This window comes from Pleurodeles waltl, chromosome 4_2 (genome assembly GCF_031143425.1).
Source record: "Pleurodeles waltl isolate 20211129_DDA chromosome 4_2, aPleWal1.hap1.20221129, whole genome shotgun sequence".
NCBI lineage: Eukaryota > Metazoa > Chordata > Amphibia > Caudata > Salamandridae > Pleurodeles > Pleurodeles waltl.
The window spans coordinates 36,667,802-36,811,980 of record NC_090443.1 but is presented as its reverse complement, the minus strand read 5'-3'; the positions used below and the strand labels follow the sequence as shown (position 1 = coordinate 36,811,980).

The 144,179-nt window shown below is 45.6% G+C and overlaps 1 protein-coding gene across 2 annotated transcripts; it reads left to right on the top strand.

Moving 5' to 3' along the window:
* Window positions 1-48,383: 48,383 nt before the first annotated feature.
* On the top strand, window positions 48,384-137,333 carry NR4A1 (nuclear receptor subfamily 4 group A member 1). Of its 2 annotated transcripts, none has more exons than XM_069230528.1 (7): window positions 48,384-48,678; window positions 119,495-120,303; window positions 123,420-123,549; window positions 124,640-124,791; window positions 125,335-125,537; window positions 126,763-126,941; window positions 136,415-137,333. In XM_069230528.1, the coding sequence occupies exons 2-7, from the start codon at window positions 119,497-119,499 to the stop codon at window positions 136,669-136,671; spliced, it is 1,728 nt and encodes a 575-aa protein (XP_069086629.1). In that variant the 5' UTR covers window positions 48,384-48,678; window positions 119,495-119,496; the 3' UTR covers window positions 136,672-137,333. The 2 variants fall into 2 exon arrangements, with proteins under 2 accessions (XP_069086629.1, XP_069086628.1); XM_069230527.1 differs by lacking the exon at window positions 48,384-48,678 and adding an exon at window positions 112,727-112,875.
* The last annotated feature ends 6,846 nt before the right edge of the window (window positions 137,334-144,179 follow it).

Genomic DNA, 144,179 nt, shown 5'->3' with positions numbered 1-144,179 from the left:
GTAATTTAGGCCCTCATTACCCTGGTGGTCGGTGATAAAGTGGCGGTAATACCGCCAACAGGCCAGCGGTACAAAAATGGAATTATGACCACAGCGGAAACCGCTCAGACCGACAGCCACTTTAACACACCGACTGCCACAGCGGAATCAACAAGCACCATGGCGGTAACCACCAACAGCTAGGCGGAAGACAATGTACCACCCACACTATTATGACAGGCCTATCCGCCACCTTTTTCGGGGCGGTGGTACCAACTACATCAAAAGCCTGGCGGAAACAGCTCTTAGAAGTCAAAGGCCTCACCTGTGGAAACTCAGGAAACAACCACGATGCCATGGAGCCCGAGCTGCACATATTCCCCATGCTCGTCTACCTTATGCTGCATTATGAACATCAACGCCGGCGAGGACGACCACGTTGAGTACTGCCGCCTAGCACACAAGGGAGGGGGGAGGAAAAAGAGAGTGACACACACACGCAATACGCAACACCCCCACCCCCACCGCAACACCATACACACAACCAGATGCAGTAACATCACATTTTCCCTCTGTACCCCTCAGGAATAATGCAAGGAAAAAATTATTTGAAGAAAGTGAGTGTAATATGACAAAATACTATAAATAAGTGCATCAAAATCCAAACGTATATACATATTTAGAAATGTAGGGACACTGCCCTATCCTCAATGTCCGTGGGCCACAGGGCCACATCACATAGGCCAAGGCCCCACCTCACTCCTGCAACAACACAGAGAGAACACTGCAGGGGCATCAGGTCGAATATAGACAGGCACCTCAGGGGGACAGGGAATGGGGGGGCACCTCAGCCGGAAGATGGTACATCCCACTGGTCATGGATGGGGCTACATGCCCACTGCTTGGTCCTGGGGAGTGCAAGGCCACAGTCTCTCAAGTGGGTGGTTTGCCCACTGCTTGGTCCTGGGGAGTGTAGGTCCACAGTGTCTCAAGTGGGTGGTTTGCCCACTGCTGGGTACTGGGTAGTGCAAGGCCACAGTCTCTCAAGTCTGGGGTTTGCCCACTGCTTGGACCTGGGGAGTGCAAGGCCACAGTCTCTCTAGTGGGTGGCTACTTCCACTGGTTCTGGAGCGGGCATTGTGCCCAGTGTGCTTCATCCTGGGAAGGATGGGGTGAGTGGATGGCTTCTTCTACTGGTTCTGGAGGGGGCATTGTGCCCAGTGTGCTTCATCCTGGGAAAGATAAGGTGAGTGGATGGCTTCTATACTGGTTTTGGAGGGGCATTGTGCCCAGTGTGCTTCATCCTGGGAAGCAACTCCTTGCACGGCAGTTCTTGACCGCCTCCCGCAACGGCGCACAACGTCTGCGGAATTACCTCCTTTGCACATGTCCCTCCTAACAGGACAGGCGGATGCTATTTCGGCGGCGGGGCGCAGGCCATGGCACCTAACTGCATCACAGTACACATAAGCACCATTTGGGCCTATCCAACAATATACTGTTACAGTCACAACATGCAATGAAGTGTAGTGTTTGGAAATATATGATACTGACCAGCTGCTCACCGTTTTGTCCCTAGATTGCAACTGCTCTGGATGAATAGGAGATGGAGACATCCCCCCGTGTACAGGCCCCTGGTCGACTTGGCAACAGTGAAGGACAGGCACCTTATCCTCACCTATAGACTGGACAGGGCCACAATCACAGAGCTGTGTGCCCAATTGGAGTCTGACCTGGTATCTGCTATCCGTCACCCCACAAGGATCCCCCCCCTCTTGTGCAAGTTCTATCTGTGCTCCATTTCCTGGCAACTGGCTTCTTCCAATTGACAGTGGGCTCGGCAGCAGGAATGTCACAGCCAATATTTTCAATAGTGCTGACCAGAGTGTTGTCTGCCCTGATTAAACACATGCACAGCTACATCGTTTTCCCCCAGGTGGAGGATTTGGCCACAGTGAAAGCTGATTTCTATGCAATGGGACATATCCCCAACATTATTGGGGCTATTGATGGCACACATGTTGTATTTGTCCCCCCTGGAGAAAGGAACAGGTGTTCAGAAACCAGAAGAGTTTTCACTCAGTGAATGTGCAGATAGTGTGCTTGGCGGACCAGTACCTCTCCCATGTCAATTCAAAGTATCCTGAGTCTGTGCATGATGCCTTTATCCTGAGGAAAAGCAGCATCCCATATGTGATGGCTCAACTCCAGAGGCACCGGGTGTGCCTAATAGGTGAGCTCTGGTTCCACCCAGTGGATGTTGTTGTATGGGTATGGTGTGGGCCCTAAGGGTTAGTGTGTGTCTAACAGTTGTCCCTCGATATTTGCAGGTGACTCTGGTTATCCCAGCCTCTCATGGCTACTGACCCTTGTGCGGAATCCCAGGACAAGGGCAGAGGAAAGTAAAATGAGGCACATGGGCGAACAAGAAGAATCATAGAGAGGACATTCGGCCTCCTGAAGGCTAGGTTTCGTTGCCTCCATCTGACAGGTGGTCCCTGTGCTACTCACCCAAGAAGGTCTGCTAGATCATCGTGGCATGCTGTATGTTGCACAACCTTGCCTTACATCACCAGGTGCCTTTTCTGCAGGAGGATGAGGCAGGAGATGGGCGTGTGGCAGCAGTGGACCCTGTGGACAGTGAAGATGAGGAGGCAGAGGATGAGGATGAGGACAACAGAAGTGCAATAATTCGTCAATACTTCCAATGACACACAGGTAAGACAGTGTAACTTCACTTTTAATTGACAGTTTTGAGTTTGACATTGTCACTGGCAGGCTGATTTTCCCACTTCTATGGCCACTTACTGTACCCTTTGGCATCTTTATTTGCAGATATTAGTGCCCCACTATTGCTCCTGGTGTGTTGACTGCAGCCAACTACAGGTCATTCATATGTATACATTACTGTACAGTTGTATTGCAGTGTTTAAAGCTTGTTAAACGAATATATAGTTCAATCATTTGACAGACTCCATACTTTTATTTTTTCAAATGGTGTTTATTTAAGTGTTAATAAGGAGAGCGGGATGTGCAGTGGGCTGGGGTGATGGTGGCGGAAAGTCCAGAATAGAGTCCAGTCTATGTGGATCACAGGTGCATTGTCCAAGGGGGCATAGGAAGTGGAGCAATGGCTGGTCAAGGTGGACAGTGTGACAGGGTGGGACACAAGGGTGACAATCAGGAGAGTCTTATTTACTGGCGGGGGTCTTGGCAGTAATCTCTCGCTTCTGCCTGGATCGCAGGGAACGTTTGCAGGGTGGTTCTCCTTCTGCAGGGGGAGGGGTGCTGGTGGCCTGTTGGTCCTGTGGCGGAGCCTCCTGTCCACTAGCGGCAGTGGAGGTGGAGGGCTGTTCATCAGTTTGGCTAGTGGTAGGGGCCCGATGGCGTGCCACTGCCTCCCTCATACTGTTGGCCATGTCTGCCAGCACCCCTTCAATGGAGACCAGGGTGGTGTTAATGGACTTCAAGTCCTCCCTGATCCCCAGGTACTGTCCCTCCTGCAGCCGCTGGTTCTCCTGCATCTTCTCCAGTATCTGGCCCATCATCTCCTGGGAATGGTGGTATGCTCCCAGGATCTTGGTGAGTGCCTCCTGGAGAGTCGGTTCTCTGGGCCTGTCCTCCCCCTGTCACACAGCAGTCCTCCCAGCCTCCCTGTTGTCCTGTGCCTCTGTCCCCTGAACTGTGTGCCCACTGCCACTGATCCCAGGTCCCTGATTGTCCTGTGTTTGTGGGGTGGTCTGGGGTTCCTGTAGTGGTGGACACACTGCTGATTGACGTGTCCTGGGGATAGAGGTATGGGCCCGCTGGGTGGGTACTGTGCTGGTGTTTCCTGAGTGGGGAGGCTCTGTTGTGGTATGGGACTGTGCCTGGGTAACCGACTGTCCGGAGATCCCTGATGGGCCAGGTTAGTCATCCAGATCCAGGCATCCAGAGCTGCTGTCATCACTGTGGGCCTCTTCTGGGGTGTAGGACTGGATGTTGCTGGCACCTCCTCTCCGGTGATGTTGGCTGAGGGTCCTGTGGGGATGTAAGTGCAGTGTTATTGTTTCTGCGTGTGATGTCTTGTGCATGGGTGTGTTGCCCTCTATGGTTGTTATTGCCCTGGCGGCTTTGCCTTGTGTGAGTAGTTATTTGGTGGGCTTGTTGTTTCCCTCTAGTGTGCATGCTTTAGTGATGGGTGTCCATGCAGGTCTGTGATGGGGGTCTATGCATTGGTAGAGCATGCAGGGCTTGGTATTGGGAGGGTTGGGTTGTGATGGTGGGGTGTGTGGGAGGTGGTGGAGTGATGGGAGTGAGGGTAAGGGTGGGGGTATCAGATGGCATGCAGGTAGGGGGGTGATACTAATAGAGATTTGACTTACCAGAGTCCAGTCCTCCTCCTGCCAGGCCCTCAGGTTGCATGATTGCCAAGACTTGCTCCTCTCATGTTGTTAGTTGTGGGGGAGGAGGTAGGGGTCCGCCGCCAGCCCTCTGTACAGCTATTTGATGTCTTGCTGCCATGGAACGCACCTTCCTCTGTAGGTCGTTCTACCTCTTCCTGATGTCATCCCTTGTCCTGGGGTTCTGTCCCACGGCGTTGACCCTGTCCAAGATTCTCCGCCATAGCTCCATCTTCCTAGTAATGGATGTCTGCTGCACCTGTGATCCAAATAGCTGTGACTCTACCCGGATGATTTCCTCCACCATGACCCTTAGCTCCTCCTCTGAGAACCTGGGGTGTCGTTGTGGTGCCATGGGTGTAGTATGAGTGGTGTGGGTGAGGGTGTGTGGGGTGACGTGTTGGGGTGTGTGATGTAAAGTGCGTAGATGGTATATAGGTGATGGTGGTGTGTGGCTGTGGTCTTGTCTGAGGTCTTGCTATCTCTCTTGTGACACTTGTTTGTAGTCATAAAGGGTTGTTGGTAATGTGGGTGTGTGTTTTATAGCGGTGTGGGTGTGGTGTGTGTGTATGGGTGTCAAGTGTGTGTTATTTGAATTGTCCAATGTAGTGTTGTTTTGTATGTGTGTGTGTATTTTGAGCGCAGTGGTATGTAGCGCCAATGGTTTACCGCCATTGAATGTCCGCCACTGTGATTCGTGGGTCATAATGTTGTGGGCGTAGTTCTGTTGGCATAACGGTGTGGGTTTTGCTACTGCCAGTTTATCACTGACCTTTGGGCTAGCGGACTTGTGTGTGTGGCTGTATAGTGACGGATTGCTATGTGTGTGTCATAATATGGGTAGCGGTAATCCACTGCGGCGGCGGTATGTTGGTGGCAGTCAGCATGGCGGTAAGCGGTAGTTACCGCCAATGTCATAATGAGGGCTTTGTGTGTGAGTAACCCACAAGATTCATAGGAGTGACCAGATTTCACACTTGGATGTCAGCCACAGTGATATGTGCATCAAAAGGTTAATCCTGGGCTCCTTTCCCTACTCTTTGATTCCCTTATCAGCCTCATCTCTCTCTTCCTGAGATGTCTCCAGGCCCCTCCTTGTGATCTGGCAGTGGATCAAACAGTCCTTTGAAATGCATAGAGAATGCGCCTGGCTCTCCCACCCTCTAATGCATGTCCCTACTGGCTTATAGGAATGCACCATATGCCTGTGGGGGGCTACCTCTACTCCTCAAGTGTTCAGCAAGCAGGTCTAGGTGTCCCAAAATAGAACCCAAGGTCCTTTGTGTAATATACCAGTGCAGGCACACTTGCACTTAGTGTGCATCTACAGTAAATGTACTGCACAGGCCTGTTATCCTCGTATATTATACCTCCACAAGCATAATTACGTTGTTCAGCATTTCCTCCATCATCTGTTCTTTTTGCATTTGTCACCCTAAGTGTGCCGGGTATGTCCAGACATGGGTCGGGGGCTCACTGTGCCACTGGATTCAAGTAGCCTGGCTGATGAAGGGTGAGACCCCTAAACCGATCCCAGGATGCTTGTTGGGAGGGCCTGGCCTGACAGTTCGGGCTGGACTGTTCCTATGGGGATCAGGGTCAAGAATCATTTGCATATGGCTGGGTCCAAACTGGGTTGTCATGGTGGGCAAAACAACAAAGGATTTAGGCCCAGATCTCTGACTGGGCGTGAATATTTGACATTGTTCAGCATTCCATCCATCATCTGTTCTTTTTGCCAGTAATATCATAGCACTCTTAAGCTGTGGTTATATTGGTGCTCAGACGAATAGGTAGGGACATATTTGATTGCGAACCACAACAACTCTTTAGGGCATTTATTGGTTACTCGTTCTAGGGGAGACATGCCTGAGTTAGAAGTTTATGGCAGTCTCTCAGGTTAAGATTTTTTTCCCTTTCTTTCTTTGTAATTTTAAGCTTTTGTGCACTGCATTTCTAGCTTTAAAGTAGATATGTAGAGGTAAACAGGTTCATTAGAACACCAACACATAATATTTATTTTCTCACTTTTAATAAGACAATGCACCCCTTGGCCATGGTGAAGTTGCGAAACGTTAGAGAAATGGGCTTGGACTTGCCTGCCTGGCAATAAGGCATTACCAGAAGGTACAAGACAATCTTGGTAACTCTTTTAAATATACCTTAAGATTCTAACCAGTTCTGTACGGTGTTACTGGCCCAAATGGGTTATAAAGTGCACCCCTTGTCACAATGTTTCATGAAAGTGCACTGCCATGAGGTAGTAAAATACTGTTCCTCAAGCATCTTGAATTGCAACTAGTGAACATGCAACCGTTTTTGGTGCCCGGATTCCTGTTTTTGTGACCCAGTGGATCCCTGGCAAGATAACCATGACAAAACTACAATTGTGGCATGCTGGTTGATAATGTTCACCTGGTATTACTGTAATGCGTTTAGCCTTTGAGAAAAATAATCGGCTGTCTAATTACCAAAAACAATGACTCCTGGCAAGGAGACAAGATTCTCAAGTGAAGGCTTCTCAACTGAGATCTGACTAAGTTAGTAGGCAGAATCACGGGGTTTTTAGATCCAATTTATTAACTTATTGTATTTCTCTGTTTCGTGTAGCGTAGAAACAGCTCAATGACAACAGTGTTTTACAAGGAAAAAGCGGGGGAGGTGGGGAGCCAGATAGACCCTTGCACGTATCACCATTATACAAATTATGGCCCTCATTACAACATTGGCAGTAAGTGCTGCTTACCGCCATGCTGACTGCCGCCAACACACCGCGACCGCAGCAGTATACCGCTACCCGTATTATGACCTACACAAAGAAATCCACCACTATACAGACACACAAGTCCGCCAGCCCAAAGGTCAGTGATAAACTGGTGGTACCAAAACCCACACCGTTACGCCAACAGAAATACACCAACAGCATCATGACCCATGAATCACCGCAGCGGACATTCAACTGCGGTAAACCATTGGCGGTACACACCGCCACGCTAAAAATACACACACACTAACAAAACTACACCACATTGGACAATATAAAATACACACACCTGACACTCATACACACACCACACCCACACCACTATAAAACACACACACACACACTACCTACAACCCTTTACGACCCAAAGATTTTGGCAAGTGAGAGAGACAAGCCAGGATCACCCACTGAATCTGAGCCACAAAACACCATCACTCACAGACCATCCATGCACCTCACAGCACACACCCCAACACATCACCCCACACATCCCCCTCACACTACACCTATAGCACCACAAAGACACCCCAGGTTCTCAAAGGAGGAGCTAAGGGTCATGGTGGAGGAAATCATCTGGGTAGAGCCACAGCTATTCGGATCACAGGTGCAGCAGACATCTATCGCAAGGAAGATAGAGCTATGGCGGAGAATCGTGGACAGGGTCAACGCCGTGGGACAGCACCCAAGAACAAGGGATGACATCAGGAAGAGGTAGAACGACCTACGGGGGAAGGTGCATTCCGTGGTTGCAAGACACCAGATAGCTGTACAGAGGACTGGCAGTGGACCCCCACCTCCTCCCCCACAACTAACAACATGGGAGGAGCAAGTCTTGGCAATCATGCATGCTAAGGGCCTGACAGGAGTAGCAGGAGGACTGGACTCTGGTAAGTCAACTCTCTATTACTATCACCCACCCACCTGCATGCCATCACAAACTCCTACCCCTACCCTCACCCCCATCACTCCACCACCTCACGTATACCCCACCATCACATCTCACTCATCCCAATACCAAGCCCTGCATGCAACACAAATGCATGGACCCCCATCACAGACCTGCATGGACACCCATCGCCACAGCATGCACACTAGTGACAATCACTTATCCAAACCAATCACAACTCACACAACCCAAAGGTTAATAACAACCATAGAGGGAAACATATCCATGCACAAGATGGCACATGCAGAAACAATAACACTGCATTTACATCCCCACAGGACCCCCAATCAACGTCACCGGAGAGGAGGTGCCAGCCACATCCAGCCCTCCCCCCAGAAGAGGCCCACAGTGATGACAGCAGCTCTGGATGCCTGGATCATGATGACCAACCTGACCCATCAAGGACCTCTGGACAGTCGGTGACCCAGCCACAGTCCCATACCACCACAGAGCCTCCCCCCTCAGGAAACACCAGCACAGCATCCACCCAGCGGGCCCATCCCTCTGTCCCCAGGACACATCAATCAGCAGTGTGTCCACCACTACAGATATCCCAGGCAACCCCACAAACACAGGACAATCAGGGACCTGGGGTCAGTGGCAGTGGGCACACGGTTCAGGGGACAGAGGCACAGGACAACAGGGAAGCTGGGAGGCCTGTTGTGTGACAGGGGGAGGACAGGCCAAGAGAACGACTCTCCAGGAGGCACTCACCAAGATCCTGGGAGCATACCACCATTCCCAGGAGACCATGGGCCAGATACTGGCCAAGTTGCAGGAGACCCAGCGGCTGCAAGAGGGACAGTACCTGGGGATCAGGAAGGACCTGAAGGACATCCACACCACCCTGGTCACCATTGCAGGGGTGCTAGCAGACATGGCCAACACCATGAGGGAGGTAGTGGCACACCAACGGGCCCCTGACACTAGCCAAACCGAAGAACAGCCCTCCGCCGACGCTAGTGGACAGGAGGCGCCGCCACAGGAACAAGAGGCCACCAGCACCCCACCCCCTGCAGAAGGAGAACCACCATACAAACAGTCCCTGAGAACCAGGCAGAAGCCAGAGAACATTGCCAAGACCCTGCCAGGAAATAAGACTCTCCTGATTGTCACCCTTGTGTCCCACTCTGTCACCCTGTCCACCTTGAACTGCCATTGCTCCCCATCCTATGCCACCTTTGGACAATGTACCTGTGATAAAAATAGACTGGACTCTACCCTGGACTTTCCTCCATCATCAACCCAGCCCATTGCAATGCCCCCTCCACTTATCAGCACCTAAATACACACCCTTGGAACAAAATCAAATATGGAGTCTGTCAATTGTTTCACAAATGTATTAGTTACACAAATTGTAAACATTGTAATTCAAATGTACTGTAATATTTACATAGGTATGACCTTGAGTGGGCAGCAGTAAACACGCCAGAGTGGGGCACAGAGATCTGAAAACAGAGATGCCAAAGGGTACAGTAAGTGGCCATAAAAATAGGAAATTCAGGCTGCCATGTTCAATGTCCAACACAAAACTGCAATGGAAGGTGAAGTTACAGTGTCTTACCTGTGTGTCATTGGAAGTACTGTTGAATTAGTGTGGTTCTGTTGTCCACATCTTCTTCCTCTGCCTCCTTTTCGTCACTGTCCACAGGCTCCACCTCTGCCACACGACCATCCCCAGGCTCATCCTCCTGCAGAAAAGGCACCTGGCGTCTCAAGGCCAGGCTGTGCAACATGCAACGATGATCTGGCACACCTTCTTGGGTGAGTAGTACAGGGATCCACCAGTCAGATGGAGGCACCTGAATCTGGCCTTCAGGAGGCCAAAGGTGCGCTCAATGATCCTCCTTGTTCCCCCATGTGCCTCATTGTAACGTTCCTCTGCCCTGGTCCTGGCATTCCTCACTGGGGTCAGTAGCCATGAGAGGCTGGGGTAACCAGAGTCACCTGCAAAATCGAGGGATACCTGTTAGCCACACACTCACCCTTAGGGCCAACCCCACACCCATACACCTACATCAACTGGGTGGGGACCATGTGCTCACCTATTAGCCACACCCAGTGCATCCGGAGTTGAGACATCACATATGAGATGCTGCTATTCCTCAAGATAAAGGCATCATGCACAGAGCCAGGATACTTGGCATTGACATGGGAGACATGCTGGTCCGCCAAACACACCTTCTGCACATTCAGAGTGAAAGCTTTTTCTATTTCTGAACACTTGTTCATTTCTCCGGGGGTGGGGGGAGAACAAATGCAATATGTGTACCATCAATGGGACCAATGATGTTGGGGATATGTCCCAGTGCATAGAAGTCAGCCTTCACTGTGGCCAAATGCTCCACCTGTGGGAATATGATGTAGCTGCCCATGTGTTTCAGCAGGGCAGACAACACTCTGGCCAGCACGTTTGAGAACACAGGCTGTGACATCCCTGATGCCATGGCCACTGTCGCTTGGAAGGAACCACTTGCCAGGAAATGGAGCACTGACAGGACCTGCAGTATAGTGGGGATACCTGTGGGGTGACGGATGGCTGAGATCAGGTCTGGCTCCAACTGGGCACACAGTTCTTCGATTGTGGCCCTATCAAGTCTGTAGGTCAGGATAATGTGCCTGTCTTCCATTGTCGCAAGGTCCACCAGGGGTCTGTACACGGGGGGATGTCTCCATCTCCTATTCATCCTCAGTGGTTGAACTCTAGGGTGAAAGACAGTGAGCAGATGGTCATATTCAAACATATTTCAACCGTAATATGCATTTTTTCCTTCACAGAAACAGTATGTGAACTCAAAAGTCAGTTGATGTGCCAATGTCCGCTGTGACGCAGTTAGATGCCATGGCCTGTGCCCCCCTGAAAAGGCGTCTGCCTGACCTGTGAGGAGGGACAAGTGGAAATGAGGTAATTCCGCTGGCGTTGTGCGCCATTGCGGTTGGCGGTCGATGACCGCCGCGCAACACCGCATTGGTTATCATTGGGCCTATGGGTTCCAGGAGCCAATGGCGGTGTACGCCAGCGGTGACAGTACGCACCGCCGTGGACGTGACCGCCATTTTCTGTCTGTGCACTCACTTGCTACCTGACCTTCATAAGGAGAGGACCTACACTGCAAGTGCTGCTGTGACCTGTGTCTGGAAGCGACAATGGCTCGAGTATCTGGGGAAAGGACCCTGCCTTCACTTCAGAGGAGTTGGAGAATCTGGTGGATGGGGTCCTACCCCAGTAAACTTTACTCTATGGTCCTCCAGACAAACAGGTGAGTACACTGTGAGCATGATGCGTGGGCCATGAATGTATGGATTGCTGTGTGTGTAAGCCTTGTGTGGGAGGGAGGGGTCTGAGGGGTCCTGGGCAGAGTGCTACATGTATGGTGGTCAATGTATGTGCGTAAGGGGATGGGGGATATGTTGGCCAATGAGTATAACAGTCCGGACGGTATGACCTTTTCTGCTGTATTTTTTATGCAAGTCAGCGCCCATCAGAAAAAGGGTATTTGGCGTGCCATCGCCAAGGAGGTGCGGACCCTAGGGCTTTTTGACTGGCAAAGCACCCACTGCCGCAAGCGGTGGGAGGACCTGTGCCGCTGGGCAAGGAAGGCGGCGGAGGCCCAGCTGGGGCTGGCCTCCCAACGCGGAAGGGGTGCCCATCGTACCCTGACCCCCTGATGTTTCGCATCCTGGCAGTGGCCTATCTGGAGTTGGATGGGCGCTTGAAGGCATCACAGCAGCCACGAGGAGGTGATGGCAGCTCCCTGGCGGTGGCAGACACCTCTGTGCCCACCCCAACTAAAGGTACAGCCGCCACCCTGCGTACCAGCACCGTTCTCAGCGAGTTTCCCATGCCCGCTCACCCAGGAGGGTGGGCATCTCCTTAGTCCCAGGCACCTCCGGCCCTGCCCCAGTCAGCCCTGCTGCCCTCCGTGAGGAGGCTATTGACCTCCTGAGATCCCTCTCTGTTGGGCAGTCAACCATACTGAATGCCAACCAGGGTATAGCAGGGCATTTGCAACAAACAAATGCATACCTGGAGGGCATTCACTCTGGCATGGCGACCCACCAGAGAGCATTCCAGGCTCTAGCCAGCGCACTGATGGCAGCTGTTGTCCCTGTCTCCAGCCTCCCCCCCTCCAACTTCCTCTACCCAGCCCCAATCCCCTCAACCCCAGCCAATCACAAGCACACCTTCAGACAAGCAATTACCCAAATAAACACACAGAAGTGGCTCAGGCAAACACAAGCACCACACTTCATCTCACAAAAACTCACACAAGCACCATCCACATGCAGACACACCAACATCCACTGCCTCCACTGTGTCCCCCTCCTCCTCGTCGTCCACCTCCCTCCCAGTAGCGTCTCCACTCACACCTGCATGCACTACATCCTCACCCACTACCTCCATCACCAGCACGCCTATCACTACACGCTCCTCACTGGCAGTCACCACCCCCACATCCATGCACACATCCCGTGTCCTCTCCCACTGTATCTGTGACCCCTCCTCCCAAAGTACACAAACACAAGCACACAGACACCCAACAGCCATCCACCTCACAACAGCATCCAGCCCATGCACCTGCACCCAAACACAGCAGACTGACACCTCCTGCAAACACTCCCTCTTCCTCCACTCCCAAACCTTCACCCTCTTCCCACCCCATTGTCCCTAAGAAGCTTTTCCTCGCCAACATTGACCTATTCCCTACCCCTCACCCTCCCGTCCTTCACTTCTGGCCAGGGTGGCCAGAACCCAGCCCAGCACCTCAGCCACCCAGTCCACGGCCACTGTGGTTTCTGCAGCTACTGCAGGTGTGAGAGGCTCCAAGGAGGCACCCGTCAGCCCAGCCAGTGTGCCAGCACCACCTGCCAAGGCCAAGAAGGGTGAGCCACCTAGCAAGGGCAAGAAGGGGACACCAGCCAGCAAGGGGAAGGAGGAACCACCAGCCAGCAAGAAAAAGACACCTGCTGGCAGAAGCAAGGAGGCAGATGATGGTGCCAAGGGCAGCAATGGGCACACAACACCAGCCATGGCACTTCAGCCATCCGAGGCTGCAGGTGAAGGCCTGGAGGCTACCACCACCACTGCCAGCACCACCACCTGCACCATGGCCAGCACCGCCACATGCACTGCCGCCAGCAGCACCACTGCCAGCAGCAGCAGCCCCAGTGGGCAGCCACCCGAGGCTGCAGGTGAAGGCCTGGAAGCTACCACCACTACCAGCACCGCCACATGCACCGCCACCAGCAGCACCACTGCCAGCAGCAGCAGCCCCAGTGGGTAGCCGTCCGAGGCTGCAGGTGAAGGACTGGAGGCTACCACCACCACTGGCAGCACCGCCACCTGCACCGCTGCCAGCACCGGCACATGCACCGCCGCTAGCAGCACCACTGTAAGCAGCAGCAGCCACAGTGGGTAGCAGTCTGAGGCTGCAGGTGAAGGCCTGGAGGCTACCACCACCACTGGCCGCACCACCACCTGCACCGCCACATGCATCTGGCATCCACTGAGCAGCTGTCACCGCCGGCGAGCAGTGTGCAGTGGTGACTACATGGGCTGCAGTGCGTCCTGGCCCCTGCAACACCTGTCAGTGTGACACATAGGTGAGAGACTGCAACCTTGCCCCATCCAGGATGAAGCACACTGGGCACAAGGCCCCCTTCAGAACCAGTGGAAGAAGCCATTCACTCAGCCCCTCCTTGCCAGGATGAAGCACACTGGGCATAAGGCCCCCTCCAGAACCAGTGTAAGAAGCCATCCACTAGAGAGTCTGTGGCTTTGTACTCCCCAGGGCCAAGCAGTGGGCAAACCAACCACTAGAGAGACTGTGGCCTTGCACTCCCCAGAACCAAACAGTGGGCAAACCAACCACTTGAGAGCCTGTGGCCTTGCACTCCCGGACCAAGCAGTGGGCAAACCACCCACTAGAGAGACTGTGGCCTTGCACTCCCCAGGACCAAGCAGTGGGCAAACCACCCACTTGAGAGACTTTGCCTTGCACTCCCCAGGCCAAGCGTTGGGCATGGAGCCTCCTCCAGGCCAGTGGAGTTGTACCATCTTCCGGCTGAGGTGCCCCCCCAATCCCCATTCCCTGTCCCCCTGAGGTGCCAGTGTGTTTTCAACCTGAATCCCCTGCAGTGTTCTCTCCGTATTGAGGCAGGAGTCAAGTGTGGACTTGGCCTATGTGTTGTGGCCCATTGGGCCACGGATATTTTGGAGTGGGCATTGTCCCTCCTTTTGTATATATTGTATATATTGTACATACTGTTTATTGATTTAAGTACGTATTTTTCTAAGAATGTACTATTACACTAATTTTACTCAATTCCTTTTGTCCTTGCGTTATTCATGAGGGTTACGGGGTGTATATGTAATGTTGTTGTATCTGCTTGTGTGTATGGTGTTGGGGGTGAGGGTGGGGGTGTAGCGTGTTGTGTGTGTGTCACTCTTTTTCCTCTGCCCCTTCCTTGCGTGTTAGGTGCAGTACTCACCGTGGTCATCTTCGCCGCCGTTCATGTTCCTGGTGTATGAGAAGGTACACCAGCATTGGGAAGAAGTGCAGCTCGGGCTCCATGGCGTCGTGGTTCTTCCTTGAGTGTCGAGAGGTGAGTCATTTCCCTTCAGAGTAGTGTTTCCGCTGTGCTTTTGATGGCGTTGGTACCGCCCCGGAAAAGGTGGCGGATAGGCGTGTTGTAATGCAGTGGGCGGTACATTGTCTTCCGTCTGGCTGTTGGCGATTACCGCTGCGGTGTTTGTTGCTACCGCCATGGGGGTCGGTGTGTTAAAGTGGCTGTTTGTGTTGGCGGTTTCCGCCGTTGTCATGATTCTGATTTTTTTTACTGCCGCCTGTTGGCGGTGTTACCGCCGCTTTATCTCCGACCGCCAGGGTTGAAATGAGGGCCTATGTCTTGTTTAATACCATGAACAGGGACTAGGGGTGTGGTTCACTATAACTAGTAATTGTCAGAGATTTTTTAGGGTTTCAGTCATAACCATAAAGCCCTTTCGAAAGAAGCTTTAAAAGGGTCATTTTTTTCATTGGTTAGTTACTGACCTTAGCAGGCAACCATAATTTCTGTAGACAGACTTTTTTTCCAGAAAGCCTTTGATTTTGTTATGATACGAGTAGAACAAGTGCTTGGAAACTGCTTGCATCTCTGCCTTCAGCCTTCGTTTTTATTTAAGGACATTGAGAAAAGTTTACTCGAGGGCAACCCAAAAATGCCCTAAAATAGTTACACAAGCCTTTTCCCCTTTAAATGAGGAACTGCTTCAGCAAGAAATGAATTAGTAATTTGCGAGGACTCTAACTCAGATCCCCATATGGAACCAGTAGGGAAATGCAGAACTGCTACACTTTCAGTCTTACTATGAAAGGTATTCACACAACCGTATCAGCTAAGTGGAAAGGGCAAAGATAGAGTGATAAATAGGTAGGCAGATGGACAGACAGATATGCACAGAAAGATGGAGAGAGAAACCATCAGCACCAAACTTTTAAAAAACACAAATATAGTGACAATGGGGCTCATAAAAAAAAAAAAATAATAAGTTTTAACTTGGTAAATCCCCATAGGTAACACATCTGAGCGCCTACAAAATGATGCAACCGTTTTTTGTCCCTGATCCATGTGAGATCATTAGCTAAAAGAAAAAAAACAAGCAATTCATTCTTTTTTACAAGCGGGTGAGGGGAGCAACACAGGTAGGTAAGGGAATCAACATGGGGGCCTGTGTGTGAGTGCATGGACATGTGGCAGAAGCAACTGAGTGGTGCAGCTGGTGGATGGATTTTTAAAGTAGGTGGGGAAAGCAACACGGAGGGCGGAAACAAAATGGAGCGACGGGTGGGCAACACAGGGCGAGGACTGGCAGTGGCACAGGGGTGCAGGATGGGGGAATCAGACAGGCGAAAGAGAGCAACATGGACTTGGCTTGGAGAAACCACACAGGTTTAAGGCAAAGCAGGGTAGAGAGGGATCAGAACACAGCTGAGAGATAGGAACACGCAGGAAAACATGCACTGCCATGGAGTGCCTAAACAAAAAGAAAAAAGTAGTGCCTGAAAAAGTGAGCAGTGGAAGAGCATAGTAAAACTTCCATGTTCCAACGGTGGGACAAACGCAAGAAGAGGAAGGAAAGTCCACACAGCTAATAAAAAAGAAGCAAGCAGATGAGTGACAATGAAACCAACCAATGATAAGCAATGGGCTGGATCTAAGCCCACTTTGAGGTAACAATAAGCCTTGCCACAGGCAGCAAATGTGTTGTTTTAGGGTAGACCAGAAAAAGCGGAATGGAATTACTTCAAATTAACCAGGCAACTAGAGCTCAGTTACATTTGATGCCTTTTGACATGCTAGGTAAATATATATCCATCAGATGTTTGCGAACATCAGCTAAAATAGAAAAATGAAAAGAAGCTTTTAGTTTGGCTGAATTTTTCCAATGTACATGAACTATATAGAATGGGATTAACTTTAATTCATCTGAAATATTTTCAGAGGGCAACATTTTGGTTCTTTTGTATTTCAAGGTCAAGCTGTTCCAGAATCAAGGCAGGAAAAACAACACAAATATGTTGCTTAACCCTAAAAGCACAAGTACACCAGCACAAAAATGGTGCATTTGATCAGAAAAACTGAAAACAACAAAACAACAGGACAGCCAGAGCTTTATTATGCATAGGTGGACGGGCCTTTGGTCCACCTATTTATAGACTTCTATCCCCAAATGGTCACAGAGGTCAGGGATCAAAAGTACACAAAATATACCTGGCATTGACCACAGGCTGGGATGTTGAAAAGGCATGTTTGCCTTGACCACACCTTCCATAGTATTTGCCCATTGCTTTGCCACCCTAAGGTATTCCACCACTACCTTGCATACGGAGGGGGAGGATGGTTTCTTGCAAGTCTTGCCCTTGCTAAAGGGTCACTGCAAGTTGACATGCCTCCTACAGACATACTCATTAAGTATGACTATGAACATGTCTAGCTTAGTGTGACTTCCACTGGCTCGACTCCCCCACACACATAGAATTAGCCCTGGTACTGTCCAAGGGCCTGGGGGTGGGGGTGGGTGGTCTTCTAATGCCGCCTGCCATCTCCATTTGAATTCTCTTCAGAGTTGCCCAAGGGCCGAGGAGAGTTTCTGCATCCACTCTGCCGTCCCAATATACCATCCACGACATGCCTTGCACAAGGGGAATTATGAAGTGTCCTCCAGCCCCTTGCCATGCTTAGGGCAAAAGGCTGCAAAGATGAGCCTTGCCAAAAATTAGAAAGGCTCTAAGTTGCTTACATTTGATATCTGTGGTGACTTGGCATGGTAGCTCAGGCTGGAGTGTTCCTATTGGAGCAAGACCAAAGCTGATTTGCATATGTCTGGATACTGTCTGAGGTTGCATGGTAGGCAAAAAACAATGGATTGGATTGTGGCTGAGATTAATTCAGGCAATTCACCCATCTCTTTTTCCCATAGCAAAATTACAAATAGGGCCCCAGGGCAGCGTTGTCACCCTCCAAAAACTGTGAGTGAAGACAGATGGGGACAAGTGATATTCTGTTTGCAATTAATGTTAATTACTGGTGGCGTGATAAATGCATGACACACTGTAGCTTCTTACTGACCTAGATCGTTTATGCTTATTAAAGGCTAAGACATTAATATTCACCGCAACAGGCCATTAATGGTGATTACTGCATGGTTATTATTGCTCATTACAGAAAGAGGACATTAAGGGTACTTACAGGCAAGTAGCATTTAAGCTTATCAATGCTGGGGCGATTTGTCTTCTGTAATGACCTAACACATTGATAGCCACTTCCAGGACCCTTCAGTGGTCACTACTGCCAGGGCCATTAACGCTCATTCCCACATGGAAATATAAAGCTTCTCACTGCCTCTGGCCATTTATATTTAGTAAAATCTCCGCCCATTGAGTTTCCTTATTATGTGTGAGTTGTTATTTGGGCCTATGCCATTAATGCTTCTTAAAGCTTGAGTACAATAAAACTCCCTACTAGCTGGTGCAAATTTATGCCCATGGCAATTATTGAGGACTATTACTGCCTAGTTCCATTCACGCTTATTTATTACCGCACAAGGCCATTGTTGGAAATGGCCCTTTTTGCAGGGTCACCCCTCCACTTTTTGCTGAATCTTTTTGTTGGCCTTAGGACTCTGAGCACATTACCACTGCTGACCAGTACTAAAGTGCATGTGTTTCTCCCCAAAACATAGTATCACTGGTGTATATACAGCTGGCATATTTCATTTACTTGTAAGTCTCTTGTAAAGTGATATACCATTTACCCAGGTTCTGTAAATTAAATGCTACTAGTGGGCCTGCAGAACTGAATGTGCCTCCCGCACAAGTAGTATTTCAAACCTGTCTCAGGCCTGCCATTGCATGGTCTGTGTGTGTAGTTTATTTCCACTTCAACTTGCTATTTAAAACCCCTTGCCTGGCCTTAAACTCCTTTTAGAACATATAAGCCACCCCTAAGGTAGGCCCTAGGTAGCCCATAGGGTAGGGTCCTGTGTAAGTTAAAGGCAGGACACGTCCATTTAAGATTTACATGTCCTGGTAGTGAAAAACTCCCAAAGTCATTTTTCACGACAGTGAGGCCTACTCCTCTCATAGGCCAGCACTGAGAATTCCTTAATGTACTTTAAGTTATAATTCCTGATCAAAAAGGAGTAGCTCATGTTTCATATAATTGGAATGGTAACGGTAAATCCTTTTCACTGGTAAAGCCAGATTTAACATTACTATTTTAGAAATGCCACTTAAAAAAGTAGACAATTCTCTGCTCTCACTCCTCTGTGTGCCTTGTAGCCTGTCTCCAATACACGTCTGGGGTGGATGACAGCTACACTTTGTGCATTTCCTCTAGACAGCCACAAACACAGTAAGGTTAGGTGTGTCTGACCACTCATCTGCATTCTGATGACTCTTCCTGGGCAACAAGGATGGAGGGGAGCTGACACTTACACGTGAATATGGACTGCTTGTCTCCACACAAAGAGCTGATTACCCCCTACTGGTAGTCTGGATCAGGGCTAGGAAGAAAGGACCTCTGTGCACTTCAAAGACCCTTCTTTGAAGTCATCCCCACTTCAAAGGCACATTTGGGTATAAGAACTGGATCTCTGACCCCACCATATCAGTACACTGCTGGACCTACGAAGATCTCCACCTGGAGTAAGGACTGCTTTGCTACAAGGAGTGCCATACTGCTGGACTGCTTTCCAAGAAGGATGGCTCTCTGCTTTGATTAGTTACTCTACTGGCTGCTAATCTTTGCCCAGCTCAGGAAGGACTGGACCCTCTCATCTGACCCACAGGCACTCCAAGGGCTTGCTGGATTGACCCCTGTTCTGCTGCGGTCTCAGGGACATCAAGGACTGCCTGCAACTCTGCTTTTACTGCTTGACTCTTCCATCTGTGAGTCCTACCCTTGCTTGGGGTGCCAATCCAGCCCTGGGCCTTGAATGTGGGTTTACAGCTGCCTTTTCTGCAAGAAATGACACCTCTGAGCCTTTGCACTGTTGAGAACTGGTGCAGTGCCCTCTGACACCGATGCATTGCCGATTCAACACGGGGACCGACTGCGAGGTTCGGCGGTGAAGCGTTGCATTTATCTCAACGGAGTTTGATGCAAACACAGGACCTGATTGCGAGGCTCTACACTGACACATTGGCCCCTCACTGCACGGATCAGAACCAAAGCATCACCTCCACATCGCTCCTTGACGTTGATGCTTGCTCCATCCAAGGTACTCTTTCAGTGGATTGCACGTATATCCTGTAGCTGGCCTGCTTTCCACTGTGGTCGACTTGAACTTTGGATTTACCCCAGACTAACACGATCTCATGTAACCTTTTAGTGCTATTGACTTCTAAGCACTATTTTTGGTTTACTCTTTAAAAATTCATATCTTGACTTCTAATGATTGGAATATTGTCGTTTTGGTCTCATTTTACTCAGATACATATTCTCTATTTGTCTAAACCAGTGTGAGTCTTTTTGTGGTGTTTATATTGTGTTACTGTGTGTCTGTGTTGCACAAATACTTTACACATTGTCTCTTTAGATAGGTCTGCCTGCTCTGTGTCAAGCTACCAGAGGGTGAGCACAGGTTATCTCTAAGTGTTATCTAGCTTACCATGACTGGAAGTGGTGGTTCCTGCTTGTACAGGGTGCATACTCTGACAACCACAAACCCTAATTCTAACAGCTATTGAGTCTCTTTCATGTAGCCGGCACTGGACCTCATTCCAAACTGTGCCAGGAATGACTTCTCAAAAGAAAAGAAAACTCACCAGAAAAAGTCTTTAGTTAAAGTTTATTGGGAGTTGGCTGGCAGGGTGTAGACACAGAATCCTGCTGTGAGTGCAGAATATAGTTATTCAGCTTGCTGGGTGGATGCTAAAATGCTTGTATGTGTCTACTCCTTCGTGGTCAATACTGAATGTCCATGCAGATTACTTGTCTCACAAAATAGCTAACGTTAAAATAATTACTGCCTTTGAGCTCACACTAAAATTTAATGCACTGAGTAGTTACTATTCAAAAGAATTATCCTAAGAAGCTCAAACACCATATTTTCCTCTCAAAAATGCCACCCATTATTTTGCGCACTGGTTGTTTTCTAAGGACCTGTTTTGATGGAATGCAAATTAAATCAAGCTAATCTGTGTCATAGCATTAGGAATGTGTACACCAAGGCTGGATTTAAACTCAAAGGAATATGTGTTGGACTTTTCTATCCGTGGGAACCCTGGATATTTTACTTTGGAATTATCACGACTAGAGTAGGAAGCCTGATTTTCCAAGGTATGTTTCTGAATCGTTCTTCAGCCAGGAAAGATGGGGTGAAGTGCAATGATTTTCCTTTCCCCATAGATACTCTTAGGATTATCATTAACCAAGTATAGACATTCTAAGTGTGGCCCGGTAGTCTCAAGACTATTTAGGTTAGGAAAGACAGTTTTAAGATTACCTTAAGCCAGGAAAAAGCATCATAAATCAATCCTATTTTTCCAGTTCGAAGTCAGGAAAACTCCGTAACAAATTTGACCTTAGTGTAGTTCAAGAACTACGTTATTTTTTCAGTTTTTAATATTTTATGTTATTTTCCTGCTACAATCTATGCCCATTTGCTCTGCATTTGTAAACTGTTGTGATCTGCAAAAGGACAGATAACACACTGGTTAAAGTTACCTATATGTAAATCAACAGGACCGGCCTTTTAGAGTCTAAAGTCCTGATTCAGAATTTGGTGGTAAATGATAAACCTCAAAAGTGGGGATGGAACTCTGAATATAGAGGCAAATCCATCACCTAACCACCTCAACAATAGGAGTTTCTTTCAGAAATTGGAGGATTTTCAGTTACCACCAAACTCTAAATCTGTCTTAAAGAGGCCGTCAAGTGTATGCCATCACAATAGATTTCAAAACCCCAACTGACATCATCAAGCAAACAGACATTCTAGGATACGTATTGTTGGTGATCATTATCGATGCAGGACTGGGCAAGCAGAGCTTCTTTTGTCTCTATACTAGATGGTCCCTTAAGTGAAATCTAAATATATAACCACCCTTACCAGTTCTGAGTTGTATTATGACTAGACATCTGGTCAAGCAGATTTATTCTAGAGGTTATGCATGTCTTGTCATAACTAAATTCCTGTGCCTCCAGTAGTGGTCTGTTCATTTTATGACTTCATGCCTTGATTTCTTGCACTAATGTCTCTTTCCAATTTTAGTATTCTCATTGTTACTATTGGTTCCTTCACGATGCTCCTACAATCCTGTGTGTTTCTCTCTCCTTCCTTTCCCCCTAATATTTCCCAATTTAAATTCTCTCTTCTACAGGGCGACAGGGAGGTATTCAGTCTTGATTTATTGTGTCACTGAGGAATCCTGACAGCAACAGTTCTATAACCACCAGTGTGACTAAATGGTAATGGTTGTTGAGTTGGGAATTACGGGAGGTGGCTCGCAGGAGTGGCTCGCAGCAAGGTGAAGGGGCAGGGCAGTGTGGGGGGGGATTCAAATAAAATATATATTTTTAAACTCTTACCTCCTCTGCCTTGCACTGCTCCTCTGTCCCTCGCCAACTCCTGGCACAGGCTCCCAACTGTGTTGCTGGCTGGAGAGAGCCTATAGCGCATGTGTGTTTGGCCGGCCGGAGATGGCCGGCCAAACAGACATGCACTTGCACTCGTCACCACCGTGGCCCCACCCCTTTTACCAAACAACGATAATAAACACAGTTTATTATCGTTGTTTGGTAAACGTTTTGCAGCTGTCACTGCCGGGGGGGGGGACACTTCTCCGTCCTCATGGAGGTGCCCCCCCTGGTGGCTAGACTAATTCTACCGTGTTCCTTCATGCCAAGGTGGCCATGCTTTCTGGGGCAACTAGAAAAATGAAAACTGAGAGTTTTAAGTTCCAACAAGACACTCTTTACCATTCTGACTTTCCAACAGGAATGGATGCTAGTTGGAGCTAGGATGGGTGAATGGGTAACTATGTTATTAAAGCAAAGTAAAGCTTATTATATTTGTTGGATGTTTTGCATTGTTAGGTATTGGTGTTCATTGGAGACGGCATGTTCACTCTAAGATTTACAGTAAGATGGGCCATTCAGTTTAATGGGGCCACAAACAAAGTAATTAACGGAAAAGGTGAACCTTTACGCTACTGAATTGAAGTATGGACTTTGCACTGAGCACAAGAGAAACATCTTTAAGACGGAGCCTAAACCGGAAAGAGCTTCTGTCGGTCAAATGCTGACTGAAACAAGGAATCCAAAGTTGCCAATATTGAGCTGATCACAAATCTTGACTGGTTTATAGACGGTTTTCCTGGAGCAAAAGAGACGGCAGATCCATTGACAACACTGGGCAATAGTGGTGTCCAATGTTGATCCACGACGTCTAGTTCCATGCCATGCATATAGTACAGCCACTGGCTATTCAAATTATTCCCTTTTTGATTCAATACATTCAAAATGCCTGTGGATGTCTTCATCTGGAGTGAATTTAGCCCTCCTATAAAAGGCCAGTTTTTAACAGCCATTCAGTAAAAAGCCAGCAGATGATGAGATACATCGGTACATTTTCTAATGGTGCATTTGCAATTAGCAAACACACACATGGTATCCCTGACCTAAAGCTTCAATGTCCCTGTTTTCATAACAGGCTTTGTAACTGTGGGACTTCCTGTCAACAGGACAGAAAACCTTCATTCACCTTGGAGGTGGTGTGTTTCATCATCAGTTCCCTCCTGGCACCGGTCTTGTGGATCCAGGTGTAAGCTGCTTCCTAGGACAGGGAGCTACATATATGTATTTTGTCTGAAATGCCAGGGTTGTGTTGGGTGCCCTAATGAGAAGAACCAAGTGTTGTTGAGGTTGACCCTGCCAAAGTCCAATACTCCTCCTACTGCCTGGGGTGGGAATAGTGAATTTGAGACCTCCAGAGTCTAATTATGTTTATGTCAATTTTTTTGTTTTATTTTTTTAACATATATTTGGGTGACAATTTTAAAAGTTAATTTAGTTTTAATTTTACATTTTGCTAGAGTTTTTGAGTAGTCTGTTTTAGTTAAAATATTTTTTTAATGTGTATATTTACTTTGTCATAACATTTAATATATAGTTGATTAATTATTCTTAATTCGTAGGCGTTTTGCCTATTTTATCATTCACATATATTTAATAATCGTATGTAGTGTCATTATGTGTATTATTTTCTACATTTGTTTTAAAGTGATTTATTTTTTGCTATCAGATGTATATATTTGTAATATCATACTTCTATATTGTTATGCCATTTACAAATTAATGTATTTTTACTGTTATTGTTAAATATTTAAAATTTGATATTCTTACCTATATATTGCTCCCCTAAATTTTTGTACTTCATTTAGAAAGTAAGTAAAGTCAATATTTGTGTCGTTGTTATATTTCTGCGATATTTTGTAACACAATATTTTTGTTGGTGATATTATGTAATAGAAGTGAAAAGGGACATGACATCTGCACCAGACTTATTTATATCTAAGTATTGAGGATCAAAAACTGAATCGACGTGGCGTCTTAGCGCTTTCAGCATGACAATAATTCAATTAAACACACCTGTATTTTCATTGCTGACATTATTGTCTAAATAAGGAAGACCCTGCACACACCCTGGGATGGCGGGCTGAACACTGTTGGCTGTGCAGCAGTCAGGCTGGCAGGTGCAGGCCTGGCCCATGTGAGCGGCCGCCCTGCGGCTCTGGGAAGAGACTCGGGTAGGATTACAAAGCCGGAAAGACGTTAAACCTCAGTAATACAATCCCCGCCTTCACCGTTACCTGAGCAGGTGCAGCAGCACTGAAGGGCTTTTCCTGCGCAGGACCTTTTCAAAGGTGACAATAGAAATCACTGCATTAAATCCCGGACCTGCGAAACCTGGCGCCTCTTCCCGTAATAATGAGTTAATCGAGCACGGTCTGGCCTCAAGTAACCCTCAGAGATGACGAGTGTGTGGTACGTAAATAAACAAATGACATTGTCCAATCAAGATTGTATGCTTATGCTATATTACCAAGTTAGTTGCCAGTTGGGTATCATTAACAGCTGCAACAGCAAAATTATCCATTCGAATTCATGAACGATATTCTGTGATTGCTCAAAATTTGTATTAGGCGTTTATAGCAGTCATAGGACCTTGTACAAAGATATAGAATGATGTTTATGTGCAACATAGAATAGCATTGGTCCTTGTAAAGCGCGACCATATATGTCATTATAAGAAAGTGGAGAGGTTCAAGACAATGTACATAAGCCGGGGGACACGGAAGTCATGATGCTGGGCCCTTCCTTGAACAGACTTGTCTCCGGCTACTTCCTGAACTCCGGAAGTGATAGGCCATCGCGGTGCATACAAGGCCACTTTGGAGACCAATGGTGTGCTTTCAGTTTTGCCCTTCCCGAACTCAGGCCTGAAGATATTGTGGTAAGTTTTGTCTCAGTTGCCGCTAGCCGCTAGCCTTTTACGCAGGAAGGCTGCTGCGTTGGTTGTTATGGGATAATAACTGTTAGAGGGATGCCGGCTTGGGCTTGCAGCCAGTATTACGGTGCGATCTTTGCAGTCAGACGTGTTAGTCTCTGTTATGGTTTGTTTTGCTGATATTTACTTTTGACAATAAGTTGAACTTTCTAATGGTATCTTTTCATAAAATGTTATGTTTAAATATAGAAATGTACTGACCATGTTCAGGTTTTCAATTCATTTTTATATTTACATTTGGGACTGTGCTGCACATCTTGTTCTACACACAATGGGGGTCATTATGACCTTGGCGGTCTTCTGACTGCCAGGGTGAAGGTGGCGGTGTCACCGCCAACAGGCTGGCAGTGATGACCACCACATTATGGGCATGGCGGGGTTGGCCGCTGCCATCCCGCCACATCTCCACTCATACCGCCACGGCATTTGGACCCACCGGGCCGGAGATGATCATCTCTGACCTGGCGGTCCACAGAAGACCGCCGGCGGTATTAGGAGCTGCCTTTCCACCAGAGTTTCCGTGGCCGTAGCACCACCACAAAATCCCTGGCAGAAAGGCTACCGGTGACAGAGAATTTCTTCCCTGTCACCGGTAGATGACTCCCTCCCCCCCAGCAAGCACTGAACCCCTCCACCCCACTCTAGACACAACGCCCTCCACCCCGCATACATGCACACGCAGTCACCCACACGCACCACGCATACATTCATTCACCTACACTTACATACATGCACTCACGCATCCATACTCGTATTCACCTCAGCACTCATACACGCATTCAACCACGCATACTCACACCCATCCAAACACGAATACTCACACACAGACAAACACGCATTCACCACAACACTCATACTCGCATTCACCACAACACTCAACACTTGCATACACACACGCATATACACATGCATACACTCACTCATTACTACATTTAGACATGAGGGCCTATATGTCTTGGCCTATGTTCGGTCAGGATGTAAGGTTTATAGATGTAAATCTGCTACATTCTGCAAGTCACGGTTTATGTTGAGTAGAGTGTTGTGCTTATAGTTGCATGTCTTGGTTTGGGTCTAGTCCAGTATAATGTTAGTATTTTGCAATGTGTTTCACTTTGTATGTCGTCGTTTGTGTTCAGCTGGATGTTTTGTTTATATCTGGGAATGTGTGCACTATGAATGTCCTGGTTTGAGTTCAATGAGGTAGTTTGTTTAAATTTAGGAATCTGCTGCACTCTGTCGCAATTGATATTCAATGAGGATATGATGTTCAGAAATAAACACTTTCTGCAAGTCAGGGGTTGTGTTCATTGGGGAGGAATGTTTACATTTGAGTCTGCACTCTGTATGCCATGGTTTTCATGGGGTGCATTTGGAAATGTATAGCACTTTATGCACTAGTTGTGCTTAGTCTGAATGTGCATTTTATATGTTGGAATGTGCTGCACTCTTTATGTCATGGCTTCTAATCACTGTGTTATGTTTACATTTGGAGTGTACTGCACTCTGTATAGTTTGTTTTCACATTGGGTGTACTATTTATATTTGGCTTTCTGCTGCACTCTGTGTCATGGACTGAGCTTGGAGGGGTATTAAGTTAACATTGTGTAAAGTGTTGCACTGCTATGGTGCGCTATCTGCATGTCACAGTTTGTTTCATTTTTATATTTGGGGATGTAAAAGTAGTGTGTTTACATATACATATTATCTTATTTACATTAAATAATATATTTCTATTGGTCATGATACTAAATCAGAGGGTGTTATATTTACCTTTGCAGATATGCTGTACTATGTCATGGTAGCTTTCAGTAGGTGTTAATGTCTGCATGTAGTCAAGTGCTGTACTCTGGTTTGTTTTCAGTTGATTGTTAAATGTGCACTTGAGCATGTGTTCTACTTTATATGTGTCATGGTCTGTGTTCAGTGGTGTAAGAAACTGGATATTATTTGGGGTAGGTGACTACCCACCTCAAGTAATATTCACATCTCTTGTTGAGGTATACCCTCAAAATCATGAAATTAACTCTAGTTCATATCCCCTTGTAGCTCTGGCAAAGAGCAGGCGGTCTTACTGTAGGGCAGTATTTCTGTAGTACCAAAACAGTAATAAAGCTGAAATGCAAAACAATAAAAATGGCAAACTAAATTTAAAAAATAGAGTGAAATGCAAAACACACAATGATACCAAAATTACAAAAATATGCCAATAAAAAAGTAAACCTCAATGATGGTCAATGGTTGCGGTAGACCAGGACCTAGGAACAGTTTGAGGCTGATGGCAATGGAGTGTGGAACCAGGTTTGTCCTGGTCAAAGATTTTACCTTTTGACCTAGACTTTTAAGTCCCATTCACACACAGGAGTAAATTTCTAAGGCCTATTGGACCTCAGGAGAGACACCTAGAGAATCTCAGTGTGTCAGGCAGAGGCCAACAGCAGGGGCTCATCCAGGTCTACATGCCACTGGTTAGCTGCGTACTTCCCTGGAAAGGAGTCTTGCAGCTTGTTGTCTCCCTGTAGGCCACTTCTTTGTCCTGGGTACAAGAGGGAGCAGGTCCAGCCCTTCAGAGCTCCCCTCATGTTAAATACAGCAGGCCAAGCCCTCTTCTGTTCTTCCGCAGGTCCAGCAAGTGTTCTGAAGTAGGTTCTTCAAGGTGCCACATTTATGCTTGCCACTAGCTAGTGGGTGGGAGTGACTCCTGGGCATGCTCTAGCCAATGAGGTAAAAGTTCCCAGGGTCAACACTACCAACTTTTTCAATAGTTCCTGTTCGCTTTACTACAAACAGGTCCAAAATGCCATGTGTCAGGGTATTTTCAAGATGGCAAAAGTCTTTGGTCACACTAAACTTGAGCTCCGAGGGCCTGGTGTGTGAGAGTACTACAGTAATCTTAGTGTCCTCTCATATCGAACACTAAAATCCAATTTGAGACAGACACTGTATCCACAACAAACCTAGAGACAGAAATCTGGTAGGACAAAAGCAGGGTACTTCAGCAACGGATGTATGACAGAACTACACACACCCTAGTAGGTAGTTATAGTTAGGACCAAGTTTCCATAGAAAAAGTGTTTTATGGCTTGCCTACATCGTCGGCACCATTTTATGAATCCTCACAAAACTTTCCCAAAAATGTGTGCCCAAGAATCTTGTTGTGCATGGAAAGTTTTGGGATGATCCGTGAAGCAGGGGCAGAGAAAAAAGGGGGTAAAAAAAGTGCATTTCCCATTTTAATTCCCATAGGGATTTTGAACACGACTACAGGCCAAACTGCTATACGTAATTACACCAAATTTGGCAGGAAGGTAGCTCTTGGTCCAGAAAGAGTGCTTTTTATTATTTGGTGTAAATTTGTTCAGTAGTCTTTTAAATATTAAAAGAAAACCACATTTGTATATCTAGAGCTGCGAAGGCTTCGCAAATGCTCACGATCTCGTGCAGAGATCCGACTGGCTGTCAACACTTCAACCAGGAAGTGTTGTTGAGTCTTAAAATGGCTGCCTTCAGCAGAGTCTCAAAAACAAATGTAAAAAAGAAAAAAAAGAAAAGGGGGCAGGGTATGTTTATCCTAAGCCCCTAGCCTTGGTACAAAGGCGCCCCTGGGGCCCCATCAGGGGAAAATAGCTTTTTTTTAAATTCACAGTGAAATTTGTGAATGTTTGTGAATTTCACCATGAATTTTAAAAGAAATTAAACGGTCTACCACGCTTGCTTTCGATTTGTGGACTTATAACATAAATGCAGGGGGGCCCTGTGGAATCCCTGGAGAGCTCCACCTCCCGTGGCAAGTATAAACAGAAATGCAGGGGGCTGCGTGGCCCCCACCACCACACAGGAACTGGAAAATAAAATGATTTAGGGTTCCTGGGGACTCCCCCGCCCTCCTCCAACGGTCTCAGGGACTACCACCTCCCTGGAGCTTTATCACATAAATATGCGGTGTCGGAGCCCCCTCCCTGTGCCCCAGGGACCACCACTTCCAATGCGTGCTAAACAAACATAAGAGGGGTCCTTCAGACCCCCCTTGTTCCCCAGAGACCGCCACCTTCCCAGGGCAAGAATAAACAGAAATGTGGGGGTGCACACCTTCCCCCCCAGGGACCACCACCTCCCTGAACCAACCTGCTAAACAAATATAAGGGGGGTCCTGCAGACAATATGAAACACAAATCAATCCTGTATCAGCCAGAGGCCTCTCAAATATCAAAGTAAATGTGGATCCTATATGAAACAGCTATGCAGTGGCCAAATAGTCCAAGTCTTAATACTGAGACCTTTGTATAGGGCTCCATAGAGGATCACATACCCCGAGGACATAAATACTGAATCACACTCAAGAAAGCAAACTACCAGTAAGTGAACTACCAGTAAGTAAAGTCAGAGTCACCACACTCATCCTATGAAACCCTCATAACCCCACAGCCAAAAGGTATCCAGCCCAGGAAGAAGAAGAATTGCAGCACATCCCTACAATCATATACCATCAAGTTACCAGTCAAACACTATAAAGTTTCCAACACCTGCCATTCCACCTGTTGATTTATTCCTTCCTTCAGAGTATTGGCCATCCAAATCCATCTATTACTGTGCATTGTAGAAGGCGATTCACATCATGTCTGCGCTTAGAGCATTTCACAACTTCTAACCCAAACCATTTCATTGCATCTGGTGCACAAGACATTTTCAAATAGTGTTCAACAAGAGGAGCATTCTGTACCTTGCATTGAATGCGCAACTGATGTTGTGTAATACGTTTCCTTACCTCCTGGGTAGTTTTTCCAGTGTAAAATAATTTACATGGGAATTCAATACAATACACCACACTTTTAGAACCGTAATTAAAATGGTGTTTGATATTCCAGTTAACCTCATTAATCTTGTATATTTTCAGTATTTCAGCTGTGCCACATGCATTGCAATTACCACCTGGGTAATGCCCAATACCAGGTTCCAAACCCCATAAATGGTGCAGTGAAACTGGTTCAGGATCATTGTAGGCTCAGACCAGTCGATCCCTTAAATGCTAACCTCTTTTAAAAGCAAATAAGGGTCTGATAAGGGTCTGATAAATCTTACCTGTACTCAACAAGTGCCAATTTTTGAGGATAATTTGTTTGATCATATTAGACTCTGTACCAAAGGTCGTTACACATGTATGCTTAGACTGAACTTGTTTCTCCTTCACTTGTAATAGTGCCTCACGGTCATTATACCATGCTCTTTTCAATGATCTTTTAACCAATCAGTAGGGATACCCACTACTGACCAATTTAGAACATAATACTTTTGCTTCATTGAAATAATCATCTTTTTTGGTACAGTTACGTCTAATATGTAAAAACTGCTCAAATGGGATACTATCTCTCAAATTAGGAGGGGATGGCTAGTGTATTTGAGAAGAGTATGCCTTGAAGTTGGTTTTGTATATAAACTCACAAACAAATGACAATCTTCATGAAGATTTTCAAGTCAAGAAAATTAATAGACCAATGATTGTATTCTATTGTAAAATTAATATAAGTGTTCTGTACATTAGGACACTTATGGAATTCCAGAGGATGGGTCATAGAGCCATGCCATTTTAATAAAACATCATCTATGTATCTTAGCCTATGTTTCATGTTGTTCAAATAAGGATTGGCTCCACTGTATATAACGTTTTCTGCAAATTCGGCTACATACAAGTTTGCAATATCTGGGGCAAAAATAGCCAAATAATTCCCCATTAAACATAAAAAAATTACGCTCTAAAGCGATCCTGGCACAATTTTTTATAAAGTCAGAAGGCACATTATGGGGATTTGGTCTCATATCTAATGTTGTAGCAATGACTGCTAAGGCCTCAGTTTGTGGAATGTTGGTGTACTTTCAGTGTCCATAGTAATCAAAATATCATTTAAAGGGTCAATCTCCAGTTCCTCTATTTTTGTAATCACTGCCAAACTATCTTGTGTATAAGATCTTGTAGATGTGACGAATGGTTTAATGAAAAAATCCACATGTTGAGCTAGAGTTTGTAGAGCAGACTGGCAACCCACCACAATAGGTCTTACAGGGGGCTTTTTCTCATCTTTATGAATCTTAGGGAGTGTATAAAAAGCTGGTATAGTATAATCATCTCTATGCAAGTAGTCAAATTCTTTCTGACCCAACCACTGTCCATGTAACCCTGTCAAGGTCAGTGTCAATATTTCTTTTCTGATAGATGGAGTGGGATTCTCATGTAATCTCTGATAATGACTAGAGTTCAGGAATTGTCTCATTATTTCTGAATCCTAATCCTTTTTATCTTGCATAGTAATGCCCCTTTGTCTGCTGGCTTCATTACGATATATTTTCAGCAAGCCAGCGAGTCCACGGCAGCTTGCTGTATTTTGTAGAAATTGTATTTCACATATCTATTTTGTTTCAAAACCTGTTCCACTTCAGCCAAGACTACATTTTCAAAAGTTAACAGTTCTTTAGGCATGAGGTTTGTTGGTGGATTAAAAAGTCGAAGGACAATGCAAACCTGTAATATCTTGATGTTCTTTAATCGGTATAAATTAAAAAAAATATTTCAATCTCAAAGCTCTGAAGAATGTATACAATTCAACTTGTGTCGTAAAAAGATCATTCCGTCTGGTAGGAACAAAGTATAAGCCCAAGCTCAAAAATTCAGTTTCAGTACAACTAAGAACATGTGATTATAAATTGAAAATGGGGACTGTTTCAGAATCCGTAATAGAAAACTCTACCATTTCATAATCCTTAGTAGATGACTGGGCATCTACCATTCGTAATACTGGTTCCGTGTTTGGCGGAAGCCTGGAGTCTACTGATTCCTGTACCATCCTCAAAATGCACGTTTTACACTGAGGATTATGTGGGCTGTTTTTTGAGGTGCTGCCTTTTAGTGTTCTTTAGGGTTTTATCAATATGGGTTATTTATAGTGTTGTAGAGCAACAATTATTGTGATTTAATCCACTTTGACATGTTGTCCTGTGGATGGTCTCATGGGCGGTTTGAGCCTTGGGAGACCGAAACGTCGACCTTATACTCTACATGACGCAATTCTTCGCATGAGCTGCTGGAGTCCCTTAGGAGTGATTTCTGATTATTTGAAAAACTGCACATAGGACCCAAACCTTTTGTGGTTGGAGAGTCAGGAGGGTTGGTGCTCCCTTTCTGTCCCTTGGATATAAAGGGATTGTGGCCTAGAGGGGTCACCAGTGCATTTGTAAAAAAAACACACAAAAATCTATGTGTTGTTTTGCTATATTGATGGATATATTATTAGTGAATATATAAAAATTATTTATTTTCCCAGAAACTAATTACACGCGGTTTGAAGATTTATTCATTTATGGATCTATGGTTAATTACAATATTAATAGTATTTAATATCGTTGAAATATTTATATGCAAATGATTCCTCCATGAACATTGTGTGTTTTACAGTTTAGATTACCCAGTTCCGTGGGGAATATTGGGCTACCCTGTTTATTTGTAGCGGTTCTCAAGTTGAAGCGCCACTTCTGTAAAGTACTAATCATCCATATTTCTAGTGCATGGTCAAGGCTAAGCAAGTGTTTTTTCTCTGCATTTTCACCTTGAAAAGTTAGCTGTAAACTTTGATGAAGGTGTTTGCATCCTTGCCTTTTTTGAGTGCAATATTTCATGTAGTGACTGTGATGAGTGGGTTCTTTCTTATCAGCTACTGGCGAGAGCCAACGCCCGTCATGCACGGCTGAAGGCTTGTGCGCGCAAGGTTGGGTGGTAATTGGAGGTTGTTCGCAGGGCTTGGCCACAGGCCATGCGGTAAACCCATTGTGCACAGCCAAAGGCTGGGTGTGGCGTGGGGTTGGGTGGTTATAGGGGGTTGGCTTCAAGGCTTGGCCTCAGGCCAGGCACTGCGACCAACCCTTGCTGTGCACGGCCAAAGGCTGTGCGTGGCCCGGGGCTTGGTGGTTATAGGGGGTTGGCTGCAGAGCCTGGCCTATAAGCCCTGCAGCCAGTCTCCACCGTGCACGGCCTAAAGGCGTGCGCGATGGTGGTTGGATAAACGTATATAGTAATTAAAACTACTTTACGTTTAAAAAAACGTAAAAATTCACTGAACAAAACAAAGGTTACAGGGACATAATGGTTAGGAAATATAATTTTTTTAAAACCCCATTGAAATTCACTTTAAAAACCAAAGGTTACAGGGACGTTATAGTTAGGCTCAGATTTTAAACTGACAAAACCATAGAAATTCAGCAGTTATAGTTAGTTATTTCAAGTAAATATAACTTGTGCCCCAAGGTAACTATAACTCATGCCCTCGCCATGCACTGCTAATTATCCCACATATTGCAACACTCATGACATCTTTGATAACATCATTGATAATATGAATGTAATATTTGCAGTAGAACTATTGAGGAGAAAACTGTGCATGGCGGGCCCCTTATTGACCCCAACCCCTACACTCACCCACCCACCCTTAAATCATAAAAGCAATCTTACAATCTACTATAACTATAGCTCACACCCTTGCCTTTCATGCACAGTTTGCTTATCAATAATTTTGTTGCAAATGTTGCAGTGATAATATCAAAGATGCGATACATCTCATCAATTATATAATTTGTGGAGTAATTAGCTATGAATGACGAAGGCGCAAGTTATAGCTATCTTAGGGCGCAAGGTATAGTTACTTGAAAGAACTCTAATTATAACTTTCATATTTGTAAATATGTGCGAACATTTGTGAATTTTCACGAATACTGCGCATGGTGATGAAAAATTATTTTAAACCTATAATTTTCCCCTAAAACATACCTATATCACATCCGTGGGGTCAGGGTACCGTTACCCTGACCCCTTATGCTACTTTCAAATTGGATTTTCAGCTCCAGGGACCGTGTACCATGAAATAAAATGGCGGCCGCAACTTTCTAGTCAGGTTGTGGGCAGCCGATTGCAAGCTTTTTTTCACACACGTATTCATGAAAATTAGAGAATTGCTACGAATTATTCGCAAAGTCATCATGGCCAGAGACAGACAAATTTATTTTAACTTTAATATCTTAAACTTTCTAAAAATGGGTTGACACCAAATAATTGAAAGCGTGATTTGCGTGCTGAAAGCTAGCTTTTTGCCAAATTTGGTGTAATTCCGTCCAGCGGTTTGGGCTGTAGACATATCTAAATGTCTTAGGAGAATTAGCATACGAAACACATTTTTTCACCCCCCCCCCTTTTCTTCTCGGCCCCCGCTTGACGGATCACCCCAAAATGTTCTGTGCACAACAAGAATCACCACGACATTTTTGGGGGAACATTTTGTGAAGATTCATCGAATGATGCAAAGATACAAGCAAGTCATGAAAAATGCTCTTTCTATGGAAACATGGTCCCAACTATAATACCTAGTGGCAACCGCTATATATTACATTTTTTTCCATAGATGGAGCGTTTTATGTTTTGCCAATAACCTTGGCGCCCTTGTAACGAATCTTCGCAAAATGTTCAAAACTAATACGACACTAACTTTAGCTGGTGTCTTGAAAGTTTGTGTGATCCGTCAGAAGAAAAAGAGGGGGGGGGCCAAAACACTTTTTCCTCATTCTGTCTGTGGGCAACCTGACAGAAAAGTTGCAGCTGCCATTTTGTTTCTAGCATGGGCTGGGGTTGGTGTGAAAACATGTAAGGGATCAGCATACAGGTATCCTCACCCCATAGGACTGATGAAGTGGTCCCTTAGGGACCCCCATGGGCAAATAATTGCCCAATTTATTGTGTCAGACAATCTGTAGATCTACCGCAGGGCTCAGCGCTGCCCCCAGTATAAACTTGCGAAGGATCCGCAGATCCAAAAAAATGGCAAAAAAAATTACACCCACTGTATCCAACCTAACACTGCGCACGGCCAGAGGGTTGGATGCATGCTGGGTGGTTGGTTGCAGGGCCTGGCTGCAAGGGGAGGATATAAAAACACATTTTTTCCCATGCAATGTCTTTGCAGATTTTCTAATGTTGAGACACGCTACAGCCCAAACTGATTAATGGAATTACACCAAATGTGGCAGAAAGGTGGATCTTGGTCTAGAAAGAGCCCTGTTGGTTTTTTGGTGTCAATATTTTCAGTAGTTTCGGAGTTATTAAAGGAAAAAAATATAGATATCTAGGTATGCGTATCATTAGCAGATCCGTGGGCATCCGCGGATCTGAAGCCCAATGAGGAAAAAAAAAAAAAAAACACACACACCATACCCCTGACGCACAGCCAACCCCAGCCGAACATGGCTGAAAAAAACAAAGGTTACAGGGACTTTATAGTTCGGTTCACGTTTTTACCCACACAAAAAACATAGAAAATCAGCAGTTATAGTTATACCTATAGTTATACTTATCAGAAGAAACTATAACTTGTGGCAGAAATTAACTCTAGGCTACGAGTTATAGTTTCGTAACATAATTATAACTATTAGTATAAATATAACTGCTGAATTTCTATGGTTTTGTGTGGGTACAATGTGAACATTACTATAACGTCTCTCTAACCTTTATTTTTTCATTATTATTATATATACATATATATATATATATATATATATATATATATATATATATATATATATATATATATACATACATACACTTACCTGATGTAAAGGCATGCTTGGTAAAGGCATATGCATGGTAAAGGCATTGCATGGTAATAACCACGTTGTAAGTGTTGTTCCCTTACAGCAACCAGATAGGGTATCCACAAAAATTGTCTTGCTATCCTGTTCTCGCCCTTTAAATGTACCCCAAGTTTTACATGTGGATCAACAGACCTGTCAAGCATGATTGGACACTGTGCTGTCAAAAGGAGGCCCACAGTCCTCACTCAGAATATTCTGTGGATTTCAGGAGTCAATTCTGCCCATTCAGGGCAGGCTACGTTTGGCACCTGGGAGACATTTCACACTTTTTCACACCTATTCAAAGCTGAGAGCTGGGAGATGCTTAAGCTACTTAACCTTCTGACATTTCAAACAGGAAAAGTTGCTTTTTCTTAACATTTATCTAAAAGCTGACTTGAACATTGAATTGTATTTTTAATAACTATTAAAAATGGTGGTGTAATTATTTTTCTAACTAGTCTTTTTCTCGGTTTAACAGTATAAGTTTTTCAATCAGCACTCCAGCTTTCTAGAAGGGACATCTAGGCCTGTATAAGAAATTGTATTATTTGTGGTCTGTCACTACGACCTCAAAGAATAACACAAACCTTGTCAGGGTGAACCCTCAAAGTCACCAAATGTACTTGACTGGCGGCCTTTTCACAGAGCAGATAAGCTTAATTTAGGGCAACGTGTAAAACAAATGTATGCAGTACCAAAACAATAAAGTAAAAATGCAAAACAATAAAAATCCCAAACTGAATTAAACAAATACAGTAAAATATCCAAAAAGGGGAACCGAAAAGATGATTTAAAAAAGTTTTAAATAGGAATAGCATCAAGACGCATAAAGTGCCAATGATAGTCACTGTTTGCTATAGACTTGAGGCTGGTGCAATGGAGCGTGGGTCGGATACATCAACCAGTATCACCCTGATCAAAGATTTTACCTTCTGACTAGTCCTTTAAGTCCTCATCCACCACAGGAATACACTTCTAAAGCCTCCCCCCACCCCTGTTTCTCAGTGGAGGCACTGAGAGACTTACAGGTTGTGAGGCAGAGGCCAACAGCAGGATCCAGTCCATGTCCAGTTACCACTGTTCAGTTGCAGGAAATGCCTACTAGCTTGTTTTATTCCTGTAGCTTGAATAAGGGGTCAGCCGTATGACTCCTGGAGTCCACGTCTTTGTTGTGGGTACAAAAGCTGGTGGATGCAGTCCTTCGGTGCCCCTCTCAGGACACAGACAGCAGCCCTCTTCTGTTATTCCTCAAGGCCAAGAGTGTTTTGAAGCGCATGCCGAGAGGTGCCACATTTATGCCTGGTGCAAGATAGTGGATGGAAATGACACCTGGGCAGGCCCTAAGCAATGGGGTAAAGTTTCCTAGGGCCGACTCTAGCCACTTTCATGTTCAAGATGGCGAAAGTCTTCAGCCACACTATACTTGGGCTCGGAGGGCTGGGGGGTTTGGGAATGTGCTGTAGTAATGCCCTCCCACATCTAACACCTAAGTCCTGCTTGAAGCAGCCACTGCCACACCAACAAACCCAGAGACAGAAGTCTTTTAGAACAAAAAAAGGATTCATCAGCAACCAGACAGTGGATACACAAGAACTGTCTTGCCATCCTGTTCCTGCCTGCCCCCAGTGTTATTATAAGTAAACCTGACAGACCTGTCAAGCTGGATTTGGCGCTCCAGCAGGATATGACAAAGCAATATCAAAAAGGATGCTCACTGTCCCCATCCTGCAGACCCTTCAGAACTCTTCTGAACCTCTGTGAGATTCAGAAGAGTTCTCTGCCCATTCAAGTCAGCCTGTTGTTTATTCCTGTGAAGCATTATTTCACAACTGTTCAAATGCTAATCACTGACTGGGAGAGGTTTGAGGGCAAATGCAAACTAGCCTCCTGGAACTTCAGGCAGGGAAAGGGTAACTTTCTAGAAGTTACTTTTCCTCAATATTTATTACAAATCTGACTCTGCCATTGAGTTGGTATTTTAATAACTATTAAAAAGAGTTGTTTAATTATTTTTCTAGATAGTCTCATTCCTGAGACACAGCAGCAGGGTTTCAATATGTACTCTGGTTTTCTAGATAAGACAGTTAGTTCTGCCACAGTAACAAATTGCTCTTTGGTGCTACTCACTATAAGGACATGTTAACATTCAATTTCTATGTCTTACTTTTAAATACCATGCACCCTGCCTTGTGGGTAACAAGGCTTACAACAGGGTTGACTTAGTAGAATTTAAAAGGGAGGTTCTGATGGATACAACTACCTGTGGATTCCTCACCTAATGAATACTCCCATGGCGCCAGCATTAGACGGAAATCTTCTTCCTAGTCTCTGCACATCGACGAGGACGTCACTCTAGCCCACGAGACGCCGTCTGACGTCATACAGGCAATAAGAGATCCTCGACGACGTGCCAACGTCAGTTCCCTTTTTTCCGTGCATTCGAAACGGTTATCTTCGAGGGAGCTACTGTTACTTTAGTGGTTACAGTGTGTTTTCTGCTGCGTAGTTCTTCTCTGCGGTAACAATGTCTCAGAGAAAGTCGGGTTTCAAGCCCTGTCGAGAGTGTGGGGGCAAGATGTCCGTTACAGATCCTCACTCCGACTGTCTCTGGTGTTTGAGCTCCGACCACGACGTTGTGACTTGCGATTCATGTCAGCACATGAATCCGAAGGCCCTCAAGGAACGTGAGGCTAAATTATTCCTGGCGAAGTCGAAGAGAAAGGAAAAACTTCACAAAAAGTCTTCCTCGCCAAGGTCTCATCGGCGTCATCGAGACTCCCGGCGCCGTAGAGATTCACGGCGTCATTCAAGCAAGGAGACTCGTTCGAGGTCGCCTTCGGCTCGGCGTCGGAGGACTTGGGAGGTCAGTCCAACGGTCACGCTGCATCCATCGACGCCGTTGCCCTCTCTGGCGTCATCGACTTCGCCTGGACAAGCGTCTGTGGTTGAGGTGATGCAGCCTCTTGTGATGTCTCCGGCGTCGCGGACGTCGAGGCCGGCGTTGGGGTCGCCTTCGATCCAGGCACCTCAGTATCCGGCTTTTCCAGCCCCTGGAGCCGATAGTACCGCATTTCTGAATGCGATGTATACCATCTTTCAGCAGATGGCTCCAGGAGGTGCTCCGGCTGGTCCTTCGGGCCTTTGGCCTTTTCATTGGGTGATCCTGCGCCTCTTCGGCCGGCACCCTTTATGCCCTTTCTCCCTTTTGGGAATGTGGGCTCGGCGCCGGTGTCGGCGCCGGTGGCCGCTCCGGTGGCTTCAGAGGGATTGGCTCCGGAGGTTTCCATCCTGTTGACATCGGGATTTCGTCCTGTGACTCCGGTGGGTCCATCGGCTCCAAGATCTCTTTGTCCTGCTCCTTCATCGGCGCCGGATGCGGCGTCGGATGCTTCTGGAGATCGGCGCCGTTCTTTGACTTCGGCAGAGGCCATGTTGACTCCGCGTATTGAGCAGAGACTACATTCAAGGAGGCGTGCTCTCCGTCTGTTGGAAGAGCAGGAGTACCAGCGAGTCCTGGAGGAAGGAGAGGTTGAGGACTCTGGTGATGGGCTGCATGGTCTGGATACGGCCAGTGGGCTGGATACTTCCCCTGAGTGGGACCTTTCATCTCCAGGGGAGTATACGGAGGAGGCTGCTACCTTTCACGTGGTGGTGAGGAAGGCGGCTAACTTTCTGGACCTGCCTTTGCCGGTGGCAGAGGCGAAGCAGAATTTATTGACGGAGGTGCTGCATCCGGCCTCTGCTGCAGCGGAGCCTCTCTTGCCGTTTAATGAGGCTTTGCTTGATCCGGTGTTGGAGGTGTGGAAGAAGCCTGTATCTTCCTCAGCAGTTCATAGGGCTGTGGCCAGGAGATATCGGGCTGCACAATCTGACCCTGGCTTTCTTTCAAGACACCCTACGCCGGAGAGCTTGGTGGTGCAGGCCTCCTGTTCATCAAAATCAGCGCCTGGATCTTTCCCGACGGTACCAGGAGATAGGGACTCCAAAAAACTGGATGCGCAATCCAAGAAAATATGTTCTTCTTGCAGTTTGGCGTTGAAGGCCACCAACGCAACTTGCATTCTGGGGAGATATATCCATGCTCTTATGGATGATATTTCATCTTCTTTTACGGAGCTTCCCCAGGGACTCTTGGATGTTGTCTCAGACACCCAGTCTGCCGCAACCCAGATTATCCAGTCTGGGCTGGACACAACCGACTCGGTGGCTAGGGCGATGGGCACGGCTGTGGTGGCAAGGAGACAGGCCTGGCTCCGTAATTCAGGGTTTTCTGCGGATGTACAGTCGACCCTATTAGACCTCCCGTTTGATGGGGACAAACTGTTTGGAGCAAAGGCAGATTCGGCCTTGGAGCGATTTAAAGAGAGCAGGGCCACAGCCAAATCGTTAGGGCTGCAAGCTCCTTCTTCCTCTGCCTCTTCCAGGTTTTTCAGGAGGTTTCGTGGATTTGGGCGTGGCTCTTCCTCCTCTTCCTTTCGGGGGAGGTTCCAGCAACCCGCCTCTTCTCACCCCTATAGATCATTTAGAGGGAGAGGTAGGGCCCGCACCAGAGGAGCCTCTCAACAGCACTCTGCCTCTTCCTCGTCCTCTGGAGGGGTGCAGCAGGGAAAGCAGCCTTAGGCTTCCACCATTTCCCACTCACTCCTCTCCTGTAGGGGGAAGATTACGGCATTTTCTCCACAAGTGGGAGACTATTACAACGGACACTTGGGTTATCAGTATTGTGGAGAAAGGCTACACCCTTCCCTTTCTGGAGTTCCCGCCTCCCCTCCCGCCCCACCCATCTTATTGTTCAGAAGAACACCTCCTGTTGCTAGAACAGGAGGTTCAAGTCCTCCTTTCAAAGGGCGCGGTGGACTTGGTTCCAGAGCAGGAAAGGGGTCAAGGTTGTTACTCAAGGTACCTCCTGATTCCCAAGAAAGATGGTCGGTTGAGACCGATCCTGGATCTGAGGATCTTGAATTGGTTCCTCAATCAGGAAAAGTTCAAGATGCTGACCCTAGCACAGGTGCTTTTGGCGTTGAACAAAGAAGATTGGATGGTGTCTGTCGACTTGCAGGATGCTTATTTTCATATCTCGATACTCAAGTCGCACAGGAAGTATCTCCGGTTTGTGGTAGGGTCGCAGCACTATCAGTTTGTGGTCCTCCCGTTTGGTCTTACTTCAGCACCTTGAGTCTTCACGAAGGTGATGTTGGTGGTTGCGGCAGAGCTCAGAAGGAAGGGGATAGCAGTATTCCCTTACTTGGACGACTGGTTGATCAAAGCCAAGTCCCCGGAGCTTGTGTCGTATCATCTGCAGTCAACGACCCAGTTGTTGTTCGACCTGGGCTTTTCGGTGAACATGCCCAAATCTCACCTGGAGCCCTCTCAGCGCCTCCTGTTCATAGGGGCAGTACTGGATACAACGTTGAATCGAGCCTTTCCTCCGCCTCAGCGGGTTCAAGATATTCAGGAATTGGTTCCAATGTTTCGAAATGGAGCGGTAGTTCCAGTCCTCAAGGTCCTTCGTCTGCTCGGTCTGTTTGCCTCCTGCATACTGTTGGTCACGCATGCTCGCTGGCACATGAGGGCTCTTCAGTGGTGCCTCCGAAGGCAGTGGTCTCAACACAAGGGAGATCTAGAAGGTGCGGTCAAGATCTCCAGAGATGCTGCTGTGGACTTGAAGTGGTGGATTGCGAGCAACAATCTTTCACAAGGAAAGCCGTTCGCGCAGTCGCCACCAGTGGCCACGGTTATAAAGGATGCTTCCACTCCTGGGTGGGGAGCTCATCTGGGGGATCTGGAGATCAAAGGACTTTGGTTTCCAGAGGAACAGATGTTTCATATCAATCTGTTAGAGTTACGGGCTGTACGTCTGGCTCTCAAGGCCTTCCTCCCATCCCTTCGTGGTCAGTCGGTACAGGTCCTGACGGACAATACTACCACGATGTGGTACATAAACAAACAGGGAGGAGTAGGGTCGTACCTTCTCTGCAGAGAAGCTCTTCGACTATGGTCCTGGGCAAAGGACCATCAGATTTGCTTGGTAGCAAATCATTTGGCCGAGGTCTTGAATGTACGTGCGGACAGTCTCAGTCGCCAATTCTCGGCCGACCATGAGTGGCGTCTCCATCCAGATCAAGTTCGTTTAATCTTCCAGAGGTGGGGGTTTCCTCAGATAGATCTATTTGCCACTCGGGAGAACACGCATTGTCCGCTATTCTGCAGCCTCCAGTATCCGGTGCAGGGAGCATTGGGGGACGCGTTTCTGATAACCTGGTGCGACCAGTTGCTTTACGCGTTTCCCCCCATACCCTTGATTCCTCGAGTATTGAGGAAGATTCGCCAAGACCGGGCCCAAGTCATCTTAATAGCTCCGGATTGGCCAAGGAGGGTGTGGTACTCCGACCTTCTCCAACTCTCGCTGTGCCCTCCGCTCCGTCTCCCTCTCAGGGCAGACCTCCTCTTGCAGTCGCAGGGGCAGGTTTTACACCCCAACCTCCAGAGTCTACACCTACATGCCTGGAGATTGAACGGGGCAACCTGAGTTCCTTCTCTCTCCCGCCTGATGTAGTGGATGTTATCTTAGCGGCCAGGCGACACTCCACTAAATCTATCTACGCTAATAGGTGGTCTAAATTTGTTACGTGGTGTGGTGAGAGACAGATTGATACCTTACATGCTCATCTGTCGGACGTCTTGTCTTTTGCTCTGTCTCTAGCGCAGAAGGGTTGTGCAGTGGCTACCATTAAGGGTTATTTGTCGGCTTTGTCAGCCTTCATTTGTCTTCCAGACCAGCCATCGTTATTTAAATCCCCTATTGTTCTCAGATTCTTGAAAGGTCTTCTAAATAAATATCCTCCAAAACCATTCGTTATGCCTCAATGGGATTTGTCCTTGGTCCTCACTTTCCTTATGGGGTCCCCTTTTGAGCCTATGCATTCTTGCCCCTTAAGGTATTTGGTTATTAAAACAGTCTTCCTGGTGGCTATAACATCTGCAAGGAGAGTGAGTGAGTTGCAGGCCTTATCGGTAAAACCCCCTTATACAACTTTTTATGGGGATAAGGCGGTGTTGAGGACCAAGGCTGCTTTCCTCCCGAAGGTTGTTTCACCCTTCCATTTGGCCCAGACAATTACTTTCTCCACGTTCTATCCTCCGCCTCATCCTTCAAAGGAGGAAGAGAGACTACATCGCTTGGACCCAAAGAGGGCGTTAAGCTTCTTCATTGATAGAACGAAGGAATTCAGGCTGGAGGATCAGCTGTTCATCGGATACGTGGGCAAGAGGAGAGGAAAGGCAGTCCACAAGAGAACACTCTCCAGGTGGGTTGTTCTTTGCATTAAAATCTGTTACTCTTTGGCAAAGAAGGATTCTCCTGATGGCATTAGAGCTCATTCCACCAGAGCTAAGTCGGCCACTTCGGCCTTGGCCAGAGGTGTTCCTGTGGTCGACATCTACAAGGCCGCAACTTGGTCGTCCCTTCACACTTTTGCAAAACATTACTGTTTGGACTCTGAGGTCAGAAGGGACGGCCATTTTGCACGGTCAGTGCTGCAGGATTTCTTGGTTTGACCATTTCGGCACCCACCACCGGGAGTGGTACTGCTTTGGGACTCTATTCATTAGGTGAGGAATCCACAGGTAGTTGTATCCATCAGAAGAACGAGTTACTTACCTTCGGTAACGACTTTTCTGGTGGATACATTAGCTACCTGTGGATTCCTCACGGTCCCACCCGCCTCCCCGTTGCCTTTCTGGTCTTACCAAGTAATCCTTGAGTGCGCTCCTCTTGATCTTCAGGATTGCAATAGATGATGTATATATGGATACTTGTATATATTTATATGTATATATATATATATGTATATATTTTTGTGTATATACATGATTTACATATATTTGTTGGTTTAAAAAAAAAAAAAATAGAGTTATATTAAATCTACAACCATTTTATTGCAATGTTGTGTATTTTACAATGTTATGGGATGTTGCCTTGCTCTTTCATTGCATTGGGTTGTTGTTCTCATGCACGTAAAAATTGTTGGTACTGACGTCGGCACGTCGGCACGTCGTCGAGGACCTCTTATTGCCTGTATGACGTCAGACGGCGTCGCGTGGGCTAGAGTGACGTCCTCGTCGACGTGCAGAGACTAGGAAGATTTCCGTCGAATGCTGGCGCCATGGGAGTATTCATTAGGTGAGGAATCCACAGGTAGCTAATGTATCCACCAGAAAAGTCGTTACCGAAGGTAAGTAACTCGTTCTTTTGACCCATCAAAGAGATGTTGATAGGTTGAAATGCAGTTTTTAAACAAACACAGTCAAGCTACAATGGTAGCCCTGAAGTCCTGTTTTACACTGTCACTGAGTGCAATTAGGCACTATATTCCGAAACATGGGTCAAGATCAAGCTCGGGGAGGGTGTCCAAGGAAGTCAAAACGTCCATTGGTATAAAACAAGGCTGTGTATTAGCACCACTTCCCTTTAATTTATACACTGCAGACCTTTCCTCAGATCTAGATGGTCAGACCGCACATGCACCCAGCCTTGGTGGTCAGCAAATTTCCAACATGCTGTATGCAGATGACTTGCTGCTGCTCAGTAATACCAGAGTAGGCCTACAAAGATTACTCAACTGTTGAGGGTCATATGCAAAGAACAATGAGCTGGAAATAAATCGCAATAAAACAAAAGTGATCGTCATAAATCGCCAAATTTCCATTTAGCACAAATGGCACCTTAATGGAATGCTAATCAATGAAACCACTGCGTATACATAACTAGGGGTTAAGATAGATGCAAGAGGCACGTACGCGCCCCAAAGGAGGCAATAAACGGAAAAGCTCAGGTCCTCAATCATGCCTCCATAACACTAGCAGGGACTATTCAGGGGCATAATCTCAAACCGCCTGCATCAGTTATGAAGGCTAAGCTATTACCCATCCTTTCGTATGGCACACAAAATTATGATTGGTGCAGAGACTGACCTTCTGGTCAAACTGATGGTAAGATCATACAAGCAAGCTTTTCGCCTACCTAGGCCGGCATTGCCTGCGCAAATCAGACTGCAATTCTCGCTTGTAAGGCAGCCACTTGCTAGGTCTGCGGCATTTATAAAATGCTGTCATAAGCTATGGCAATGCACCGAAGGAACACTGGCAAACCTAGTATGGATGGAAATCAGTCTTGAAAGAAGCAATGTGATTATAAAAAATATCTGGAAAAAAGTATAGAGATGCTTGAGTTGGGTGATCAGTGGGACCTTAACATATCTGGTCCAGCATTCAGGAAAGCAGTAAACACATCCATCAAACTACAAAGTCGGACAGGAGATAAGGAGAAAGTGTCTAAGCGATCTCTAGGGTGGCTGGTTCTAAAATCTTATAAAACCTATAAAGAGTCACTGATCCTGGACGCATCCTACTCCCTGAAGATAAAGCAGAGATTACTGAAGCTAAGATCTGGTGATAGCCCATCTATTGACTTTCAACCAAAGTGGAAGGAAGATATCCTAAGAGGAGACCTGAAATGCCGCTAATGCCATCTGGTTGACGAGACGCTGCTGCATGTTATTTGTATATGTCAAGCCTTGGACTCACAGAGAAGAAGCATACTGAAAAAAGAATTCAGGGCATTTGGGATCAAATCCTGTAGACCAGCCCTAATTGAGTTATTTGACCCAAGGAATATAAATCTGAACATCAGGCTTGTCCCAGTTTCTTGAAATCTTTAAATCACTTATCAGGTGATACAGATGAACAACGAAGAAGGCCCCTGACAAAACCTTTTGCGTAAGTCTGGATATAGCAAGCTAGCTAGCACCCAGCCTGGACCGCTTTTTTAAATCTATGATACTATGACCTGTCGTATTATGATATATATGGTTTTAAGGCTACATATCAGCTCCTTTGCCAAATTTGCATAAGTCTGAACAATGTAAACCAGTTTGGACAGCGCCTTGATATCTTCATTTGTGATAGCTTGGCTAGTCATCTAGTACCCTGATATTCATCTTCAGAATTAAGAGTAGTTCATTTGCACCTTTTGCTTAATTTTGCACATTGTGCATGTTAGTGAATGCACCTATATTGATAATCAGCACTGAATTGTACATGAACTATAGCGGATCATGTGGGGCCCTGATCACCTGCCTCCACGCCAGGCCTTTTAATATCGTCAAGCCTCGCTAGCCTGGATAGCTGTTTAACATTTTGGTGTTCATCTTAAAATTTAAGATCGGCTTGTTTGAATACTTTGCGTAATGTTGCACATTTTATCCTGTAGTGAATGTTTTTAATACTGATAATCTGCACTGTATTGTAAATAGCTAGTTTGGTTTCTTTTTCCTCCTGGAGTTTGTGTTTTTTATTAACTGATAAACAAATCTTACTACTACTACACTGTCACTATACTGGATGGCACAATAGGTGCTGCAGTCCACTAGTAACATTTAACATACAGGCCCTGGGGACATTTTGTACCATATACTAGGAACTTATATGTAACTTGAATATACCTGTTAGGAATATGCCAGTTTGACCAGGCTTAAAGGAGGAGCACAGGCATTTTACTACAGGTTAGAAGGGACAAAGTGCACAGAATTGTAAAACCATCAAAATATAGGGCCCTGTAAAAGGTGAAAGATATAGGGTGACCATGCAGAAAAGGCAGATTTCCTCCAGCTTGCACAGTGAAAATAGCTTTTTTGGGCCAAGTCAGTGTAGGGACGCTGTTATATTGATTTTTTACACGTCTCACTTTTAAATATCATGCAACCTAGAATGTTCGCTACAAGGCCTGCATGTGGAGTCTTATTAATATTAAGAAAGGAAGGCTTTTTTTAGCTGTCAAAGTGGGTTACTTTAACAGATTGTACTGCAGATTTAAACTGCAGTACAACTAGTCAGGCTACAATGGTAGCCTGACTAGTTGTAAGGAAAGCCAGTTTTCCTTGTTGCAGGAGTCAATGACACAAGAAGTGCTGCCTTCCACATGTGACATTTAGCTTCCAGGCCCTGGGTGCATTTTTACCCCATATAGTAGGGACTTATAGTCATGATAAATAAAACAATTAGGAATAGACCAATTCAATCATGTTTACATGGGGAGTGCGGGCACTTTACTGATTAAATGGGGAGAGCAGCCACTTTACTACTGATTAGCAGGGGTAAAGTTCACAGAGTTCCAAAGCTAGCATCAAAAATAGGGTTCATCAAACGTGTCCACGTAGAAAAGGCGGATTTTGTGCAAGTAGGGGTGTAATGTTAGTATTTGAAAATAGTTGCATATTGTAATTATATGTATTTAGTGGTGTCTTATGTTTACATTTGAGTACTTGTTGCACTCTGGACGTCAGTGTTTGTATTGAGCAGTTGTATTTGGCATATGTGCAGCAGCCGCAAATCTCAAGGGGAGGGGCGGGCGAAATGAAATTTTAAAAAAACAAAAATATATATATATTTTTAAAATGTACCTTTCCAACGCAGGCTGCCTTGCTCCTGTTCCCTCTCAATAGGGTTGGTGACCCAGCAGTCCCAAGGCCACCAGCACAGGCACCTGATGCAATCCTGGCGGTGCTGTCTGCTAAACCTAGCATGAGAGCAGCGCTAGGATTGGTCTGAGCGGCTTGGTCTGCTGCTTGGACACTGCATGGGAGTCTGTGCAGTGTCTCCAAACCGCCTGTCACACAGCCAGGTTGTAGAAACTTAAGTGTGCATGTAGAGTTGCCTGGCCAAGAAGACTGGCCAAATACACATGCACACTGAAGTACACTCCCTTGGCCTAGTCCACCCCACCCTGCACATGCTGCTGGCTTAGCAAGGGGGGGGCGACACTCCTTCGCCATTGCGAAGGGGCCGCCACTGCAGGGTTCTCACTCGTGTGTGTTTGTGAGGTGTTATGTTTACATTTGCTAATGTGCTACGATTCTGTAGATCATAGTTTGTGTTCAGTGGGTGTGCATTATTTACATTTAGAAATGTGCTGCAATAAATTTATTTTCTCATTGTAGTTCGAGGAAACTATTATTTACATAAGCATTACAGCGGTACAGGTAAACGATGGCCATGCACGTTTGTTTTGAACTTTATTCCCCAGGCAGCAGTACATGCGCTCTACGGTGGAACAGGGGGCTTTGAGTTAAGGGTCACGGGCAACAGCTCGAGTGTTGTGCAGGCCAGGTAGTGTGCGTTCAGTGCTTCCGGAGAAGCATCCCACAAGGTCGCAATCCATCTTTTCATGGCCTTCCTCTCCGCGTGTTTACCTCGGTGGCTGGATTCTTGAAGGGTGGGGAGGGGGGTGGGGGGAGTACAGGGTAATCCATTCCGGTCCCCATTCTTCTGCGCGGATGAATCTGGCGTGAGTGCGTGTAGTATTTCTCCGAGGAGGGCCCCGGGAGGGGGGACAGTCTCAGTCACACACATACTCTATTCCAGGCCCCGCCGCCTCAGCTGCTATTTTTAGCCCATTGATGCTCTCAGGGATTCCACTGACGTCCATGGAACGCACTATTGACGTCACCGGCTGCTCCGCCCTCCTCCACCCCGCCGGCGGAGGAATCTGCGGGTGGTGGAGTGACTGCACTACGGGGCGTGGATGTGGCGGAGGGATCCGGAACGGACCCATGCTGGGAAAGCTGAGCCCGAGAAGCTCCTTGCCGCCCCCTTACCGGCATTGAGCTCACAACACCCTGTGGTCTGTTTAACGAATCACTCCCCCCACCACGCGCCGTGGTCTCTACCTGGGAATCACCAGCCTCCCCAATCGGTGCACGAGGGAGCCCTGAACACTCCCTCCCCAGCCCTCATTTGATTGCTGGGCGAAGACCCCCCTCCCCTCTCTCCCCCACCCAAGAGCAGCCATGTCACGTTCCGAAGGCGGGGGCAGGTGAGTGAGTTAGTGTACAAGATCTAGGTGTATACATCAAGCCAACGTTTTGAAACAGTTAAGAGAGTTTTGGAGGAGTGCATTCAAGTGAGAAGCCCTTGCAAAAGAGAAAGCTGCAATCAAAGAGCTATGCCTTAAAACAATCTCACTGCCTTAACTTTTAGCATTGGCACATACGTAGGTGGTAGATTTTTAAAGACTGTTATTAATATGTTATTGATATAGTACTCCTTTACCCCTTCTAAGGCTCAAATCACTTTTTCAAACATGCAAACTTTATCAAACTGGGTAGTGGGACATTTTTGGGGAAAAAACACCGTCGGGCTATATTGACCCCATTGGCTTTTGTTGAAACACTTAAAATAAGGCAATTTTTGGCTTTACAAATTGGGAGCTTTCCCCTTGAATAATTGGGTCTGTTTGCGTGTCTGCTTTTTGAACTGTTACTGAGCCACTCTGTATTATAGTTATAGTGCTTCGTACTCTATGAGCTTGTAAAACACAATGCAGAGTTCCCAAGTTACCTAGTTCCATGCATGAGAGGCTAATCAAGTCCATGTTTTTTCACTGTTTGCTTGGATTTTTAGTACTCGTTAACCTAGTATGAAAACATGAGTACAAACCACCAAGTCTAAAGAAAATTCCTGGGCTACTTAAATGTGATATTGTGAAACTAAAGAGCTCTGGTCCCAGTCTGCAAAAGGTTCTTAGGTGCCCTTCAAAATGCAAGGTTGAAAGGGTGTTGGTTCTAGTTAGAGCTGTAGGAACTGTGCTGGGTGAGGTGCATGAGTTTGAGATGTTGTGTAATCATAGCGCATAGAGCACCTCTGTGGATAATCATGCATAGTGGAATCGTGTCACTACAAGGAATGTGAGAAATTAGTAGGTTGTATATATCACCTGGTGCTACTTCTGATTGTCTCTCTCTTGGTGTTATGCTTCAGGAAATAACCAGATTTTTAGGTCCTTTAACCTATTGTAATTGCTGGTCATCCTTATTTTCTTTGTTTGCATGTTCCAGATCTTGAAAGTCACTACAGATAAAGAATTGCCCAATTAACTGTGTTCTATTTTAGTGTTGAGCCTGCCAGTGCATGCGCTAGCTCATGCATCTCCCTTGCAAGAGACTGTTTTGTGCAGTAAAGGGCTTGGACCCTTCCCTTCGCTCACCATTTTCTGGTCTTGTGTGGCACTCTTCTTTACAGCCTTGTAATTCATCACTGCAAGGCCTGGCATAATTTCCGTTCATATGTGTGAAAAGGGACCAAGTACTGATTGATTCAACTTAATCAGTGCCAGTCCGCTGCGCCCAATGTGATTGAGGTATTATTTTGTACTTTTTAACTTCTAGGGCCCTGCAAAACTGGAGACGTGTGACTGGCAAAAACGTGCCCAGCAAGACAAAAAAAACTGCAAAAGTTGTATTTTTTTTCTAGCTAACTTTTTTATTTATTTTGCCAAGCCTTTTCTCATTTTACACTCCTGTTTTCTTTTGTTTTTGCGCGTGGGCGCTGTTCTCAAAAGAGGACTATATTTAGTAATTTCTGAAATGATGCTTTAACACGTAATTGTGCAGTACACCCCAATCCAAAACAATCTGTCCCACTTTGAAAAATAATCTGCTCCACTCCTGTCCAAAACAATTTGCCCCACGCCAATCCAAAACAATCTGCCCCATCCATTTATTTTCCCCACTGCAGTCCTTACCACTGCAGTCCAAAACATTCTGCCCCTTGCAATCTGCTGCACTCCAATACAAAGCAATCTGCCCCAATCCATTTATTTTCCCTACTGCAGTCCAAAACATTTTGCCCCTTGCAATCTGCTGCACTCCAATACAAAGCAATCTGCCCCAAAACAATTTGCCCCAGTGCAGTCCAAAACAGTTTTGCCCCAGAGCAGACCAAACAGTCTGCCCCAGAGCAGTTAAAAAAGTCTGTCCCTCTGCTGTTCAAAACAATTTGACCTGCTTTAATCCAAACAGTCTGCTCCACTCCAACCTGCCCCATCCCAGACCCAAACAACCCACTCCAATCCAAAACAATCTGCTCTAATCCACCTCACCCAATCCACTCCACCCCACCCCACACCAATCCAATCCACCTCAGCCCAATCCAGTCAAGTACAATCCACCCCATCTCACCTAATCTGCTCCAATCCATCACACCCACTCCAATCCACCCGAATAAAGACCACTTCTGCTCATTCCCACTCCAGTCCATCCCCACCACCCCAATCCATCCCACTCCAATACTATCCACTTTAATCCAATCCACTCCACATTAATCCACCCCACCCAGTCCGATTCACCCCACTCCGATCCACTCAGTCAAATCCACCCCACTCAGTTCACCTCAATCTGATTCACCCCACTCTGATCCACCCCAATTTAGTCTGATCCACTCCACTCAATCCAATTCACACAGTCCACCCACCCCACTCTGGTTCACCCCACTCCAATCCACTGCACCCCACTCAGATCCCTTAATCTGTTCCACTTAAACCGATCCACTCAATACGATCCACCCCACTCAGATCCACCGCACCCCATTAAATCTGATCCACTACACTCAGATCCACCCCACCAAATGTGATCCACCCCACCTCACTCGGGTTCATACCACTCTAATCCAACGCACCCCACTTAGATCCACTCAATCTGATCTGCTTAATCCGATCCACCCCCTCCAATCCATGCTCCCCATTCAATCCAATCCACCCTACTCAGATCCACTCAATCTGATCTACTTAATCCGATCCACTCAATCCAATCCACTACACTCAGATCCTTCTAATCCGGTCCACCACACTGGTCAACCCCACTGTGGTCCACTCCACTCAATCTGATCCACCCACTGCCATCCACCCCACGCCAGTCCACCGCACCCCACTCAGATCCACTCAATCTGATCAATCCATCCTAATCCGGTCCACCCCATCCAGTATGATCCACCCCACTCAGATACCCTTCATCCCATCCACCCCACTCTGGTCCACCACACCCCACTCCAATCCCCACTACCTGAATCCACCACACTGTACCCCAATTGAATCCACCCCACCCCATTTCCTTCCACCCTACTCCACTCCAGTTCACCCCACTCCAAGCCACTCCAGTCCTTTGAATCCAATCCACTCCAGTCCATGTCAATCCAATCCAGCTCTATACTCCTATCCAAACCGCCTAGTCCAATCTAATCTACCCTACTTGAATCTACCCTAATCCAATCTCATCCACATCACTCTATTTCAATCCACCCCACACCAGTCCACCCCATCAATCCACCGCACTCTACCCCAATGTAATCCTCACCGCTATGTCAATCCACTCCAACCCACTCGACTCTGACCCTTTCTGCCATTGAACCACTGAACTCTACTCCCCTCTACTCAAGTGCATGGTACTGTACCCCCCCCCCCACCCATTCTACGACATTCCAACAAATCCACTCTGACACTCTTCTCCCCCCTCTCCACGTCACTTACTTTTAGCCATGCTGAACAACAGCCACACTGGTGTACAACATGGCAAAACACATGCCCAAAGCCAATAGCTCTTGTGTAAGTGAGACCTATTGGCTTTGCCAATACTTGCTAAATAAATTAGAGGTATTTGGAGAGATTATCAGGAGTGGTGCTGCACTGGATCTGAGAGTCCACTCTCGGCATTAAAGCCTGAGCTTTGATCGAAAAAAGAACAAGCCATTGTCATTTGATTTTCGGGTGGACCGTGCAGAGTGCTTTGAGATTTCTCTAGCCACTGAGTTTCGGTGTGTAGCCTTGAGGACATAGGTAATGTGATTGTGCCTGCTTAAGTTTAGCTTTTGTATTGTTGTGGTATTCTTGGTAATTTTCTGTTTCGGTGTTTTGGGAGCCCAGTGTAAAGCCACTGGCATACTCGAAGCAAGACAGCACTTTTACTCTGACAACCAGAGACACTTTAAGTGAGGAAGATGCTCTGAAAATTCAGAGGTGTCCAGGTCTGATGGTTTTTCCAGCTTTAGTATGAGCTGAGCGTTGCCAGTATGCTTCTAGCAATTAAACTTGAGTGTCTGTGTGTTATGTCAGTAAAGATAGGGAAACATTACATAATTAACATTACATAAAGGAGCTATGATTGAGCTTTTGGGATCACTTACACAGTTAGTAAACTAGTGTGCAGAGTAACATAAGCATAGTGATTTTGTCTCTTTCTCCATGGTATGTCGTAAACCGTTTTAGTGAGGACCTGGCTTGGCAGTTCGGGCTGGACTATTCCCATGAGGAACAGGATCAAGACTGATTTGCATATGGCTGGGTCCAAACTGGGGTGGCATGGTGAGCAAAAGAACGATGGATTAAACCCAGATCTGTGACTGGGGGTGAGTGTTTGACAATGTTCAGCATTCCGTCCATCACTTGTTGTTTTTGCTTTGTCGCCCTAAGTGGGAAGGGTATGCCCAGACGTGGGTCCCGTGCTTCCCATGCCACTGGATTCAAGCTAGCCTGGCTGATGAGGGGTGAAACCCCGAAACCGGTCCCAGGATGCTTGTTTCCGGTCCAGTGAGGACCTGGCTTGGCAGTTCGGGCTGGACTGTTCCCATGAGGAACAGGGTCAAGACTGATTTGCATATGGCTAGGTCCAAACTGGGGTGGCATGGTGAGCAAAAGAACGATGGATTAAACCCAGATCTGTGACTGGGGGTGAGTGTTTGACAATGTTCAGCATTCCGTCCATCACTTGTTGTTTTTGCTTTGTCGCCCTAAGTGGGAAGGGTATGCCCAGACGTGGGTCCCGTGCTTCCCATGCCACTGGATTCAGAGCCACTGGATTCAAGCTAGCCTGGCTGATGAAACCGGTCCCAGGATGCTTGTTTCCGGTCCAGTGAGGACCTGGCTTGGCAGTTCGGGCCCAAAAGAACGATGGATTAAACCCAGATCTGCCCAGATCTGTGACTGGGGGTGAGTGTTTGACAATGTTCAGCATTCCGTCCATCACTTGTTGTTTTTGCTTTGTCGCCCTAAGTGGGAAGGGTATGCCCAGACGTGGGTCCCCTGCTTCCCATGCCACTGTATTCAAGCTAGCCTGGCTGATGAGGGGTGAAACCCCGAAACCGGTCCCAGGATGCTTGTTTCTGGTCCAGTGAGGACCTGGCTTGGCAGTTCGGGCTGGACTGTTCCCATGAGGAACAGGGTGAAGACTGATTTCCATAGGGCTGGGTCCAAACTGGGGTGGCATGGTGAGCAAAAGAACGATGGATTAAACCCAGATCTGTGACTGGGGGTGAGTGTTTGACAATGTTCAGCATTCCGTCCATCACTTGTTGTTTTTGCTTTGTCGCCCTAAGTGGGAAGGGTATGCCCAGACGTGGGTCCTGTGCTTCCCATGCCACTGGATTCAAGCTAGCCTGGCTGATGAGGGGTGAAACCCCGAAACCGGTCCCAGGATGCTTGTTTCCGGTCCAGTGAGGACCTGGCTTGGCAGTTCGGGCTGGACTGTTCCCATGAGGAACAGGGTCAAGACTGATTTGCATATGGCTGGGTCCAAACTGGGGTGGCATGGTGAGCAAAAGAACGATGGATTAAACCCAGATCTGTGACTGGGGGTGAGTGTTTGACAATGTTCAGCATTCCGTCCATCACTGATGCTCAGCATTTGAAGCAGGCTGATGAGGTGAAGAGGATGAGGGCAACCACTCAGTTGAAATCTATATTCTTCAGGTCATCAAACATTGCAATTGGCACCAATTTGGTTCCTTTTCCAGACAGGAAACCAGTCAATCAGAGGAGATTGTTTTCTTTGAGGAAATCAGAAATTTGTATGAAAGCTTGCTTTATTAATGAGTTTCCCGACGAATGCTCCATCCGATATTTGCTTATAGTTTCCAGAGTCCTATTCATCAAGCCCTTGCTTCTTATGCCGTGGTTTAATGAATGAAGTTCTAAGTTTGCTGGGGAACTCGCATATTAATAGGGAAGAGTCAGTGATTACTCTGGTGGGGATAAGAGCAGATGATGAAAAGAGAAGGTTTTTGAATGTGTTTAGGGTCATGCGTCAGTTGGAAGTCTGAGGATCATGACTTGCTTAGTTCACTGGTCTTTTATGGAGAGTATTTCAGACATACAGAGTTTTGCTTGAGTGGTTTTGGTGCTTGAAATATGAGTGAACAAGTTCTCACAGATTTTTCTTCATGGACTGGGACTTTTAGGCTGCTTGCTTTTTCAATAAAATAATCAATCAGCAAATTGAAGAGCTCTTCCAAGTAATGTGCACAGTTTAATTTCCAATCCTTGCTTCAAAGGTCATGAATTTGAAGTGTTCTTTAGTTTGGCATGGACGGTCACAGTAAAAAACATGAGAAGTGTCATCACTTGTCTTACTTGATTGTTGCTTTTTATATTGTGTAATGTTTCTTTTTTTTTTTTTTTTTATGTCAGTGCTGTGTGTTTTTCTCCAATGTATAATTATTTCTCTTTTTGTGATTTCTACAACTGAGTTGTCCCAGCCCACCTTCTGGCAATGCAAGTTTCTGAGACTTTAATAGGAACTGCTTTTGTTGAAGTTGTGTGCGAGCCACTGTGTCATCCATTGGTCATTTACCAGATAGTGGCACTCAAAGTACTCTCAAGATCAGTTTCTCCCATAGTCCTTTCTGCGTGTTTGTATTGGAGGCTGGTGAAGAGGGAATTTGATGTGAAGGTTGAGTTCAAAGATGAAGGTTTGATGATCACCTACAGGTAGTGTGAATGTTTCTTGTAACTTAAATCAATGTTGAGGTTAGAGGGTAGGGCCTTCATACTAGAGTCTCTAGCCACTCAGGTTGGAGGTACGTTCTTTATTTCATATTATGCCTTCAGTTTACAGCAATAGCGAGTAGGTCCTGTGAGGTCTTTATTCTTCCTACAGCTGTCCCTATCTCATGGCTTCTTCTGCAGACCACAAACCAACTTTCTATCACATCACTTACTCCGCATGTCACTTTCTGCATTCCAGACACCAGCTCAGACATACACGGAGTGGGAACACACAGGATAATGCACCCCTTCCCCTCCTGCAAACAACAACAAATAATTTCCTTGCATGTAAAATAAAGGGGCAAGCATTCACAATTACTCAACCTCCAACATGTATAACTTACGTATTCATGCAACAACAACCTGTGAAACTCTCCAGTGCCCATGCAGAGGCACATAGGCAACAAATAGGAGTCACAGAAACTTGGCAAGACGTGAGACTCCCCATACCTCTTGTCAAAGAAAGGAACATGACAACAACTAGGTTGTGACAACTGTTGGACAGTGGCCTAAGACGTGAAAGTCTTGTGACCTCCGTGGACATGAGGCCCTACCACCACGTCTGCACACTCACAGTGACACCTCCAAATATTTATGTACATAGGACATGGAGTCACGAATACCCAGTCAGGCGTAAGCCCGGGCACAAAACCCACCAGTTTCCTTCAACAAGGGTTTCACCTCATACCCCAGTCTGCACATACAAAACAAAATGCAAACAGAAAGTGTAACTATACATTACCATAACTCGAAACTACCTTGACCAGACTTCAGTACAAACCTGCAATCACAACTATTCTCATTCACAATTTCCCCAGACATCTGTATGAGAGTACTAAACAATACAGCACAAGAAACTTTCACACCTTCTGCATCTTCCACAAGCAACACACACTTCTGTACAAGGACAACACACAGCACCATACACGAGCACACAGTGTAGCCTAAAATTCAAACAAACCAAACACAGTCACAATAGCTAGCCAGACGAATATGATCAAGTGCTAAATAAAGCACATAATCTCTACGCTGTACCATGCCACCTGAAAACCGACCAGAAAAAGTCAAAATATCTTCCAAACACTATGATGAAAGCCTCCAGTAGAAGCTTTTTTTGTAATTTATTTTTATTCAGTAGTATCAATCATACACAGAAAGGTTTTCACAAAACTCTTGATTCCACTTGTGTTACTCATAACATAAATATGTACTTATAAAAATGTTGCAAATATAAATAAGGCTTATGAAAAAGCATATTCAATTGTGTAGGGATTGGCCCTTTCTGCAGGATTTCATCTATCTTTTTTTTGGCTTCTGACCTCCTGTTTGATTCTGTGCTGAATACCGTTGTAGGACTCTGGGCACTTTTTCACTTTAGCAGTGGTGAGAAGTGGTAGTGCTCTTGGTCTAAATGGTATTGGTGATTGGTTTATCCATGATTGGCATATTTGATTTACTAGTATGTCCCTAGTAACATGCAGTATGTGTGCCTAGGGCCTGTAAATCAAATGCTACTAGTGGCCGTGCAGCAGTGATTGTGCTACCCACATGAGTAGCCATGTAAACATATCTGCTAAATTTGTTTTTCACTATTGCAGGGACTATCTCGCCCATAGGTTAGCATAGGAATTGCCTTAACATATCTTTTAAGTGTAATTCCCCTTTGGGAGCAGATGGCCACAAGGAGTTTGGTTATTTTGGTGAAGTTATTTTTTAAATTGTAAATTTGAAAATGCCACTTTTAGAAAGTGGGCATTTTCTTGCTTAACCATTCTGTGCCCCTGCCTGGCTGTGGAATACACATCTGGATCAGGGTGACATTTAGGCTGTTTGTCTAGAGTGAATTCACAGTCACACAAAGGGGGCTGAGGTGTGCCCTGCATATCCGTATGGGTCTTCCTGGGCTTGAATGGTGGGAGGAGCTGACCCTTGCACCTGAATAAGGTTGTGCCTGTCCTTGCACAAAGCAGTCTCCAACCCCTTGGTGTGTGACTCAGACCAGGACAAGAAAGGCAGGGTCTTATTCACTACAAAGACTTTCCTTTGAAGTTTTCCTCATTTAAAGGCAGAAATTAGTATAAGTAGTGGACCTCTAAGTCAACAACTTAAGAATCCTTCTGAACTGAGGACGTTCTGCCAGGAAGAAGAACTAGATGCTGTAGGAGGGACTGCCACTGTGCTTGCTCCTTAGCTCTGCTGGCCTGCTGCTTGATGCTTCTGTCCTGGGAGTGAAAGAACTGGACTTTGCTTTCTTCACCCTGCTTCCAAAGGTTCTTCAAGGGCTTGGACTGAGCTTGCCTCTTGTTAGAAGTCTTAGGGACTTTAAAGACTTCATCTGCCAGTACCTGGGTTCTCTTGCTGAGAATCCTGACTTGCCAAGTAGTGCCAAATCCAGTGTCTGGACAATTAGGAGATAGTTCTGGTGTCACCAAGAAGAAACCAAGTACATCAACTACAGAGTGGCTTCAGAACCAGCACCACTGAACAACCCTGCGCCGCTGCCTGAACTGGAGCCGTAGTCCTCACTGAGTGCAACAAATGATGCCGCACCTCCTGAAGTTCAGCCACAGCTTGAGCCCTGAGTGATGTGTCCCCAATGTCTGGGACACCCGACTCCGCAGCACCTGTGGCCCGTGGTGTGATCGCAACACCACAAAGTCGACACCTCACGGCTTGACTTGCTGGATTCATCGACCCTCCTGGATCGTAGGGAAAAGATGCCTTGCCACAGATGCTGCATTCACCTCACCTGCAACTGTAAGGAACAGACGCCTTACCTCCCTGGTAGCAGTATGGAACCGACACTGCACCTGCTCCAGCGATGCCTCACCTTCCCGACTCGTACAACTTCTTTGTTTCCTCATCGTTTTAAAAGGGTACTGTGCCTGGGGTCCATGCAACTCAGTTACCATCCTGCCCTTCCTTGCGAGTGGCGTTGGACTGTTGGGAACGACCCTGTCAAGACATTGCGATAGCCCCAGTTGGAACTATTGTGTTTCTAAGCGCTTTACTGAGATTTAAGCTTTAAAAACTAGTATCTTTGCTTGTGTATGTTATATTTTTGTAATTTTGGTCTTGTTTTACTCAGATAAATATTGGCTATTTATCTAAACTGGTGTGGGGTACTTTTGTGTTGTTTTCACTGTTACTGTGTGTACAAATACTTTACACATTGCCTCTGTGATGAGTTTGATTGCTCGTGCCAACCTACAAAAGGGGTGAGAAGTGGTTATTTTAGCTGTGTGACTCTCTTACCTTGACTAGAGTGAAGATCCCTACTTTTGGACAGTGTGCAAACCACTGCTAACTAGAGACCCCATTCTAACAAATTGACAAAAGAATTACAGAGAATTCATATAAAATTTAAATTGACAAATAAAGTGCCCATATCTATCAATTTTTACATAAAATCACATAACCTCGTTCATTAGGAAAAACTTGCCCAAGCTGGTCATATTTCCTCAGTTCATTAGTTCTTCTGGCATATAGAAATTCCAACTTCCTTACGCTTTGCATTTTTGCCTGCCATAGGCTAAACAAAGGACATCTTACTGATTTCCAGTGTTGCAAAATTATTGATCGCACGATTGAGATTGATATGAAGATAAACTTTTTCTTACTTTTTAGTAGTGTCCCATTATTAGCTGGAAGTCCAAATAACAGTGTTGATGGAACTGGTGCCACCCTTTTCACCAGCTGCTGGCTTACAAATCTAAATATTTGCTCCAGAATTTCACCAATACCAGGACGGCATAGAAATATGACCCCAGTGCCCTTTTGCATCTAAAACATTGGTTTGAGACATTGTGAAAGTTTGTAGGTAGAAATTTAGGCATATAGTACAATATTCATCTGGCAAATAATTCCATTCTCTTAAAATTGGCAGCTTTAAAATGTTTATAGTCAAAAAGCGAAATCTCTTACTTTTTTTTTAGGGGACATTTTGTGATCGGTTACTGTTTGGGTTTTAAGTAAACAATTCAGAACCACTTGGCCCTGCATCTCCTGTTGAAAAATTGTATGCCAGCTGCCACTTCTAAGGATTTTCATTTAAAAGAGGTTTTAACACCTGCTACATAAAGTTCTGTAGGACTGGAGAATAAGATATTCATTGTACGGGCAGAGACTACACCCACTTTCATTAACTTGTAAAATAACCTGACCCCAGGTCTTTCACGTATTATTTATAATAAAATCAGCTATTATTTTAAAGCCCAGGTCCTTCTATTGCTCTTGGGTCTGATACATGTAACCCCAGGCCCTTACAATCCTCCATTGGAAAAAAAGAAAGTCAGTCTAATATCTTGTATTCCAGACCAAACTCATTGTTTCAAAGTATCATCTATTTCAATACCTTATTTTAATGGCTCGTATCTTTGTTTTATTTATTTATTTATTTTTTGGGGGGTGCATTATCAGGTTTGTAAGAAAAAATGGAAGTTGAAGCTCTGTCTCCTTATCAGTAATCTAAGAAAAAAGTTATTAAAAAAATGGTTAAAAAAAAAGATATGGATAGTGCACCACTGCGCAAAGTCAGTAAAGTCCAGTAACACAACGTTGTCTTTTAAAAATCTTCATTTTTTTATTATTGCTTTTTCTTGAACAAACGAGCAGTCAGCCAACGTGTTTCGTCCTACACAAAAGGACTTCTTCAGGGCTGAAATGTAACCCAAAAAGAATGTATATATCACACCAGGACAGAAAAGACACAATAAATACAAAAATAATTTAACAACAAAAAGAAAATGTACAAAAACATACAAAAAATATATACAGAAAATCACCTCAAATACACATACTTATGGTCATAAAGAACTCATAATCATAAGAGACAAGGGACACATGCTACCAGGAATGTTATTCACATGTATAGTCGATGAAGACATATATATTAATATATCACATGACACATATTACTAATATTTACAAAGACAAAATACAAAAAACTAAATATAAACACATTTTTTTTTTAAAAGGATATAATCTACATAGTTATAAAGATTTTTATAATATCGCCATCATTCTGTAATTTTTAACAATATATTGAAAAGAAAAAATAATAAATTTTTTATATATAGAGAAATATTATATCAAATACATCATACCTTTTATATTTGCATGGTCTTTAAATTGTCTTTCCATATTATTGGAATTAAATGTCCAACCTATTATTACTAAAAAGAATGACAACACTATGTAATATCCCACGGATTGAGAAACGAGTAACAACCAAAATTATCGACTACCCACTCATAAATTTAATATTTTCAAAGTTTTCAAAAGATGGAGAATTTAAAAAGAGGTTAACAAACTCCATAAACAAATAGCCCTACATAAATGGCCAAAAATACCACAAAGAAAGACCACCAAAAAGAGCCCATAATATAATTTTTTTTAAAACACGAGAAATTGCACTCTAAAGATAATAACCAAAGCTTTTAAGAATAAATATAGCTATTTCTATTTTACAGAAAACCACAGCTCATAAACCATAACCCCACAAACCTACAAGTGCTTAGACAAAAACATATATTTACAAATTCTAACACCACACATGTACTAATATGCTATTAATTTGTGTTATTACTACAAAACAATCCCAATGGGAGAGGAAATTAATAGGCATACTACAAAACAGCGTTCCACAGGATGACATTTACAAAGAAAAGGCATTTGTGGTATATTTAAATGTAAATGCCTAGTCCTCGATAATACTGCCTGAAATGTCCGTGAAGCATGTGAAATTGCAATCAATTAGTAACCGCTTACCCCATAACATAAGGGATCAGCCATGTCCATCCCGGTCGGCAAAGAAAGTAAACTGAGCCCAGCTTGACATCCGCTTTTAAACCCTAGGCAATCTAGATAACAAGATTATTTGACACCGGTGGCATACTCATTGCTATGGCGACCGTTCTGGACTAAGAATAGTTGCCATCTTAGGTAAACAGATAGGCCATTTTTTAATGGTGTCATCCATTCTATAAACAGATGTATAGGATCCATCTAGCATTATACGGGCTTAACAGGAGTTTTGATAAAGCCCTAAAAAGTAAAAAGAAACTGATACTCTATACTAATCAGGACCTAAGATGCATATAAGTTGCTATAGCGACTATTATACGATAAAATTACTCTTCATATCGCATAAATACGTCGGCCATTTTGAACTGGTGTCAACTATACTGAGAACCAACGGAGCCTAAGACATTCTTATAATAAAGCCCTAAAGTATAAAGCTTACAGACTACGCCATGTTTTATTAACCTGACATAGGAAGAGCCACGAAAAACTGATCGTTTTAAAATGGGGTGTCAGCCATCTTAGAAGGATGTAATCAATAACGTAGATGGTGGCAAAACAAGGAGGAATATTGATAAGACATTGTTGGGGCTTGAAAATGATTTTAATAAAGCCCTACAAGATAAGAAGAGAAAGATTATCTGTGATGAATAACACACAGGAAACATACCTGTCGCTATAGCGACCATAGTACCATTGAAATATTCGCCATAAAGGATAAAGGCATCGGCCATTTTGATCTGGTGTCAATTATACTAAATGTATATAGTTAGCGCTTCATAGTGAGTATGCAAGTGGTTCATGAGTATGCCAAAGGTTTCAATTAAAAAAATAAAAAAAAATTAATAAAATAAGCAACAGTAGGCACCCATGTCAAGTTCCCTGGGATGTTGTAATTTGCGCTGCTTCGCTGGAAGTGATGATGATTCTCGCTATAGTCCTGAGTATTAATTCATTAAAATTTTAATAAAATGTTCTGAAAAACCTAAGGTACTCTGAAACGATGCTGACCAATTGACTAGACCAAATGTGTTTTTTTAGCTTCTGTCATTATAATAGCAGGTTTGCTCTTATTCACTGTAAAATAATCAATGTCCTGTATCAAATAGCTGGTGTTAGTCATCATGGATCTCTGAGGAGGAAATACATTTTGATACTCTTGATTCAAGTTTTGTGCAACCAGAGTAATTTGATTAGTTAAAAAAATCAAAAAGTAATTTATAATCTGCATTAAGCATACTAATATACCTATATGAGTTGGGGTTATTTGCAGATTAGTCTTTTTAAGAGAGCTTAATAGGACTGATTCTGAGAACAAGTCTGGGCTCAAAGTGTCAAAAATATTTAAATTCATCATAAAATCCTGGCGGTAGAAAGAAACTCCTCATAAACCTCAATAGGAGTTCCATTGTTTCCATTAGCTATGGCAATTGCCATAGATGCCAAAGCTTCCTTTAAGTACTTCAAAGTAGTGATTCAGAAAAATCTTGTGAATACTGTTACTGTTGGGGGTTTGTTCATAACGAGATTTATAATCTCTAATGTTATTGCTGTTTGTACTTTCGATGCACAGGCTAAAATCTCCCCAATATGTTTGCTTTCTTCATACAATTTCTGCAGAGTGGTTCTCTCATGTACTAATTAGTCTTTAAAAAAAATTAAAAAAAATAATAAATAAAAGTAATGTAACTTGTGTCAAGCTCAGACTATTGTCTTGCTTGTGGAAAATGTCTGTAATTATATACTTAACTACATTTCCCCATCTAAATTCTCCTGCATCTTTTCTGGTTATGCCGTTTGTTTGTCTTTGCTGTGTATATGATCACCTGGCCCCTAAAACATACTTTTAAATGTTTCCCAAACAGTTAACTTTGGGGGCAGAAATTATATTGAGCTAAAAAAATTCCTCAGTAGACATCCAGATTTCCTCTTTCCCGTTTTCATTGGACTATGGGGATTTATCAAAATTTTGCCTGTTACCAACACTCCCCTACTTACCTCAACTTGAAGCTTAATTGAAACTAGCGAACGATCTGAAAAAGCATTTCCAAAAATTGCTGTATTTATTGTAATTAATGATTGAGAGAGATTTGTTTTAAAGTAAATCCTTGAGCTGATTTAAATTACTTAGAAAAGTAGTTAAATTGTCTATGACTAACATTTTCAACACCCCAGGATTCTAGCAAACCATAATCAAATTTGATTTGCTCAATTACCACAGCAGACTTGGGTTTCAATTGTTTTTTATCTTTATGCAATGCATCATCTGCTAGTTCTGTAAAACATTAAAGTCGACTCTCATTATGATAGGGCCATTGGTGTTTATGATTAAAGTATAAATCTGTTGTAGAGAAGCATTTTCATCCTCTTTAACACCATAATAATTTATCAAATTAAATTGCTGTGAACCCAACAAAGCCATCACCCACAGACACCTTCCTTGATTCTCTCTTAATGGTCACAATTTCCCAGTTAGCACCTCTTAGGCAAAAATATGGCTATTCCTTAAAATGAACCATCTGCTGATGAAACATTTGCTTTGTCAATGTGGTTTAACCATGTTGTACATCAGCATGGCTGCTGCTCAGCAGGACTGAAAGTTAATGGCGCTGAGTAGAGTAGCAGAGAAAAGCACTGTGTGGAATAACATAGACTCGAGTGGAATGGCACAGGGTGGCGCAGACTCCAGTGGTTTAGAGTAGGGTGCGTAGAGTGTGACAGAGTGGAGTAAAATATAGTGGGGCAGAGTTGAGTGTAGCAGGATACAGTGGGATGGAGTAGAGTGCAATGGAGTGGCATAGAGTAGTGTAGAGTGGCGTAGCAAAGAGTAGTACAGTTGTGGGTGTAAGTAACTAAAGTGTCAGTAGATTTTGCATTTAGGGTGAAAGCAACATAAATAAGAAGCCATATGCCTGTGTTAAAGGTAGGGAAGCACATTGCATGTCCAGGAATAAAACGGAAACGCTTACAAACATTTTTTTTAAAGTGTGTTTAATTACAAGGAAGAGTAAAGAAGAGGAAGAACGTGCTTGGCCCATGCTCTAGGGAAGATCTAACACTGAAAAGAGACGAAAGGCTAGAGGAGCTAAGCAATCAAAGATTGGAAATTAGAGTAATGAAAGCAACTAATGGTATGCTTTGGGTGTGTTGTACCCTCACTGAATAGCAAATAATACATCTTGCAGCAAAGCATATGGCTGTGTAGGCGAGACCTAAAAAAAGGCATGTGGAAAAAAATCGGACGAGTATGCAGCTAGGGTTATTTGACTTAAAATGTATCTCCTGCCTAATGATCACACTAGGGTTTAGTGTTTTTATCCAGTTCACACCTACCATATAGTTACGGCCATTAGGTAAGCCGTTTATGTTAAACAATATAACCTTAATTGAAACTCACATGATCCGACGTTTCATGTACCGTTATCAGCTATATATATATATATAGAGAGATAGATATATATATATATATATATATATATATATCTCTCAATCAAACTAAATTTTGTCATTTAAGAAATTCTCTTGATACATCTAGGAGACTGCCATTTATTTCCACTTTCATTCTGTGACACCTGCATGACCTACCTCCCCTGATGCAAACGAAACCCCCCCGTGCTGCCCGAAAAGGGTATTTATTACCTGTCTTACCCTTTTGATGCCTTTGAACTCCCAATTGGTGTGTGCCCTGGTTTAGAACCTTGAGCTCCGTTTAATAAAGACGCCTTCCTCCTCCCTTAAAACATATTTGAACAAACAAAATAATCCAAAACTCCCCAGATCAGTCTCCGGCAGATCATCCCCCTCAATAGCTTGAATATAAACTCTGCATTGCCTAGTCCTACTGCATTCGTTTTTGCTTGTTTAAGTAGTTCAGAGCTTCCAGTAGTGAAGAAAAAGCCTAAAATTGGTCTTTATATGACTATTTTTTGAATGCTGATAAATATCAGCTTGGGCCCTGCTGCTTTTGAGGTGTCGCCATCATCTTCAAAGACTCCATCAGCGTCACCACCTCCACCGAAGACCCCCCCCTCGCCGCTGAACACCTGCATTTTCAGATTCGCACCGACCCAAGGACCACCCTCAGAGGATCCCTCGTCTACCGTCCTCCCGGACCTCGCGCCTCTTTCAGCGACGCCATCACCGACTTCATCTCCCCGCACGCCCTCGCCTCACCGGACTACATCCTCCTAGGCGACCTCAACTTCCATCTGGAACAAAACAACGACCCCAACACCACCACCCTGCTCGACAACCTCGCCAACCTCGGCCTCAAACAACTGGTGAACACCGCCACCCACATCGCCGGACACACGCTCGACCCTATCTTCTCCGCCAGCAAACACGTCTTCTTCAGCCACACCTCTGCCCTACACTGGACCGACCACAGCTGCGTCCACTTCACATTCCGACGCGAGACCTCCCACCTCCGCACTCAACCCATCCCTCGTCGACAGTGGAACAAGATCCCTGAAGAGCAACTCTTCTCCGCTCTCGCCGCCAACCAACCCACCCTCACCACCGACCCCAACGACGTAGCTCTCAACCTCACAAACTGGATCTCCAACTGCGCTGACAACCTTGCTCCCCTCAAACGCACGTATCGACAGACCAACACCAAAAAACCTCTCTGGTTCTCTGACACCCTCAAAGAATCAAAGAAAACTTGTCGTGCCCTTGAGAAGGCCTGGCGCAAGGACCACACCGCTGACAACATGACCGCCCTCAAGAACGCTACACGCGAACACCACCACCTGATCCGCACTGCCAAAAGGAACTTTTTCACCGACAGACTAGACAAAAACAGCCACAACAGCAGAGAACTCTTCAGCATCGTCAAAGAGTTCTCCAACCCCAGCGCCAACGCCAACGCCGTCACGCCCTCACAGGATTTGTGCGAATCCCTCGCCACTTTCTTCCATCGCAAGATCAGCGACCTCCACGACAGCTTCGGACACCAGACCCAACCATACACCACTGAACCCGCTTCCCCGGACATCACCCTCAACAACTGGACCCACATCAACACGGAAGAAACCAAATCCATCATGAACTCTATCCACTCAGGCGCCCCTTCGGACCCCTGCCCGCACTTCATCTTTAACAAAGCCGACGACATCATCGCCCCGCACCTCCAGACCGTCATCAACTCTTCTTTTTCTTCTGCTACCTTCCCCGAATGCTGGAAGCACGCTGAAGTCAACGCCCTACTAAAGAAACCTACGGCTGACCCAAGCGACCTGAAAAACTTCCGCCCCATCTCTCTTCTACCTTTCCCAGCCAAGGTAATAGAAAAGACCGTCAACAAACAGCTGACCACCTTCCTGGAAGACAACAACCTGCTCGACCCTTCACAAACCGGATTCCGAACCAACCACAGCACGGAAACCGCCCTCATCTCAGTCACAGACGACATCAGAACCCTGATGGACAACGGTGAAACAGTCGCCCTCATTCTCCTCGACCTCTCGGCTGCCTTTGACACCGTCTGTCACCGCACCCTAATCACCCGCCTACGCTCCACCGGGATCCAAGGCCAGGCCCTGGACTGGATCGCCTCCTTCCTCGCTAACCGCTCCCAAAGAGTTTACCTCCCTCTGTTTCGCTCAGAACCCACCAAGATCATCTGCGGCGTACCTCAAGGCTCATCGCTCAGCCCGACACTCTTCAATGTCTACATGAGCCCCCTCGCCAACATCGTACGCAAGCACGACATCATCATCACCTCCTACGCCGACGACACCCAACTTGTACTCTCCCTCACCAAGGACCCCGCCAGCGCCAAGACCAACCTACAAGAGGGTATGAAGGACGTCGCAGATTGGATGAGGCTCAGCCGCCTAAAGCTGAACTCTGAAAAAACGGAAGTCCTCATCCTCGGCAACACCCCGTCCGCCTGGGACGACTCCTGGTGGCCCACGGCCCTCGGCACCGCACCGACCCCCGCAGACCACGCCCGCAACCTCGGCTTCATCTTGGACCCTCTTCTCACCATGACCAAGCAAGTCAACGCCGTGTCCTCCGCCTGCTTCCTCACTCTCCGCATGCTCCGCAAGATCTTCCGCTGGATCCCCGCCGACACCAGAAAAACCGTGACCCACGCCCTTGTCACGAGTCGCCTGGACTACGGCAATACCCTCTACGCCGGGACCACCGCCAAACTCCAAAACCGCCTGCAACGCATCCAAAACGCCTCGGCCCGCCTCATCCTCGACGTACCCCGCAACAGCCACATCTCCGCACACCTGAGACACCTGCATTGGCTCCCAGTCAGCAAAAGGATCACCTTCCGTCTTCTCACCCACGCACACAAAGCCCTCCACAACAAGGGACCGGAATACCTCAACAGACGCCTCAGCTTCTACGTCCCCACCCGCCCCCTCCGCTCCGCTGGCCTCGCACTTGCTGCCGTCCCTCGCACCCGCCGCTCCACGGCGGGTGGGAGATCTTTCTCCTTCCTGGCGGCCAAGACCTGGAACTCCCTCCCCACCAGCCTCAGGACCACCCAGGACCACTCCGCTTTCCGGAGACTCCTAAAGACTTGGCTGTTCGAGCAGCGATAACCCCCCCTTTCCCCCCTAGCGCCTTGAGACCCGCACGGGTGAGTAGCGCGCTTTATAAATGTTGATGATTTGATTTGATTTGTCAGTCTTGTCCCTGAATTTTCTCCTTCAGCCAGCTGCCAGAATATACGTCTTGTCTGAATACATCTGAAACTTCATGTCCTTTGAACCGAATATTTTTTTACTGAATAGCTTGAAAATAAATCAGTTCCTTTATCCAGAAGTCAGAAAAATTCACCAGTATAGTTTGTGGGTGCTGTGTGTTTTGATTTTGATGTGATGGGACTCCACGCGCGGGCATTATTGTTAAATGTGTTGGGGGGGTGGGAGGGGGTAAAAAAAGCTCATGCTTTTTTCATAAGTTTAGCAATCAGACTGCTCACGCCCCCTCCCAACCCCCTGCATTCCTCTGCCTTCACCTGTGACGGTTTGCGTCAATATTAGGATCCAGACCTACATTATCTTTTTGCTGGATAGTCTACTATATTATTATTATTATTATTATTATTATTTTATTTATATTCATTGCCCCTTTCTGATTGGGACCCCCATTGGTCTCTAATGTTTCTTTCTTTTTAGCCTCTGTCTAAACAATCTACAACTAAGCTAGTGCCTGTACGTCTCCCATTATTAAATGGATGGCAGCTCTTCTTAATCAATACGTCTGTCCCATACATCACCAATTGAGGTTTACTTGGGCCAGATTTATTATCTGTTGAGAGAGATTCTGTAGTTTTAATTAAATCTGAGAGATCTGGGGGTTTTGACAACAGTTCCTGTGTAAGGCTCAACTTCATTCCCCCTGATTTAATAGGTGGGGGCACCAGTAGCCCTGGTGGTGTCGCTTGATGTCTCGCCTGGAGAAAAATTAATAGGTGAATTCCTCCCAACAAGGTATCCCAGCTATATACATGCTGAATTCATATTTTGGGCCGTTAATTTCTTAGCTAACTCCCTGGCTTGAGATATCCACCCAAGAAGCCTTGAGCGTTTTTTCTGTTGACTTTCTAAGGAGCCTTTAGCTTTCCACAGGGAGCCTCTGATTTGTGACATACAATCGGGGTAGATAAAGGAATTCAATAGATTTTGGGTAGGATGGCATTCAGGAAATCCAGCTAACTAACAACTCAAAAACTGTTCCAGTCTTGCTCCTCTTGCCAGACCTCCGTCCGTATTACTCCAGCTGGATCTGCTTCTGCTTAATTGCTCCACCAAATGCCTTTAACACCTGCTCGCCTCACTGGGCTTCTGGAACACCAAACTGCTCGGATCGACTCTGGTCTGGCATGGTTAGTATCTGCTCCTGCTATATGTGTCCTGTATTTTGGATTCTAACAGTCCCTGCTAGTCCCCACTGTGTTTGTCCATAATGGCGGTGGTGGTCTGCAAGAGGTGAGGGGACAAGGTAAGACTTCATCAGACTCGGTCTCAATTGCGGTGCATAATGGGATCAAGCAACCCCTCCCACTTCCCATTAAAAGCTCATTGGAAAAAATATTGAAACATTGACACATCAGTCAAACAATTGAGCAATACTACCAATGAGTCCAGAATTAATCAAGTAAATAAAAACTTGCTTACAACACATTAAAACTACATTAAATACTACTATTCAAGCACAATATTGACCGGCTCCATTATACTCAAACTGAATAAAATTCACCACAGAACAATCACAAAAGTACTTTGCCTCCTGTACCCACAATCCTGTTAGATCTTATCAAACTTGTGGCAGTCCCCCACAACACCACGGGGTACTACCTTTGAAAACATTTTCACTCCACTGAGTGCTGTCTCTCGCGACATGGTACATCTCTCCTCTCACACCAGACCAAGGGGTACTCTCCCATGAAAATTTTATCGACAAGGTACTACTCTTCACCAACTATCCAAATGCAACTTCTCATGTCAGGATATTACACTTCCCCACGTCTTTATTCCAGCGGGTATTTCCCTTGCAACCACTTACAACAGAGTACTACTCTTTCCCTTCATAGCAGACCTCGCTGTATTTCCCCCTCCCATGCAAATTCTCAAAAAATGGTACTACTGTTCCCCAACGCATACCCTGAGATACTCTACGCATGCTGCCTCTGGTGACTGGGCAATGCTCTTTCCCCAGTTTTCTTCAACACACACTCAAGTGTATTAGGCTCCCTTTATCTCACCACGGAGTAGATACTCCTTCCCACATCAGCAACACTTGGACAAGACCAGCTAGCACATATCTACACAACAATACATGGATGATTTCTACACCCTCCTCCCCTTCAATGCTAAATAGGATACAAGCTTAATCGTAATTAAATGCTCACACAGTACTCCCAAAACAACCTACAGGTGGATAATTTAAACTTCCAAACCTGTTTTGTGATAGTACTATTAAGCACACACCAACCCCTACCAGAAATTGCACTTCCCAAACATCAGAAGTCAGCCTACATGAAAATGTACTAAGCCAATCCATGCGCTACCACTAAGATGTATACAGCACACATGAATACAAAAGAATCAATGATCAAACAATTCTCCAACCTAATGTACCTCACAGTATCAAAGTACATTTCTTAACTGAAGCACATCAGATAATACAAACACTATGAATACCAGTATCCCCGCTGACTAACAATGTCCTTTTTAGGGTCGAGTCTGCGTTGCTTGCGCATGCATATCGCCAGCGACACACTTTAGGTATTAGAAAAGGGCTCGGAGCCCCGTCGACGTCACGTCAGTGTCTTTCATTGGAAAGTTGGCTTTCCTGTTAGAATCCACTTCTTTTGAATAGTGGAAGGCACACATACGTCATGCCTTTTTCCGGTGGTTAGCCCTCCTTCAGCGCAGCGGCCAAGTACAGAAAACATGCAAGGCTCGCTGGGTTTGTGGACTACTTTTTCTCTGTTTTCGCAGCGCGATCTAGCCGGGCAGAAATCGAGCGCTTCACATACTGTCGACCTTGTTACACAGTTAATTGCACTTTTGCCGGTTATGCTCATAATTGCACTTTTGCCGATAGGCATTATTATGTGTGAACTGTAGCAGCGCGATATCGCTGTATTTTTCTTTTATTGCAAGAAAAATCCGGTTGGGAGTTTACAACTGTGAACAGCGGTAACTCCGACAAATGCGAGACCCTAGTGCATTGCAAATTGTTAACATTGCAATTGACAAATGCCAGGCAGGCAATGTTTCGACTTGAAATTAGTTCAGGGGACAGTATTCCCTTGAAAAGTGGTCTCATTTGTCTCAACAGTGTCATAGAGATAGCACTACTCCTCTTTCTAAATTATTCAGGCAGCTTTTGAAAGTCTTTCCTCAACATTTCCAAACTTGTCCCAATCAAATATCAGCTTACTGACTACCTTTATGAAGTCAAAGTCTACGTAGCCAGCACCTCCACTTTGGCACCTAGGGGAGGGTCCAAGGCGTTTGTGAGTGAGCATGTGAGAATGTCATGAGCAATTTGCATTGGTATGCCCCCAAACACCACACCATCTTCTTTCAGCACCAACTGACTTGCGCTGGAGAGGGAAGTCCCCATTTACCTGGTGCTTTGCATTGTCAGACGCTCTTTGACCATTGTCTTGCCAACTGCACTAACAGGAGCGCCTTCATCTCCTCTGATCACACTGCACTGGACATCGTCAAATATGAAGAATTCACATAGGACCCTCCTAAGATCTGGGCCAGTCTGTGTCACAGTCAAAATCCAACTGATCACTCGCCAACACTGCTCATTATGTCACCATTGACATTATTACTGCATGAAACTTTGTGAGTCACTTCAGAATAATGCTTACTGCAAAGCAGATTTCCTCCTGCTTCCCACTGTTTCCATATCATTGCCCTTAAGCTCACATCCAAACAATGGGATTCATCACCTCAATTCAAAACTCTCCTCGGGGAGCTTCTTGTCTGTCAGACTTTGTCAATCTTTCTTGCTGGGCTCCTTCTTCCCAGCAGCTTAAGCCAACCCCACTTGACAATGGCGTTGGAAGTGGGCGGGCCCAAACTGGTTCTCCAAGCTTTCAGGGCCCTCTTCTTTTTCACAATCAGCCTGTGTGTCTGGATGAAACGGCTTCCAACTGCCACCAGAGTCTTAATGCATTTTCATGCAGGTCTTTAACTCCTCTCCAAAATGTTGTGGCTAGAGGGTAGGGTCGTCATACGAGAGTAAGGAACCACTCAGGTAGGAGGCAAATTTATGTTAGGCTCTTGCCTTACACTGCAGGCAACAAGCCACCCTTCTATTACATCATTCAGTCTTGGCATTCCAAACATCAGCTCAGACATACGGGTGATGGGAACAGAGGATACTACAATCAGTTGTTTAAGGGCTATGAAGCATGGGCCGCCAAATGAGTTGTAGCAGTGACTAGTTGGAGGAGGTCAAAAGCTTACTTTCTCGTTCAGTCACTCCGTATTCTTTATTTGATTAAAAGCTAATCATAAAAGATATAGAAATTAAAAATCAGAGTCAAAACAAAGAATATTGAGCCTTGTTCTGTCATATTTCAAACTGTCGGACGAGTAACTTTTGAGAAATACCAATGTGATTATGTTTGGAAAAGGACATGCACCACCACCAGGAGTTTGGGGACAGGGTGATTCAAATGGCTGGTGATGGGCACCTCGGCTGGCCCCCTCTTGAAGAGATGTTTGTGAAAAGAGTTCTGGTGTTTATGAAAGGATACCACTGTATCCCAGTGGATAGAGCAGTGCTCTAATTGCAAAGTAAAAAAAAGACAGAGTAGGTGATGGCTGTCTTGAGCTTTTGAACCATTCGGAAAACTTGAAAGAATATGTGCTAGGAATTTATAGGTCACATTCAGTGTTTGCTGCAGTGTTCGTGGATGTGGGAACGAAATGGTTGAAGGTTGTATTTGTGAGAGAGTGCATTATCTGTTGAAGCATAGGGCTGTTTGCAAGACTTTTTCAAGAGAGGGATTTCTTTCTTATTCAGTCACAAATAATTGACCTTAAATAACCTCACTCAGAATCCCTAGTTTTCTCAGTAGTAGCAGGGTGAAGCACAGTAAGACTTTGAGATACAGCCCATAGTCTGATTTGATCATTGGGTGTGCAAAAACATTGAAAAGGGACCATCCAGATGACTGTAGTGAAAAGGCATAAGGCAAGAAGAGCAAAGATGAAGATGGTGTGGGCTCATTGTACCATGTATAACTTAGTTACCTGAAAAACAACATTTTTGCTTACAAGAGAAATGCAAGTTGGAATAACATTTTTTTTCCATCTTAATTGCTAAATGTTCGTAAAGGGTAAAAAGGAGGAGGGGCTGGCATGTCTAAATATTTATGCTGTGTAAGGGTAGTTAGATCAAAGGAAGCAATGTCATTTTGCGTAACCTTAATATTTAGTTGTCTATATCGGAGAAGGAAATTGTTTTAGTTGTGTTTTCCTATGATTGGCATATCACTTCCGCACTGATAATCATTATACCACTGTGATGTCATAAATACTGTATGTGTGTTCTGCCCTGTATCTGCATATGCCGAGCTTGTAAATTGGTGCTGCCATCCAAGGAACCACGACTTGCCGCTTGTGTTCATGAATAATTCTTTCTGTTTGTATTCAAGTGTGACTATGTCATTGCTTCACAGAGGTAAAACCTGGACTGGATGAACATATCGAGCATTAGCCGAGAAAGTGTAAGAGCTCATAAAAACAAGTTACTATGTATGTAGGTGGCTAGACTGTAAGGAGCAAGTGAGTAGAGTAGTGGGAAAGGATGTATATTAAACTTTGGGCATTAAGGAAAGGAGTGGTTGACTGAAAGACGGCTGTGTAGAGTACTGAGGATAGGTGCATAGAGAACTGCAGGCGTTTTAGGAAACAGGTAGGTAGGGTACTAACATTAGTGATTGAGGGCGTGTAGAAGTATTGGTGCAGTTTGAGGGAAGATGTGTTGAATAATGAACGTGTATGTGTACGATACAGAGGATGAGAGTACGGGGAGGTGTTCTGGGATCCCGGGTGTATAAAATACAAGGATGGGAGGACAAAGGATGCATTCTGGTGTGCAGAAGACTGGCGAGGATGATATTGCAGGTTGTCTTTGTAAATTAATGTGGATGTAAGTAAGTAGAGTACAGGGAACGGTTAGAAGATAAAAGATACGGCAACATACAGTATCAGTGAGTTCTGGAGATACAAGCGGTGCGTGTACCCGGAATAGAAGTACAAATAGGCTCGTATGTAGCAGCACATATAAGTAGTGTAAAAGGAATAAGAAGGTTAATGTTGAAGGTTACATAAGGGCAGTAGGTGGTGGGTTAAAGGAGAGTCTACACCTTTAAACACCCCAGTGGTAACGAGTACTTTCTCCCTGTTTGTTGCAGTGACAGACGATGGTGTCTATTGTTGTGTTGCTTGTGATTAACGGGGTCGTTTACCCGCTTGAAGTAGAATGCAGTGCACAAACAACCTAGTATAGATAACGTGTAGTAAATAATGGGGAAGAAACGTTTGTGTTATCACCTGTATTGGGTGGGTGGGGCTATTTACCGAATGTGCAATTAGTAAAGTACCTTGGCTAAAATAGTACTGTGCGCAAGTGTTAAAATGGGAGCAAATTCTCTCCAGTGTGGTGATTTGGAGCAGCCACAATCCTCCTCATGCCAGTCTCTCCCACGTCCCACCCTATTGCCTCTGTTAACAACACACACCTTGAGATGTATTGGTATTCCATAGTAACCTTGGGTGGATTCCTCACCCTTTTTAGTCTTTGCACCTGCACACACTGAAAGATGAATGATGTGGCCAGAGCCTGACCCTAGTGCACATGGCATTTGTGCCAGCCCACTGACATGTATCGAGTGCACCTCCGGGGTCCCAGTACCAGCCTACAGTGACAGATAGATGATGCTGCTGGTGGCCTTAGGGTAGAGTGAAGGAGCCTGTGGTTAACAGCTAAGTGAGTGTTAAGAGACTGATATTGATGTGGTGCCTTAAGTAACTCTGCACTAGGCTAGTCTTTTTATAGAAATACTGGTTGACGATAGAAGCTGGAGGTATATCTTTACATTGCTATGCACAGGAGGTGGCGTTTGGTAGTAAACTTCAGTACGTGAGGTCAGAGGTCAGGGAAGTGTTTGGTTTCCCTTATGTCCACTGTGAAAGGTTTCTCTGTGATCTAAAAGAGCCGTGGAATTCTAAGCTGGCTCTGCTGGTAAAAATACACTTATGCCGATGTGTTCCTTAAAGCATGGGGCCCTTTTTAAAGAACTGGGCCACAGTATACTTCTTTATGTGCTCTACCCTACCCCCAAACATTTCCGCAATTACTCAAAGTTCCCCTGCTGGCGAACAAGAGTCCAGTAACTCCAGGAGGTAAGAAACAGATCTCCAGTCACCTGTAGGAAGAGGTAGTATACGACACATCGATCACCCACAGGAGGTGTTCTACATTCCTCATTCACACTGTGTGGATTCGCTCAGATGACCCAGTCTGGCAAAACAAACCTGGTACTGTCAAGGCCTATTCACCGAACCAACATAAATTTTACAGTATTGGTGAGCTCTGGTGGGCAAAGGTCTGGTTGCCCCAGGGTTTACAGTATCAACCCCAGCAAATCCACAATTAGTAGGTTTATAAACGCGCCCAATCAAGGGGAAGGACCACAGTCACTCCCCGAGTTAGCCCTCCCTTTTGTAACATAAGGAAGGGGCAGTAGTGATTACTACTCATGTTTTTTTTTATTTATTTTTTTATAAGATTGTTGCCAGTACTAGTTCATTGTAATTGGAGATAAGGGGGTAGCTTAGTTGAATTAGACAGTAGTGATTGAGACAGACTGAGATTATGCAGTTGTAGGTAGTACGATATGTGGATGGAATTAATAGTCACTGGGATTTTAATACAGGGTTTGTGGGTGGGAGCCAGAGGTTTGTGGGCTTCCGGTTGTCCATCTACCCACATCCTTTTCTCCCTCAGGCAGCAGTGTGACACGTGGTAATAGACACTGCGGTACCAGAATCCTTTGTATATTACAAAGACTCATTTTACAAAGACTCATGTAGAAGCAATGCTGTTACTTAAAAACATGGCTACATTTTAAACACGAAACATTAATAGCTATTCCGAACAAAAAAATATACCACTTAAGTCTACAATAGTCACATGGGCCTGCAGGATGCACCCAGACCCTGAAATACAGGTTTTGCCCCTTTCAGCAATAGAGCAATAGACCTGCCCCATTACTGCAAGTATGTAGACTGAGGCTTGGTCCGGGGCAGTTTTTGGAATATGTATGTTTTACCTTGGGTCTGATGAGGCATCACTCGCCAGGCTGGTGGGTTGTTGATGGGATGTGTAATTTCGGGTTTATTGCTCGCATTTCATACTTGCTAGTTCTGTTTGTTGTTGGAATTGATTAGCTGTGGGTATTTGGCTTATTATTGGGACTCGGTAGTTGTGGGTTTGAGTTTTATTTGACTTCATAGATGTGGCTTGTTGATGGGATCTGGTTGCTGTGGGATGTTAAGCGGTAAGTAAGATTACGGTTTGTGGTTTGGATTCAGCAACGGTAGGTCGATTTTTGTGTGATTCAGTAGCTGCAAATTGGAGGCTTACTTTGGATGTTGTTATTTTTAGAGCTGTAGGTTTCTTAACAGGGTGATTAATTAGCTGCTAGGAGGTTTGCAAATCTGTAATCTAGCCTTGGTTTAATAAGGTCTGTGGATTCAGTAACTTTTAGGAAGGGGCTTCGGTGGGATTTGTTAGGTTCTGCATATTGGTTTTAGTTCATTCTGTGTCAGTATTTTGTTGGCGGCCGTCAGTAGCTGTGAGCTGTTTAAATCTCATTACTCTGGGTTTCTGGTTTGATGGCGTGATTATTTTGTTACATGCTGGTGATGTAATTAAATTGTAGTGGCCTGGATGTTTGTGGGATGTAGTTGCTCCGGGCTTATCGTCTGTGGGATGTGGTTGGAATGAGTTATATATTTTTTTTGTTGGAAAGGCGTGGTAGATGCAGGCGTGTTTGGTAGACAAGGCTTGTGATTTGATGCTGGTGTTCAATAGCAGTTGCTTTTTTTCCTTGCTGTTGGGATTTAATAGTTGAACTTTACTGATTTGATTCGGTATGCACAGACTGGTAATAAGATTGGCACGTTTTGGACCGATATTTTTATTGTTTCATTTCATTTTAACATGAGCATGTAGTTAGTTGCAGATTGCTAGGTTGTTGCTGCATTGCATTAATGTCAGGTTGCTGGTATGTTACCAGTATGCAATACCTACAATTTCATGATTTTATTATTTTCCAGTGGGTTCATAGTTTTATTGCTGGGATTCATTATCTGTGGTTTGAAAGTTTTGTTTTGACGCTCCTCAGCTGGGGATCGGTGGATTTATTAACTTTAATTAAAGAGTAAATTTTTTTATTGGTAGGTTTTTTTTTGTGTTTTTTTTTTGGGGTTGTTTACAAAATTTAGTAGTTTGCTGAATTTGATTTTTGGCAGCTCTATGTTGCTTGTGTTCTCCTTTTTGGTGCATCAAGTATTGGTTTGATTTGGTAGCTGTGAGTAGAATGCTGTAATTGTAGGTCACTTTGCTGTTGAGATTCTGCTGTTCTAATTTAATGTTGGGATTTGCTATCTGGCTGTGATGTCAACTTGTGTTTTTTTTTTTTTACGATTGTGAGTTTTTTGGGTGGGTGTTCTGATACTTTGGTTGCTAGTGAGGTAGCTGCTCGTGTCTTGTGTAGGTTGATTTCTGCACAGTTTAAGGTTGGTGTTTGGTTGTTGCCTTTTTTGGCTCTTTGGGAATTTGTAATGTTGGTATAGACAAAAGACGGCTTTATTTAGGTTTGTTTGATTGTTTTGGTAGGGGCTTGCGTTCTGAATCTGCTTGTTGTGACACTCTGGTGTTTTGGGTGAGATGTTGATTTTTGTTGGCATGCTGAAGTTCTGCAATATAGTTATAGAACCAGGTGGGTTCTGAAACTGTGAGTTGAGCTGTAACAAGCGGTGTTTTTAAGCCGTTAATGGATTATCGATGCAGAGAAAACAGTAAGGGAGATTAGTTCTGACAAGAGCGCGGATTCGACGATTGTTTATAGGTGAATTCCTAATTCCCAAACGGGGAAATGCGGGTAAATATTGATTGATTTATATAGCTATAAAGAATTTGACTTTTCTGTCGCAAATGAGGGCTCTGGAGAGCCTTCCCCCTTCCTTGCCAAGTACTGAAAGGACTGTGCTTAGCTGTGCCCCCCCTCCCCAAGCGAACTTCATCGCCCCCATTTTCCTCATTGTACGCCAGAGAGGTTTTTTGTGCACGAAATTAAGCCTCTTCCGAAGCAACAGCAGCCGAGATCCCACGTAGATTCCAGAGGGCAAGCCAATAATAGTCGCTATTCGCGCACATTCCGCGCCATCCTGGGCCGGCCGCCAGGGTTTCCACGCACACACGCAGGAGCGCCTCGCCGCCGTCGCACGTTCACGTCTGGCAACGCCAGCACGCAAGCGCACCCAGCGAGGGCGCTAAAAATAGACCCCAACAATAGGAAAAAAGCATCACCGGGGCCTTGCGTTTGTTTTCAGCCCAAAATATGTTTGCCACATTTCTATACGCACTCCTGCCGTAACGGCGTCATCTGCCCCCATGATAACGCACCGGAGGAAGTCTGGGCTGAAAGAGTTAGTTTAGGGTCAGGGTGCTGTAATTTGCCCCCACTGCTGCGTCTATCGAATTTCCATGTAAACAGTTTGAAAGAGGGCTGTACCTTTTATAGTGTGGTTTTCGAGTTGCAAGGTATTTCATCCCAGAAAATGTCCCCAAAAACGGGTTTAAAATTGTGCTTTAATTGTGCTTATTTCTTCATAATAAATGTAGCGTAAAGCAGCAAACCGACGGGTGTTTAGATAGAAATTTGTTGAAGAAAAGAAGTCCAATCAAGGTACAAGATTGGGTTGGGAGGGGCCATTACGTGGGGTCAGCTTAACTGGAGGAAGGGTTTGGGGGTGTAGATGTTTTTGTAATGTTTAATGAGGCTGGGTAGTTTTGTAAGGCCTACAAACAAGGTTGTGTTTGTTTATTGCCAGACCTGTTATATTAACCCTTCGGGTGACCTGGACGTAACGGTTACTCCAAGTAGGGGCCCTTGGGGGAAGCACTAGTGCTCCACCCAGGGGCCTCGCAACCCCTTCCCCTGGGAAGGGATGCAAGTGGAATCGCTTCCCCTTCCACCGCTACCTGACCACCCGTGGCGTCTGATGACATCAGAGGACTGTGTGATATCTCTCTCTCTCTCTCTCTCTCTCTCTCTCTTTTTTTTTTTTTTTTTTTTTTTTTGGGGGGGGGGCAGCAGAAATGCCACTAGACACCAGGGAATATGTCACCCCCCCACCCCCCCACACACACACACATACACATATACACATAAGGGGACCAGCCCCTTGGGCAAGGTTCGTTCCCCTGGGGGACAAATTTATTTTAGGCCATTTTTGTAATTTGGCCAATCTGCCCGGCGGGGTGGGGGCAGAAACCCCTAGACAACAGGGATTATTATTTTTGCGCCAATTTCACACAAGGGGAGCGACCGGGGGGGGGGGGGGGGGGCACATTTATTTTAGGACATTTCTGCTCCCCTTTGGGGCAGAAACCACTCACTTAGGCACCAGGGATTGGTGTGTGTGGGTTTTGTTTACAGGGGTTTGGGGCAGCCCCTTGGGCAAGGGTTGCTCCCCCTTGGGGGCAGATGGGCCTATTTCTGGAAGGCCCATCCCACTAGAGACCAGGAAAGATTTTTTTTTGTTGTCAAAATAAGAGGGTGGGGTATGGCCACACCCCCACCCCAAAGAAATGGGGCCAAAGTTGTTCTTCCCACCAGTGGGCAGATGGGGCAATTACCCCCAGTCCACACCCGGGGGGGCAGAATGTCTACCAGATGCCAGGGAGTAAAAGATAAAAATAGTGGGGTGGTGGCTACCAACAAACATTGGCATGATTATGCCCCCACCCCAACTGAAGGGGGTAACAATCTTTCAGCTCTCCCCTGCTCACTAAAACATCTTATCCCACAGCAAGCAAGAGGACATTTGTTTATTTTGGGTTCTGGTTTTACATTTGTGCCATGAGAGCTTGGCTAACTCTCAAAATCGTCCCACTTGGAATGGTGAAGGCTGCACTTTTTGGACTTAAGGACTCTGCCATGTAGAAAAATCCACAAGACCTAGACATACTTGAAAATTAAACATCTGGATGAGTCCAGGGTGGTGTGCTTCACATGCACCGCACCATTTTCTTACCCACAGTGCCCTGGGAACCTCCAAATTTGCTGGAAAGCACATTTTTTTTCCACATTTTTGTGCTGGAACCTTCCGGAATCTGCAGGTATCCACAAAATTCCTACCACCCAGCATTGTCTCATCTATGCCGATACAAATTCTGCCCCACTTGTCAGCCTAGAATTATTTTTTATATATTTTTTTTTTTACAAACTGCCCTTTTGGACCTGCTTTGGTTCCCTTCAATATTGACATGTTTTTGGCTCTTCTCTGTGACAGGCAGTTGGCCCACCCACACAAGTGAGGTATCATTTTTACCGGGAGACTGAAGGGAACATTGGGTGGTAGGAAATTTGTCCCGGTGCGGTGATTCCACACACAAATGTGGGCAAAAATGTTTTTTTTTTTTTTTTTTTGTAGATAAATTTGAGGACTCTGGGTAAGAAAACACTAGGGATGTATTTGATAATTTTGATGTGTCCAGATAGTGTGATGCACAGGGTTGGTAGGTTTCCTTAGGTGCCGGCTGAGCTAGAGATCAAAATCCACAGCTAGGCACTTTCCAAAAAACACGTCAGTTTTCAGTGTAAAAATGTGATGTGTCCATGTTGCGTTTCCTGTCACAGGCGTTCGATCACCCCACCAAGTGAGGTACCATTTTTATCAGAAGACTTGGGAGGAACACAGAATAGCAAAACAAGTGTTCTTGCCCCTTGTCTTTCTCTACATTTTTTCCTTCTAAATGTTAAACCGTGTGTAAAAAAGACGTCTGTTTGAGAAATGCCCTATAATTCACATGCTAGTTTGGGGACCCCAGAATTCAGAGATGTGCAAATAGCTACTGCTTCTCAACACCTTATATTGTGCCCATTTTGGAAATACAAAGGTTTTCTTGATACCTATGTTTCACTCTTTATATTTCACCAAATGAATTGCTGTATACCGGGTATACCTTGCAGTAAGTATAGAATGAAAACCCATTACAAGGTGCAGCTCATTTACTGGATCTGGATACCTAGGGTCCTTGATAAACCTACAAGCCCTATACATCTCTGCAACCAGAAGAGTCCAGCAGATGTAACGGTATATTGCTTTCACAAATCTGAAATCGCAGGAAAAAGTTACAGAGTAAAATGTGGAGAAAAATGGCTTTTTTTCAGCTCAATTTCAATATTTGTTAATGTCAGCTATTATTTTCTGTAGGAAAACCTTGTAGGATCTACCCAAATGACCCCTTGCTGAATTCAGAATTTTGTCTACGTTTTAAAAATGTTTAGATCTCCGGGATCCAGCATTTGTTTCATATCCATTTCTGTCACTAACTGGAAGGAGGCTAAAAGCACAAAAAATAGTGAAATGGGGTATGTCCCAGTAAAATGGCAACATTGTGTTGAAAAATGTGGTTTTCTGATTCAAGTCTGCCTGTTCCTGAAAGCTGGGAAGATGGTGATTTTAGCACCGCAAACCCTTTGTTGATGGCATTTTCAGGGAAAAAAATCACAAGCCTTCTTCTGCAGCCCTTCTATCCCATTTGTTTAAAAAAAAATCATTTTCAATGTATTTTGCCTAATTTCTTGGTCTCCTTCAGAGGAGCCCACGAACTCTGGGTACCTCTAGAATCCCTTGGATTTTGAAAGAAAAAGGACGCAAATTTGGCGTGGGTAGCTTATGTGGACAAAAAGTTATGAGGGCCTGAGCGAACTGCCCCAAATAGCCAAAAAAAGCCTGGCACCTGAGGGGGGAGAAGGCCTGGCAGCGAAGGGGTTAAAGCAGCCTTTTACCCCTTATAAATTTGTGAGCGTGGTGTTTTTATGCCTCTCTCCCAATAGAACCTGTATGTTATAGGCTTGTCATTTACGAACCACCATCTCTATAGCCCAGTGCATTCCTCTAGATGCCTCTGTTCACGGTGGTGCAGGTAGCTTTGACATTTCTTCCTGCATGTGATTTTTGTTTTTTTGTTTTTTGTTTTTGCTCTGAGCAATCACATTGATACTATATAAAGCACGTAAACGAACAAAAGAGCTTGAGGGGCATACGCACTCCTAGTGAACACAAACAGAGACCCATGCATGGCATGATGGGAAGTTGCCTAAAAAAAAGGGAGGAAAAGGCAAGTGAAGGGAATGGTGGATTATCAGCTAGACTTGGACATCAAATGCCTGAGCCAGCAAGGGCTTATGCATGCTAAATATGGCAGAAACATGTGAAGTGGGATGTGCTTTAGGGGATGCTGTGGAAAGACAAATGCGCCCGTGGTCCTTTAAAACAAAAGCAGCCTCTGACCTCTGAGTCAAAACTGCCATCAGTGTTTGAGTGCTGTCCATGTGCCAGACACCCTTGGGATGCAATTCCTATCTTGATCACACATACTACACACACTAAAAGTGGACACTGCTGCCTGTATTTCTACAAAGCACATATTGTCTTGGTGTTATGTTAATAGTTTCCCTGCCTTCCCCTTTACGGGTGGCAGTCATTTTTTACCTGTGCCTTGAAGGGTATGCACAAATGTGTAAGGAAGTCATGTTGTAGTCTGCATAGCTGGATACATTCATACCTTTTTAAGGAAATAAACTCTGTTTGATACCTGCTGGGATCACTGGAAAAGCCGGACACATTCTTGGTGCAGTTGGTCTATGGCTGCACATTCGCTGAAGTGTGGCCGTCTGCCTTTCTAGATATTGCTTAGGGAAATTCCTGTTTCACCTGCATGCATTTCTAGAGTGTGTTATGTAGCTATCTCCCCAGTTAAATGAATTTATATTATTCTTAAACATTGCTGTAGGAAATTTCCCCTTTCTGCTGAGTAACCCTTGATTTTTTTGCTTTTTTCAGGACCTCATATTTTTGATGACAGTAGAACTCTGTGCGTTGCTAACTAATGATAAATTATTTGTGCCACCACCTTCAACATGGTGAAATTGTCATACCACTCATTGGCATATTTAATTTACCTATATGTCCCTAGTAAATGGTATATAGTAGACCTAGGGTCTGTAATTTAAATGTCAGTAGTGGACTGCAGCATCCATGATCACTTACGGTGATAGTGCAAACATGACTGGAGGCCTACGATTGGTAGCCTGGCCGTTGCAGTTTAAAACTGCAATTTGACCAATCAAAACAACCCCTTATTGCCTAAAAGCATGGTACATGGGATTTCAATGTAGATCATGTAGGAATTAACTCTTAAACGCATCCATATAGTGAAAACACCCCCAAAGCGTTTTTCACTGTAGCATGGCTGGCTGTTCAATATGGAAACACTGGGTTACGTATTACTCTTATAAAGGCTAATTTTGGCTATGGAACGGCTAGAAAAATAACTGTATTTGTAAAGCACACAGTCACCCACAAGGGCATCCAGGTGGTGAGCAGGTTTTTGTTCTTAGCTGTGCCTTTGTAGGTTGATTAATTGAAAAGGCAGGTCTTCAGCTTTTTGTGGAATTAAAGCAGAGATGATGAGACTTGGAACTCTACAACTATTTTATTAGTTATTAAAACTCTATTTCGACGATTAAGTCTATTTTTATATATATATATATATATATATATATATATATATATATATATATATATATATATATATGAAAAAGTACTTTTATAAAGTTACTTTTTCCCTGCTTAAAGGCTCTGGATACCCATTTGCAGTTGTTCCCCCCCCCCCACTTCTGCCAGTCAGTAATTAGGATTTGAAGAAGTGTGAACACTGCTCACAGAGCAGAGAATAAAGACCTAGGTCTGGTGAGGTGATGGTGTTCCCTTGAGAGCGTGGATAGTGGGGTTGGGCCAAAGAACTGGATTAATTTCAAAGAGGCCCCCCGTCACATGCAAATATTAGTTGACATCTGGGCAGCGCCCTTCCTTTGTTCCCTTAGGCAGGAAAGCTCTAGTCGAGGTAGACCTCTTTCTGACATTAAGTTGTCAACTGCTGCTTGAAAGCTCTGCTGTGTTTTTTACGTATAATCACAGGGAGCACACTTGAAAAGTAGGGAAACAGACAGCCAAAACAGTTCTTATGTAGCTACCATTCCACCAGGCTATTGTTGCTGGGTTTATTGGGGGTACAGTGACTGCCTAAAACTGGATTTTAGTATGATTGGGAGAACACTAGAATAACCATAGTACATTCCTAACATATACCACAAGCCCTCCAAGCCCATGTTTAATGTGTCCGACAACCTCAACCATTTGAAAATGCCCAAAGTGAGTATGGAACTTTGACCCCATTGGTTATGGCATGCTCAGGAGTTATTCCTCCACTGAACACTCCTAGACCTAAGGAAGATGAGAAAAGGAACACACCTGCTGTTTGTGACCTGAAAAGAGCACTGAAAGGACTAGGCCTGCTGTCTCTTGTACCCAGGACCAAGAAGTGGACTCCAAAGGTGTTTAAGGTACAGGGACACAACAAGCTGCAAGAGACTGTCGGGCAACTGCCCAGCTGACAAATGGCAACTGCACCTGGACTACATCCTGCTGTTTGGCTTCTGCGTGACACCCTGTGAGGCTGAGTGCTTCCTGATTTCTCTGTGGGCAGGGCCTTAGGCAAGGTATTTTAGAAGTGTAATCCTGTGGTGGAATGGTACTTAAAGGACTAAAATCAGAAGTTAAAATATTTGACCCAAGCAAATGTGGTTGGTCTCTGTCTACTACGATGATTTCCTGTCATTGGCACGTTATGCTTCTTGGCACTATTCCTACTTCAACTTTCATATCTCTTGCTCCTCTTATTGGATTTTTCTATTTTTTTTTTTTTTTGATTGCATAATTTTTTTAATTCGGTTTTGCAGTTTTATTGTTTTACATTTCAGCTTTTTTTGGTACTACAGGGATGTAGAATTTCTGTCGCCCAACGTTTGGGGTCAAGGGCAACAAGTTTTCATGCTTATTTTGCCTCTAGGGCGACGTTACTCAAAGTACGGCCCGCGGGCCGCCAGCGGCCCCACGGACCTATCTTGGCGGCCCGCGGACACGTCCGTGAAACGCCATATAATAATGGCCACAGTACATAAACATAGAACATAGAAGAGGGCCGCGGGAGCATGCGCAATAGTGGCTACTTCGCGCATGCTCCCGCGGCCCTCCTCTATGTTTACCTACGGCGGCCATTAGTTATGGCGTTTCCATGACGATCCTGGCTAGTGGTGGGAAGCCAAAGCCCCTTAAAAGTTAGCGCTTGCAGCTAACTTTTACGGGGCTTTTTTGTCTGCTTCCTGTCACCGTCTCCACGTCTGCCGCCCGCCTGTCGTGCCGTTGTACATTTGTGGCATCTTTACAGTGCTTTATTAAGGCAGGTAAGGCTCTTTGGTTATTTATTTATTTTTGTTTTTAATGTAGTGTGTGTGTTACTGGGGTAGGGGTGAGAGCAGATGGCGCAGTGCGTGTGTTACTGGGGTAGGGGTGAGAGCAGATGGCGCTGTGTGTGTGTTACTGGGGTAGGGGTGAGAGCAGAAGACGCTGTGTGTGTTACTGTGGTAGGGGTGAGAGCAGATGGCGCTGTGTGTGTTACTGGGGTAGGGGTGAGAGCAGATGGCGCTGTGTGTGTTACTGGGGTAGAGGTGAGAGCAGAAGACGCTGTGAGCAGATGGCGCTGTGTGTGATACTGGGGTAGGGGTGAGAGCAGATGGCGCTGTGTGTGTTACTGGGGTAGGGGTGAGAGCAGATGGCGCTGTGTGTGTGCGCTGTGTGTGTTACTGGGGTAGGGGTGAGAGCAGATGGCGCTGTGTGTGTGCGCTGTGTGTGTTACTGGGGTAGGGGTGAGAGCAGATGGTGCTGTGTGCAGATGGCGCTGTGTGTCTGGGGTAGGTTTGTAGTTATACCTGGATTCAAAATGCAGCATTGTTTAGCAATGTTTTGAAAAAGGGGGCGGGTGGTTGTGCCCCCTATAAGCCCCTCCCCCACCCCACCCCCGCTGTCACTTCAGTGCGGCCCTCGGCCGCAAAACATACTGCAATTTTGGCCCCCGAGAAAAAGTTTGTGAGCACCCATGCTCTAGGGCAAGTAGGCCCAACCCCCTGCAGCACAAACCCTTTGGTTGCCAGTTTACAAAGAAGGGAACTGTCTGCAGTTGAGGTACTATGTGTGTCCATTTGTTAATGCTGTTCAAACTATTTTTTTAAATTATTTTTGAGTTTTCTTGGTAAAACCTTCAGTTACATATTGTATGCAAAAACAGAAGACAATTAGTTCAAATGCTCAGAAACAAGAGCATGACGACACATAGAACCTTGTTCACCCCGTCCCATCCTATACTTGTGCAAAACTTGTCACTTTACAATAGTTAGAAACATCAACACAACAGCAGTGTAGCAACGCTATTCTAATCTTTTGGTAAGGACAATATTAGGCTATTGATCATTAGGTTCCGTGGTGTGTGTGTCTCGAAGATCAACGACCAGGGCCCTCCAAGCCTGGATATTGTCTTCTAGTTTAGTATCATGATTCATGCAAACCTCTTCTGCCGTTGCCCACTCCAGGAGGGGTGGAGGCTGCATTTATCCATGTTATGGCTATGCAGCATTTTGCTAAGGTGATGCCTAGTAGGACAGTGGAGGGGGGGATTCAGGCCCAGGCCCAATATCACTTAGCGAATTTCTAGTGGTACCTTCCACCCAGTGGCCCTGTTTAGATTTTCAGTTATCATCCGACAGTATGATAATGCTTTTCAAACTTGTGTTTATGGTTAATTAATGAAAAGCCTTCATTATTAGGGTGATCGCTGTAAATAAACGTTTTAAGGTCGCACTGCTGTGCTGACAGTGTTTCCAGTAAAAAAAAAAAAAAAAAAGGTGTACACGTTTGAAAAGTTTAACAATATGAGGCTAAGTATAATGCTCTCTGGATAGATGCATGTGTTTGCAGAAGCTTGTAAGCAAGAGTGATGATTCTTTGCTTTGAAAATAAAATGTTAAGAAAAAAATGCAAGTAGGAAAAAAACATTTTCCTACTATGACATTTTAGGTGCTATTTCTTTAAAGTGTAAGTTAGTAAAATTTGCTGATGCATGCTAGAATTTCCCCCAAAATATTCCTAATGGAAAATCAGTGTAACCATTTTCAACAAGATTACAGGAAGCATGAAAATAAACAAGCACTGGCAAAGCCAAGCGATCTGATTTTTGTTTTTTTGAGTCCTTTGGTTTCGTCAATGCGTATCTTGTTTTGACATGGGTTTTGTAACACTTTGTTGTGGGAGCTGCTAGGCCCTCACCATTGTAACAAACACTGGCATAAAGGAAAATGTTTTTGGTATAAAAAAGCACACATTGCCACCAGGGGCGTAACAAAGGCCCCAGAGACCCCATCCAAGGAGCCCCCTCAGCACAGCATCTGCCCCGAGTCTGGAGGGGGTGCCTCCGTGTTCTTTGCGGGGGGTACAGTTTTGTTACATCACTGATTGCCACAGTAGGTCCTGGCACTGAACAAAACTACTTTATGTGCCAATATGCTCCTTGTGGAAGAGCAGAATACAATCACTCGCAGTAAAGCCAGCCGATAGAGAGAGAAACAGAAGTTTAATGAATACAAAATGTCTTTGTTAATGCCAGACTTAATTAGGTGCACCCATGGTATACATGTCTTTGAATTAATGGCTTTCAGGAATTCCCAAGAACTTGTAGAAGGAGACCAGGAAATTGTACTCCTAGAAAATATGTCAACTGTATTTTAGCACAAGCAAATATGTATATGTAGATTTGCTCATGTGAAAATATATTGAGCGTTCACAAGTTCACTTTCCCTCCAACAACTTTTTTCCTATCTCTGAAAGAACTTCTACTTCTGCCATTGTCAGGAGTAAATTTCCAACCTTTCTCATTCTGGGAAAAAATTAGAGAAGAGCTGGTGACAATCCTTAACACATGCAAGTAGGTAGGTTTGCAGGCTCAAAGGCATTCCAGCCATGGAACTATTGCTTACTGCTTCCTCCAGCCCCAGTATGTAGATCTGTGGAACGGTGACAAAATAAGGAAATTGCTATAGTAGGGATTTCAACAGCAAGTATTCAAGCCCTACTGTAGTAGTAGCCCTGGCATAACCAGAGAGGCTATTATCCGAGCTGTTACATAATGAGATTGCTGCCATAGTTTGTCGCCACACTACATGGCACCAAAGAGACAAGTGTGTATGTATATATATGTATATATATATATATATATATATTTATTTATTTTTTTTACAGGACAAGTAGATTTAAGAATCAACCTGTCCCATGGACAAGTACGTATTTTAATAAATTCCACACCCCTGTGCCAGATAAATACTTTACACATTGCCCTAAGTTATGCTGGTCTGTACTATGCCATAGCAACAGGGGACCAAGAGTTAAGCTCAGATTAATTTAGTGACTTTCAGGTTTCACCTTGAAAAGGGTTGTGATTGTTCTTTGAACTGGGTTGTCACCGGCCCCAAATAATAATCCAGTTTCCTACAGACCCAGTAGTAAGCGTGTGGCAAGTGGATGTTTCCAGGCTACTTTAAAATGTTGGGCGTTGGTGGAACAGGTGTGTGTTTTCTAGATACTTGCAGGTTGTTTTTCAGCAGGGAATTTGTCGAAAGTTTGCGCTACATTGTGGTGGAATCTTCCTTTGCACAGGATTTAAAGAAGTTGATGTGATGCTGGAACTGTAAATTCTCATTCTGGTCTGGCAGTGCAGAGCATTATTGTTGATGGGTTTATGTGCAACGTTGCGAAATTTAAAGTGGACTGCTTGGACTTTGTAATTCTCCTAGGACTAGGATGTTGTTGGATCGTCTCTAAATGTAGATTATGATCATTGAGTGAATTATTCATTTTTCCTCACTCAGTCAGTTCTTTTATTAGCCGTTCAACTGTCATTCACCAGCATCAGATTTTAGAGTAATTATGCAGCAGTTGTAAATGATGCCCCTCTGGTAAGAATGGCTATACGTGTTTTAGTAACTTTGAGTTGTGGTTAAATGTTATACTTTTTTGTTGTTCAGTGCTACGTCGATTGTTACTCTTAAGGTTTTAATTTGACACACGGTTGAATTTAGTATCCCACGATTCATGATGTATTAATTGGAGAACTGACCAACAGGAGTCCTTTATTGTTGTGCATTAAACATAGCATCGTTCAGGACTTGGTGGAGAAAGAGCATGTCTCAGTGATATGTCTATAGTAGGAGTATCGAAGAGTTAGATAATAATTGGATAGGAGGAGCAATTATTGTACTCCAAGAAGCTGTGCAGTACTTGAATGCCATTGGTGTATAAAGTTGTTTTTTTTCATGCCCAGCTCTCCTCCCACTCTAAAATAATTTAATGGAGACCCCTTACAATGTCATATTTGTTTTGCAGTGATGTTAAAGGTTACATACTTGAAACTAAGAAACACCCGCAGTGGGGCTTGAGTGCATTAACATCAACAAATAGAGGCAAAAATAGATATTCAGTGGTGCTTTGCAATAAATACAGCCGAAAACACTGCAAGCAAGCCGGAGCATTCTAACCAGTTTAGAAGGGGTTATCTTGAAGAAAAAGTGCAACCACTATGCTTTGTTGCTTTATTTCTTTGTCTATTAAGTGCATGCAATTAAAAATACAGTGTGAGGGTTGGAGTCAAAACATATATAGCCTTTGTTCGCATTAGTATATTTAAAACATAGTAATGATGCTCCAATATCAGATTTTTTAGAAAGCCCTCTGAAGTGGCAGATGAAGCTTTCAGTACTTGTTCTTCTTGAAATGGGTATGAAACCCGATCCCCCCTCCCCACTTCACCCCACAAGGAGGTTTGGCAGAGTTTGATGGTGACTGTTTTATGTAGATGTTGACAAGGACTGCAGAGTTTTTGAGACCTGGCAATCACCACACATTTACAGAGGTGTGTCAGATATAGCCTCGTCCTAGTTGACTTCAGTAGCACTGCATCTGCTATGAAGGTTCTGAACCTATTACTGGTGGCTTCCGATATTTTGGCATTTTCCCGTCTAATGACTTTTGATTTAATGTCCTTTGATATGACTTGTCTTCACTAGATTTGGGGGGGAAGAGGAGGAATTGATGTAAATGTAAAATGTAAATTTGCACTTGTATAGCGCACTACTCACCCGTTAGGGTCTCAAGGCGCTGTACTCATACCGCTATGGAACCCCTCCTGGCTTTTCCCTGTGAGGTGCTCACTCCTGGGCACCCCCAGGGTGAAGCCAGACATCCAAGCGCTGTTGGGGCCGTTGTGGAGATTAAGCAAGCTATTGCCCAGAGTTGCAGAGTGGGACCCATGAATTAGATTAGGCACCGAGGCGAGAATTATCTGGTCAAAGGGAATTGAGCCCAACACCTGCCGAAGCGGGACTTGAACCCTGGTCTTGAACCAGATCTCTGCTTCCGGGTCTGCCGCTCTAACCATTGAGCCACACTTCTCCACCAATTGATAACGGATGTAGTGTTGCTACGAGTGGACGCATTTGTTTAGTACTTTAAAATGATGGTAATCTTTCAAGTGGAATGTTATAGTTAGCTTGGATATATATTAGCAAGTTGGCTGCAGTTCACGAATCCTCACTGCATTATTGATTGTGTACACATTAAGGTTTTTTAGGTAAATGCGCACATCTACAAGTTTGAAAAACCAAGATGATGCTCATTTCTTGGCAGGTGTGCAAGCATGGAAGACAGAACAATACAGACAGGCATGTCTATAGCAATAGATCTGAAATATACTCAACACCTAACAAAAAGTTGAAGAGACTGATCGATCTTCTGGAAGATTGTCCAGTAATGTTGAAACCAAGCAGGAGAGAGGTCCCTTGAATGAAGAGGATTATGTCTCTCCTGGGCGACTCCGTCGCCATTAAGGGATCCAGGCCACACCCCTATTTCCTGTTCTTTCCCAAGCAGCCCCAGCTGTTTGGAGTAAGTCTTCTCAAAACTTGGCCTCGGGAGCTTTGTCTGTCCACTGAAAATTGAGCCCCAAAGCTTAGATGCGAACTGTGGGAAAAATTGGGTATTTTTGTCCTATCAGAGAGGCAAAGGCATCTCCTTTGTGTACACGAATTTTTTTTCATGCACCCCACTTTCCCCTGCCAGGCATCTGGGTACCAGTCACTCTCTGTCAAGGAGCCACCATTTTCTTTTTTTGCAAGCATGTTTTATAAAGTATTAGCAACAAATAAAATAAATTTGTGAGTACAGGATCTTAACCACCCAGAAGCTCACAAAGAACTAGGGGCCAGATGTAGCAAAATGCAAAATTGCGACTTGCAATTTGCGAGTCCATCCGACTCGCAAATTGCAAGTCGCAATTTGCTATGCAGTACGGTGTCTCAGACACCGACTGCGACTCGCAATGGGGTCGCAATGACCCACCTCATCAATATTCATGAGGTGGGTCGCAATTTGCGGCCCCATTGCAAGTATAGGCACTCGCTAACATGGAGGCCTGCTGACGTCAGCAGACCTCCATGTTCGTGACCTGCTTTTCAATAAAGCAGTTTTTTTTTTTTTTTAAGTGTAGCCTGTTTTCCTAACAGGAAAACGAGCTGCACTTAAAAAAAAAAACCGAAACCTTTTGTTTCGGTATTTTTTCTGGGCAGGGAGTGGTCCCTTGGACCACTCCCTGTCCTGAAAAAGTATTTTTGGGTCCAGTCACAAACTGGAAGGGGTCCCATGGGGACCCCTTCCAATTTGCGAGTGGGTTACCATCCACTTCAAGTGGATGGTAACTGCGATGTCATTTGCGACCGCGTACGCGGTCGCAAATGGTATTGCATCCCAATGCTACTCGCAAATAGGAAGGGAACACCCCTTCCTATTTGCGAGTCGGAAATGCATATTGCAAGTCGGTAACGACTCGCAATATGCATTTCTGCATTGGGAAACGCGTTTAGCGAGTCGCAAACGGCAAATTTTGCCGTTTGCGACTCACTAAACGTTTGCTACATCTGGCCCCTAATGGTCACACACCACAAATCTTGCACAGCAAACATAATGATTATACTGTGAACCAATCAAAACAACGAGCAACAAGAAATAGTTCTTCCAAAGGTAGAAAGTGAGTGACGTGGTATGTAATGTCCTTTATGGGTGGGTGCGCATGGAGGATACGTAGTCGTAGGACCCATCTGCATCAATTAAGTGTGGGACGCAAACAAGTATATGTCAGACAATTCTCAACACCTTGGGTACCTATCCATCTCACCACTAGTACCACATCACCAGTCGCCCAGTATCATACAACCCTCTGGGCATACAGCGTGGGGATGTCGGCCAGTTTGAGGTCCCAGGCCTTAGTCCAACTTTGGGGTTACAGTCCCCTATTAACCTCTCACTGCAACACAACCACCACGCATCCAGCCCATCTGCAAAGTTCCGTAACCCAGGAGCGTACAGGAGCTGCCAGCTGACTTTCAAACAAGAATGATGTGGCGTTTGGTAAGTATGAGCACCAAATCTATAAACCTGTTTGTGACAGCCTTTGCCTTCCAGTGGAAAAACCACCCTAATAGGCATGCAACCAGGGAACCTGGAAACTGCCTCCTCGTTGCTGTTGATATTATTGCTCCCACCCCGGTCCAGAAGGAGCAGATTTCTGGGCAGTCCCAATCTGATCAAATTTATGGCTGCAGATTCCTTAACTTTGAATACTCCTTAGGTGTCAGAGTGGACCCAGAAGATTTTTGAGCGGTACCCCTGCACGTCGGTGGGTGGCGTTGACTCCACATCCGTCGTCTGTGCCGGAAATTATGTTGCGGGTCCTGTACAGGCACTAAACAGGCACGCCAAAGTCTGTTATTTTTTTTCCGCGCCAGGCAGCGCTGATCTAAAGAGAGGTACCCATCAGGTTTTTTTATTTTTTTGACCGGTCTTCTTTTTTCAACTTTTGTCAAACCCTTTTTCGAGACTTTTTTTCCTGGTTTGTCGAGGGATGCCTTCTAGGAAGACAGGTTTCAAGCCCTGCGGATCCATTCATCAGACGATGTCTGTGACAGATCCACTGATTGTGATGTTTGGAGCGTGACCATGACCCGAAGTCATGCTCTGAGTGCTGAGCCATGCATCCGAAGGCTTTGAGGGAGTGGTCCCTTAAGCTGATGGTGGCCCAGCACTCGACCCCTCGTAGGTTGTGATTAAGGTTCCGGGACCGGTCACGGAGTCTAAAGTCATCATCCCATTCGAAGTCCATCAGCTAAGTCAAGGCATAAGAAGAAAGCTAAGAAGTCTGAATGCTCTTCGACTTCTCCTTGTCCGTCTGCTGACGCAACAAGGGAACGTCCACATTCTAGGCCTCATTTTGTGCAGCCTTGGCCGACTCTGCATCGCCCCGAATTTCCAGGCGCCAGAGCTACTCCTGCCCAATTAAAAGAATTCTGAGAGGCTATGTGCCTCATATTTGGGCTGTCTGACCCTGTTGGAGTGCCTTTCAGCCCTGCAGGATAGGATGGGGCCCTTTGGGTTCCCTGCCAGCGGCTCCAGCTCTGACGCCAAAGGGCTCCCATTTATCCAGTCTTCCTGGATCCGGACTGGCACCAGCTGTTCTACCTTGACCTTCCCCGACGCTGGTGCCAATGGTTGTGGCACCTACCAGTGGCGCCATCCTCATTGTAATCCCCAGCTCTGACATGGAGCTGGATGGGCGTCAGCCGACGTGGAGTCTTGCAGGAGCTTTTTGTCCTCTCTCGGATCCTGAGCCCTAATTCCCGGGGAAGAATGGGAGGGGGGTCGCTGGACCCTTCAGATAAACAGGCTTACAAAAGTAAAATGGACTAGCGTGAGGACTTGGGCGAAGCCAGCAGACTAGATACATCTCCAGCTACTGCCATTCTTTCTCCCCCTACCGTGGTTATGGAAAAGGGAGCTTATTATGCAATGATCGTGAGGAGGGAGCAGAGGTCCTGGACCTTCAACTGCCCTCTGTAGCCGTCAAGACTAATCTCTTGATAGAGATGCTGCAACTGGGAACTTCCACCTCAGAACCCATGCTCCTATTCAATGATACCCTCACTTGCATCCTACTGGGCACCCAGTCTAAACCCAGCACAGGGGCTTCTGTGAACAGGACCATTGCCTGTTGCCATCACCCCGCACCTGGGGACCCAAGTTTCCCGAGGCAACACCACACAAGTGAGAGCTTGGCAGTCCAAGCTTCTACCTCCCAAGGCTCGTTCCCTACCGCTCCCCCATACAGGGAATCCAAAAGGTTGGATTCCTTTGGGAAGAAGTTTTCTTCCGCCAGCCTTATATTGTGGTCAGTGAACAATGCATGCAAGAGTTGCCATAAGTTCTAGAGAAGGCCCGGGCTGTACTCTCTCAAGCTGTTGCCAACAGGAGAGATGCAGCAAAGTTCACAATTCTTGCTGGAGCTCCAGGCGATCCGACTGGCATTGAAAGCCTTTCTTCCCTCTATCAACGGATTGATGGTGCAGGTGTTTACCGACAACACCACCACCATGTGGTACTGCAGGGGGTGTGGTGGGGTCAAAGACCCTTTGTCTGGAGGTTTGCACCTCTGGATGTGGCTGAAACAGCAAGGCATATCCCTGCTGGTTCAAAATCTGGCCGGCTCTCTGAACTCCAGAGCAGACTAACTCAACTGAAAATTCCTAGCGGATCACAAATGGCATCTCCATCCGTAGGTGGTACAAGGTCTCTTGCAGCAGTGAGGAGAGTCTTGGTTAGATCTGTTTGTCTCCTCTGAGAACATGCAATGTCAGCTGTTTTGTGCTTTTGGAGTTTTCAATGTGGCAATCACTTGAAGACTCTTCACCTTGAATGGAACTCAGGCATCCTATACACCTTTCGGCCCAAACCACTCCTGCCCAAGATCTGGAACAACTAGGCTGAAGTAATCCTTGTGGCTCTGGACGGGGCACAGAGTCAGGTGTCCAGGAGTCATGAGCTGCTATGCATCTTCATCCATCCTCCGATCAGATTGCACCTTCAGGAGGATTGTCTGTGGCAGCAGCAGGGTTCTTCCCCCAAACCTATCCATTCTCTGCCTTCTTGTGTGTAGATTGAGCGACGACAGTAGACCGCTTTTGACCTTCCTCCCTAAGTCTGTAAGATAATCTTGGCATCCAGGCGTCCTTCCACCAAAACTCTATACGCCTGTCGTTGGAAGAAATTTGTGGCATGATGCACAGACAAGTCTGTTGAGCCCCACCCCCTGCCCCTTTTTTGCCCTTTTCTGAGGTCCTGTTGTTCATGCTTTGCCTTGGGCATTCTTAATGGATATTTGTCTGCTATTTCTGCCTTTTTTTAGCGGTCGCCTGATCATTGTTTAAGTATCCTATTGTACACAGGTTCCTCAAAGGTCTTACTCATCTCTTTCCTCCTTCCACATTCATTATGCCATGATGGGATCTGAATTTGGTTCAAAATTTTTTGACGTGCGCTCCTTTCGAGGCTCTCCAGAATTGACCTCTGAGGCCTCTCACATTGTAAACAGCCTTCCTTGTCTTCTGCCCATAGAGTGAGCGATCCGCAGGCCTTATTATCTAAGCCTCCCTACCTTTCTATCTATCCTGACAAAAATGTGCTTTGCAGTAGGGCCTCTTTCTGCCAAAAGTGGTCACACCTTTTTATGTAGGCCAATCCATCACCTTGCCCACTTTTTACTTATTCCCAAACCTTCTAAGGAAGAGGAGATACTTCACCGCCTGGACCCTAAAACAGTGTTGGTGTTCTACCTTGATCGTACAAAAGAGTTCTGTGTGGATGACCAACTCTTCATAGGGTACGTGGGTGCGAAGAAAGGTTGGGCAGTGCAGAAGTGGACCATCTCCAGATGGGTCTTACTCTGTATTAAGATCTGCTATGCACTTGCTAAAAAACAACCCCTAGAGGGTTTGCGTGCTCTCTCTACCCGAGCTAAAGCTGCAAACATTGTGTTAGCATGCATAGTTTTGATCCTGGACATCTGTCAGGCATCAGTGTGGGCATCTCTGCACATGTTTACTAAACACCACTGCCTGGACAGTCAAGTCTGAGGGGGACAGGCTTTATGTCTGTTTGGCCCTGCAGGACTTTCTGGTTTGAAATTGTTTTGCAGACCCACCTCTGGAGATGGTGATGCTTGGGTATCTATTCAAAGGTAAGTAAGTAATCTACAGCTAGAAGCTTCTATTAGATGGACAAGTTACTTTCCTCCGGTAACACCTTATCTGGTTGAGACTATATCCAGCCACAGATTCCTTACCGACCCACCCATCCTCCACGCTCTGCGAACTGATTTCTAGGGGCAGGGACTGCCCTTTCAGGGCCTTAGTTTTGACACACCAGTAGTCTGTGTTTTTCATGGCTCTGCACTTCTGGCGTGGAAAGTCGTGAAAAGAAGCTGACATTGGTGTGCTTGGGTGGTGCCTATATAGAACCCACACTGTCATTCTTGGTGCGGACGACGCCAATGACTGACATGGAGTAGTCCGCGCCACCTACTGGCATGCAGGAGTACTGCTAATGAAAATTAGGGATCCAATCTGACTCCTGGGGAGAATTCAAAGGTAAGGAATCTGCAGCTAGATATAGTCTCTACCAGATAAGGTATTAAAGAAGATAAGTACTTGTCCTACCATATGCAGAAAATTATCATCATACTCGCCACAGCGAGGGCAGGCAGCAACTGCATTTGGGTGAATGAGGCTTACCCTTCTCTGTGTGATATATGCCCTGTGGGCATAGTAGAATTGAATCAATTTGAAATGTGCATTACGGGACACCACGGCTGTGAGTGGTAGTATCTTTTTTTCTAGTCCATGTGAGTGAATGGTATCCCCAGGGTAAACTCCCAGCGGTCACTAAGGGCCCCAAGCCACGACTTAGTCTAAGCCTGCAGCACCCTATAGAGAAGCGATGTCACATGGTGTATCCCAGAAATCCCATAAATGCACTACAGGACCCCAAGGCATCTGGGGCTCCGGTAGCCTCACCTGTCACCATTGTTGGTTGGTCCTCGTGAACGTCCCATGAAACAAAAAATCACTAGCTGGGATAACGTATTGTTCTCCGGGCACCCAAAATCTGCTATCACACCATTAATATAAAGGTCACCCGCTGTTCACAGCCCCAACCCCAGCCAGTATCGAAGTCTGCTTCAGCATCTAACATGCAGCATGGTGAGCAGAGCCCACAGTGGGAGTTCCCTGGTATACGGCACTCTGGTTTGCGTGCGCTGAAGCGCTCTCTTTCAAGCATAGAGCAACATGGCCATCAGGACCCCCCTACTCGGCCAGTCTGGAGAGCCTGCTGGGTTTAGCAGCAGTTGCGTCCTCTCCCTCTCTGGTGCGGCGACCTGACCATCACCCTGAAAGTTTTCCCAGTAATGCTTCCTCGAGCTTGCCGCCTATTGCAATTGTGCTGCTAAATAACATAGCTCGAAGTCCAGTACCGCCAGCCCCTCTGTGGTGGGTAGTTTCAGCTTTGCCAGAGCCACCTGCTTCTGTCCATTGCCCTATATAAGTTGGGGGAGCAATGCATCAATAGTCAGAACAAGGACCACAATGGGGAGTTACATGAAGTAGTTGAGTAATCTAAGAAGAAACGCCATCCTAATCAGTGCTATGCGGCCCGTAACTAACTGGTAGCGTCAGCCAGAATCCAAATCACCAGTCTCAAGGAGACCGCCTCAGCCATGATATTATAGACTAGGAGTTGGTGCGGTATGCAATAAACATGGACACCCACATACTTTGTGTCCGGCGCCCATCGATGTATGTGCCCCAAATCAGTGGGTGTATGATCACAGTGCCACCACAAAGGGGAACGCCACAGGACTTTTCCCAGTTGACCCTCAACCCCAACAGGCCCCTGAGGTGCTCCAGAACCCTGATTACTCCCCAGATATTGCCACCCATCTCCCTCATATACAGCAACATATCTTTTCCAGACAAGTAAATGGGAACTCCACTAACCCGAAGACGTTAGCAGTGTTTGCCCCGCCTCAGTATATTACCAAGCAACACCAGCTCTATTGCAAATAATGCTGACAGTGGACGACCCTGCCTTGTGCCCCGCCACGTAGAACTCCGATATCAAGCGGCCCATTTTTACCCAGGTTATTATTTTCTCATAAAGCAGTTTGCTCCAATGGAGAAACATGCTCCCCAGACCAATGTTCGCCGTCACCACATATAAGAAACCCAACAACACAGTGTTGAAGGATTTCTCAATATCTATCGTTATCGACAACACAAACGCCAACTGCAGCAGTGTTGCAGACCACCAATTAAATGTATCAACTTCTGTATGATCTGGAAGGTGTTGCGAGTAGGGATGAACCCCGTCTGATGATGGTGCTTCCCGTTTGTATCCTGGGCATCAGCCTTTCCAGCGGAGTATATTATAATCCACATTCAATAGGGAGAGGCGTCTGTAAGACCCAACCTCCTCACCATGCCTCCCATTTTTGAGCAAAGTTGTAACTAGCGCTTCCATCATGTTGTTTAGAAGTTCTCCCACATCCCTAGCTGCATTATACAGTTTAGTCGGATGAGGGACCAGGCGGTCCACATAAACTGTTCACTATTCCACGGGGAGGGCATCTGTGCCTGGTACCCTCCCACGTGTCATAGCCCGGATTGCCCCTCTTAACTCTTGCTCAGTTATAGCCTCACCCATCGGCCCTATGTCTGTCAACTGGAGGAGTACCGGGTAGGCACCTATGACATAAGTGTGAAGCAGTTGAGCATTACATGCTTATACACATTTTTTTTTTTATCTCAGCCTGGGAAGTACCACCTCCTGAGGTGCATCTTTAATGTCAAAGATGTGGGAGCCTCACCTCTCTAGGTTAGTTAGCCAAGCCAGTAGTCTGCCCGACCTATTATGCTTGAAATGTGCCTTGTAAATGTAAGAATGATGATTGTAGCCCCGCAAACCTATCTAAATGCGACAGTAACTCCCTTCACACCTCATTAAATTCCCCAGGGTAGTGAGGGCCTCCTCTTGTTTGGCAGTGTTTGCCAATAACTGTGTGTGAACCCCATATTTAGTTGTTCTGCACTGCTCACAGAGCACCACTTTGAATGCCTCCCATTCCCATAAGAGGACGCCGTCCCCACATTCTCCTTAAAATACTTAGCAATGGTGTTGCCTAGAGTGTCTCTAAAGATTGGGTCCTCCAGCAACATTACATAGTCTACACCCTGGCAGTGGAGGTCTGGTGGTCAGGGCATCCCATCAAAGTGTAAGTAGGAATGGGGCATGATCTGAATGAGTCCTTGCCATGTTCTCTGCCACAGCCATGTTACAGAGAAAAGTATCCAGTCTGACATATAGGGAATGTAAATCAGAGTAGTAAGAGTATTCTCTAAGAAGCAAATGTAGTAACTTCCAGGCATCCACAAAGTTGCAGCACAACATGTATCTCTGAACCACCTAGCAGTCCTTTGCGGTGTTGTACTTGATGGGGTTGGGGAAGTGCAATCTATCTAGAGTGGTGTCAGCTATATAGTTAAAGTCCCCACCTACCACCAAAGGGTGGTGGGCAACCCTGGCCAGGACTGGGGGTAAGTTATCAAAAATGTGCATTGATCTATGTTGGGTGCATAAATATTGAGGAAAGCTATATCCTTCAATTCATCTGGCCCTCTAATAGTATTTAGTACACTTCCTTTTCAACCACCACTGTGTGCAGCAGGAACGGAACCCCAAGGCGGATCCACCATACCCCTCCAGCTCTTCTGCAGATCCTGTTCCTTCGTGCATGTAAGGTGCGTTTCCAGTGGGAACACCCCCTGGGCTTCCCACCGTTTAAGATATACCTGTACATTGTAGCATTTTGACAGTGAATGAAGGCCCCGCACATTCCATGTAACTATGCGTACTTGCATCAGGCATTAATGTACAAGGAGGTTAAAGTATGCTGACCTACCCTGGTTCACCACCCCCTCCCCCCCAACCTCGGTCATTGTCTCACCACCATATTTATTCTCCACATGAAATAAACAACCATTAGCAACAAACATGACCTTAATCAAACAAATATCTAGCTTCCCACCTAGTACTGCAGGACCTTGATACCCTGCCCAAACCAGTGGTCCTTTGAGAAAAGAAAGCGGATCACTAGCAAACCAGCACATCCATGCCCTCCGCTGTCTGTGGGAGCGTGACCGGTCACATCCAAGAATGCAGGTATGGCACTATGAGTCCACCAGTCACTCCAGAGCATATGCCCCATTGAAACCCACCACACCCTGCCCCATCACCACCAGTATACATGGATGCCTGCTTACTGAGCGTGTCCCTGGATTGCGCCATCTAGATGTGATCTGCAGTCCTGGGTGTTAGGTGGTCCAGGGCACTGCGCCCCAGCAGTACCTCCTGAGCTGCTGGTTTCAGTCTCTGAGTCAGAGCCAGGCTCCGAGCCCAGCATCTCAAACATGTTCTTGTGATGATGTGTGACATCCCCCACCACCGGTGCTGTCACCTCAGCAGCCTACTCGACTGTGGGTCATGATAGAGGTTGTCCACCACACTGCTTCCGGGTGCCCTTGCTTTCCCAGGTCTCCACGGGTGCTCCATCCTTAGTCTGAGCACCTATGCCCTTAGATTGTAACCATGTCCAAGCCTCCTCAGGGGATTGGAAGAAATGTGTGGTGTACCACCTCAGCCAGCCACAGCCTTGTCAGGAAGAGTAGGGCATACCACAGTTCCAGAGCGCTGAGCTGCTTCTTGACTGTAATGTAGGAAGTTCTTTAGGCCTGGTTGGTGGGGGGCCCTCCCCATGGTGGGTGCAGTCACAGAACTAGAAAAAGGGGCATGCAGCAGTGACTGGTGTAGCCACCTCAGGCGATGGGCTTCGCTCACCGCAGCATCCACTCCCGTGTCTGTGGCCTTCATGCCACCTCAGCCTTGCAGCCCACATCCGTCCCGACCAGGCATCCAAAAGTGTTGGTGGTTGGGGCAGTAGGGAAGTCCCAATCCCAGCTGAGGCCACCCTTCCTCAAATCCTGGACTGCCTCCTTGCCCCTCCCTGGGCGAGCACGGTCTGCAGTTTGCATAGGCGTGGCCCCCAGCAAGAGCTCGTAGCAAGGCCCAGGTCTGCGGTCTCCCATGCTCGCAGACAGGAAGGGGGAGGGGCCTGTATTCCACCAGGTCCAGGTGACACCTCTCATGGCAAGGCGAAGCTCCAGCAAACGGAAGAGTGGGGCTCCGCAGGGACACCCACTGTGGCATGTCTCACCACTGCTTAGCTGAGGCAGGCCCTGGGGGTACATAGGTGTACTCTAAACAGAAAAACTGTCCACCCCATACATCCTCTAGTGGTGTTTATAGGCTTCTGAAATTGGAACGGGCTAATGCATGAATCTGACCAGTGTGTCACTGTTTTGAGTGGAAATGTGCATTCTCACGTGTGGACACTGGGCTTATAAGTGGGTTGTTTTTATGAAACTGAGGGCAGAACTGGTGTGATTTCTTGTGCTATATATTCTTACAGGTGCCCTGCGAAGCTGTGACCTTATGGAAGGTAGGACCCTTTGCTGGTGACTTTCTGCACAGTGTCTTGTAGGGTGTACTAGACATTTGAAATTTTGGTGAATAGGGATCCTTGGCCCTGATGAATGTCTGAGACCCTCAGATGCTTGTAAGAATGGGCAGAAACATGTTGGCTTTAAAAGGTGACACGAACCATCACCATATGTTTTTAATAATACCTGTGTTCCCCACTAATAAAGGAATTACAAGGGATAAACACAAGGTATTCTTTTAAATCTGGATCTCGGTCTTTTTATCCAGTAAATATTTATCAATAACTCCCCTCTGCTCCGAGGAGACATATGGTTGAGTCCGCCCTTGTGTTATTGACCCAACCAGGGTAGAGAGTAGAAGCCAAGGATGAAGCATGATACTATTAGGTTTGTGAGGCTTCTGCTTCCATACATGGAAATTACCTTAGTAAGGCCATGCAAGCCCAGGAATTGACCTTAAGAGGTGTTCATGTATGAAGGAATTGGGAAGCAGTCATATTTTTGTGTTCTAGATTGAGAATATGGATGGTCTGGCTGCTGGTTTATGCTCCCCTCCTCTCCAATTCTTATGTTTTGCATTCTGGAAGATGTCTCTTGCTCCTCTTCCCAGGTCCAATTTGATGATGCTTTTGTCAGCTCTCGGAGTAGGGCTGTCAGGTTTTTAACCCCTTCGCTGCCAGGCCTTTTCCCCCTCAGGTGCCAGGCCTTTTCCCCCTCAGGTGCCAGGCCTTTTTTTGGCTATTTTGGGCATGGCCCGCTTAGGCCCTCATAACTTTTTGTCCACATAAGCTACCCACGCCAAATGTGCGTCCTTTTTTTTTCCCCAACATCCTAGGGATTCTACACGTACCCAGACTTTGTGGTTTCCCCTGAAGGAGACCAAGAAATTAGCCAAAATACAGTAAAAATTTAGTTTTTTTAAAAACAATTGGAAAAAAGGGCTGCAGAAGAAGGCTTGTGTTTTTTTCCCCTGAAATTGGCATCAACAAAGGGTTTGCAGTGCTAAAAATCAACAGCTTCTAGGCACAGGCAGACTTGAATCAGAAAACCCAATTTTTCAACACAATTTTGGCATTTTACTGGGACATACCCCATTTTAAAGATTTTTTTTGTGTGCTTTCAGCCTCCTTCCAGTCAGTGACAGAAATGAGTGTGAAACCCATGCTGGATCCCAGAAACCTAAACATTTCTGAAAATTAGACAAAATTCTGAATTCAGCAATGAGTAATTTGTGTAGATCCTACAAGGGTTTCCTACAGAAAATAACAACAGAAATAAAAAAAAATATTGAAATTGAGGTGAAAAAAACAGCCATTTTTCTCTACGTTTTACTCTGCAACTTTTTCCTGCAATGTCAGATTTTTTAAAGCAATATACCTTTATGTCTGCTGGACTTTTCTGGTTGCGGGGATATATAGGGCTTGTAGGTTCATCAAGAACCCTAAGTACCCAGCGCAAATAAATGAGCTGCACCTTGCAGTGGGTTTTAATTCTATACCGGGTATACAGCAATTCATTTGTTGAAATATAAAGAGTGAAAAGAAAACCTTTGTATTTCCAAAATGGGCACAAGATAAGGTGTTGAGGAGCAGTGGTTATTTGTACATCTCTGAATTCTGGGGTGCCCATACTAGCATGTGAATTACAGGGCATTTCCTCAAATAGATGTCTTTTTTACACACTGTCTTATATTTGGAAGGAAATAATGTAGAGAAAGACAAGGGGCAATAACACTTGTTTTGCTATTCTATGTTCCCCCAAGTCTCCCGATTAAAATTGGCACCTCACTTGTGTGGGTAGGCCTAGCGCCCGCGACAGGAAATGCCCCAAAACTCAACGTGGACACATCAACTTTTCCCAAAGAAAACAGAGGTGTTTTTTGCAAAGTGCCTACCTGTGGATTTTGGCCTCTAGCTCAGCCGCCACGTAGGGAAACCTACCAAACCTGTGCATTTGTGAAAACTAGAGACCTAGTGGAATCCAAGATGGGGTGACTTGTGGGTCTCTCACCAGGTTCTGTTAACCAGAATCCTTTACAAACCTCAAAATGTGGCTAAAAAAACACTTTTTCCTCACATTTCGGTGACAGAAAGTTCTGGAATCTGAGAGGAGCCACAAATTTCCTTCCACCCAGTGTTCCCCCAAGTCTCCCGATAAAAATGGTACCTCACTTGTGTGGGTAGGCCTTCTGCTCGCAACAGGAAATGCTCCAAAACACTATCTGGAGACATCAAAATTATCAAATAGAAAACTACCTGTTTTTGCGGGGGGCACCTGTGTTTTTGGTCCTGGGCTCAGCAGCCATCTAGGGAAACCTACCAAACCCAGACATTTATGAAAACTAGACACCGGAGGGATTCAAGTGACTTGTGTGGATCCCCCAATGTTTTCTTACCCAGAATCCTCAGCAATCCTCAAATTTAGCTAAAACACATTTTTCCCACATTTCTGTGTGAGATCACTGCACCGGACAAATTTCCTACCACCCAACGTTCCCCTTAGTCTCCTGGTAAAAATGATACCTCACTTGTGTAGGTGGGCCAAGTGTTTGTGACAGGGAAGAGCCAAAAACACATCGAAATTGAGGGGGAACCAAAGAGGGTCCAAAAGGGCAGTTTGAAACAAAACATTTTCAGGCTGACGAGTGCAACAGAAATGTTATTGGTATAGATGAGACAATGCTGTGTGGTAGGAATTTTGTGGATTCCTGCAGATTCCGGAAGGTTCCATCACAAAAATGTGTGCTTTCCAGCAAAGTTGCAGGTTTGCAGGGCATTGTAGGTAAGGAAATAGTGTGGGGTGCAAGCATTTCCTTTCTTTCAATGTCTCTCCTGCCCCCCTCCTCCCGAGCGGAAGAGAAATACATAGCATTTCACTTTTGCATTGCGCTGGAAGCATGCTTCCAGCGCGACGGTAGGCGACCTCTGATGAGGTCAGCACGCAATCGCATGCTGACATCATCTGATGTCACTGGGGAGGGTTGGGGGTGAAAGGGGAAGCGATTCCCCTTTCATCCCTGATGGGGGGTGTGGGTGGGGGGCTCACGGTGGAGCGCCAGCGCTTCCCCCGTGGGCCTGGTGCAGGACGAGGTGGTCTCATCCCAGGCACACAGGAACCGTGTGCTGGGACGAGACCACCTTGTCCAAGGCACCGAGGGGGTTAATGAATCACTTGCATTAGTTTATGATATCAAAAAAATAAAACAATGGGGTTGGTGCCAACTTGGTGTTGCAACTTTGCAAGGTTCAGTACCACCCCTGCCACTAAGAAGCGCAGGGCTCGAAAAAGCCACTCGACCAATTGCATTGGGAGTCTTATTTGATCAGGTCGACCTATTTTTAATACTTCCTCCTCCTGAGTTGACACTGAACTGGTGTTCTGTTCAGTTGAAAAGTGGAGGGGCAATAAAAGGTGCCATTAAATCTTGTTCTTATGTCACATTTGCTTTGTGTTCACAGACAGAGGTCAAAAGTCCATTTTTCTTACAATGAATTTCCCTTCTAACTGCAGAGTTCCAGGACTTTGTAAGGAGAACTGTGGCCTGCTGCTTAGAATGTAAAATAAAAGGATATAGGGTGTCAGGTTTTTCCTATTGCACAACATTTAAATGACTAAGTCAACTGTGCAAACATTTCAATATATATTCCAGTATTTGTGAAAGCCTTCTTTTATATTTCTGTGTGATGAAAAATATTTTAATAGGATGAAAAGACATCAGAATGCTTTACATGTTTATGTGCAAAGGGTATGTTTTCTGAAACCCAATTTTCACAGATTGTTAATACACCATATAGTTTTATCAATAAGGCTGCAAGTTAATGGAGAAGTTTTTGGACATTTCTTGGAAAGTTACTGTGTGTAGATTACAATATGGTACCACATCATGGTTCAGTAATATATTTATTAAAATTGAGTGTTTAAACAAACTGAGAATCACTACTGCCCTAATGGCAATGTTGTTAGTAAACTAACAGAAGTCCTAGGTTATGTGGGCTAGATGTTTGTGATGCATGCCGCAAACTTTAATCTACTTAAAGAGGTTTTTTGTACTGCAGAAATGCTGAGCTCGCATATTTGAAGGTGCAATCATATATGAGAATTGAGAGAAAGGGGACTCTGTAAACTATTTGTCTAGGATCACACAATTTGCGACCCTTTTATGGGTCAAGTATATTACAGTTAGGTTGAGTAGATTATTTAAGTTCCTCGGCCTGCAGGTCTAGTAACATTCTTTTGGATTTTTCAAGCCCAGAAGCAGTACCCCACAAAAACTGATCTCTTTTTAAGAATGCACACTTGTTTTTATGCAACATAACCCTGCTGCCTCTTATTCTCTGCCAAACTTTCCTGGGACCAGCATAGTGTTCCTCAAGTGTAGGTGCATGCAAGAGAATGTCATTGTGTGAGAAAGTAGCCTCTTTCCAGCATGGTTACCCCCATTTTTGGCCTGTTTGTGTTTGTCAGTGTGTTTTTACTGTCTCACTGGGATCCTGCTAGCCAGCACCCCAGTGTTCATAGTTTGTGGGCTATGTGTGTGTTGTCAGTATGCTTAACTGTGTCACTGAAGTTCTGTTAACCAGAACTCCAGTGCTTATGCTCTCTATACTTACCAAATTTGTCACTATAGTTTAGGGACTCCATATTCCAATTCTAATTGGCACACTGGACCCCCCCTTATAAGTCCCTAGTATATGGTACCAAGGTACCCAGTGCATTGGGGTTCCAGGAGATCCTTATGGGCTGCAGCATTTCTTTTGCCACCCATAAGGAGCTCAGACAAATCTTTCTTCAGGACTGCCACTGCAACCTGAGTGAAATAGTGCCCACACTATTTCACAGCCATTTTCACTGCACTTAAGTAACTTATAAGTCACCTATATGTCTAACCTTCATTTACTGAAGGCTAGGTGCAAAGTTACTGTGTGTGAGGGCAGCTTTGCATTAGCAAAGTTGCCCCCACGTTCTCCAGGGCCAATCCCCCGACTTTGTGAGTGCGGGGATACCATTACACGTCTGCACTACATATATGTCAATACATATATGTAGCTTCACAATGGTAACTCCGAATATGGCCATGGAAGATGTCTAAGATCATGGAATTGTCCCCCCCCATTCCAAATCTGGTATTGGGGGCAATCCCATGGACCCCCAGTACTGCCACACCAGCTCTCTGAGGTTTCCCGTGCCCCAGCTGCTGCCACCTCAGACAGGTTTCGGCCCGCTTGGAGACTGAGCAGCTCAATCCCAGGAAGGCAGAACAATGCATTTCCTTTGGGAGGAGGGTGCTACGCCCTCTCCCTTTGGAAATAGGAGTTACAGGCTTGGGAGGGGTAGCCTCCCAAGGCCTCTGGAAATGCTTTGAAGGGCACAGATGGTGCCCTCCTTGCATATGCCAGTCTACACCGGTTCAGGGACCCCCAGTCCCTGCTCTGGCGTGAAACTGGACAAAGGAAAGGGGAGCGACCACTCCCCTGTTCATCACCACCCCAGGAGTGGTGCCCAGAGCTCCTCCAGTGTGTCCCTGGCATTAGCCATCTTTGGTTCCAAGGTGTGGGGACACTCTGGAGACCTGAGTGTCCAGTGCCAGCAGGTCATGTCAGAGACCCCTCCTGATAGGTGCATAGCTGGGTAGGTGGCCAATCCCCCTCTCAGGGCTATTTAGGGTCTCTTTTCTGGGTGTTTCCTCTGATTCAGCTTGCCAGGAATCCTCTGCATCCTCTGCTTCAGCTTCTAACCGTCGGATCAACCGCAGACTGCTCCAGGAACTGCTGCAACTGCAACAAAGTATCCAGGACGACTCCTATGACCTGCGACTTCAGCTCCAGCCAGCATTTGCAACAGTTTCCAAGATGTGCACGCTCTGAGGACTGCCCGTCTTCGTCCTGCACCAGAAGAACTGAAGGAATATCCAGTGGAGTGATGGACTCGACTGGTACTCTGGGACTCCTCTCCTGATGGCGAGCATGCTCCCAAGTCCAGCTGTCCAAATTTGGTGGAGGTAAGAGCTTGCCTCCCCGTGCTGCAACAGTACCCCTGTGCATTGTGTCTTCTCTAGCTCCTTGGGCTTCTGTGAACTTCTTCCAAGAATCCTTTGTGCACAGTGTAGCCCAGGTCCCCAGCACTCCATCCTGAGACGCACAACTCGCTGAGTTGTTCTCTGGCAGCGTGGGTCCTTCCTTTGTAGTGCTGCGATGACCGCACTTTGCATCTTCTTTGTCCATGTGTTCTGGGACTCCAGTGGGTGCTGCCTGGTGTTCTGTGGGCTCTCTGAAGTGCTGAGAGCCCCTTTTGTCTCCTCAGTGCAAGTTGAGACCCCCCAGGTCCCTCCTGGGTCCAGGCAGCTCCATTTTGACGCAAACCGCGTACTTGCGTGAACCAAGGTTTGTTGGCGGAATCCAGCGATGCAAACAGCTTGCAGCCAACAACTTGACGTGGGACATCACCTGCACCAAGCAGGAACCCGCAGCCATCTTCTTTGGTGCTCTTCTGTTCTCTTCTTACCAGAGAATCCACTTTTGCACCGTCTTCTAAGTTGGCAAGGGCTCCTGTCCTTCCTAGACTCTTCTTCGACTTCTGGACTTGGTCGCCTCTCTCCACAGGTCTTTAGGTCCAGGAATCCATTGTTTGTTGCTTGCAGTCTTGCTTGATTCTTGCAAAATCTCTTATCATGACTTGTAGTGTGTCCTGGGGAAACTTGCTGTACTTTACTCCTGCTTTCCTGGCTCTGGGGTGGGGTACTTTACTTACTTTGGTGTTTTCTTATACTCCCAACACCCCTCTACACACTGCACTTGCCTAGAGGGGAATTTGTGATTTGCATTCCACTATTTTAGTATATGGTTTGTGTTGCCCCTAGGCCTGTTGCAATCTATTGTATTTTCTACTGTTTGCAATAGTCTATGACTGTTTACTTACCTGATTTTGGTTACTAGTGTATATATTGTGTATAATACTTACCTCTTGAAGGAGTATTGCCTCGAAGATATTTTTGGTCTTGTGTCACTAAAACAAAATGCCTATATTTATGGTACCTCTGAGTATTGTCTTTTATTGTGTATAAGTACTGTGTAACTATAGCAGTATTGCAGGAGCTTTGGTTGTCTCCTAGTTCAGCCTAAGCTGCTCTGCTACAGCTACCTCTAGACAGCCTAAGCTGCTAGAACACTGCCGACATTTCACTAATAAGGGATAACTGGACCTGGTATGAGGTGTAAGTACCTTAGGTACCCACTACAAACCAGCCCAGCCTCCCACACATTGCTTACATTGACTCCAGTTACCCTGACAGCACTTCCCTAATTGCAGTCTGGAAGACCCCTGCTGCGCTGGAAATACCAAAGTTCAAACATTTATGCCAACAGATCCCAGGTGTGTGGAGAAAGTGATGAGGTATCGGGACTCTGGGTTTAGCATGAGCTGGTGGTACCGTGACCAAGGGTACATCTTGGAGAACCAACACAACCCAGATACCTCGCTCAGTAGGTCATCCACCATCTGTGTAAAAGACTTCTCAAGCTTTATCACCTGATTTGGTGGGTACATGTCTATGCATATCCTTACCTAACTGGCCATATTGGGTTTCCAAGTCCCCAGGATAGGCAACACCTAGGGTTTGGGTTATCGATTCCTTCTATGTTGGCCTCCTCTAACTTCCAAAGGTATTCTTTTACTGTCTGCTGCAAATGGAAGGCTACTCTGAGATGGAACAGGGCCAGTCTGCACTAAATGTTCAACATGAATCTTCACCACCTTTGCTCACAGACATCCTGCGCCTTGAAAAGGTTTTAGAAGTCACCTAGTAGATAGTCTGTCACTATTGTGTGGACAGTGAGAGTGAAGTGAATTAACTTGCCTGTTGTGTGACAACTCAGAAGCATGCCAGTACCTCCTTGTGTGACATAGGCCTTGATGCATGCAGTCTGCCGACTGTGTGTGTTGTCTGATGTGATCATGCCTGCGACTAGAAAGGGGTCTGGGTGCTCATATGTATATATTTTATATTCATGCATCTGAGAACTGATTGGTGAGTCAGTCTTTGATTTCTTGACCCATGATATTGGTTGCGGTCCTTGTGTCATTCATAGTAGTCAGTGGCTTCATGCCTGCCAGCATATGCAGCATTTTGGTGGGGATTGTGGCTAGGGGTAGAGAGCATGAACAATGTGTATTGATTCTTCCCCTCTATATTGTCCATGTCCTCATCTCCTTGGCCAGGAACCACTGACATTGTGGAATTTTGTGGGGGGGTTTGCTGTGATCAGGATGATCGTCATACTTTGGCAAAGTGGTTCACTTTTCCAAATGTTAACACTTCTTTCCAGTGGCTGGGCAAACCCCTGTGTGGGTATGGATCCCAACAGGGTTTCCACTGCTTTTGTTGCTTCTCGCCTTTGGCACTGGAGCTGTGCTGGTGACCAGATTAAGTTTGGTCTTTATGGGTTTGCGAAAGACAGCCCCCCATATGCAGGGCCCCTACCCTTGCCAGTTCTTTGGATTGCTTCAGAGGTGGGATGTCTTGTAGTGAGTTTCCAGGCTCCTGCAAAATGTGTTCACTCGGCTTCGCCTATGCATAACCTGACTAAATTCAGTATGAATTTTCTTTTTTTCTGTACGTAGAGCATAGGTATTGGCCAGTTCTTTCAATTATGAATGGAAAGTATTCGCCGACTCATCCAAAGCCCGTTGGGTTTGGCGTAACCAGAATTGCTTGTAATCTGAGTCTGCCACAGTTTCATAATTATTGTTTTGGGTAGTCACAATTGTGCCAAATGTGATTAGGGTCCTGTTTCTGGTAGGCTGTGCGACAGTTTGTAAATATCTTCCCTTGCAGGTGTAACAGTAGCAAATTATATATTTTGTCAACTACAGCTATGGCTGCAAAGTACATTTCGAATCATTCCACCCAGAGTTTTCCTTTTTGGTATTTGAGTGGGTGGTGGTCTTGTAAATACGAATGGCTCAAAGGCTGGGATGGGTGCCATGTTGTGCCGAATTGGATGTCTTTCTTTTTTCATCAGTTGTGATAGGTTAGATTGTAGAAGGTCTGTGAATATTCTGGCTCTGTGCTTTTGGTTGAGATTTTTTTGTATTTCCTTCTGCCACTAGATTTTATTGGGCTGCCTCTTTTCTACAGTCACACATTCTCTTGATTCCTTGCTACCACTTTTATTTATTTGAAACTGGGCTTGTGTAATGTAATTATTTTATCAGCCCACACAAATGGTAAAATCGTCTATGGAGCACCCTTTGGTCATGGTCAAAAACCGTCACTACGTGTGGGTGGACCGCTGCTGGAGGACCCGACCTGTTATTGCAGCTAGTAGTGTGCACCGCGCACCGCCACTCTGCAGGTAAGGCGAGCGGCCCTTATTTGGGGCGGGGCCTGCAACGGGAAACTGCTTCGGTCTGGATGTTGACTGTATATGTCGTGGCTTTTCCCACCTGTCAGACTGAGCTGCTGCCGCCCGAGTTCACCATAGCTCTTTTCAGCTGCCGGAAAAGTCGGGTGGTGGGCAGCTCTGGTCTCTTCGGTCTTGGTAGTTTCTTCTGGCTTGTGACAGGGAGGCGGCAGTGGTCAGTTGTTACTTCAGAGTGTGGGCCTGCATCTGGCGTCGTCCCCCTCCAGAGAAATGACACAAACCGCTCTTGGGTTTGCTACATTCGGCTACCTGCATTTCCCGTGCAGGCAGTCACCTTTTATTAACCAATCGACGTCACCAGGGCCAAGCCAAGACCATTCACATTGACTAGGGTAATTCTTGGCAGGCAAGGGGGAGTAAGCAAGCATTCGCACTAGCAGTCATGGTTGCACTATGTAATAAACTAAAAATAGCTCTCACAGGTCGTGAACTACTATGCCAGGCCCTGCATACAACCCGCCTCCTATTCATACTGTACGGTTCCCCTTTTCACATCCCCTTCATTCCCACCAGTTCTATTCTTATCTTCACCCCACCCCTCTTCCCTAGCGTGAATTCCAATACATCCCCCCTTCGTTCTTTACACAACCAACTACCAGGGCTTTAAGTGGGGTGAAAACAGTGTGTTTTTTTTTTGGGGGGGGGGGGGGGTCCTCTCAGAGGCGTGGCCGATGTAATTAGGGCGTGGCTTAAAAACACGCAAATTAAAAATCTGTGTATAGCATAAAGGTGCTGATATTTTGCTGCTTCTTCCTATCCTTGCCTAATTGCCCCTGGAATGATGAGACACTGAAAGAACGGTAACGAGGCTCTTAAAGTTTCATCAGTCATGAAGGATGGTACCTCTGCTCAGTTAAGATTTTTTTTTTCGCCCCGAGGGTGAGGGCAAAAATGGAGAGCATGAAAAGGGACCCGTCTCGGCCCCTGTTTTTTAGAACCTTTAGATTTGCCGGTGCTGAGCACCGTCAGGGCCCGGCCCACCTAGAGCCCTGACAACCACACCTCAAATCTGGTTATACCCTGAGTTTTTAATGCGATGGTTTTATTCACCCTCGCACCTTTTCCCTGTGTACACATCCAGCACCTTAGTTTTGTAATAACTACCCCGCCAAAAAGTGCAGATGCTCCTCCCCCCCCCCCCCCCCCCCCTTTTTCCCCAGGCATCTGTTTACATTATTGGCTGAATTGTGACTGCCCCCCAAACCCCTGTGCCTTGAATTCCCATCAGCCTTCCCCCCTGATTTGTGAATTAGCCTTCGTATAGTTTTTCCCCACTTCTATATTCTTATGTCTAAGAAAGTCACATATAAACATATGTACATTGGATTCAACCAGCATAAAGAGCTTCAACGCCTTGCCATGGGTAGTAAGCGCCATGATGCAATTACAATACGTGTATATATATTGCTCCCCCCTCCTTTTTTTATTTTATTTTATTATTTATTTATTTTTATTCCTGACTTCTTCCGATCTCCTCGGTTCTTTGTTATCGGGACCACTTCTATTCCTGGTCCCGTTCTTTCTATTATTGGCCCCCTCCCTTCTTTGGTTCTATTTTCAGCCCCCCCCCCCCTCCCCCCCTCCTGGTTCTATTCTTGGCCCCCCTCCCGTCGTTCTATTATTAGCCTGGAGGGCCCCCCTTCTCCTGCGTCACTGGGTCTCCGTGTGCGTCACGCGCCTCACATTCCGTGTGCGCTGCCGGAAGCCCCTCCTCCCCAGCCTTCTTTGGACGGTGGAACCTCGCGCGTCAAAGATATGGCTCCGCCCTTCACGTCACTCGCGTCTTAAAAGAAGCAGGAGGGGGCCGGGCCGCAGCCAGAGCTTGAGAGAGCTGAGGAGGTACAGAACATAGAAGGGGGGAGGGAGAGAGAGAAGAGAGTCGAGAGCCGCGGGGACCTGCGCCCGAAGGACCCCGAGGAGAGTATCAGGGCAGCCCAGTCATCAGGAGCAGCAGCCAGCTGGGTATGTATAACCGCTGCTAGCCTCGAGTGCGCGACAGTTTGCGCAGTCTGACAGCATGCAGTTATCTGACAACATGCACTGTTATCTCCATGTAAAACCTGGTGGGCGCCACTTTGATTCCCATGAAGATCTGACAGCGTGCACAGTTGCGCACATATAGTATCTGTAAGCTGTCATTGATACCCCAGATGACAGCTGCCACCATGCATTATTACCCCAGTCTCACAGAATGCACTGTGTTATTCCTTTAGGTTATCTGACAGTATGCGCCGTTACCCTTAGGGAGTATTTGCAAGCATGCCATATTACCCTCTCCACCAACCCCGGGAGTGATGGCGTACAGTTGTTATCACTAGCCTATCTGACAGCCTCCATATTAGTCCCAGGGAGTACATGGCGGCATGCCTTGCTTGTCTCAGGGGATATTCGACAGCACGCACTGTTATAGCTAGGAAGTATCTAATAGCAAGCAATGTTACCGACCCCTCCCGGAACAGACAGCATGCAGTTTGATCTCTAGCCTATCTGACGATCTCCATTGTTCGTCTTGGGGAGTACATAACAACATGCGCTGTTGGTACCAAGGAATATCCTTGGACATTTAACCCTAGGGAGCATGACAGCACGTACCGTTAGACCGAGGAGGTGTTTGACAACATGTTATTTCACCCGACAACATGCACTGTTAATAACTTGTACTATCCGGCAGCCTACACTATTACCCCCATGGAGTACCTCACAGCGTTCACTGTTGCCGACACAGAACACTGTTACCCCCAGGGTGTAACTCACACCATGCATTGTTACCCGCTGCAATATCTTGCAGAATTCACTTTTATTCCTTTAGATTATCTGACAGCATACACTTTTCCCCTGCCGAGAATCTAATGCTTTCCCCCCTCCCCCCCCCCTCCTCCCCTCCGTTAGCCACTACCTGAGTGAGGGCCTCCATTGTTAGTCCCAGGGACTACATGATGGCATTCAGAGCCAGCACCCTGGCGTATAGGACAGCATGCTCTTTTACCTTTGGGAATTATTTATGACAGCATTTTCCGTTAGCCTCATTGGGGTATCTGACTGCACTTTTACAGCCAAGACGTATCGGACAGTGTGACTACATACACCATGAAGTACTTGACAGCCTGCAAGGTTACGCCCGGATGGTACTTTGAAGCATCATTTGATTTCTGCAACGGGTTTCCAATACACACGCGGATTATCTAAAAAGAATACACACTGTTAGTCTATGGCATTTGTAACAGCATGTACTGCTGCACCTCCTGTAGTACCTGGGGGCATAGCCCTCCTTCTGGGAAAGGGACATAAGGCATTTATGAATTGTCTGTGGTCGAAGGTTGGTGTGCAGTGGATCTCATCGTTGGCCCACCTTGTCTGCATGGAAGTATGAAGCTCAGTTTTTAAGCCGTATTTATGACCACACCTCCTCCTGAGGCTACCTGGTTGTGACCCCACTCAAGAGTGCACCCTGCTGCCCTTCCTTGCCTTGCCCTGGTCTGGCAAATGCGCATCTTCCCTTTCCCATATATTCCAGTCTGCCTGTCCTTCCCCTTTTTTTTTGCCCTACTGACTGCCTTCTCTGAGTGGTACCTAGCTAAACACTTTTTTTCACCCTGTTGTTCTGACTCAACATAGACCCTCCCCACCGGTGTTCTGTCTGCAGCCTCGAGGGCTTGCTCCTCCCCATCACCATGGCTGCACTGACCTACCTCCATTCACCCCCGTATGCTCCCAGACGCCCTTCCATTCCCATCAGGTCCCTTATTGGTTCTATCTCCGTAGGGTGTTCACGGCTACCATTTATGTTAGATATATTCTGCTCTTTCATTGGCCTTCCGCATTGGGGACCAGGGCTTTGGGACTCAATGTCCGTTTTTCCCATTTTTGGAAAGGGTAGGGTGTCTATCTCTGGATGGAAAGAAAGCAGCCCGCCTTCGACAGCCCACCCTGCCATTGTACCCTTCAGTAGAGACGGCCAAGCTCCAAGATTGACCTTCTCAAGAGGGGGCTCCAATAGGATGCTCTTGTCTGAACAGGGATACTGTCACCCTTGCCAGTATCTGCACAGGTGGGTACGCCTTTGGGCCCAATAATTTGCTCGGAGACGCCGAACCCCTCAACCTGCTTCATTTTTTTTTTTTAAGGGATATCCTTCCTTTTTGCCCTTGTGTACAGTGGATAGTACTCACCTTTGCCTGTTTTTAAGGACCTCAATTTTTTTGACCTTCCACTCAGGTTAAACCTAATTTAATTTTGTTTGTGTATGAGCGCCATGTGTCCTTGTGTAATGTTCACAAAGTTTTATGAAATTAGTTGAGCCTTTCCTTATTTTGGGGGGCAATGCCCCTCTGTGCCATGTATGTGGGGTTACTCTCCGTTGAGTATGTCTCTAGAGGTACATATCCCTATGGTGCCTCTCAAGGGTATCCTCTGGTTCCGGAATTGTGTAGCGACTGCCAGATCATTTCTTGAATTCACTCGTTCCCAAAGATCCGGGAAATGGGTGCCACACCAAACGTAAAAACTTGTCTCATGAAGTCGTGGTTGATTGGTAGTTATTTCCACCCTAGTGGACATACAGAGACAGATTTTATCAGTATTCCAAATAACGTTGATTTTGTTCTGATGACAGCTTGGCTGTTGTGTTCATTCTATTGCTTTATCCATAGGTTTTAAAGTACTCTAGGGTGTGCCTCCTTTTATCAGGAATTCACACGATGATCATGGTATCCGACATGTATTGTTGTGGGACCTTTATGCGCAGAAGCCAGTCGGTGGTTGAATTAAGCTGATGGTGACGGGTGGGGTTCTGCAAGGGTCCTTGCCTGTAGTCCAGTTTCATGTTACTGATTAGATGTAATATCAACAGCTTCTGCTAAATGTCAGTTTATTACTACCCAGGTGATCACACACTGGTATTCTAACTCTCATGCATCCGAGGTTGATCTAAAATATATTGAGCTAGTTTTTGCTGGGATTCAAAAGTTGATGTCTCTAAACTGGCTAAGTTTTAATGAGAGCTAAACGTTCTCCTTGTTATAGCCTCTCAAAGTCGTCCTAAAATCAAACGAACTGCTTGACATCGGTTTTGGTCGATATATATTATCAGTCCATCTGTTACTGGTTCCAGAACGGATTGTTGTAATGTTACGCTAGTTGTGACCACAGAACATGGCACTGACAAAGTTTACCAGCACCCTTCACAAAAATCATGTATCACCAGTGCTTAGAAGACTACGTTTGCCTGCTGTTGAAAGCTGGAAACAAGTTTCTAAAATTGACTGTTAGATCCTTGTATACTATTAAGGAGTGGTTTAGGTACTACAGTCTCAGAAAGTTTGATTACTTTCCGGAGGAGACATTTGTATAGTACTGGTATTAGTATAGTATTGTTCTACTCCTAATTCTTGTCACACGTAGTTATATTGATTTTCCACCGTCTATCATTTGATGTCTGGGCCTTTCTCTGAGATGTTAACTTTTCACGTTTTAGGGCTGATGTGGTCTAAGTCAAAGATGGCTGATGTGACTTTGCTTGTTTTCCCCATGCAAGCACTTTGCATGTATGGGCACTTTCTGCATATGGCACTTCTTGTAGAACATTGTTGTCCCAACGTTGGAACCACAGAGAATGATCCATTCCAGATTTCAGGATATGCACCTAAGGTATATTGACATGCAGGGAATCTAAAGGAAACTTGTATACATATACATACTCGTATGATATAAGATCCAGCATTCCGGGTCCTACATTGGCAAAAAAAAAAATTGAAGCATCTAGATGTTGGAAAGCTGTCTGAACACCACAACAACTTCTCTGTATTTGATGTGAGGCTAAGACCATAATATACTAGCCATTCGTTCCTCCGTAAGAACATTGTTATACCCTGGATCACTAGGTATTTTAGCACTTGATTAGTTGATGACAAAGAATGTCATCATTTTTGGTGTCCCTCTCTGAAGGAGTTTCCGTAATGTACCCTCTTTGAGCAGGAATGCCCAGGGTAGCCTTTTCTGCTGAGTGTTTGGGAGTGGGAAAAGATGAAAACTCGCCCCGGCCCAAATATTAACCAAAAGAAGCCTAGGTGACGTCTTGTAACTACTAGCAGTGCAGGTCATACACGATCTGCCAATAAACTGGTTCACACCCCCTGCGTTCCTAAATAAGTAAATAGTCAACATCTAGGCTGCCACAACCTTTATTTTGAGATATGTACACTGGTTAATAGGATAATTTAAAGCTCACAAAGAACACATTTTGAAAAATGTCTCCACTGCAAAAATCCAACTAAAGGTTCACTTGACTTAAAGGATTTGCTAACATTTGTGTTCCCAAGCTCGCTACACAGTTAGTGATTGGGACTGGTAGAGTGTTTGTGCTAGGAATTATCTGTCTACCCTCTTGCTTAGACCTGTGATGTTCTGTGATTGACCTTCACTGTTGGTGATTGGATTGAATTTTCCCTATCCCGTGCAGGATTGCCCGATTTATCTTTTTAGTAGCCATCACAACAGGAAAGGGCAAAGAGAGAGTTGGATCCCACTAGGTGCAGTATGTCATAGATAGCCACTTGTACAATCAAGTACCATGTTGTAGAACATGGTACTTTTCTACGGTTAGTAGGGTCCTGGTGCCTTTTCTCTGAAGGCTATAAATATGGGAATTTATGATGATCTGTGAAAGGGGAATGAAGAGGCTCAATTGTTTTCCCTTTTTTTTGGGGGGGGGGGCGAGGGGGGAGGAGGTGAGCTTATGTACCTTACTCCATCAAGGGAAAGTTTTTATTACTCTTCTGGAAGCTATGGATTTTCCTCTTGGGGAGATCTCTGCAGAGTCGGACTGGAGACTGTAAACCAATGCAGACACTTGCTGAGGGTGCCCAGAGCCCATGTGAGGCAAGTGGAAAAATCTCCAGTACAGTAAAAATGTTATACAGAACAGTTGTGTGGATTGTGATCCTACCCCCTCCCTCCCACCCACACCGCCTTCACCATTTGTAGAAGTCACGGGGACGTGCCATCCCATGCATCTGTCCTCAGACGCATGCCTTGGGTATAGCTTCTCTTAGTGGAGGGCTGCCCTCTGGGACCCTGTGACCCCTTTTTGTCTTGACCCTTTGCTGGCCGCAGCTCCCCAGCTTGGCCTTTCCAAGAAAACTTCTTAGATCTCACATGGTGAAGAATGTGCCACCTGGCCCTTGGTGTTGACAGAAGAGGTCACTCTTCATCTGGACCTTTTATCCTTGCACTGAGAAAGGGGACATTTCAAAGAGTGACCACAGAGACCTGGAAGGCGGTGGTGGTGGGTTGGTGCTTTAAAAAGACTGTCTTGGTTCCTGTCTGTGTCCTTAAGATCAGCAGCTATGACCAGGCTGCGGAATGCCCCCTCTATATTTGAAATTACACAGCACTAGGTACACCCTTGATTGGTTCTCCATGGCATTCGACTGTGTGCCTGTGACGTGCAGTCATAGCTCCTGCATTGGCCTAGGCACAAGTGTGGTGGTGCTGGCACCACATTCTGCTGTGGCCTCAGCTTGGACACAAGAGACCCGTGAGATCCCTTACCTCTGCAAGGTGGCCTCTGCTTGTATTAAATGTGCCAGGTCATCGGAGGTCAACATTGTATGTCCACACCTTCTGCACTGTAGGTCTATATGTTGCCCACGCAATCAACTTCGTTCCTGATATTGTACCCCTTATACCTCGATATCTTTAAAAAGCAGATCCGGTAAAGAGAGAGCCTGCATCTGCACTGTCTCTTCGACTCTCAACAGGCCGTGCACTACTTCCCTGCAGTGCTCTCCTTTATTTGGCAAGTTTTCTGTCCTGCATCATCCAAAACGTCCGAGCCTTTTGCTTCACCAGTAATGGGTGCCGTGTTTATATCTGGACTTAGCTGAGCTCCTTGAGAGGGAAACTTGTGCACGCAGTTGCTTTCTCTCAGCGAACTAAGGATTTTTCTTTTTTTATTATTTTGTACTAATCCAAAGCATTTTTTTTTTACCTGGAATGAGTAAGGGTTATGTTTTCTTTTGGATCGCTTGGATAATACTTAGAAAGTTCATGTGCTTCAATTTGTCCCGCGGTTATTGGAGTGAGCAGAAGTGTGTTGCTGCTGTGTTTCCGTTTTACTGTGACGTGTCCCAGGGTTCCTTTTTCCGGTCTACATATTTTGTGCAATCCACGTCCACCTTAATTTCTGAGCATTATTTTCTCCAGGTGTTTCCCTATTTTGGTGAGGTGCAGAGGTGGGGAAACTTGCAGCTCTAGGCCTCTCCAGTGGGGTTTCTTCATCGTCCAGATTGGTTTTAGGCATCAAATAACTTTGCCCATCTTGGTCCCAGCTGATTTCCTGATCAGAAGCACACCTTGGATTCTGGTTATTTGGAGATCTTCTATGCTATCTGTTGCATCATCTGAAATAAATGCCTGCGTGTTTAGCAGAGCTACCTTTCGGGCTCTGTCACACTAAAGTGCACTGCATCCCTGCAGTTGGGTGTGCTACCCTTCATTGACGCCAACTTAATTGCATCATCTTTATTTATGACGCCTTCTTGCTTGTGATGCTAAACGCATGTGTCCTTTTTTTTCCTTGCAGAAATGCCCTGTGTTCAGGCGCAGTATGGAGTGTTGCCTCAGACTTCGCTACCCTACGAGACCTTTGCCTCCGACTTTCTTCTAAGCCCCGAGTTCAGCAGAATCGCAATGGACCTGGTGAACGCGGATCTCTCTGCTACATCCTCCCTACCCAGCTTCAGTACGTTCATGGACAACTACTCCGGAGAATTCGAAACCTTTCTGTACCCAGTCCCGAGCACAAATCCACCCACTGCACTCAAACTGGAAGACTTCCAGCTCTACGGATGCTACCCAGGTTCCTTTGCCAATCACCTGGATGAGACCATGTCTTCAAGTGGCTCGGACTATTACGGCAGTCCCTGCTCCATCCCATCTCCTTCCACACCAGGGTTCCAGGTGCCCCCAGTGCCCACCTGGGAGAACTCTTTTGGGCCCTACTCGCCAACGCAGGGCTTTGACAACATGCGGCCTTGGACTGACCAGCAGAAGGGTACCATATGTCCAACAGCCTTCTCCTTTAGTGCCCCAGGACAGAGCCCTGGTCTGGCTCCTGGGCATCTGAAGCTACATCCAGTCTCCCAGCGACTAGAGCCACAGGATGGAGAAATGTTTGCCTTGTCCCAGCTCTCGCCGACAGGGTTTGCTGGTCACTCTGGAGGCCATGGTTCTTCATCCTTGGATGGTTCAGTTTTGATGGACAGTTCCTTGTCGCCGGTGAAGGCGCGCAGCCCAGGTGGCAATGAAGGCCGCTGTGCTGTATGTGGGGACAACGCATCCTGCCAGCACTATGGAGTGCGGACTTGTGAAGGGTGTAAAGGCTTTTTCAAGGTTAGGCTCTACCTGTGTTACTTCGTCATCATATCTGTGATTGCCAATGTTGAATTATGTCTCCTTTCATTATTGTGTCTTTACATGAGTTGTGCTATCCAAAGCATAGTAACTAGTGCAACGGATCAATAATAGTGGAGATGGGATAGGAAAAATAGCTTGCTTGGATATAGAAGAATAGCTTTCTTTGCATAATGCAGCAGCTCACGCTAGGTTGTGGCAGGGAGCTCGCACTGGGATGTGATGGCTGGTTGTACTGGGGTGTGTGGCAGGCTGGTCACTCAGTGTGCTGTGGCGGGTCAGTTACACAGGGATGTGTTGTGGCATGGCATTCGCACTGGGGTTTGGCATGGTAGGCTGGGTGTGGTGTGGCAGGTGGATCACATGGTGGGTGGACAGATTGCAGCAGTCTGTCAACGGCCTGAACTGCGGATTGACTGTGATCTAGGACAGCAGCTGTCAGTGGGTGAGGCACATATAAACTGGAGGGCTGCCACTTCTTATATGTTGTGCAGTTGTTGTGTGTCTCTACGTAAGACAGGCTGTGTTTTAAGAGTGCCTTCTGGCCCCAGGTTAAATAATTTTTACCACCATGTATGCAGGGAGGCTGTGTATCTTTATATTGGATGTTGCTCACTTTGAGGTGAGCTCGCTCAGCAGTCCTAGTACCCTGGTGATATGTAGCTGGTAATCAGCCCTTGACATTAACTGATCATTTCTAAGAGCTAGGCATTGATGCGTCAGTGGACCCATTCACTGTTATGGCATTGTCTGAGGTGCTGGAAGGTCAATAGGCGCTGGGGTAGAAGTGGAAGCGGTATGATATTGGCTGAGATCCTGTAGGGAGCATAAACTAACGCAGCAGTTTCATCTAATCCCGGGTGGTATTATGGCATTGCCTTATGTTATTTAGGGAAACAAATGCATCAGTTACATGGGTGAGATTGATCTAGACTTGCCCGTCTCGATTTGGCACTTGTCCGCTTTGTGTTATGCCCAAGAAGAGAAGCTCCATAATTGGGGATGTATCATCTTGAGGGAACGGTGACTGAGACACAGTAATTATTTTGGGCATTGTAGGCAGTGCAGACTCCTGGCCAAGGTTCCATATCAAAGCATAGTAGGGCTATAGTGTATTGTTCCCAGTGCAGACATTTAGCCAGAACTTATTGCAGCATACAGGTGCATTGTTGGCAGTCCGCAAGTTTTTACCATTGTTTCATGGCTTCATACTGAGTTGTTGGTGCATTGTTGGTAGTGCTCAGGCTCTTAGCCATGGTTTCACGTTTCCATACTGCATCATGTAGGGTGCATTGTAGGATGCGCACACGTTTCTAGTCATTGTGTCAGACCTTTCTATTAGAGCATGGTATAGTGCATTGTGGACAGTGCACCTGCCGTTGTTTGTGGCTTTGCAGTAGAGCATGACATGATGGCGCATTGAGGGGAGGGTGCGTGTTTTTTGTACTCCATCACAACGAGGTTCTGGTTCATTGTGAGTAGTGTACAGGTTCTCCATTGTATAGTGGCTTCAGGCTGTACCACAGGGCGATTATGAGATAGTGTGGTCTGGGCACAAGCTGCTCCTGAATCGTGTTTTGGGGATCTTTGGAGGTAAAAGTAATGCACACGGTGTAGAATTCCTGAAGATGTTTGATTTACTGGACGTGAACATCTGAAATGCTGACTTGTATGATATAGATCCCTTTGCATTTTTAGATTCACCCCCTTCTAGACTTTGTTTTTAAATGACGAATGCATTACAGTCTAAGGCCAAACATGTGAATTTCACAAACCTTTATTTATTGACATTTGGACAGGAGGGGGAGGATATAAGATGTGCGGATTGCTGTGCTCGATGCAGTGTGCTAAGCTCTGCTCGGTCTTAGCTGCGAGGTCGAGCAGCCGTGTGGAGGTGTTTTAGGCTGTACTCTCACTGCCACAGGGCAGACACACCTATTTTCACTGTGGCCTGTACTCGCTGATTTGAGGACCGTACTTGATGTTTGGCGATGGCCGTTATTGGTGTGCCATTAGGTTATCTGTTGTGTGTTTAAGGTCTCTGCTCACCTAAATTTGACAAGGGCTGTGTTCCTTGCGCAGTGTTATACCGTGGGTTGTGCTATTGCCGGTGTGTTGGTGGGGGGTGTTGTGCTCTTTGCAGTACAGTGTCCAAGACTGTGCTTGCGGTAATATGTCAAGGGCTGTGCATGCTCTGCCGCTGTGCCTGTTGGCTGTGCTTGCTGCACCGAGAGTTTGTACTCTAAACACAGTATTGTACATGGGGCTTGGATCGCCGCATTGCAATGTAAGTTATTAGATTTGTGCCCTGATTTAGCCCCGCTCCACAAGTGGAATTGTTGCGAGTATATGGTGACAGGAAATGAGATTGTAGGGAGGTTGGGCGGGGTGCATTAGGAGTTTCGACCTGAAGCCTGGTGGCAGTAGCCCCTTGTCGAGGCGGAGAATGTTCTATGGTTTGGAGAGCAGATTCAGTCTGATCGAGCGCAGGGGACAGTCCATTGGCATAGCCTTACATCACAGGACAGGTATTGGGGCATTTCCTGACAGCAGTTCTTGAATGGATGGTCGTATTTTGGGGTTGAGTAAGTTGGTATACTGGATGTGAAAGTGGGCGGTAGTTCCTGCTTCTACACTTCTTGAGTAAGGTGAAAGGAAGACACTGAAGCTGATTGTACTGGCCGTGCAGAGCGACCCATCCCCACCCCTTACATATTTTATTTAGATTCTTGTTAAGATAGCTTGGTTTTAGGAATATCTGTGCTTTAAAAGTGGTAAAAGGCCCATGCTTTGTTGTTAGCTTCGGCCCAGTGATGTGGTATTGGAGATGTGCTGCTAGAGAAATCTCGTGGCCAGGAAGGCTGCTGTTACCGCGTTGTGGTAAGTCATAGGAGATGCTTGTGGGGTGTGCATGCTGCACTTCGTTGGAATATGTGTGTGCCGACTATATTCACTCCAGCAGGCCTGTGTGCACCTCGCATCAGTGGCTCAGAAGCCTTCTGAGGAAGAACATGCGACATAATAAGGGCCTCTTTGTTTCATCACTTTGGAATCTGTGCTGATGCTCAGCGATTGTTCCCTCTCTCTCCCCACAGCGCACAGTGCAGAAAAACGCCAAGTACATCTGTCTGGCTAACAAAGATTGCCCCGTGGACAAGCGGCGCAGGAATCGATGCCAGTTTTGCCGCTTCCAGAAGTGCCTGAATGTCGGGATGGTTAAGGAAGGTAAGTGTCTCCCTTGCCCAGACAGACGAAGGGATATTTTGACTTTGCGCCTTCCTTCTTGTTGTTCTGTGGCATAGGCCATCCTTAACAAAGGCTCCCTTGTACTGCATGTACCCACTGGAAATATCCATCCCTCCTACAGACTTTGTGCCCCTAAATCCCTACCAACTCCAGAATGGCTTGCCAAGGCGGTCTCTGCTGCCGGGTCCACATCCATTAATGCTGCTTAAAAGCCCATAATGGCACAAGCCTACCGTTCTGGAAATCACAGAATAGTGCAGGCCGTTCTCAGGCGTTATCTGTGGCTCTACACCTGCGCGAACCCCCTAACGGTGTAAGCTATCGCCCCAATAGACATTTCTTCCATGGCTGCTTCAGATCCCCCCCCCCCCCCTGCAGCAGACTGTGATTGGTACCTGCTCGAATCCCTCCTTTCCATCCCCTCCTCCAAAACCCTACATCTAAGCAAAACAGTGCAGTCCGCGTGACCCTCGAAAACCTGAGATTACATGTCATTCCCGCAGCAGACTCCAGCCTGAACCTCGCCCTCTTGTAACACGGAAATGTTGGTTCTTTAAACAAAATGTCACATTATTTCACCAACTGGTATGTTTACCCCAAAGCTTTTTAAGCGTTATGTTCTTTCCCTACTGTTTCATACCTGGATCTCCCAGTTTTCATCTCAGTTTATCAGTTGACAGATTGTTGTGGAGCAAAAAGTATGCTTTGACGATCCTTTGCACCCCCCTTAATGAGTGTATGACTGAAGTCCTGCTACTGTGAGTGTACAGCAGATTTTTTTGATTTTTTTTTTAAATAAAATGGCTGCGTTGTCTCTTGAATTTAAAAGAGGAGCCCTGAAGAACTGACACTGTAATGCGGACTGCAAATGTAGACAGTAAACGTTTGAATGGTTGTGTTACTTCATTAAGAGTGTTGCTGCCTTGCACATTTATTTTTTGAGTGGAGTACCACACTCTTTATGGCTGAGTATTTGGGAGTTACCATTCATACACATCTGCCTTCTGATTTGGGTTTTTCGTTACCGCCTTTTCTCCACCATGAAGCATATCTATGTCTCCTCTTCCAGTGGTCCGAACAGACAGTTTGAAAGGCCGCAGGGGTCGACTCCCATCCAAACCAAAGCAAGTTCCAGATGTGTCCCCTATGAACCTCATCACATCGCTTGTCCGGGCGCATATCGACTCAGTGCCAAACTCCAGTAAACTCGACTATTCAAGGGTAAGTTGAACATTCTTAGGTCCGAATAATGATATTTCTCCTTTCTTTCTTGGTGGACGCAATAGTGGTCTCTTATCCAACCCTCAAGCCCTGTGCGTCCAAATTTAAAGCGTTGTGCCTTTATAAAGTTTTGTAGTTAAGCTATGTTGACCCCCATCTCCATCTAATGAGCACGAACAACACGGAGCTTTAGCATTTATTTTGTTAAAAAAAAGAACCCAGTGTTCCCTTTGAACACAGTGGGTATTGTCGGGGACGTTGAATCACTGTAGCCCTGTCCTGAAAAAAGAGAAGCTTGAAGTACTGTTGGTTTGGTATAAAAGTGGGTGGGTAGCTAGTTAAGGATGTATTTTGATATCCTTTTTAGCTGTCGAATATGGCCCTCTACTGGATTGGTTCCAGGCGAAGTGCATGAACTCAGGGTAGTCACTGTAGTGCGAAAACAAAAGCAGAGGACATTGGTGTCCCAGCGTCCCCTGACTTCTGATCCAGCCTAGTGCGTGTTTTCAGGCAGACAGTTGACCTCTCTTCTTGGTATTGCAGTTTCAGGAGAATGTCCCCCTTCAGTTTGAGAAGGAGGACGCAGTGGACGTGCAGCAGTTTTATGACCTGTTATCGGGGTCCATGGACGTGATTCGGAAGTGGGCGGAAAAGATCCAGGGCTTCCAGGAGCTTCCGAAGGAGGACCAGGAATTGCTTCTGGAGTCTGCGTTCCTGGAGCTCTTCATTCTGCGGCTGGCTTACAGGTGAGCCCCTAAGAATATAGGCAGCGTCTGCCCATTAGGTATTTGGGGGATGCATTAAGGCGTGGAGGCTGAATGAAGAACATGCTTACAGCAGGGGCTGTAGAGACACTGTTATTATTCCCCCATTGTAGCATGTTAAGGTGGGGATATATGCTTGATTAATCTCAAATCTTTTTCCTGGGGTTTAAGTGGGCTGTGATGGCCTATGTTTATCTGGGAAGTTCGGGGCGATATATGGTGGTTAGCCACGTCATAAGTGGTGGCTGTGTGTGGTCCATGGTGTCTACTTTACTTTGCTGGGCGCCCAAGGTCATTTTCAGGGAAGAAGAATTGCGGCTTGATTGTGAACTAGTCAAGGTGAAGCTTCATTCCACCCTTGGAGGATGTAGCATGCATCGAGTTAAAGTTAAACATTCAGTATCATTAATGGTGGGCATGCGACGGGAAAAAGGCTGCTCTGTAGAGGAGGTCCCTGGTTTGCTTTAGCAGAGAATAGTTTAATTTGGTAACGGAATGTCTCTTCTCGTATCACTGCCCTATTTTTAGAGCGGGTCAGGGACAGGAGATGTATTTGCATCATTGCTGTTGCTATCGGTGGGAACCCGATCTCGGGATGTGATGTCTGCTTTGGCAGTTCTGTGCCTGTAACTGTGTGAGCCTGAGGTGCAGCATGCACTAAGAAAAGCCCGGGACGGGAAACTATCCTTTGTGCTGGTTAGTTTTTGACTGTTATGGTTAGTAAACGAATCCATCCTCTGGAACAGATGCCTCCGTTTTCCCACCCCTTGAAAGGTGATGTCCGGGGCAGTGCCTAGTATTTGAGGTAGCAGAGCTATGATTGCTGTATAACCAGAGTATTTCTGTGAAGAGTTTTCTTCCCCCATCAGGACTCGAGTTGAGGTGCATGGAATACTGTAGCCCCTGGGTGAAATTAAGTGGTAATCGAGATGGTCTTGCTGTATTGTCTGGTTTGTGGAATAAAGTTGTGTCGTGTGTATGTACCCTACAAAGATATCAAACAAAATGTACACTTTTCCTATACTAACTGTCGTGCCGTAGTGCAGAACAGATACATTCATGGGCAACTTCTCTTGGTCTCAGTTCCCCTGCCCATGCCCCTCACCCCAAAATCTGCTTCTCTGTGACCGCCTGCAGTTACTTTTCACGATGTTTGTGTCCCTGGCTTGTGTTTCAACTGCGAATGATATTTCTTATGTCTTGGCAGATCAAAGCCTGAAGAAGGAAAGCTGATTTTCTGCAACGGTGTGGTTCTTCATCGCATGCAGTGTGTTCGAGGGTTTGGGGAGTGGATTGATGCTATCCTCGAGTTTTCCCAGAGCCTTCAGCGCATGAATATTGATGTCCCATCCTTTTCCTGCTTGGCAGCTCTTGTCATCATCACAGGTAGATACATGCACTGTCCCAGAATCTATTGATTTGACAATTCAATTATGTAGGATTGGTTTTAAAACCTTCCACCATCCTGTGCCTGCTCTTTGAGCGGAAACATCTTGTTTTTTATAAAAGCTTTTTTTTTTTTTCGAACTGACAGAGACTCCTGTCTTGTCATTTTGTGTAAATTTTATAGTGTATATGAATGCTTTATATTTTGGAATGTAACTGGATGTATCTGCTTTCTCGTATGATTCTTGCTGTTCTGATCCCTTTGATGTGAGAAGGGTTTTCACCGAGTGTTAAAAGCTGTGGCATCTTCACTCTGCTTAAGGTTCAGAGTCTTCTCTGGGTCCATGCACCTCCACAGTGGGCAAATCAAGATTTTTTTTCCTAATATTTCAGGGGTCATGGGGTGATATTGAACTGGTCTGGAATGTGTAAGCTTGCAGTTCTTTGTGGTTTACAAGTCTCCTATTAAGGTCCATAGTGAGTGTAAATCTGCCATTCCATTGTTGACTAAACACTTCTGTGGTGGCCCTAGGAAAGGTTTGGACCACATCGGCCCTTGAGGGCCTGATCCGTATCATATCGCCTGGATAACCATCAACTATGTGAATTATTCTTTTAGGTTGCTTGATTGTAAATATCAGGAAAACGTGGCATTTAAGTTCAATGCCTAGTTTACCAAGCACTTGTCTGGTCCTAATCGTTTGATTGTGGTTTCCCCATCTCTTGTGATAGCCTTGCATTCCTTTGTAGTTGACTGACCACAGCAAATTTGCTGCACTTAATTAATTACCAGAAACTCCATGCTGTCACCTCCTTCCCAGACTGATTGAAGGGAGATGCAGCACAGCCCCTGGAGTGATGGTTGACAGTGGGAGAACTAGGGGCAAAAGGTGGGACGGGTGGGTGGGGCACACTGCGTAGAAAATAAATGAGGACATCACATTGAGGCAGAGAAGGATACCAGTTGAGCAGAGGAAATAGAGGTGAGCCAATAGCTACTACCCAGAACTCAGCCCACTCTGTTGTCCTCAGGCAATAAGATGTTGTGCCAGCAGCAAACTGGAGAGAGACTTCTTTGGAAGCACAGGTGATGTGCTTTTAAGCGCCAGAGGAACATTTCTTTAAAAAAGATGCAGAAGGCAGGTTAGGCCATTGGGCATAGAGACTTGATAATGGTGAAAAATGTGGTTTGCTCATTAGCAGACATTGGGCCTGATTTAGAACTTGGTGGATGATTACTCTGTCATAGCAGTGACGGATGTCCAGTCCGCTGAGATGTAAATCTCATTATTTTCAATGTGATTTAGATTTTCAGCAGACGGGACATCCGTCACTATTGTGATGGAGTAACCCATCTACCAAGTTTTAAATTGAGCGCATTGTGTCTGAACCCCTGTATCCGATCTCATGGGGGTGGTGGTTGGGGAGGGAGGATCACAGGCTACTTGTCACCAACCATGGTGACCACCTGTAGGATATAGAACATCTATATATCCTTCTGCTGGGATATCCTGTTTGGGGAGGGGGATTTTTTTTTCTCATGATTTTCCTCATAGGGGTACTCCAGAAGCTAAAAGGAGAGCATATTTCCTGTTCATTCTCATATTTAGTGAGAATTAAGTCTGACATTCTTAGTAAAACCTGTATTTCCAACAGGAGCAGCCTGCCAGTTGACTCCCTTGTGCTCTACTGCAGCCCCTCAGAGTGCTTTAAAGAATAACTAGAGTGCTAATACTCTTATGACAAAAGTGTGGCACACCTGAAGACATCTTGATTGAATCGAACTGGCATAACTTAAAACATTTAATTTAGGGAGGATCAAAACGAGGGGGTTCATTTTGTCATAGCAATTATGGTTAGTGCTGTAGAAAGAAGAATTAGGACATGTTTTAAGTGAGTTCTCACATACCTTCCTCTTCTATTTCATTAAAACATTCCAACATGCAGACTGAAACATGCTCTTTAAACATCAGCAGAAGACTGCCAGTTAACTCCTTGGTGATCAGCGGCTTACAGTGTTCTAACGAACAGCTAGAGTGCTGACATTGTGAATTTTTGCCAATAACGTGGCACATCTGAACCCCATCTTGATGTAATCAAAGTGGAAAACTAAAAGCATTATCTACTGAGGATACTGCGGTAAATAAGGGAGCTTCATAACGAATAGGTCTGCCTAGATAGCCACCAGAGAAAAAAGAGCCCAAAATGTAACACACATCACCAAAATGTAGCCCAGTGACAAAAGTGTGCCAAACACTTAATGTTTTATCTTTTTTGCAGTGCAGTGTAGCGCAGACTTGACCCAAAGGTATGGGAGTGCTTTACATGTGCATCAGTTATATTACAGAAGTACACATTCACTTTGGTTTGGTTGGGAATAAGTGATTTGCCAGAATCGCAGGATGTTGATCTGACGCTTAAACTCGAACCTGGTTCCCCAGTTGCAAAGTCAGCAGCTCTGGCCATAACGCCACATCCTCTCCCCAAGTGTAACAAATGATCAAGTGATCAACCGGAGAAAAAAAAACCATAAAGATAGAAAATAATTTGCTTTGTTGCTATTCGAGAACTCGGAAAGTATGTCATTTTCGTTTTTTTAGAGGACTAGCGATCATTTCAGTGGGAATAAGACCCTCTTATTTTTTATAATTTCTAAAGGAAATGTTTTAGGTATTACTGTTTTGATTACATCAAGATGATGTGAGGCATGCCACACTTTGTAATAAATATAGAATGTTAGAAATCTGGTTGTTCATTAGAATACTGTAGGGAGGCAGATGTCGTGGGCATGGACTCAGATAATTGAGGGCAGGGAGGAGGGTGCAGAGGCAACAAGTTGACCAGCTGGGCAGGCGGGAGGGACAGTGGCAGTACAACAGACCATGGAGGGCAGGGGGAAAGGGTGTCAGGGGCAACAAACTAATCATGCAGGACAGGCAAGTGAGGCTCTGGCAATTGAACAGACCTTGGGCAGAAGGAAAAGGCAGTGGCAGTACAACCATACATGCCAACAGTCCTCATTCAGGCAGGAGTCCCCTGATGTTTTTAAACCCAAAAGGGCTTTATTTTATCTGCCTCCTGCCTAAAATCAACCCCTTTTCAGTGTAAGTCAATGGGGACAATCGATTACCCAGGTTTTTTACAAAATCTCACTCTTGAAGTTCAAATTGTTAGAAAGTCTGGTATATTGGATCCCGGAGGGCAGGAGTAATGGTGTAGTTGCATGGACTTGGATAAAAGAAAGCGGGAGAAAGATGGGAAGGGGCACCAAACTGAGCTTACAGGGCAGCCTTTGGGGTTGCGGCAGCACAGTACACCACCCACAGCAAGTGGGACGGCGGTGCAGAACAGACCATGAAGAGCAATAGGGAAGGGGACAAGGCTATGTGCATGGACAACAGAGAGCAGAGGGGAAAGAGGTAAGGACGGCCAGCTGACCATACCGAGCAGACAGAAGGGCAAATTGCAGCAAAACGGACCATGAAGGGCAGGAGGGAGGGGGGCAGTGGCAGCACATCGGACCATACAGGGCAAAAGGGAGGTGGCTGGTGCATGGACCTGGACAGCACAGGGTAGGGATGAGGTAAATGTGCAGCAAGCTAACTGTTCAGGCAGGCGGGAAAGGCAGTGGCAGAACAAGGCCACACAGGTCTGTAATGAGGGGGTATAGACTTGGACAATGGATGGCAAGGAGGGGAGGGCAGGGGGAACAAGCTTGGGTGTGGGCAGCACAATGCCAGGCCCTTCTTCAAATCCCTCCTCTACCATGCCTTGCGATGGGCATCTTATTTAATGTTTAAAAAAAAAAAAAAAAATCTTAGGAATTCACTGAAAAAACAAAGGTTACAGGGATATTATAGTTGGGTTCAGATTTTTCATGTACAAAATCATAGAAGTTGATCTGTTAAAGTTATTTCAAGTAACTATAACTTGTGCCCTAAGGTAACTCTTACTCGTGCCCTCGCCATGCAATGCTAAGTACCCCAGATATTACATCACTCAGGACATCTCCCTTAAAATCACTGATAATATCACTGTAACGTGCAGTAAAATTATTAATGAGAAAATTGTGCATGGCGGAGAAGCGAGTCAGAGTTGTTTCAAGTAACTAAGGTAACTATATAACAGCTGAATTTCAATGTTTTTGTGTGTATAAAATCTGAAACAAACTATAACGTCTTTGTGACCTATGGTTTTTTAGTGAATACACTTGCGCGCTCTCTCTCCCCCTGACTTTCTCTCTCTCGCTCTTCCCCCAAACCTCACACCCCCAGTGCATTTGCTACAAATGCACTGCGCACCACACAAGCACATGCTCAACTTGCACACTGATTGTCAGCACAAGGATTTGGGTTTCACATAACAGCAGATGTAAGACGAAAGGGGTCAGTAGGCTGTGCTGTCATTCAGTGACAATGGGGAAAAAGGTTTGGCCACACTGGACATTAACAAATCATGGGACATTACCACTATCACTTTGAGATACACCTAGGGCATGGACAGTAGTCCACTGTCCATTATGAGGGCTAGCTTAGTGCACTCCTCGAGGTCACACGCCACATTCTGAATCTTGCATTGTCAAGGACAGGCATAGGCGTCTGTGCTATTTCTCGGTTAGAGTGATGCCTTGGCCAAAATAAGTTAGAATTCCAGTTTTTTATGCAGCCAGGCACTCAGTGGATGGGTACATGCCCCTTTACCACGCATGGGGCACTCCCATCTCAACATCACCTAAAACCCTTTACAGTGTATAATCCTATGGCTTTATATGTAGTTCATATGTGGGGTGTCTCCTGTTCTGTAATTCTTCATCTCCAGCGGTTTTGGTGCACGCCTACAATTCAAGTCTGTTTCATAGTGGTTGATTTTTTTTATTTTTTATTTTTTTTGTTTCTCCTATATTTCTGTTTACATAAATATTGCTGCAGCACTGAGGTGTATAAGCCTACGTTTCTAGATCTGTGCTTAAAGAGCTCTTGAGATACCTGAGAATACCTGAGATGCAGTTCTATGTGCGTTAGAGGCTACTGCAGCAGTAGTGCTGCTTCGGCAGCATCAGATATTTCAGATTCACTTGCTTGAATTATTCCACATAAACAGGCTCGAGTTCTATGTTACAAAAATGGTAGTAAACGCTTTTTAAGCAATGCATTATGTGCACTCCGATGACCTCGTTGTACCACCAAAACCAGGGACAGTAAGGTAAGAGAGGATGCCTGAGTTACTAAGATGCAGTAATAACTAGGGTAGACCACCTGGTGCAACTGGTCTTCCCTAATTCTCTTTTCCAATACCAATTTGTGTGTGAATTCTGTACCTTTGGGCTGGGTTGCTATTTTCGTCTGCAAAGACCTTTTGCGATTTTCATTACATTTTAATATAGAAAAGTTAGAAATACAATTATTCAACGAAAGGTTGATTAACGGATTTGGGGGAATATGTGGATCTGAGCTCCCACCAAAAATGTATTGTATGAAATAAATACATTCCTTTGTATAATATGCAAGTAAGTGTCCCGGTAGCAGTCTCTATGTGAAGATGTTCATTCTCTTAATGATGATCTCAGCAATTATAAGTGCATTCTGACCAGTCGACAGGCCGCCCATCCAACATTTGCGCAGTGTATGACATTTGTTCCTTCCGAGTAGTTAGTGGGTTGTCATTAATGACAACGGTGCGTCAGGGGCCGTTGACTACTGCAGCGTTCATGGAGCATGGTTTTCAGTTGACTTCCAACTCAACTAGTGGTACACGTTTCTTGGGTAAGTTTAACGACTGTACCTTGGAACAAATCAATTTTGTAAGGATTACCACTTTGCTCTTTGTTATCTGGATACCATGATTTGCATTTTCTGGGCATTCGTTTGCCAATCTAATGCATTTCTGAAGGTGTAACTCTAGTTTTCTTCAATTGAACCAAAGGGGCTAACAGTTGTAAAATGAAGGCCCAGAAATTCATGCTCGATGTCACGCTAATATTGGGCGAGGTCAAAACAAGACGCGCATTTAGAGTCTTGTGCGCAGCCTGTGAGGATAGGTTTGAATAATGGAAAGTGCTGCAAAACATTTGTGTGTCATTGGGCCTGGTGTTTCTCCCAGGAGGCATCTAAGGATTAGATGCTTGTAAACGCATAGCATCATTTTGACATGGTTAACAGATTTTAAGAGAAAGAATAGCTTTGGTGGCTGTGCTGCTGACATCATGGCTTGACAGTCTGTGTGGAAAGGGGTGTGCTTGTAGGTAACCATCGTAGCGTGCAACTACTGTGGCCTGTCTCTAAGTGGAGCAATAATGGTGTGTAAACTCCCTGAACTAAGGCTTGGGCTCAAACCCCCCGATTTTCCGAAGGGAGGCCCGGCGGGTGGGGTGGAGGAATGGAGAGGTGGATTGAGAAACAAAGACTCCGCCTACATGTAAGTCAGTTGCTGCCCATAGGTGTGGCTTCTCTGTACCCTGCATGCTGGTTATTTCGAATCCACAGGGTAATCGATTTGAAAAGAGCCAAAATGTGGTTCTTCCACAAAAAAATAAAAATGAAACAGAGAAACAGCCTGTTGCAGGGAGGAGAGAACCTGCCCTCTCGGAGCGCTGTGCGGGTGAGTCATTTCATGGACAGCCGGTGAAATGCTAGCAGCTGTCAGCAGATCCTTGGCAGCGGAGGGTAATGTAGGGTGTTAGGTGTATGGGGAGGAGGTGTAATATGTGCCTCCTGGCACCCGGTTACACAGGGTGGGAGGGGAACTGTGGCTCACAGCTCAAATGCATGAAATGCAGTTCTGGGACTCATGGGCCATGGGTGCACTGAGGGGGCTGGAGGGGGGAGAGGGTTAAAAGAGCAAATGGCTTCAAGTTGTCCTTCTGTACCTTGTTGGAAGGGGGCCTCCAACCCACATCTTCTTAGTGGGGCACCGGTGTTACCTCCAGCCCCTTTGCTGTACAGTAGTACATTGAGGAGGGGGATCTTTGACATCCGGCCCTCTCCTGATCACAAGTGGCAGTGGAGCTTTATCTCCAGGCCCTTTATTATATGGGGTGGCACAGAGACTGAGAGTCCTGGTCCTTTCCTCCTTTGCCATCTACCAGAGCACCTTTTCCTTCTGGCACAATGCTGCACTGGAATAGGAGTGAGTAAGGAGATTGTGCCACCCACCCCTTAGCTGGGGAGGGCTCGCAGTGGTGCACCAGCTATGGTTTCCAACACAGCATAGGTGACGGGAGGCTGCCTCCAAAAAGTCTAACCACTGGCAACAGCTCTGGGTAGCATTCCAACCCATCATTGTTCTGCTCACCATGCCACCTCAGTTTGGACCCAGCTATATGCAAATCAGTATTGCCGCTTCTCCTCATGGGAACAGTCCAGTCTGAACTGCCAAACCAGGTCCTCCCTGAGCCGAAACACAAGCAACCCAGGACTATAGCTATGTTTTCCAGCCAGTGGCTCTGATGGATGAGAATTATACACCTTGCCCATTACCTGTACCGAAGTGGGCTTTGCCTTATGGGGCCCTATGCTGCATGAGTGAGACGAGGGAGGCTACCCCTCCCGGCTGCTATCAGAGCAGATAGTTGTGCTTTCAGAACACATATATATATATAATTATATTTTATTTGTCAACAAGACTTTTTTTTTTTTTTAAACAATTTTATTAATTTCATTCACAGGTATACAGATTGTTCATTTAGCATTACTAGTAGCATACAAAGATACACCGTTTTGCTTGAGAAATGTCTGTACACTTTCACATCATATGCAAGACAGGAGTTGCTGGTTCAATAAGAACAACAGTAAGAACTAAACTCATTTGGTAAACAGCGAAGGAAGCATCTTCCTCAGGCTGTATGAAGTAAATAGAGACAAGCACTCTTGCACTGGTTTGATAAGTGATGTGCAGCATCGGTCCGCAACATTAATGTCAAGTTACAATAGGCAGGATATGTTTATATCCATAGTTCAAAGATTTCAGTTACGTGGGTCAGACAATTGTCAACGGGACTGTTAAGCACATGACGTGCTCTGTGGCTGGGTGCAGCTGGTACCCTTACACAATATACAGCTTCATCGCTTTGTCTATTGGTACATTAAGAGCTGAGGCCGACGTTAAAACTGTGGTGTGGCTTCAAGCGCACACTGATTTTCTTGTCTGCTTCAGCTTCTTTAACACTAAGATAAAATGTGTCACCTACCAGTTTCTGGCAGGACCATTCCCTGAAATGCTCACCCACCCCTCTGGCCCACACTTCCTTTTGTCCAGAGGGGTTACCAAACCTCTAAGCGATCACAAACGGTTCTAATAAGCGTGATCGCAGCATGTGCAGTAGTCAGTGGTGCGTTTTTGGAAACTGCAGTCCCAGATATTGGCGGCCGTGATGTTGCAGATGTATAGGCCCTGGGTGTTTCCTGTGTGGCTTTTAGCAGAGTAGTTACAGAAGCTGTGATGTCTTCCGTTGCAGAAGCTACGAATGTATTTGCTGGTTTGTTCACTTGCGTTAGTACTGTAGTCAACAGAAGCTAAAAGAAGCATGGACTAGGATGCTCTAGTTTCCTGAATCTAGATGATCCAGCTAGACATGAACTGCAGGAAGGCAAAAATGTATTTTGTGATAACACGGTCTTTTGCACCTCAGGTGGCAGGGCTCGTAGATACCTGCTTTTGCCTTTTAAAAATGCTTAAAAATCTGTATTTGCTTCCACTCATGCCTCAAAAACAGTGATTTAGGCTTTGATCAAGGTTGGATTATGCCAACTCTCTCTACTGAGGGTTGCCTGCTTACCTCCTAAGGAGATTGCCGCTTGTGCAGAATGCTGCTGCTTCTCTTGCTGCGTCTCCCCCAGGAAAGCTCACCTTAGGCCAGCTTTAAAACATCTACACTGGCTACCTGTCTCCGGGTTAAAGGCATAGTTCTTACATATAGAGCTTTTTATTTTAATGGCCCTCAGTACCTGTCCAACAGGTTTACTCTGTTTGAACCGATTAGGTCACTTAATTCTTCCGATTCCTTGCTGGTGGTCATTCCTTAATTTAGAAGGAACAAATGGGGAGGTAGCTCCTATTCCTGTTTGACTGGCAAGGAGTGGAATGCTCTTCCATTACAGATTCTGGCCACAGAGGACATTTCATTTAAAAAAAAAAAAAAAAAAAAAAAAAAACTTTTCAAGACCTGGCTTTTTGGTTCTGCTTTTTAGTTCTTTTATTCATTTAGGCAAGATGGTACCACTAGTGCTGGGACACTCTTAGCATAGCTGTTGCGCTTTATAAATCTCCAAAATAATATAATAACAAATACTTTATAATCCTCTATTAATGTTTTGGATTTTTCTGCTTCTAATATGTACCTAGTGCTGCCATGTTTTGATGCAATGTGTACAAAAAACCACAGCCATTGACAGCCTTTTTTTTCAAAACGTACATTAATGAGTACCTGAACCATTTAAAGCATATTTTAAATTGATTCGTTTTTGCTTTCCTTTTAGATCGGCATGGACTGAGGGAACCCAAGAAAGTGGAAGATCTCCAAAGCAAGATCATCAGTTGCCTGAAGGAGCATGCCACGACCACCGTGAGTGAGCAAGGACGACCCAGCTGCTTGTCCAAGCTGTTAGGCAAGCTACCAGAACTGCGCACCCTCTGCACTCAGGGTCTGCAGCGTATCTTCTACCTAAAGCTGGAGGATCTGGTGCCACCTCCTCCCATTGTAGATAAAATATTCATGGACACACTGCCTTTCTAAAGCACTTTACCAAAGGGCGGTCAGCCCATTGCACTGCTCGCACAATGTAGGACACTGAATGAGCTTGCGTGGACTCGCTAGCCACCGGAGACTTGGGCATCTTCGGGAGCTGCTGGCACAGTTCGCCTCTCTGTGGGCTTTTCACTTACACTTTGGAGAAGCTTCTATGTGCCTTCTTAAGAGACTCCAGTCCAGAATATCTTTCTTGATTTCCCAATCTCCAGTGGTTTTGTACAGCTCATGGAGGCATTACAGCACTTTCCCATGTTCCCTTGCTCCCTGGTGCAGTATGCACATTGACGTTTATATAAGGAGGACCTGGGGAGAAACTGCGATGGACTAGTACGTAAAGCTCTCTATACGCATGGACCCTGGTCTACTGTGGCCATTTTGTAAAATCTTGTAAATAGAGACTGTAAATAAGACAGAGGCACACAAATGATGAAGCCATGGGGCTAGGAAGTAAGTGCCGGCATGGAGAGGCCTCATGTTACTGAAGCCTTGCCACCATTTGGCCTTTTATGTACATTTATACATATACATAGTAATTTGGAGTAATGCAAACCCACGTCTGACGTTTATATGTGTATTTTTCTGATTTAAAGTACGTGACTTTTTCTGATTATTATATATTTAATATATTGAATAAAAAATATACTGTTGCTTTCATGTCGCAGTGCATCATTGCCTAGGGCATGCAATGTTCTCTCCTATGGCTAAAATGGTCGCCCCCTTATGTAGAAGCTCAGAGTTGCTAGGGAAATGTCAAAGTTGTTGCTTTAAACACAGTTGTCATGCTGCAGCTACTGGCGCTTATTTTTAAAGGAACCCAGATCTTGCAGCAGGACTCCGATTCAGAAGCACATTAATGGCTGTAAAGGTTTTTCATGGGGTGCAGGCACAGACTATGGCAATGGGCAGTAATGAGTGGGTAATGTTGCTTACCACCATGTTCTAGCTACCGAAACCGCTGTACTCCATTGTCTAAACAAGTTACTGCCTTTGGGCACCTGACTCCCATGGGTTAGTGAGGTCGAATAGTCAAAACTGGATGTAGGTAGTTAGCACGCATGCCTTTACCACACATGGTTTGTGTTGACCAGTGCGTTGTATTACATTGTGGTAAAATTGACACGTGTGTGTGTATATATAGCTAGATATATTACACAGTAGCAGTCACCACTGTGTAGTTACAGTTAGGTCAGAGATTCCATCAGAACAGCATTTTATTTTTCACTAATACATTTGGCCCAAACAGGTTTTCCCAATGCAACTTCCCATATGATTTTGGCAAGCGATACAGAAAAAACAAGTGAACAGAATAGCAGCAGATTTAGCAGAAAGCTAGATCTTTACCCAGAAAAATGTGCTTTTTGTGATTTTGTGTAAACGTGTTCAGCCGTTTTTGAGAAATTAAGAGTCAAAATATAGTGATACCTGGATGGTTGGTCCCACAGACCTACTGCGGTACTGCAAAGCTAAGAATAGAGGGATCTGATTGGTTGAGGAAGCACCCCCCCAACCGGCGATTCGGTATCGCAGGATTGAGCAACCTGATTGGTTGGTTGCAACAAAAACAGTAATGTTGAGGCTGATTATTTTAGGACTTTGAAGACTTCGTCCTCTTGGGATATGGATGTGTGTGTGTGTGTGTATGTGTATATGTATATATATATATATATATATATATATGTGTGTGTGTGTGTGTGTATGTATATATATATATATATATGTTCGATGGCATGTGTAGCTGCAGATACACATGCTGTGCACATCCCGCCATCTGGTGTTGGGCTCTGCAGCGACTAATGCCACGAACAGATGTACACTGGGTAAGTGACATTTTCCATATATATATATATATATATATATATATATATATATAGTTTTTTTTTTTTTTTTAAACACTAAGGTATAAGGGAAACATGGCAAGTGTATCCTTACACCCTACCCATTGAGAGACCCACACCACCACTCACCGGTTATAAAATAAATTACATTGGGATCAGTGTAGTTCCCCATGAGGTCCTGTTTCAGTACCTCAGGACAGTCCAAGCATTAAAAAGTGAAGGTTGCATTTTCTAAGGTACCTTGAAGTGCTACTTTTGTGACTGTAACCAGGAGTACAGCTGAGAAAAATGGAGTGGCGGTGTTGAGTGCCTATGGGGGTTTGGCCATGTCTTGGGCCAATCTCCTGCTGTGCACGGTTGAAGGCCCTGCACGGCGGGATGTTTGCTGCCAGCAGAGTGAAGGGCCTGCAGTCAATCCCATATTGTGATCAGCCAAAAGCTATGCTCAGTGAACGAGTTGTGGGAATTTGATCAAAAAACACTATACATTCACTGAAAAAAAAAAAAAAACGGAAGGTTCAGTGGCCTGTGTGGCTGTAGATATAGGTGCTCTGCATACTTCTGCCGTCTAGTGTTTGGTCTGGGGTGGTACAAGTTGTTTTTCTTGGCAGAAGTCTTTCGATACTCCTCCTCTCAGTGATATTACGCACGGGCGTCGACTCCTTTTGTTCAACAGTTGTTTCTCTCTGTCGTCGGGTTTGGACACGTGAGCCTTTGCTCTGTCGACTCGTATCAGTTCAGTTTTTTCCAAACATGTCTCACTTTGACAGTATTGTTATAGTTCAGGCTTTACTTATCTAAGCGCTCTCGTCCTTTCTGTTGTTTTGGGTTCCGCCCTGCCTTTCTGGGCGCCGGCGCCCACCTCAGGCCTACCTTCCACATGGCACTAACAGGAATGATTCACTGACGGAACAGACTCCATTCCGCTTCTGTCCTCTGTGCCACGCCAAGTTCCCACACACTGACCAACATCTCATGTGCAACCTTTTCCTCTCTCTGGGCTGTCGTGAGGCCGACTGTGATGCCTTTAAGTCCTTCCTCTTCAAGAAGACTCTTTGGGATTGAAGAGCTCATCAGCTAGAGATGACCCAGAAGACGTCAGTCGACACCTCAGACATCTTCAGAGGGGAGCATGCTCAGGAGGAACCTGCGCTGGAGGAGGAGGAGGCCCTTTCCTTACAGGACAGCTCTGAGTTGGCCAAAAAATCACTTCTGCCGAGCACATGAGTACTGTGGCCCCTGGTGCCCCATCCAAGACTTTAAAAAAGATTTTCCATCCTATTATTGAGTTTGCTGGTCTGGCACTGCCACTAGCCCGTGGTTGGTACCCAAAAACTGCTTCAGATGCCCAACACTCTGGCTGGGCACCGAAAACGGTCACAAAGACCAAAGCTGCATCCTTGACTTCTAGCTCCATTTCTTCGGACCAAGAGATTGTTCCTGTTTCGATCTGGACCGAGCTGACAGCCTCCAGCATCAACTTTGGTACCAACCAAACTGCACAGACCGAAATCTTCAGACCTGAAAGTTTCAGAACTAAGACTCAGGCCTGTCTTCCACCAGCTCTTCTCCGTTCAAGCCGATACTGGATAAAATGAACGCTCACCAGCACAGAATCCAGATACAAGAGGGCACAGCTCCCTCCTAAGAGGAGAACCAAGGACAAGGCTATGAGCCCTCCATTCTGGCCTTCTCCCTCCCCTCAATCTTCACCTCCACCTCCCTCCCCTCCCCCAAGTCAACTGTAAAGGGGATTACATAAGTCACTGTTCTTCACAGCCCTTCACTGGGAGTTTAGGGGGTCCTGATGATGACACTGACCCTTGGGATGCCTATGATCCTGAACCTATGCCGCCAATGTTCCTGACCTCTATGCAGCACGCCCCTCACCACCAGGGAGCACTACTTCTTACCAACAGGTAGTTGGTAGGGCAGCTGCATTGCACAACAAGGAGCTGCATAAAGATTCCATCGAACACGATTTCCTGTTCTACGCCCTTACCACCACTCACAAGGGGAGACACAGTAACCCCTGATGCTCCCTGGAATGCTTCAGCATGCAGAGGATATCTTCAAGGAGCCTGCCTGCTCCAGGGTAATCACGCTATGGGCGGACATTCTTGTCTTGAGGCAGCTCCTCTGACCCGCTCTACATCAGGGCACAAGTTCCACCTGATTCCATTGTGGCAACCACAGGTCGTAAGCGAGCAAACAGTCGGGTCACTGGGGATTCTTCCCCCTCCCCCAAGTGAAGAAAACAGATGCTGCAGGGAAGAGAGTGGCTGTACAAGCTGCAAACCACTGGCGCATAGCCAACTCTCAAGCCTTGCTGGCCCGGTACGACTGTGCTCATTGGAGCGAAATGGAGGAGCTTCTCTAATTCTTACCTGATGAGCATCATAAAAGGGGACAACAGATTGTGGTGAAGGGTTAAACCATCCAATTCCGTCAGGTGCACCCTAGATGCCGCTGACACAGCGGCTCGAGGCATTAACACTAGTGTAATTCTAAGACGTCATGCTTGGTTGCATTGCTCTGGGTTTAAACCTGAAGTCCAGCAAGCAGCCCTCAATGTGCCCTTCGACAAGGAGCACCGGTTTAGGTCACAGGCAGACATCACCTTAGAAAAATTTAAAAAGGACACTGGCACTGTCAAAGCCATGGGTGCCCTTCAGACCACTACTCAGAGGCTCCTTTCACCCCCCTCCCGGTTTCGAGGCTCATAAAAGTCCCCTACATCAGAGGCGGCCACCTCACTCCCTAGGCAGCCTCAGCCCACCTACACTAGAGGCTTTTACAGACGTAGCAACAATAAAGGGAAGGGAAAGAGCACCACCACAAGTGTGTCCTCCTGCATTGCTAAGCAGTGACTATCTTCAGCTTCCCCCTGATCATCCAACACCTCTCTGCGAAAGACTCAGACATTTCTATTCAGCCTGGGACACCATTACCACAGACCAATAGGTCCTTGCCATTATCCAACATGCTTATTGTGTGGAGATTACAGTATTCTCCCTTGCGCTCACAGGATCACTTAACCCTTCTTGAATAAGAGGCCCATGCTGTTCTTATCAAGTTGGCCATAGAGCACCTTTCACCACAGCATCAAAGGTCAGGAGTATACTCCCTGTACTTTCTGATTCCCAAAAAGGACTGATCTCTCAGACCCATACTGGACCTTCAGCCTCCAAATTAATACATCTTTTCAGAACATTTCCATGTGGTCACCCTTTAGGATGTCATCCCGCTACTACAGCAAGGTGACTTTGACAACTTCATATCTAAAGGACACCTACTTTCACATTCCAGTTCACCCTGCACGTCGCAAATACTTAGGATTTGTCATTGCACGCAAGAATTATCCGTTCAAGATCATTTCTTTTGGAGTCACTACCGCTCCCAGATTATTCACTAAGTGCTAAGCAGTAGTCGCAGCACACCTGAGACAGCAGAATTTTTATGTGTTCACCTACCTCGACGACTGGCTCATCAAAGCCAGCACGTTGTGCCAGTGCCAACAACACACTCGGTTGACAGTGGATCGCCTTTACAGCCTGGGTTTCGCTCTCAACATTCCCAAATCTCACCGCTAGCCCTTGCAGGTGCAACCTTACTTAGGGGCCGTTCTGAATGCAGTTAGGGTTGGCATATCCCAACCCGGCTTGTGTCCATCATTTCCAGTCCTTACTCCCTCAGTTTCAGGACAACCATGTTTACACAGTCAGGACCATTATGCGATTGTTGGGGATAATGGCCTCTTGCTTTACCATCATTCCAAATGTCAGACTACACAATGCGTCCCCTACAGCAGTGTCTGTCTCGCCCATGATCTGTCACAGGATCAGCTGGAATGGTGGAACACCAACATCCTCTTGAGAGTGTGGCTTTTTTTTAAGGCCCTGTGCCTCAAGTCACATTGACCACAGACGCATCACTCAGGCTGGGGTGCTCACCTCCAAGACCTAACAGAACAGGGTCTCTGGGACGCCAATCTCCAGTCCCTTCACATCAATTACCTGGAGCTTTAAGCAGTATTCCTAGCACTGAAAGCCTTCCTACCCCACCTGTCTCAAAAGGTTGTTTTAGTCCAAACGGACAACATGACAGCCATGTGTTACAGAAACGGGGGAAGGGATCATATGGATATGGGCTCTTCACCACTACATTCACCTGGTGGCAGAGTATCTGCCCGGGGCGAACCATGGCCACTAACGGTTTATCCTTTCTCACTATGTTTTTTGTTTTTGTTTTTTGGTAACAGTCTTTGGCTTTAATACTCAATAATTTCAAACATATCTCTGCAACCCACATTAGATGCCCTCATCCGCTATCTTGTTTAACAGGGAGTAATGTGCACGCCCTAAACTTTAATGATTTGTAAATGCTGCATCACAAAACTTTTAGCTTGCACCAGCACGCTTGCTTGCACTATTCACATGCTATAGACACAGTGATTTCATCAAAGATGCCATTTAACATACCATGAATGCATAATATGCAAGATCATATGCAGTACCTAGTGGGGCACGCGTTCTAGTCAGCTCAGTAAAATATAACTGGTGAAGTTCAGTGTTTCTTTTGTTATAAAATAATAGTTTTTAAATGATTTACAAGGTCTAACTATAACGTCACTTTTATCCTTTTGTTTTTTTCAGTGAAGATATCAACATATATACACACACATGTATGTTAATATTTTTAATACATATATGTTTATTTTTGAGGGGCAGTCAAATTGTTTGGGGGCTAAACCACCCATTACCCGTTTTTTAATCATTTACATCCTTTTATCACCACCCCCTTCTGAATCCTACAAAACCCTTACTACCCCTTACCTAATTACTGAATCCTAGAAAACGCATACCCATCCCTGAATAATCCTTGGTGGCCATCACCCTTACCAATCCCTGAACCCTAAAAGCCTCTTAATACCTCTTAGCGCTACCCTCCCATTAAATCCATTTTTAAATGACGTTACATCATATATAAAATGATATATACATTTATATTTCATGTCATAAAATACATTCCCTGCATGGTAAAGTACTTCAAAATGGATTGCCTAGTACCTACCTGCACAGTAAAGGAAACAACAGTTCAATAAAGACAATATTCTGTCAGTGCTTGAACTTCAGTGAGAAACATGGCTTTTGTTAAGAGGCGAGTGAAAAGTGCTTCTACATTTAGTCTTCAATGGTTGGCAAACTAGTTTCACTGGGTCTAGATCAGTTATGACTATGTTATGTACGCCGAAAAGAAGTCTGAGAAACATAGCCAGACTCCTACTGTGACCATCAGCCCTTCCACCTATTTGTGAATATGAGGTTGCTTGGTAGCTTTGAAGGTTACGAGACCAGAAGCAGCTGTTTTTATTTTTGTCATCCCTGGCTTCTCCTGTGCATACGCTGGAAGGCTACTTTCTTTTGAGACCGTTATTTATGTTACTGGGCTTTTAGCCTACCTGGAGGTCTTGTCCCTGCTGCAAGGTCTGCGTGTCAAACTGCTTTCCAACTTGCCATCTGCATAGACATGTCAATTTGACTGCTTATCATTTCTCTGGGAAGGAGCCCTTTTGATGTAGGAGGGTCTCAAGTGGTTCCTGACTGGGATCTGGTCCTGTGTTAGAATATGTTCAGTCTTAATAATGCATTTTTTCAT

What these genes read in the sequence shown, in the direction of transcription:
- NR4A1 (XM_069230528.1), top strand. Translation starts at nt 119,497, where the DNA reads ATGCCCTGTGTTCAGGCGCAGTATGGAGTGTTGCCTCAGACTTCGCTA. An exon ending in TGTCGGGATGGTTAAGGAAG is followed by an intron (nt 123,550 to 124,639) that starts GTAAGTGTCTCC and finishes CTCCTCTTCCAG; the next exon opens with TGGTCCGAACAGACAGTTTG. An exon ending in AGCTCTTGTCATCATCACAG is followed by an intron (nt 126,942 to 136,414) that starts GTAGATACATGC and finishes CTTTCCTTTTAG; the next exon opens with ATCGGCATGGACTGAGGGAA.